Source organism: Hibiscus syriacus, unplaced genomic scaffold (assembly GCF_006381635.1).
Source record: "Hibiscus syriacus cultivar Baekdansim isolate YM2019G1 unplaced genomic scaffold, ASM638163v2 tig00112368_pilon, whole genome shotgun sequence".
Taxonomy (NCBI): domain Eukaryota; kingdom Viridiplantae; phylum Streptophyta; class Magnoliopsida; order Malvales; family Malvaceae; genus Hibiscus; species Hibiscus syriacus.
The window spans coordinates 1-144,179 of NW_024063315.1; the positions used below are offsets into that span (position 1 = coordinate 1).

At 35.9% G+C, this 144,179-nt stretch overlaps 9 protein-coding genes, 1 long non-coding RNA gene and 11 pseudogenes across 12 annotated transcripts in view; 5 read left to right on the forward strand and 16 right to left on the reverse strand.

The window, feature by feature from the left end:
- Positions 1-103: 103 nt before the first annotated feature.
- On the reverse strand, positions 104-2,416 carry LOC120178676 (annotated as a pseudogene).
- Positions 2,417-2,538: 122 nt separating this feature from the next.
- Positions 2,539-4,709, reverse strand: LOC120178691 (annotated as a pseudogene).
- Positions 4,710-27,459: 22,750 nt separating this feature from the next.
- Positions 27,460-31,286, reverse strand: LOC120178690 (shaggy-related protein kinase alpha-like). Its single transcript, XM_039184482.1, has 13 exons — positions 31,179-31,286; positions 30,114-30,274; positions 29,864-29,956; positions 29,686-29,745; positions 29,315-29,587; positions 29,152-29,226; positions 28,947-29,003; positions 28,713-28,853; positions 28,562-28,612; positions 28,082-28,177; positions 27,904-27,987; positions 27,668-27,770; positions 27,460-27,565 (listed from the first exon to the last, which is right to left on the reverse strand). Exons 2-13 carry the CDS (start codon positions 30,222-30,224, stop codon positions 27,483-27,485), a joined length of 1,227 nt encoding a protein of 408 aa, XP_039040413.1. The 5' UTR covers positions 30,225-30,274; positions 31,179-31,286; the 3' UTR covers positions 27,460-27,482.
- A 780-nt stretch (positions 31,287-32,066) lies between these two features.
- On the reverse strand, positions 32,067-34,084 carry LOC120178683. Its single transcript, XM_039184478.1, has 3 exons — positions 33,298-34,084; positions 32,506-32,579; positions 32,067-32,087 (listed from the first exon to the last, which is right to left on the reverse strand). The coding sequence occupies exons 1-3, from the start codon at positions 34,082-34,084 to the stop codon at positions 32,067-32,069; spliced, it is 882 nt and encodes a 293-aa protein (XP_039040409.1).
- An 873-nt stretch (positions 34,085-34,957) lies between these two features.
- LOC120178689 lies at positions 34,958-39,141 on the reverse strand (annotated as a pseudogene).
- Positions 39,142-42,960: 3,819 nt separating this feature from the next.
- On the reverse strand, positions 42,961-44,758 carry LOC120178684 (annotated as a pseudogene).
- Positions 44,759-48,104: 3,346 nt separating this feature from the next.
- On the reverse strand, positions 48,105-53,223 carry LOC120178674 (fimbrin-3-like). Its single transcript, XM_039184472.1, has 13 exons — positions 53,087-53,223; positions 51,209-51,586; positions 50,942-51,113; positions 50,815-50,853; positions 50,673-50,744; positions 50,442-50,558; positions 50,080-50,291; positions 49,819-49,974; positions 49,504-49,703; positions 49,167-49,324; positions 48,996-49,092; positions 48,752-48,843; positions 48,105-48,624 (listed from the first exon to the last, which is right to left on the reverse strand). The coding sequence occupies exons 2-13, from the start codon at positions 51,415-51,417 to the stop codon at positions 48,172-48,174; spliced, it is 1,977 nt and encodes a 658-aa protein (XP_039040403.1). The 5' UTR covers positions 51,418-51,586; positions 53,087-53,223; the 3' UTR covers positions 48,105-48,171.
- Positions 53,224-63,841: 10,618 nt separating this feature from the next.
- On the forward strand, positions 63,842-65,929 carry LOC120178685 (annotated as a pseudogene).
- Positions 65,930-74,913: 8,984 nt separating this feature from the next.
- On the reverse strand, positions 74,914-79,680 carry LOC120178682 (annotated as a pseudogene).
- A 790-nt stretch (positions 79,681-80,470) lies between these two features.
- Positions 80,471-85,874, reverse strand: LOC120178693 (annotated as a pseudogene).
- Positions 85,875-87,717: 1,843 nt separating this feature from the next.
- Positions 87,718-90,059, reverse strand: LOC120178692 (30S ribosomal protein S10, chloroplastic-like). Its single transcript, XM_039184484.1, has 3 exons — positions 89,793-90,059; positions 89,304-89,357; positions 87,718-88,216 (listed from the first exon to the last, which is right to left on the reverse strand). Exons 1-3 carry the CDS (start codon positions 89,991-89,993, stop codon positions 87,905-87,907), a joined length of 567 nt encoding a protein of 188 aa, XP_039040415.1. The 5' UTR covers positions 89,994-90,059; the 3' UTR covers positions 87,718-87,904.
- Positions 90,060-91,227: 1,168 nt separating this feature from the next.
- Positions 91,228-99,389, reverse strand: LOC120178672. The gene is made up of 3 exons (XR_005521533.1): positions 99,380-99,389; positions 97,458-97,463; positions 91,228-91,380 (listed from the first exon to the last, which is right to left on the reverse strand). It is a non-coding gene; the product is annotated as an uncharacterized LOC120178672 (long non-coding RNA).
- LOC120178671 (KH domain-containing protein At5g56140-like) lies at positions 91,403-95,745 on the reverse strand. Its single transcript, XM_039184470.1, has 7 exons — positions 95,556-95,745; positions 94,649-94,734; positions 93,272-93,417; positions 92,404-92,523; positions 92,212-92,328; positions 91,907-92,050; positions 91,403-91,817 (listed from the first exon to the last, which is right to left on the reverse strand). The coding sequence occupies exons 1-7, from the start codon at positions 95,681-95,683 to the stop codon at positions 91,668-91,670; spliced, it is 891 nt and encodes a 296-aa protein (XP_039040401.1). The 5' UTR covers positions 95,684-95,745; the 3' UTR covers positions 91,403-91,667.
- A 1,854-nt stretch (positions 99,390-101,243) lies between the features above and the next one.
- LOC120178673 lies at positions 101,244-103,442 on the forward strand (annotated as a pseudogene).
- Positions 103,443-106,018: 2,576 nt separating this feature from the next.
- LOC120178680 lies at positions 106,019-108,228 on the forward strand. 2 transcript variants are annotated; one of them, XM_039184476.1, is made up of 4 exons: positions 106,023-106,470; positions 106,945-107,116; positions 107,646-107,739; positions 107,825-108,228. In XM_039184476.1, the coding sequence occupies exons 1-4, from the start codon at positions 106,073-106,075 to the stop codon at positions 108,118-108,120; spliced, it is 960 nt and encodes a 319-aa protein (XP_039040407.1). In that variant the 5' UTR covers positions 106,023-106,072; the 3' UTR covers positions 108,121-108,228. The 2 variants fall into 2 exon arrangements, with proteins under 2 accessions (XP_039040408.1, XP_039040407.1); XM_039184477.1 differs by lacking the exons at positions 107,646-107,739; positions 107,825-108,228 and adding an exon at positions 107,507-107,571 and having other exon boundaries at positions 106,019-106,470; positions 106,945-107,339.
- Positions 108,229-108,950: 722 nt separating this feature from the next.
- LOC120178677 (WPP domain-interacting protein 2-like) lies at positions 108,951-112,226 on the reverse strand. 2 transcript variants are annotated; one of them, XM_039184474.1, is made up of 3 exons: positions 112,074-112,226; positions 110,607-111,695; positions 108,951-109,693 (listed from the first exon to the last, which is right to left on the reverse strand). In XM_039184474.1, the coding sequence occupies exons 2-3, from the start codon at positions 111,691-111,693 to the stop codon at positions 109,077-109,079; spliced, it is 1,704 nt and encodes a 567-aa protein (XP_039040405.1). In that variant the 5' UTR covers positions 111,694-111,695; positions 112,074-112,226; the 3' UTR covers positions 108,951-109,076. The 2 variants fall into 2 exon arrangements, with proteins under 2 accessions (XP_039040405.1, XP_039040404.1); XM_039184473.1 differs by having other exon boundaries at positions 110,607-111,763.
- A 9,600-nt stretch (positions 112,227-121,826) lies between these two features.
- Positions 121,827-125,695, reverse strand: LOC120178678 (annotated as a pseudogene).
- Positions 125,696-128,456: 2,761 nt separating this feature from the next.
- On the forward strand, positions 128,457-132,160 carry LOC120178679 (transmembrane protein 184A-like). Its single transcript, XM_039184475.1, has 6 exons — positions 128,457-128,857; positions 128,963-129,036; positions 129,321-129,470; positions 130,228-130,513; positions 131,107-131,340; positions 131,440-132,160. Exons 1-6 carry the CDS (start codon positions 128,702-128,704, stop codon positions 131,770-131,772), a joined length of 1,233 nt encoding a protein of 410 aa, XP_039040406.1. The 5' UTR covers positions 128,457-128,701; the 3' UTR covers positions 131,773-132,160.
- A 464-nt stretch (positions 132,161-132,624) lies between these two features.
- Positions 132,625-135,333, reverse strand: LOC120178675 (annotated as a pseudogene).
- Positions 135,334-138,098: 2,765 nt separating this feature from the next.
- On the forward strand, positions 138,099-141,500 carry LOC120178687 (annotated as a pseudogene).
- Positions 141,501-142,602: 1,102 nt separating this feature from the next.
- Positions 142,603-144,179, reverse strand: part of LOC120178686 (pentatricopeptide repeat-containing protein At1g64580-like) — a 1,844-nt gene continuing 267 nt past the window's right edge. Inside the window, exons 1-4 of the mRNA XM_039184480.1 lie at positions 143,633-144,179; positions 143,500-143,546; positions 143,091-143,231; positions 142,603-142,809 (exon numbers count right to left, since the gene is read on the reverse strand). The exon at positions 143,633-144,179 is cut by the window's right edge and continues 267 nt beyond it. Of these exons, the coding sequence (XP_039040411.1) occupies positions 142,603-142,809; positions 143,091-143,231; positions 143,500-143,546; positions 143,633-144,179 (942 nt within the window). The remainder of the gene's footprint in view (positions 142,810-143,090; positions 143,232-143,499; positions 143,547-143,632) is intronic.

The window sequence follows — 144,179 nt, forward strand, 5'->3', positions numbered from 1 at the left end:
GTTGAAAGGATCTCTGCTTTTCCGAAGAAACGGGGTTCGAATCAGACGAGTATCTGAGATTTAGCAGCGCCGTGTGAACATTTCTTCCGGCCACTTTTGTTACGTGCACAACCGCAGATCTTGAGAAGCTCGTAGTCCTCCTCCAGAACAACAAGGAAGCCAACTGTGGATTCTCCACCATCATTCTAGAGGTTGAAACCGGCGATAGTCCATGTTTGGTAAAGGCGAGATGTTTTCCGATGAACTTCCCACTAAGTGTCGTAGTATTCAGGCCATCAGTCGACGAGAGCTTCTTCTCGGCCAAGAACTGCCTTCTGGGCTAGTTGTAATTTGCCCCATCTGATGCATGCCAAAGTAAACTAAGGGGTAATACAAGATTGTGAGTTTAATTCCATGAAAGCATCATAGGACAATGTTGCTTGTACAAGAAGGCATTGCTCCAACATACAAGAAAATTCAAGTTTACCTGCCAAAGTAGCGTCGACCAAGATCCACCGTTATGATACGACCAAGGGCTGCACAATACGTTAAGTACACCGTGTCGGTAGATAATACATAGGAGGAAATATACACCTAGTAATAATAAAGGGCAGGGTACTCACGTATTCTTTGGGTCACAGCCGTAATTATGCGCCACTCCTCGTTCTCCACGGCAGGATAGCTTATGTCCCACGATATCATCCCATTTGGTTTCGATTAAGTCTATATAGCTTTGTTCTGTTTCGGAGTGCCCAACGATGAAACAATCTACCAGAGATTCCCGAGTGTGAAGAACCTAAAATCCATGTGAGCTGGCTGTAGATTGGCAATTAGAAACCGCCTTCTTCGGTATCCAGTCCATAAGCCGTGAGGGGATTTGCTTGGATAAAATTGAACTTGTTGGTAGCATCCATGGAGTACTCTTCCGTTTTATACCGATAAATCTCGATCACCTTGTTCATGTCGACCCAATAGTATTCTCTTATGGAAGGATAGTGCACTCGGTCTATTGTTGATGGCTAACCAAGTTCTTCAAGCATCATAAAGAATCTCGTTAGCGCAACGTAGGGCGGAGTAAAACAAAGCCTTCAGATCAAACATTTGAGATGACAACATGGATCATTGAGACCAGGTAACATAGAGCAACTCAACAAATGAACTCACTTGGATCTCCAGAGGATGACCGTGAGTACCTATCTTTCTGTCTATCATGCATGATCCGTCGGTGACTAACAGAGTTGGAAACATATCAAATCCATCGGCTAAACACAAGTTGAGGATCAGTTTTATTCCTGTTTGAACGTCCAGTCTCTCTTGCAATGCATAGTCACCGGTGATCTTCCCGTATGCCCTCAACAATATAATCCACCACAATCCTATCCACAAAGCGGTTTCAATAAACATAAGTCACATTAGTAACATGTCTACGAAATTGTGCAATGTACCAACTGGAGTCCACCGGTGCAACACGTCCGATGGCGGATTCACCGAAATCTGGACCTAGTACTTCCTTGAACTTATTTTCACGAGAGGTACAGTTCTAACCTTAAAGCTTGCCGGCGTCAAACCCTGTCCTGGACTATAGCAATCTAAAGTTTTCTCCGGACTCTAAATTAAAAACAAGATAAATAAGTGAACATGTATAATATATATTTCTATGTGTATGTATAAATACCTGCAACTGCAAGGTATGCAGGAGAAAGTTCGCGACAATCTCTACTTCACCTCGAAGCAAGAAAGCCAAAGCCGAAGGCATGAAATCACGAATGGAAACCTGGTCATAATTCAAAGGCTGCTTATCACCAGGATCATTTGCAGCCACCGTACCAACAGGGGATCCACAATACGTCACAACCGCATCTCTCAGCAAACCCCATGCTTCCTTTTCGATGTCCCTCTCGGCTGATATCCCACTCTTCTTCTCCTGCAAACCCTCCCCTACATTCTTCACATTGTTTTCACCTTCAGCTAGAGGAACATCTCCTCCTAGTCTTCCTAGGGAGTTTTCATCCTTGCCGACTCTTTCAACAACACGTGGCTTCTCGTTATTCTCGTTTTGAATGTGGATTCTCTCGAAACACTTATATTTTACACCGGTTTCAAACAAAGTTGAGAATCACCGAACCCTTGAAGCTACCCTGCCTTGAAGAGAAACACCATATGGCCTCGAAGAAGCAAAACCTGAACTTGGTAAGCAATTCAAAATCTGGGTATTGTCGATATTGCAATGTGAGCCTAAGAATCAAAAAGCGTAGGCACGGAATCGAGAGTTTTGATTGAAATTCAAGGGAAAATCTTCCGCTTTGCAAGAAATCTTTTGATCACAAGAAGGGGGATTAAACGAATGTTTGAACCACGAACACAATGCATTTCTAAGGCTTCGGACCCTTGAAGGAAGCTTCATAGTGGAATAGCAGAGGAAGTTAATGGCGTTCATAGACAACAATGGAAGCAAGAAATAAATGGAAATGGAGAAGTGTAAAGCAAGAAATTGATGGCCTATACTCATTGCTAATTTTTAACCAACGAAAAAGAATAGAAATTGTCTTGAAATAACTGTTGTAGGCCATCTTGGTACCTTGCAAGTGAAGGAACATTGTCATCACAAACTTTCAATGCGATTCATTATACAAAGCATTAGATGTACCATTTGAAAAAAAAGAACCAATCAAAATGGCAAATTCATACTCAGTTTTCTACATGCCACACTTTTGCTCACTTCACCACAGTTTGTTCCATTTCGTTCTCGTATATTACTATCGACTGTTTCAGACGACACTAAATGCCGATTGTATGGTGGAAGAAAATCTCGAAGCAATGGTCTGGGTGGCAAACTGTTGAATCTGCTTCTTGGCATCTGCAATGAAGGACCAAAAACATGATTTATGGTCAATATTTTACCAACAATGAGTACATGCATTCTCAAATCTTAGCACCAATACGTATTAACCGAGCATCATCACTTATCATCTCTCAAAATATAGACGTAGGAAAAAAAAAATCAAAACTTTAACCTGCAACAAACTGAGAATACATGCAGAAAAACAAAAGCAAATGTATGAATGGGTATTGCCCGGTTTACACCGAGAGGAATCACTACCCTAATTGTTGGTCTCATGCAAACCAATAACACCAATCATGTAGCCAAATGACGATAAATGCAGTATATGGTATCCATTGGAAAAGTCATCACAATATCTAAAGTACAAGACAAGATGAGCTAATCTAAAAATCCCAGAGATATTCAGGCTAAGTCATAAATTTCTAGGAAAATCTATTTTGCACCTATCATGAATTATTCAAGACCAAGTCATAATTAATTTAATAATCACATGTCATTTCCTTGTATCAATCATGCCACAATAATTTAGTATAGAAGTTGCATAAAAGAAACCTTGAATGAATAGCTAGACTAAGGCTACAAATCACACGATGGCGTACTCAACCAAGCATTGTAATTATATTAAATAAACCAACCTTTGCGGCATTTGGTGAAGCCCACGATATTGGCAATGTTGAGAGTCAAACAAAACTCAACAACGAGGAGATAATCGCTTGAAACCTTATGAGAGAGAATATTCCAAGCACAAGCCAGGCAACAGCCTGAAAAATTAAGGAATGAATTAATGATTCGATCATTTAGGACACACAACTTCACCTATCTACATAGTATGCCATAGGATAAACTTACTGAAAGGTAAGGGTCCACCAAAATAGCCATGAATCTTTCTTGTTCATCCGAGCCAACGACTAAAATAGACAGCAACAGTGAAAAATTGAGAGACTTGATAATGTTAAATCTACAAGTGCATGTATGGTTCAATTAGTGAAATGATCACCTCTTGGTCAAGACATTCAAACCTCCATACACTCTCACCGAGATCATTAATTTCATTCCACCACCTCAAACCGACCAATATACGTCCACTAACATTCTTAACAACCCAAAAATCAAAGCAGAAAGAAGAACAGTCACCACAAAAATGATCACAAGCTGTTGAAAAAGAGAGCAGAAAGGATGTAAAAGGCCAATGCTGCAGCCTGCAGGAAACAAGAACCAAGCATCAACACCGAAAAAAGGGCATATAATCCGATTCACCAGATCAAGATAATTAGATGCAAAAAACAATTGACCTTGAAGAGAACATGAAAGAAACAAGTCCTCGGGTTGGCATAATTTTCAACTGGAGGCTGCACAAAAGGAAAGTAAAATCATTATAAAGCATCAAATCAGTACTCTTAAGCACCAAATAAAAATCTGGTCTCAAAGTTGTAAAATGTCCATCTAGTTTTCATGTTCCAATAAGCAATGAGGTTATTCAATTCACCTTCTTTCTTCAACCAAATCATTGAGGCAACATAAAGACGAAATTTTCTCTCTCCAAAGTTGGATCTTGGGATCTACTTGAAAACAACCTAGTGTTGCTTACCAATCTTTGCTTACAAATTGTCAGAATTCATTCGTTTTATCATCAAACAACTTCAAAGTCGAAATTTCTAAGGGAAAAAAACTCAGATCTACCAGTTAACCAATCCAAGCACAGCATCATGCATAGAACAAGTAGGTAAAAAATCAAAGAAATTTGATGAACTAGCAAAAAGTAAAAGGGAGAGATTAAAAGAGAGTTAGATCTAACTCACCTGAGCGAAGTCCATTATACGGATAAGCAATAATTTGATTGCGTTATGAATCTTTTAGAAAAATTACAGGGGTTTTCGCATACTTTTATCGAGACTGTTTGGTTTTTCTGTTTATAGATCCAGAGGAAATAAGGGATATTACGTGAGTAGGTCCCTAATATTTCAGGAATTACTCGGATTTAACCTTTTTAATTATCTGTTCTTTTATTTACCACCAAATGTTACTGCGTGCGACTATTAAGAAACTAGAGTCATGGGGGCTTATTATACAAATTGGTACAATTTGACCTCAATATGACGGGTCCTAGTTTTAGAGTCAATTTTTCTTTTTCAAAATTTAAGTCCTGATATTACAAATAAAATACCCTTAAAACAAAAAATATCATTCCCTTTTACTCAAAAGTTATAATATCTTTAGGCTTAAATGCCCCATTGCCCTGAATTATATCACTTGTATTGAATTATCATTTAAAGTATTTTTTGAAACGTTTTATTCTCTCAATTATAAATCGTTACTTCGTTTATCTCGAAACATTAATTTCGTTAAAAAAAATTCTCACTGATCAATCAGAACATGCCACATCACCGTTATTTTATGACGAAAATACCCCTCCCTTCTCCTCCACCGTCTACCCCTTCCTTTCCCAACACCAACACCCCTTTTTCCCTTTCTCCACTCGGTATCCTAGTATCTCCCCACCTTTCGTTACCCTCTCCATCACTCCTTCCAGCTTTCGTGAAGCCATCATCACCTACCAACGTCACCACTACCGGTTGTCGTTCCTCGATCAATTAACTCCCTCACTCTTTAACCATTTGGTCTATTTCTATCCCAAAATATGTGATATCGATCGTCGATGAAACCACAATTCTCGATATGCTTAAGCAGTCCATTTCCGACGCTCTCGTCTGTTTCTACCCATTGGTTGGTCGGATAAAGTAGTTCTTTGGGATACCCTTTATGGAAGCTCGAATGAAATGCAAACTTTCCGATGTCTTAAACAATCCAGTTCTCAAATAACTCAACAAATTGCTTCCTTTCGAAATCCACGGCGTCAAAGAACTTCTCCTTGAAATCCAATTCTATGTTTTGACTGTGGGGGATAGGGACTGGTGTGTGTGTTTTCTCACAAAATCAGAGACGCCCTCTCGTTTGTGAAAATGTGGACAGCCATTTGTTTTTGATTCTTTGCCTCTCTTGATTCTTCTTTTTGGGTTTCAACAAAATCTGTCGAAACGATTTTTTTCTTAATGGTGAAAAAAAGGTGAGATTTTAAAAATCATATTAATTTTTAATTTATCTCTTTTAATTGATTTTTAATTTAAAAACAAATGTGATTGACAAATCTTTCGTTTCGAAAAAAATTCGGATTTTCTTTATGATCGAAAAAATATAGTTCAAAGAGTCGCCACCAATCTTTGATTAGGATGTGATTGGGCACAAAAAAATGTTTGTTATTTTAAATAAAAATTAATTTTAATTAAAACAACAAATTAGGGTCTGCGTTACCAAAATCCAAGTTCGGGAGTCGGTTACGTGCGGGGAAGGATTAGCACCCCCACAACGCCCTAAATCGGTACCTAGCCGATTAATTAACGTCTTTGCAATGAACTTTACAAATTCAAATTTAATTTAATTTTTGATCTCATAAAACAAAGATGTAAATTTAAAAACATTCAAAAGCACTCAAATAAATTAAATTAAAATTACCGAGTCGTTTTAGAAAGATAAAGAATGTTCGATTATTTACAAATATCGAGACCAGATCTTAAAGATATAACAACCTTTTCTCGATATATTTAAATAAACGAACATTTCTTTTTCTCTCGTTCCCAAATTTTAGGTGGCGAATCAATTTTTTTGTTTCACTTTCGGGATACACTTTTATTTTAAAATCATTAAAAGCGGACCTCAAATTAGTTATGACTGCCCACTTCAACAATTTTAAATTAAATGAGTATTACCCTTAGTCCGATTATGTAATAGGTCGAGTTATGCGCGTGAGGCTATCATGCAAATTATGCAAAATAATGTCATGTAAAATTACAAATATCATACAATGTGACATGCAAAAATTATATACATATGTTTTAATTAAAAATCATAAATTATGCATATTGACATACTATGTACAAATGTGACTTAAATATAAAAATAAAAACATGACATGCTAAACTACAATTTTTAAAAAAATGTATATATATATATATATATTATACATTAAAGTAATGACTAAATCTGAACACATGTAAAATTAAACATACTAATTTAAAACTAAAACAAAGACTTAAAGAAAAGCAAACATAAATATCATGGACTTAAACCTAATTTAACCAAAAACTTTACTATAACTTAACTAAAAAAAACTTAGTGATTTGTTGAAACCAAAGTGCACAGACGCCTCACTCTCTCTCCATTCTCCCCTCTTCTCTCTCGCTAAACCCACACAACTTGAACTTTAATGGTTGCCTCCCAATGCTACTGCCTCACTCATTTTTTAATGGCCATGGATCAAACCAAATAAAAAAACAAACCCCTCTTATAATTTATATTCTTCCTCAACTCCCATCTCTCGAAACTCTCTCCCTCACTATCTACCCTTCGAAGCTCACACATAATACCCACTATCTACTCCGACAAAACCAACAATAATGTTTCCGACGAATAAGGTAAATGGACTAAAACCCTTTCCTATTTGCATTCACCCTTAAACGAATTGATTTCAAAATATTACTGATTTTATTCTGTTTTTTTAGGAACCTATTTATTCTTTTTCCTTCGAATGTAGCACCGGAAATGACCCCAAACCTCTAAGGTAAATGTACTGTTATTTCTATATATTTTAACTTGATTTTGACTCAAAGCATATGCATGTACAAGCAAATTACAAAAACAATTGAAAATGGAAACATAGAAATAAGTAAGCAAATTACAAAAACAATTGAGAATGGAAATATAGAAATAAGTACCCATTTTTGATTTTGTGTATTACTCTGATTCAATGACAAGAGAGATCCTTTGCTTCCTTTAATCCTCGAATATGGGAAATAACCTTTTACAAGTACTGTTCTTTTCCTTTTTTCTGTGTTTTTCGTCCCCTTTTTTTTGTCTATGCCCTCCCCCCCCGTAGTTGCTATCCCTCTCTTTTTTAAATCCCATTAAAACTGATGATGGGTGGTTATTTCTTAAAAACTAAAACTGCTAAAAACTGACCCTCAAACTGCTATCTTCTTGTGCATATATCTGTTGTCCATTGGGCTTGAATGGGGCCTGTCCCGACCTAGACTCGGATAAAACCGAGCATCTACAGCTGCCCCTCTTTGCTCATTGTCGTGTAACGATAATAGAGCAAAGATCAAAAGATGATCGAGTTTGTCCGGTCATGAGAACTTCAAAAGATTAAACCATTCCACTGTTACTTCAAGAGAAGTGATACTTGAAAAATCTTCAAATAACGGGTCTGCTCCCTTTTCTTTCAAGGCGTATAAGACTCGAACAATCCTTGGAAAACGTGTCTGCTCCCTATTCATTCAGGGAGTATAAGACTCAAACAATCTTCAAAAAACGTGTCTGCTCCCTATTCGTTCAGGGAGTATAAGACTTGAATAATCTTCAACAAACGGGTCCGCTCCCTATTCCTTCAGAGAGTATAAGACTCAAACAATCTTCATCAAACGTGTCTGCTCCCTATTCGTTCAGGGAGTATAAGACTTGAATAATCTTCAACAAACGGGTCCGCTCCCTATTCATTCAGAGAGTATAAGACTCGGTCTTCAATAAACGTGTCTGCTCCCTATTCCTTTAGAGAGTATAGGACTCGAACAATCCTCAACAAACGTGTCCGCTCCCTATTCGTTCAGGGAGTATAGAACCCGAACAATCTTCATAAAACGTGTCCTCTCTCTATTCCTTCAGAGAGTATAGAACTCGATCTTCAACAAACGTGTCCGCTCTCTATTCCTTCAGAGAGTATAGAACTCGAACATTCTTCATGAAACGGGTCCGCTCTCTATTCTTTCAGAGAGTATAGAACTCGAACAATCTTCAACAAACGGGTCCGCTCTCTATTCCTTCAGAGAGTATAGAACTCGAACAATCTTCATAAAACGGGTCCGCTCTCTATTCCTTCAGAGAGTATAGAACTCGAACAATCTTCATAAAATAAGTTTGCTTCACTACTCTTCCATGAAGGTTTAAGATTGACTTGCTTCACTACTCTTCCGTGAAGGCTTAAGATTGACTTACTTCGAATGGTCAAACCTGAAAATCAAACATTACCAATCATTAATATATGTTTGAAAAATATTATACTCAAAAATTTAGAATTTGAGAAAATTTCTGAAAATCCATCTCCATCGTGAAAACTTGTCTGGAAGACATTGGATATGCGGATCTATTTTGGCTCAATCGTCATCTAAACATCATTCTTTCAAGATTTCAAAACTAGTTATCCTCATCTTGATGTTTTCATATCTTCAATATTCAATTATCCCTGAGAAACCTGTAGATATTTAAGTCATCATGCAATTATGAATGTTATGATCCTAATCATGTCTAAAATGTATGCAATTCAGTGTGTTTTCTTCTTCGAAGGAACTCTATCTCCTTTTGATCTCGATGGAACTCGGTTTCATCTTGGGTACAAAACATTTGACCAATTCACCCCAGTTAACAATCTCAATTCCGTATCACTCGGCTTAACAGAACCTTGACTCTTTCTTTTCTTGAAACCCGCCAGTGCCCATGACCAACTTCTTGATCAACGACAATCTCTTTGGGTCTTCTTATCATAGCTGAGATTTTCTATGAATTCCTAGGTTTTAGTTTCCCATAGCCACACAAGCTTACATGTTTAAACCATTGTCAACTTCAGAATACCTGCATTTTCCAAAACCTTTTGCACAATAATACAAAATGATCTCATGTACTTCAAGTTAAGCTATATGTTTTAACTTTTCAAAATAAGATGCTTACAAAAGGGAAACGAACAATAAAAGACATCTCTTTATTTATATAAATACAGAGAACTTTTGGCAACTAAATGGCAAACTTTTAACTGGAAAAAGCAAAAGAACAAAAGAGTAGGCGTCTTCAAATATCAATAATGCAAATGCTTTTGAACTGGCACGTCGTTAAAATGTCTCGAATGTAGCTTCTGTCAAAAAGATCTCCAAAACTGTGATGCTTAAGAGTATGAAGCTGCTTCTAAACTCCCAGATCTCTATCATTGAATGCCCTAAACCAGTATTGAATCTCATGTGCATTCAATTTCTCTTGGTTATTTCAATCGAGACTCATTAATCTTTAGTCTCATCCCTGATCACCAACTGTCATTATTACTATCCGTATCAGGAGCTCTTTCCACTTCCAAAATTGATTTAGAACCTCCACCATGCACGAATTCTGAATTTCAAATTCAACTCAAGTCCCCCTTTGCGGGTTTTCAACTTGAGACCTCCTTTGGTTCCAAGACGCCCTTTTCGGGTTTTCATCTTGAACCCTCCTTTTATTTCTCTTTTTTTTTTCATTTTTCTCTTTTTTCATTTTTCATTTTTCTTCCCTTTTCCATTTTTTCTTCTTTTTTTTCCCTTTTCGTTTTTTCCATCATTTTTCATTTTTCTCATTTTTCTCATTTTTTCTCTTTTATTTCTTCTTCAAGCAAAATATCTCTTAACAGCGTCGGAATGCACTGGATATGGTAATTCTGATCCGTCCATTTCAGTTAGGACTAGAGCTCCCCCAGAAAAGGCCTTCTTGACAACATAAGGTCCTTCCCAATTGGGCATCCATTTTCCTCTGAAATCCTTCTGAATAGGCAAAATCCTTTTAAGCACCAAATCTCCCTCATGGAATTCTCGAAGGCGAACTTTCTTACCATGTGCCCGTATCATACGTTTTTGATACATCTGACCATGACAAATAGCTTTCAATCTCTTTTCTTCAATCAAATTCAACTGGTCATACCTAGCTTGGACCCATTCTGCCTCATCAAGCTTTACCTCTGACAAAATCCGAAGTGAGGGAATTTCCACCTCAATAGGTAAGACAGCTTCCATCCCATAAACCAAAGAAAACGGAGTTGCCCCAGTTGACGTTCGTACTGAAGTTCGATAAGCAAACAGAGCAAAGGGCAACTTTTCATGCCAATCCTTATAGGTCTCAGTCATTTTCTCTATGAGCCTTTTGATGTTTTTATTGGCCACCTCAACTGCCCCATTCATCTTTGGGCGATAAGTGGTGGAATTATGATGCTTTATTTTGAACTGTTTACAGACCGAGTCCATCATCTTATTATTTAAATTCAACGCATTATCGGAGATAATCCTCTCGGGCAAACCATATCTACAAATGATCTCCTTCTTCAAAAATTTATATATTGTAGACTGAGTAACATTTGCATAAGAAGCTGCTTCTACCCACTTGGTGAAGTAATCTATGGCTACCAGAATGAAGCGATGACCATTTGAAGCTTTGGGCGAAATTTGTCCAATAACATCCATGCCCCACATTGAGAATGGCCACGGAGCTGTCATTACGTGCAACGGATGAGAAGGAGTATGTATCCTATCTCTATAAATCTGACATTTGTGACATTTTCGGGCATAATTGATATAGTCTGTTTCCATAGTTGACCAATAATACCCAAATCTCATAATCTGCCTAGCCATAACATGCCCATTAGCATGGGTACCACATATTCCCTCATGCACTTCTTCAAGAATCAATTTGGCTTCTTTCGCGTTCACACATCTTAACAAAACCTGATCCAGACTTTTCTTGTATAGGGTCTCACCATCAAGCACATACCCTGATGCCATTCTTCTAATGGTTCTCTTATCATTCTCAGTAGCATGTTCTGGATAACTCTGATACCTTATATATTGCAAAATATCATAATACCAGGGGTTTCCATCTTCTTCTTCTTCAATATTAAAACAATGGGCTGGATACTCATAAGCTTTCATTTCAATGGGCATCATATTTGAATGCTCGTTCATCTTAAACGCTGCTGCCAGTGTGGCTAAGGCATCTGCCATTTGATTCTCTTCTCTGGGGAGGTAATTGAAAGTTACTTCTTTAAATTCTTCAACAAGCTCCATAACCAACTTACGGTATTCTACAAGCTTGGGATCTTTTGTCTCCCATTCTCCTCTGAGCTGGTATATTACCAAAGCTGAATCTCCATACACCTTGAGCATTTTTACTTTGCGTTCAACAGCAGCTCTAAGACCCAGAACACAAGCTTCATACTCAGCCATATTGTTAGTACAATCAAAATTAAGCCGACTGGTGAAAGGATAATGCTCTCCCTCTGGTGAGACCAAAATTGCCCCGATTCCATGTCCCATGGCATTTGAAGAACCATCGAAGTTCAATTTCCAATATTTGCTAGTGGATGCAACTGCTTCTTCTACCGAAATAGCCATTAAATCTTCATCTGGGAAATCAAAACTCAACGACTCATATTCTTCCGAAGCCCTGCTTGCAATGAATTCCGCTATAGCACTTCCTTTAATTGTCGTCTGGTTTACATATTGGATGTCAAATTCAGACAATAAGATCTGCCAACGAGCTAATCTTCCAGATAATGCAGGCACACCCATTAGATATTTCAAGGGATCAAGCTTGGATATAAGCCAAGTAGTATGATACAACATATATTGTCTAAGCCTTCGGGTAGCCCATACTAAAGCGCAGCACAACTTTTCAACGGGTGAGTATCTTGTCTCACATTCAGTGAACTTCTTGTTGAGATAATAGATAGCCCTTTCTTTCTTCTCAGTTTGGTCACGTTGCCCCAGCACACACCCCATTGAACTTTCATAAACTGACAAATAAAGAATCAAGGGTTTGCCTGAGATAGGTGGCGTTAAGATTGGAGTACTCGACAAATATCTTTTCACTGCTTTAAAAGCTCTTTGACAATCCTCACTCCATTCCCCTGAGTTATTCTTGCGAAGAAGGCGGAATATGGGATCACACTTTTCCGTCAGCTGTGAAATAAACCGAGCTATATAATTCAATCTCCCCAAAAATCCTCTGACTTCTTTTTGTGTTCGTGGGGCTGGCAAGTCTTGAATAGCCTTTACTTTATCTGGGTATATTTCAATTCCTTTTTGGCTTACTACAAATCCTAACAGCTTCCCAGATGTCACCCCAAAAGTACATTTATTTGGGTTGAGTTTTAACTGGCATCTTCTTAGTCTTTTAAAAAGCTTTCTCAAATTCCGATATGTTCTTCCTCTGTCTTAGCTTTGACAATCATATCATCGACATAAACTTCTATCTCTTTATGCATCATGTCGTGAAATAACGTCACCATGGCCCTTTGATATGTTGCCCCGGCGTTCTTCAATCCAAATGGCATTACTTTATAACAAAACGTTCCCCACATGGTAACGAACGTCGTTTTTTCCATATCTTCAGGGTTCATCTTAATTTGATTGTAGCCAGAGAAACCATCCATAAAAGAGAACAAAGAATTTCCAGCAGTATTATCCACTAGCGTGTCTATATGTGGCAAAGGAAAATTATCTTTTGGACTAGCTCGGTTGAGATCTCTGTAGTCGACACACATTCGAACTTTCCCATCCTTCTTCGGTACTGGGACAATATTCGCCACCCATTCAGGATATTTGGCCACTTTAAGAAACCCGACATCAAATTGTTTCTTCACTTCCTCTTTAATCTTGAGCAGCATCTCAGGTCTCATTCTTCTCAGTTTTTGTTATACCGGTTTACATTCAGGTTTTATTGGCAGTTTGTGAACAACCAACTCTGTATATAAACCCGTCATATCTTCGTATGACCAAGCAAACACATCCTTGTATTCTTGAAGCAATTCTATCAAATCATGTCGACCTCCAACTGATATAGAGTGGTACCAATCTTTACTTCTCTCTTATCCTCATCTGTCCCTAAATTCAAAATCTCAGTAGACTCTTTATGAGGCAGAATCTGCTTATCTTCATTCTTCACCATTTTCAGCAATTCAGAAGGTAGTTCACATCCCTCATCATCATCACAATCCTCGATCTCCCCCTTGACATATAGGCTTCTCGAAATCAATCTCCGGGTCAGAGTCATTAGCATTCATATTATTGATATCTGAGCTCCTGAAAAAATAATGAAAGAGAAGATATATATACATATATACATATGGGAGGATCTTTTTCCATATAAATAAATAGAATGAAATACATACATACATATATACAACAAAGAATGAATGAATGAAATGCATGGGAGAATGTTTTCCATTTGGAGGTAACAGAATGCATCTTTTATTGAAAGCAAGAAAAAACAATCAGCTTAACCCTTTACATAAAATCACCTATTGCCCCAGGGTATGAACAACAGGGAGAAAGTTCCAGTGCATTACTCTGTAAAAGATTTGTAAACTACAGGTAGTTCTTCCGCGGTCCAATTGTTCAACACGAAGCCCGGCGGTGCAGGATAAATGCCCATAGCTCTCATTTCCTCAAACTCACCATCAATTATAACATTAATGCCTAAATATCCCAAGGCATTCTCAACCATCACCTCGGTGTTCCTTGAATCCCCTTGAAACATATGTCCCCCAGACATGAAAATGCTGCTCAACGGCGGGAAGATCATGGGTTCCCAGCTAAGGTCTTCACCAGCCAATCTGGCTTTTCTGATTTCTTGGCCCTTCTTAATTCCCCTCAACTTATCCCTCGGAGTTGGCTGATACCCCAAACCAAATCGATCTCTTTTAGTAACAGGGCATATTGGATTCATCGGTCCTTGCAACTGTCGACCTAACCCCTTTCCAACTTTCGCTCCTCTTCCAAGAGTCAATTTGAGCCCCATCTTGGTACAGTTTGACAATCGAGGCTTTGGTATCTTCTTGCCTTCGGCCACAAACGTAGCATTGACAAACTCCAACGATCTGAAAGAACACTCGACGGCTTGCTCATCAACTTCAATATACGGAGCAGTAGTAGAAACAGAAGCAATAATGTCCTCTTCAGCATGAATACATACCAACCTTCCATCAATCACAAATTTTAGTCTCTGGTGCAATGTGGACGAAACTGCACCGGCCTGATGAATCCAAGGCCTTCCCAACAAACAATTGTACGTAGGCATAATGTCCATTACGAGAAATTCCACTTCATAAGTTGCTGGACCAATATTCAGAGGAACATCAATCTTGCCCAACACTTCTCTTTTAGTCCCATCGAAAGCTCGAACCACACTTTGACAGGTTCTCATAAGTGTATTATCTAATGAAAGCTTCTTTAGAGTCACTAAGGGCATCACATTAAAAGCTGAACCATTATCAACCGAGACCCGGGACAACACATGCCCTTTACATTTAACTGTAATGTGCAAAGCCTTCTGACTACCCATCATCCCAGAAGGGATTTCATCATCAGAAAAAGATAAAAATTATCAGCTTGTACATTGGAAACTAACCGGTCCAACTTTTCAATGGGCAACTCTTTCGGAACAAAAGTCTGATTCAAAACCTTTAACAGAGCATTCCTATGGGCCTCTGAACTCAAAAGTAATGATAAAACAGAAATACGGGCAGGCAACTTGTGTAACTATTTCACAACACTGTATTCACTATGCTTCAGAAACTTCAAAAATTCTACAGCTTCACTCTCGGTTACTGGTTCATTGACAACATGCTTATCTTCTTCTATCTGCACATCAACCTTTTTCCCCTTATCAACTGCAACCTTCTTCTCAGACTCTTTAGGTGGATTAAGAGAATAACACCTACCGCTTCTAGTAAAGCGTCCCACCTCATCTACTTCCTCATTCTCTTTTGTTACATCTCCCATCTGGCAATCATATCTCTAAGGCACTTGTTTATTATCCCGATATGGGAATGGAGATGGAGGTGTAATAACCACTTTCGGGGCTACCTTCTCAGCAACTCGATTTTTGGGAGTAATAATTAGGGGACAACTAGCATTGTATACCCCTTTAGACGATCATTCTGAAGTGCAAATTTTCGCTTCCTCTTCTTCAGCAATCTCTCTAAAGAACTCAATTTCTTTACTGTCCATCATGTCTTGTACCAAAGATAGGAAGTCAGGACATTGCTAAATATTGTGTCCTTCACTGTTATGATACTGACACACCCCTCCACTGTTAAACTGTTCACCCATCAAACTGGGCTTCAACAATCCTACCTTGACCATTTGGCACCATACCCAACTCATGGGTGATACCACCTCACTAACATTCCTTACAATTCTCTTTCCTTTCTCTTCAGTAATCGCATTAACTCCTGCCCCTGTATAGCTTGGCAACGGATTATGAGCTATATTTGGCTTCTCACTGTCACCAAAGTTGATGACATTCCTCGTTCTCAAAGCTTGGACAACCTTCTTAAAAGCAGTACAATTCTCAATGGAATGCCCAGGGTTCCCTGTATGGTACTCACACTGAGCACTAGCATCATACCATTTGGGAAAAGGAGGTTGCATTGGTGTCACGTGATACGGCGAAACCACATGTCGATCATACAAAATCTGAAACAATTCCTTATAAGTCATCGGAATTGGATCAAATTGAGGCCTCTCTCTCCTCTGGTCCCTTGCCCCTTGCCTATTATCATTTTGTGTTGACGACCTGCTCCTTGAGGACGGGAAACAGTGATGTTATTAGAATCGTACTGCCTCACATTACTGACTTCGCTTTCCTTTCTCCTCGTTGGTGACCTCTTACTAGACTCTCCTCCTTCGAGCTTTCCACTCTTAATCGCCATTTCAATCATTTCTCCTGCTGTAACCACATCAGCAAAACTTCGATAAGGATTACCGATAAGATGCGAGAAAAAAGGAGCCTTTAAGGTGTTGACAAAAAGCATATTTGTTTCCTCCTCTTCCAATGGCGGGTGGACTTGCTCTGCTACATCTCTCCATCTTTGAGCATATTGTCTAAAACTCTCGTTAGACTTCTTTTCCATTCCTTGCAACATCATCCTGTTGGGCCTAACATCTTTCACATGTTTGTATTGCTCAAGAAAGGACTTAGCCAAGTCTTTCCACGATTTAATATTAGCTCTACTCAGCTGGTTATACCACCGGATTGCCGAGCCAGTTAAGCTTTCCTGAAAGCAGTGTATCAACAATTGATCGTCCCCTATGTATCCGGTCATCTTCCTACAAAACATTGTGATATGTGCAGAGGGGCACCTGGTACCATCAAACTTTTCAAAGTCAGGAACTTTAAACTTTGGAGGCAAGACCAGATCAGGAACTAGACTTAACTCCTTTGCGTCGAATCCATAGACACTGGTATCTTCCTTCATGGCTCTGACCTCTCTTTCTAACTGCTTCCATTTCTCTTCCAACAGATTGTTTTGGTCTTTCTTGGCTTCTTCATCAAGGTCCGGAACTTGATGATATTGATGTTCTTCCTGATACGAACTAGATCCAGGCTGTACGTTAACAGAAGCACCGACTGGATTAATGTGCACCTTCCCGACATGAACAGGGGTCACTTGAACATTCTGAGATTGTTCTGGGGTTAACCCTGGATGATGAAGTGGGTCTTCAGTTACACCTTCTGGCATAGGGCTTTTCCCATGTTCTGGATTTCTTCCTTCCAACATACTCGTAAACTTAGCAAACATCTCCTTTTGTGCATTCATCATATCTTCTTGCATTTTTTTGATATTATCTTGTAACTCTAACTGAGCCTTCTCAATTTGGGCAAGTTTGTCTTCCATAACTTTCTTCCTGGTTCTGTAGGTATGCTTGGGATTTTCCAGTATTACTCTGTCACAGAGTCATTTTGTTATCGCTGATATTTTATTAATGAATATGAAATATATGATTATGAATGAATAAAATGCGATGCAAAAATTTAAATGTATTAAAAATGCATATGCAAAATGCAGGGTGTTGATCCTGGAACGACTCCTTAGAACAACTCTTTATATTAGAACGACGTTCAATTACAAAGTTGAAACATATCACAAATAAATATGCACCATCTCTCCTATTTCTTGTACGTGTGCTAGTAACTCTACAATCTTCTGGTTTTCTTCAGCCTCAGGATCCAGTTCTTCAGTCACATCAGCAACTTCCTCGGATAAAATGACCAAATATTGAGCTATTCCCCGCGCGTGTTCTAGGTAACAAGCAATAAAGTCCTCTCTTTGCTTGACTCTCGCCTGAGCTCGCTCCCATCGAAAACGCCACTGTATATCCCCCTCATAGGGAACTATCGATAGCTCACTTGCTTGCCTCTGAAACTCTTGAACCATGGCTTCAAGCTCGCTCACTTGTCTCTTCAAACTTTCAACCTCCCCAATGCTCGAGCTACCTTCCCCGCTTCGGTATCGTTGTAATACGGTCTTTAAACTTGAAATTTCCTCCTTCAACTTTTCATTCTGGGCTTGACTCTTTTGTAACCGCTGCTCTAAAGAATCCTTTTCTTTCGATAAAATCTTCACTTGGTGCCTGCTTTGCTTAAGCTCTTCTTGACTCTCTCCGGTTACTCTTTTGAGGCTCGTCACCTCTTGCCTCAATTCGACAGACTTACTCGAGCTATAACCTGCCTGAGCATTTACCATTCGCTGATAAGTTGACCGAAGATCGTCAAAGTCTAGCCGAAGTTATTTCTCTACTTTTTCAATTCGATCTGCTCTACTCTTCTGAATGTCAATCTCTAATCTCTTTTGATACACTTCATCTTCTAGCTTCTGTAAAGTCATTCTCCATTGTCTCCGTTCTGCTTCGAAATCACGCTTGGCTAACTCTAATGAAGATGGCACCACTCTTAACTGTTCCTCCACCGGCTGAATATTTTCAGGATTCACTATTGGGATGTTGTCATTTACTCGACCACTTCTCCACTGCTCGTACTCTTGAGATAACTCGATATCATAGGTGAACAAATTCACGTGACGAGTTTGCTTCCAAGCCTCAGCAACCCCTTTAACTTTACCCTTATACTGATCTCCTTTGAATGCAAAATCCGACCCTACCAAGTCCCACGTGGCTGGAATGAACTGCCTCGATCCATACTGTCTGGAAACTAGTAGCGGTGCATACCCAACAGAACCCCATATACCTGGCAAAGGAACCCAATCTCGCTCTCCACAACGGTAAAGTATATCCGAAGAGGTATTCCACGAAGCTCGCCACAAAATATCTCCATCTCTGATATCCTTGAAGATGACCATCCATTTATCTTCGGTAAAACCCCCAGGCCACTCTTTAGAAAGAAAATCCTTCAAAGGTGAGAAACCGTCTAGAAATACTCGTCCTGGTGCCCTTTCAACATGTTTGAAATGACTCAGAATCCACACTAGCAGCAAAGGCGCACATCCTATAAAGCGTCATTCTCCCTCGCGCCTACAAGAACTCAAAGACCTGAACGTTTCAGCTAGAATAGCTGGAACAGGATCCACGCGCTTGTCTAATCTTTCAAACAAGTCAACGACTGATACGTCTACATATCCTAGCACCTTTGGAAAAATAACGAGCCCATAAATCCCTAAAGCAAACAAGTCAATCTTCTTTCTCTTATCAGGATGATGAGCAATTACTTCTTTCAAAGCAGACCAAGAAATGCACTCACTGTCTCCTTTCTTCTTGATGTTTCTAACTACCCAATCTTCACTCATCCCGGTCATCAATAATAATTTCTTCTTAAACGAAGGAGTGACTGGAAGCTTGGTATATACTCTATCCATCTGGGACCTCGGACAACAGACCAAAGCTTGATACTCCTCTATTGTTGGTGTCAGATCTACTCTACCAAATGTGAAACAGCTATAAGCCGGGTTCCAGAACTGTGCCAATGCTCTAAACATATTTCGGTCAATAGTAACATCCAGAAGATAAGGAATATCGCCGTACAACTGATAAAACATCTCCTTATCGGCTACTGTCCATCTTCCCCATATCTCCTTTAGCTCACTTAGATCATTCTGACGCACGTTGATGTGAGTATAACCAAATAACTCCGACACGTATCCAGGCATCACGCTGTCCCCATTGGTCAGTTGGGACTGTTCCGACCACCTCAAAACATCTACATTGTCTTCAACCTCTTTCTGAGCCGTTCGTTCCATATTACTGGCCTTCTATATGGACATCGATCCCAAATCAACACCATGTAATGGACAATGCAATGCAAAACAGAAAAGAAACAAGGCAAAAACAACAAAAGATCGGTTAGTAAACATGAAACAATTAATTCAGGATAATAATTTGTTCAAAAATCCTACCCACATATGTTGACTACCCCATCATGCTTTATCAGATCCTACCCAATATGATATCTACCCCCATGCTTTGTTATCCACAAAAAGAAATCCTAACCTCATGATATCTAATTCGCATGCTTATTCAGAAAATAAACCTAACCGCATGATATCTAGTTCGCATGCTTGTTCGAAAAATAAACCTAATCGCATGATATCTAGTTCGCAAGCATTTATTCAAAAAATGAAAATAAATGACTCAAAAAAGCTTTTCCTTGTGTACCCTCCTCACGGGATTCTTAAGATTCGGGTTTGGTTCAACCTAAGTTCAGGCTCTACGTTCACTATATGCTGGGTTAGGTTCTAAAGTAATAGGTTCTCGAATTGTCCTTGTCGGTGCCCCATTGGGCTGCCGAACCCTCAATCCTGGCCCATCACAGGCTTTAGGGGATCGAGTTCAATTTCGAGGGAACACACCTCCTTATGTCCATGCGGAGGTGATTGCCATCACGAGGACCATAAGGCGTGAGCTCCAGGAGCGATCCACTATCCCATGCGGAAGTGAAAATCACACGAGGGCATAGTTTCTCACTCCTACTTAAATAGGACGGAGCGGGGTTTTAGCTCATGTTATGATAATGCATCTGTGCAGTGTGTGAGGAAAAGCGAAAAAAACACACAATAAAAAATACTCAAAAATCAATTCTCAATTCACAAATAATCTGAAACCATTAGCAAACAAATCAGTACAACTATTTAATTGTTAATCGAAAAAAAAATCAAAATACAAACAAAACTTATTAAAAACCAAACAACTGATCAAAAATCAAATTAAAACGAATTTGTAATTTTCAATTGCAAAGACAATTAATTAATCGACTATCGGCTTGACTCTCTTAAAAAAAGTCCCCAGCAGAGTCACCAAGCTGTCGAAACGATTTTTTTCTTAAAGGTGAAAAAAGGTGAGATTTTGAAAACCACATTAATTTTTAATTTATCTCTTTCAATTGATTTTTAATTTAAAAACAAATGTGATTGAAAAACCTTTCGTTTCGAAAAAAATTCGGATTTCCTTTATGATCGAAAAAATACAGTTCAAAGAGTCGTCACCAATCTTTGATTAGGGTGTGATTGGGCACCAAAAAATGTTTGTTATTTTAAATAAAAATTAATTTTAATTAAAACAACAAATTAGGGTCTGCGTTACCAAAATCCAAGTTCGGGAGTCGGTTACGTGCGGGGAAGGATTAGCACCCCCACAATGCCCTAAATCGGTACCTAGCCGATTAATTAACGTCTTTGCAATGAACTTTACAAATTCAAATTTAATTTAATTTTTGATCTCATAAACAAAGATGTAAATTTAAAAACATTCAAAAGCACTCAAATAAATTAAATTAAAATTACCGAGTCGTTTTAGAAAGATAAAGAATGTTCGATTATTTACAAATATCGAGACCAGATCTTAAAGATATAACAACCTTTTCTCGATATATTTAAATAAACGAACATTTCTTTTTCTCTCGTTCCCAAATTTTAGGTGACGAATCAATTTTTTTGTTTCACTTTCGGGATACACTTTTATTTTAAAATCATTAAAAGCGAACCTCAAATCAGTTATGACTGCCCACTTCAACAATTTTAAATTAAATGGGTATTACCCTTAGTCCGATTATGTAATAGGTCGAGTTATACGCGTGAGGCTATCATGCAAATTATGCAAAATAATGTCATGTAAAAATTACAAATATCATACAATGTGACATGCAAAAATTATATACATATGTTTTAATTAAAAATCATAAATTATGCATATTGACATACTATGTACAAATGTGACTTAAATATAAAAATAAAAACATGACATGCTAAACTACAATTTTAAAAAAAATGTATATATATATATATTATACATTAAAGTAATGACTAAATCTGAACACATGTAAAATTAAACATACTAATTTAAAACTAAAACAAAGACTTAAAGAAAAGCAAGCATAAATATCATGGACTTAAACCTAATTTAACCAAAAACTTTACTATAACTTAACTAAAAAAAACTTAGTGATTTGTTGAAACCAAAGTGCACAGACGCCTCACTCTCTCTCCATTATCCCCTCTTCTCTCTCGCTAAACCCACACAACTTGAACTTTAATGGTTGCCTCCCAACGCTACTGCCTCACTCATTTTTTAATGGCCATGGATCAAACCAAATAAAAAAACAAACCCCTCTTATAATTTATATTCTTCCTCAACTCCCATCTCTCGAAACTCTCTCCCTCACTATCTACCCTTCGAAGCTCACACAATAATACCCACTATCTACTCCGACAAAACCAACAATAATGTTTCCGACGAATAAGGTAAATGGACTAAAACCCTTTTCCTATTTGCATTCAACCCTTAAACGAATTGATTTCAAAATATTTACTGATTTTATTCTGTTTTTAGGAACCTATTTATTCTTTTTCCTTCGAATGTAGCACCGAAAATGACCCCAAACCTCTAAGGTAAATGACTGTTATTTCTATATATTTTAACTTGATTTTGACTCAAAGCATATGCATGTACAAGCAAATTACAAAAACAATTGAAAATGGAAACATAGAAATAAGTAAGCAAATTACAAAAACAATTGAGAATGGAAACATAGAAATAAGTACCCCTTTTTGATTTTGTGTATTACTCTGATTCAATGACAAGAGAGATCCTTTGCTTCCTTTGATCCTCGAATATGGGAAATAACCTTTTACAAGTACTGTTCTTTTCCTTTTTTCTGTGTTTTTCGTCCCCTTTTTTTTGTCTATGGCCCCCCGTAGTTGATATCCCTCTCTTTTTTAAATCCCATTAAAACTGATGATGGGTGATTATTTCTTAAAAACTAAAACTGCTAAAAATCGACCCTCAAACTGCTATCTTCTTGTGCATATATCTGTTGTCCATTGGGCTTGAATGGGGCCTGTACCGACCTAGACTCGGATAAAACCGAGCATCTACAAAACCCATTAAAATTTTACTTGAAAAACTGAGTTTGATGCTGCGGGGTTGTTCAAGATCTTGGAAAACTCGGGTACAACGAAAGCTGCCGGTGACAAAAGACCTCCATGGCGGAAGTGATTGGTGTGAGTGTCGAGCTTGATGGATACCGAACAAATCCATGAAAGCTAGCTTGCCCTCTTGAATTGAACAAAAGAAAGAAAGAAAATGGAACATATTTAAATATCATGGCTGAGCAGAAATTTGATTACAGAGTGAATAAGGAAAAAGAGAGGTGTTACAGAAAGGAAGGGTTTGACGGTGTGTTTGATACGGGGGAAGGGGAAAGAAGGGTATTTTTGTCATATTATATAATTTTATGTTCTAATTGATTTTTATTTATTTATATAAAATAAATTAAAATTAACTGGTGACATGGCATTTTTTGATTGGTCAACGAGATTTTTTTTAATGAAATTAACGTTTTGGAGTAAAAGAAGTAACGATTTATAGTTGAGGAGATAAAAATATCACAAAAAAATACTTTAAATGATAACTCGGTACGAGTAGCTTAGTTCAGGGACAATAGGACATTTAAGCCATATCTTTATTTTCCCTGTTAAAATTTATTTTCTCAAACTTTTTCTTTGTTACATTCTATTTATTTATTATAATCACTTTTTAAATAAAAAAAATAACTTAAAACGAAAACAAAAAATACCAGGAAAAACATAAATATATTATTTATTGTCACTATTAATACTATTATTGTTGTTATCATAAACAATGATGAAAGAAAGTTTTCAAATTCAATATACACAAAAAGATCATGAAAATAAATTGTTTTCATTACCTCAAAAATTAATATTAATTTAGATTTTAAATATCGACTCATAATAATAAAAAATTACTGAGAGAAACATTACAAATTATTTAAAGTAAAAATTAATAGAGATTATATTTTGTGTATATTTATGTATTTGATCTAATAGTTATAAAATATTGATAAATACTAAGTAAAATAATTTATTGATTGGGAACTATAAAAATATTGATCAATACTAAGTAAAGCCCAATCTAATGATTATTCTATCAAATTATAACACATGGAGTGTATCTAATATATATCAAATATAAAATATATTAATTTATTGAAGAAAAATAAAATCCAAAGGGCTGATTGCATCAGAGGTGTTAATGGTATCGGTCGGTTAATCGTATCGTTTAACTTAAAGGGTCAGTTAATCGTTACAACGATTATTAATCTTTTTTAATTGTAATCTAACCATTAAAAAATTATTAACTAAAGGTTAACCTATTACATTTTTTTTCAATAATGTGAAAATTTTAAAGTTTTATAAAATTTATGATGATAAAAAAATATACATTTATAAAAATCTTATTTATTTATATATTCATTTTATTTTTATAGAAATATATATATTAAGATGTATTTTTTTTTTGCAGTTTAAAAACTCAAGTACATATTTCATATTCACTTTTTCATTTAAGTATTAATGTATATACATTGTAAATTCATTAAAAAAGTTGAGAGACCCAGAAAAAGATAACTTTAGGTAAATATTTATTTGTGAATTCAACATTAATTTGTAGAGTGTATATATATTATAAAAGGCTTAATATCAAAATAAGTGTCTAAATTATATCGTATTTTATGAATAGGTGTCTAAAGTATTTTTTTTAACTTATCACGGTGCCTAACATTATAAACATTACTATTTTAGGTGCTCGGGCAGTCAACAGTGTTAGTTTTCCACGTTAAGTGATATGTGTCACAATTTTGATAATTTTAAAAGTTTTATTTAAAATTTAAAAAAAAAAATTGAATTATATATTATTTTAAAAAGAAAACATAAAAAATTGAAATAACCCCAAAACTTTGAAAACCTTCAATTCAACCTCTAACCCCACGTCACACGTCGCCCTTTGCTGTTGACGAAGCTTCACCTGACCCCACCTCACCTCGGCGACCAAAACTTCTATGAAATCGTGGCCGATCGAAGCAAATCGATGTTTTGTACCCCGTCAACCCTACGATGAATATTGCAATCTCAAGAGATTCCAACGACCAATTGGCGGCAACTACGGCGGGTTATAACTAGGAGGATGACATAGACTATATTGGCGACAGTGGTCATGGCCGGAAAGGGCGGCGAAAATGGATTAAGGTTAGGATTTGGGAATTTTAGGGATTTTGGGTTTTTTTTATAATTTAAGAGAATTTTTTTTATAAATATAATAACATTAAATATTTTTTAAAAAATATTTTTCAAAATACCAGATTGTGATACGTGTCACTTAAAGGAAGAAATTAATGCCGTTGACGGCTCGGGCATCTAAATGGTAACGATGAGTACCAAGATGAGTCAAACAATACTTTAGGTAGCTATTCGTGAAAAGTGGTTTAATTTCAACACTTATTTAATATTAAACTTATTATAAATGGATTAAAAAGGTTCTAGAGACTTAAAAAATGTAACAACCTATAAAAGATGAACATATTTATTTGTGATAGAATCATAGATACAGTCCAACAGGAGAGGCAGTGGATGTAATAACCAAAGGTCTTATCCTCATGATCTGTTGAAAGGCTCGTACTTGTTCAAGTTTCAGTCACTAATTCACAACCTCCCATGGCAATGGTGGTGGTGGCGCAGTCGACAAAGCAGCCTCCCATGGCCATATCCCTCCTCTCTTCCTCCCTCTCCCACTTCAATGGCACTAAACTCTGCCATCCAGGTCTCTCTTATCACATTTTTCTCTACTCAGAAAATGGTTCCTTGGGCGGCTTAAACTTGAATGAATAAGGATGTGTTCGTTTGTTATTTTTTAAGATGATTATGTTCATGTTCGGTATGTGTTTGTTTAAATTTTTAATGTTGTGTTCGTGTGTATTTGTTTATTTATTAATGTGTTCGGTTCGTGTATTGTTGGCAAACATATTTTGTTTAGATAAATTGCGTGTTTAGCATTTAAATTATCAATTTTGGTCCATTTTAGTATCTAAACTTTTATTTTTTTCAAAATCATACATGAAGTTTAGTTTTTATTTCATTTTAGTACCCGCCGTTTAAATTTTAAAACATTAGTTTTTATTTCATTTTAGTACATCATTCAAAATTTAACATTAATGTTTGAAAATTTGAAAATTTAGCGGCCCAAAATTGATAGCCTAGGTATTAAACGCATTAAGTTTTTAACGGCTAAATACTAAAATAAAACAAAAATAAAACTTAGGTATGACTTTGAAAAAATTGAAAATTTAGGTACTAAAATGGACTAAAGCTGATAGTTTAGGTACTAACTGTGTAGTTTATCCTATTTGTTTATATATTCATCTCTCATGAATATATTGGTGAAATTACCTACTAGTTCTTAAATTCCTTAAGTTTCACGGTATGAACTCAGAAGTTCACTAATATTTAAAATGTAAAAAAATAAAATGAAAATAAGAACCAAGTAAACAAGTTTGTTAGTGAATATAAACGAACCGAGCACACATGTGTTCGTGTCTATTCATTTATTAAATGAACGTAAAATTTTTTCTCATACTCTTTTATTTAACTTAATAAATAAACATAAATGAACTTGATACAAATGGTTCACGAACAATTCATATTCGTTTAGACCCCTAAACTTGAGCACTTTCACCTTGTTGCAGTACAAAAAGAAAGGTGTATCAGCCAAAGGGCGCATTGCATGTTGCAGCATCCGGCACCAAGAAGATCCTTATAATGGGGGCACCCGCTTCATTGGTGTGTTTTTGTCTAGACTCCTAGTGAAAGAGGGTCATCAGGTCCTCATTTGCATCTAAATCAATGTAAAATTTATGCATTGAAACAGTGTCGGTTCCACGCTGGAATTGAAACCCGGATTTTCTTCGAGTAATAACTTATTTTATTGATTGTGTCCACTCTAAAATTGGAAGCTGATTACGGTTCGTGATCCTTTGGCACGTCACTTCGTTCACTAGAGGTAAAGCACCGGTTACACAACAATTGTCTGGTGAATCAGACAGTGACTACTCTGATTTTAAGTCCAAGGTATGATGATGCCTTGAAAAAGTTTGATAATTTTGCTTGGTGATAATCTTGAAAAAGTTTGATTATGACCGTGAGAATCTTCTCACCATTTGAAATTCTAGAATCGAATCTAGAATCGAATTGTATCATATCACAGTCAACAAGTTAATGTTCAATTTTAAATACCGCCCATCTTTTTTTACGAAAAGAGACGAGTTTAAAACACAATAAATAGTCGATGACTATTTTATAACTTTAATAGTCGAGAGATTTAATAAAACAATATCTTATAGTTGGACCATTTGTATATTTTACCCAAACATATATATGATCGTAACAAATGAACATGCAAATAAACACTGATCTTTCCTTCTCTAGGTTGAAATCACATACAAGAAAAACATATGAGAGTAGACATAAGTTTGGTCTCCATCTACCATGGATGTTACAATATGCAGAAACATATAAAAGTGGGGGAAGATTATGTCTAATTGTCTTCTGTTTTTACATAAAACAAAGCTGGTAAAACTCAACAACATAACATGCATGCATGCATGCAACAACAAATACACATACATCATCATGGCTTACATAAAGGTAATACACTTTTGCTAGTTGGGTTATATTTCTGCATCAAAATCACAATCCAAGTGATGGACACTGCTTTCTTGCATGCTCCGGAACCAATTTCACCAATATCTCCGTCGGAACGCCCTTCAGTTCTGGTGGTAGGCACGAGACCAGTAATAATCGATCATACATCTTAACGATACAGAAAAGCCCTCATTTTAAAGAAAATGTTTTTTCCCGACTATGTCACTTACCGTGAGGTTTGAAGTTAAACAATGGCGGAAGGAGCCGACCGTTTGGTAAGCGGGCATTTGGATCGCGCAACTCGTCGAAGAAAGGATGGATCAAGGCATCAAGCTGCAACGTGAGCATCGCAGTAAACCAAAAGATTATAAGTAGTGATCTTAGAACTTCTATCATCGATAAAAGTCGCAGGCCAATTGAAGGGAATACGTTGAAGCATAATAAAATGAAGAATTTATATACTTACAGCGGAACACCGGAGATTAGGAGAGTATTGGAGTAATCTTGACACCAAATCAACAGCTTCAGGAGGCATGCGCTTATGGAATATCTAGTACACGAAGTTAATAAAAATAATTATAATAATTGCTTGACAAGGTTGAATAAAAGACCGTTTTTCACACCCTTTCTTCGATCCTTAATACCTTATGCCATGGATGAGCCTTAATCTGAGGGAATTTGAACTCTGTATAATTAGGGTTCATGCACTTAATTTCCTCTCGTGTTGGGGTGCCCAAGACCTAGAAAATAATCGCATAATTATCATATTTAAAGAGATATGGTCAATTTGACATTGGAAATGACTAAAGCAGCAATAACTACATCAAACAGAACACATACAATGGAGAAGTAATAGAACCAAGGTTATTAGCCAAGTACACATCCACAAGGCACACAGGTATTTCATGACATTTTTGTTAACAAAGGCTCTTTTAGAAACAATGATAAATATGTCCATTTTGCATGGTAATGAATCGATTATCTCGTGAAGAATATAAGCTCCCTCTCATTGAAACATTCCACAATGACATTATTGTAATAATACTGACATATGCATACGCATACACACACATACACATTGCGCTAACTACTCACACAGAGATTTAAGTACGAGATCTAAATACCTTAATAATCTCAACGAGTTGGTCAACCCCACTCTCACCCGGAAATAAAGGCTGATATAAATAGAAAATAATATATATTAACATGGAACACCAAGCTTAATTTAAGGTAAAAATAACAATCATATAAACCTCATATGCACAAGTTTCCTACCTGTCCAAGTAACATTTCAGCAAGGACACATCCAGTGGACCAGATATCAATAGCTGTAGTGTACTCGGTTGCTCCAAATATTAGCTCAGGTGCTCTGTAATACCTTGAGCAGATGTAGGATATGTTTGGTTCACCTTTCACCTACCAAGATAAGAAAATATAAAACAGTAAGAACTAAGCAAAACTCAAAGATCCATAAACAAATTAGTAAATATAATAGACGTTATAACCTACCAAGACTTTCGCACTTCCAAAATCACATAGTTTAACTTGATGAGTATGTGGATTTACCTGTAAGGAGGAAAGTGCAAGACATCAAGATCAAGATGGAAAAATAGGACGACTGACTTGACAAGTTCATTCACCTTGCAGGTAAGGGGTACTACTAAAATCAACAAACAAGGACGCAAAATGTGAAGGTAGAGTTATTTGAACATACCAAAAGGTTTTGAGGTTTGATGTCCCGATGACACACACCAATGCTGCAATGGATGTAAGACAAAGCCCTAAATATCTACCAAACATCGACCTTTATTAGCATCTAAGATGATTCAAGTTAAAAGGACACAAGAGAAACCAAAATTTTAAACACTGACATGTACCTGGTATGTATATAGTTTCACATATATCAATGGCATTCTTTGGTTCAACTTGTTATAGTGCTTGATCACACGATGAACAGTCTCGGGTACATACTCAAGTACCAAATTAAGATAAAGTTCATCCTTCTCCGTTGTTGAAAAAAAGCAATGTTTCAAAGCCAAAACATTTGGGTGGTCAAGAAGCCGCATTGTTTGCAGCTCACGGTTCTTATATCTCTTATCTTGAAGAACCTTCTTTATAGCAACAGTTTCACCTGTCTCCAAGCACTTTGCCTTTTTTTACAAAAATAAAAAAATATGTCCATTACTAACCTAAAAATATAGATTAGCAAGCTATACCATCTATCATGAAACAAACAAGTGTTGCTTACCTGGAAAACAACTCCAAAGGATCCATGTCCAACAACACGTTCAGCCATGTAACTTATCGTCTGGAATTTGTAATGTTATATTAGCAGATGACATGTAACGAAAAAAGCGGGGGAAAAAGGATAACTAGCTTGCAAAGTTAACTAGCTGCAATTAAATATCAAAGCCGAAGAAATATACCTGTTTTGGCTGACCATTTCTACCACCAATAGTTGTCACAATTATATGCCCTGTCTCTGTCCCATTACCATCCACAACTGTTGCTTCCATGTCCTAAAAAATTAGAGATGATCCATGAGTAGTAGCTGCATTCCTTTTTTCGGTTTACTAATGAAAGATGGTAGTACTTGGTACTTATTAAATTAAATGATTAGAAAAATGCAAAAGCAGGGAACCGCAATGATAAAGGTTAAAGCAAGAAAATTCTTACTTTGTCATCTCTAATTTTCATGTCATTCATCTCCTCGGGTAACTTCTCGACACCAGCAGCACTAGATTCTCTTACACCAGAAGAAGTAGGCACCATGCCCACGGAAGCCATCTTTAAGACAAAAAGTGTCCTAATTTTGCACCTCACAGCCAACCATTCATCTACATTGCAAAAGGGAAAAAAAATGTTAATAAACTCAACTTGAGAAACAACTAATATGTTAAAAACAATCTCTACCATTAACTACACCATAAGGACTAAAGTTCAACATAATCACAATACCGCCAAAAAAAATCAATTGAACAAAGCCCTTTTATCTATGTAGCAATTCAAGCTTAACAAAACAACCACTCAGCCACTTTCAATCCCAGGAATAATTTTATCAAATACCCATTATTTTAATTTAAAAAAAATAAACTAAAACACTTATGGTCCCATCAAAGCACAAAACTTTTAGCTTATACATACATATACTTATACAATTATACATATATACTATATACAGTGAAAGAAACCTCCATATCTAGCTAAAAAGGGCATTTTAAGATATCATTCAGACAAAAAGGAGCTAATAACACTAAGCACAAAAATAAAATAAAAAAATAAAAAGAATAGAACGTTATGAGAATTTCATCAATTGCAAGCACTTAATTTTCAACTTTTTTTTTGGGAAGGGATTTCATGATATAAATACACAGCTAATGATTACGGATTCATCAAGCAAATTAATGAAGGAAAAAAAAAACCCAGAGGATATCCATAGAAGGAAACCAAATAACAAAACACCCATCTTCAATTAAAGTTCAATGATAATAAAAACACAGATCCTAGAGCTAGAATTGAACCACCACACAAACAAAAAAAATCAGATTTTTTTCGTTGGTTTATAAAAAAACGTGAGGATCCGAATCTGACAGCCACAAACAAGATCGTCCAAGAAATAAGCCGATCCAAAACACAAAAAAAATATTTAAAAAACCCAGAAAGCCATTAATTCTGTAGATAAAAAAGGGGAAACCCAAAAGAAAAAAAAGGTACATTAAGAAGTGAGAGAGGGAGATATACATATGGACTGAGAGAGGAAATACAGGAGAAGAAGAAGCAGACGTGGTTGAGGCGACGCAGCGGTGAAGAAAGAAGAAATTGGTAAAAGGAGGAAGAAGACGGAGAAGGAAATAAATTTTTAATTTTATATTTGTTTTCGGTATTCTGCAAATTGAGATTTGTACAAGAGAGTTCAAGAAATTCGGTGGTTCACATGCTATTTCAGTACTTTTCGTTTTTCCTATTATTATTAATATTTATTTTAGTGTTTTATTTGATCAAATATTTTATTATTTTTTAGTAAAATTATGTAAATAAATTATTGTATTGAGGTTGTCATAGGGTTGACAGAGACACACTGTTGAACAGGAAAGAGGTTTTCAATTTGTTTTTCTTTCCTCTTTTTAATCATTTTTTTATGATTATTGTTATTAATTACTGATATTATAGTTGTAAAACAAATATTAAACGGTTAAGTAAAGTTATTCAATCGTATTAGCTTTTATTTGTATACATCTATATATCTTAAAATTTATATCTCAATCATTTGATAAAAATATTTATATATATATATATATAAATAATTTGATCAACTAATCAAATATGATTACTCTATTCATTAATATATATATTAAATAATAAATCAGTGTTAAATATTGATTCTGTCAATCAAGTTACTTTTAACCATGAAACTTCAAGCTTTAATGGTGAAATAGAATTCATAGTGATGTAACGATGGTAAAAAATATTGTTCTTAAACAATTCAAATTCAAATAGATATATGTGCAAGGATCTATATAGTTTAGCAATAAACCGAGGAAAAACTTCCTCCACGAAACTTCAAGGACAACAAGGGCCCCTGTAAAAGACGAGAGCAGCAAAGATATGGTCCGAGGCTGTTTGAGGATATCAACCATCATCTTCTCGAAACTACCAGACATCATGAAAATTCATGACACTGATTAAAGAACCATATTCAAGTAGCAATCATATATATTCTTCACATTCACATGCATGCATCCATTCGTCCATCCATATATATCACACTAATTTAATGTCACTAATTAACTGAACAACTCAATTATGCATACCTTCCTCGTAATATCCTGGCACATTCATCTTTTTTTTTTATAGAAGTTGGAGGTCTCATTAAAAACTCCCTTCTTATTCGTTCACATACTTAAAGTATGTTAACGAACATTGGAAGGAAGAAAAGAGTACCTCAAATTTTATTGATAATAATACCCGATACAAAAGACACCACGGAATATCCTCTCATGGTGATGAACACCATTACAACAAACACCTTAACCTCATATAACCTCATACAAAGCCACAGTCTAATCACCTTACTTCTAATTACACCACCAACAGTAGGAATAAAATAGCGCAACAGAACATAATGCAAATTAAAAGCAACACCTACAACCATATGAACTAAAACAAAACCACAATTGAAGAAACAAGATCTAATGAGACTCGTCTTCTTCAGGAGCCCAAGAGTTTGGTTTGAATGAAGGCTCTATCTCATGCACCATGACCTTGAAGAAGTTGTCACCAACCTTCAATTCCACCATCGCATCAATTCTCGCATCAGCCTTTGTGAGGACTTGAATTTTTGCCCGATCAAAGGATGATGGAGAATGACAACTTTCGTCGATAGCTAGTAATAAACCCCACTTATCAGCAATGTTCTTGAAAGTATTCCAATTCCATGTGTGAAAAGGAACACCCTCGCAAACTAACCATACTCGACGACACTCCATTACCAAACTCTCTGACCAAGCTTCGACTAAGGAGAACCACTCTGCGAGAATCTTTGATTTATCGTTCTTTACACTTCTCAGTGAAGCATTGTCTTCGAAAATCATTAAAATCGCATTACCAACAGCTCTCATTAAGGTGAAGCCAGTGAGGCCCTTCGCTTGCATTTGTCTAGCGAGATGACCAATTTTGACAAAGTCCTTGCACCACCCGACTAGACAATTGCTCAACACCTGAAGTTTTTCTTCATCTATAACACCTTCAACTTTATAATGATTCATCCTCGAATCATCTTCCATCCCGGACTTGCGAAGAACACCTGTCGAGGACTTTCTCCAATAGGAATGTCGAGGTTTGAATTTAGCGAAAGAAACACCAATTTTGTTGTCGTCGATACGAGAGCCATTCATTTTTGAGATTGCTCTCCTTGCTTCTTCGATTGATGCGAAGCGAATAAAACCAAAGCGAACTCCTTTTGAATTCCTTTTATTTGGAATAAAAACATCAAGTACCCGACCATGAGAGCAAAAAAGAGATCCAAACCTCTCCCAATGAATCTTCTCTGGTAAATTTTCAACAAATAACGTGAAGCATCCAGACTTGTCAACTCTGCACCCCTTTGTGATCGACTCCCTGGATCCCTCGTGTACACCATTTACTGCAGATTTTTCATCGCAACAGACTTCTTTAACTGACACATGAAAACTAGGAGATGCTACAGAAGCTGGAATTGGCAATGAAAGTACTGGAGGAACAGGAAAACCTCCATACTTGTCAAAATCAGAATCTGTAACTACTCTTTTAACAACAAGATTCTTCCTTGCCATCTCGATGTGCAAGAAGGACTTTAACTTAGCGTCAAAAACTATTTTCTGAAGGGCATCCTTGGCAGCAACTGCAAATTTAACAGTTGAGAAGAGTGCGAAACCCTTGGGCTTATCTCCCTTGAAGCTCAAATGTGAATCTTCAAAACCTGGAAGCCATCTCAGAAAATTCTGCAACTCTCTCTCTTTGACATCTTCAGGCAGACCCATAATGAAGATAGTACGAACCTCATCACGATGAGAAAGGTGAGATGACAGAGAATGCGCAGCTGCAGAGGGTGAAGGAACTTGAACCGGAGGTCTCATCTTGAGAGAAGGTAAGATTCCAGCACTTGGCATGATGACTGACTGTTGAAATAAAACACCTAGAGACTTGACAAACTGTCTGAATGCAGATTTAAACGAAAAAATCAGAGAAGTAAAATGCTAGGTAAGATATGCCTCCAAACGTGAAAACCCAGAGCCAATAACTACGATCTGGAAAAATAAGTTTTTCTCAAGAAGATCCGTTGACCAGCAGTGATTATTCACAGTAGAGAACTTGGGTTTTTGTCACGAGCATCCGACGAGTACAGTGGAACGATTAAAACGAAACTCGGGAAACTGGTGGTGGAAAAGAACGGCGAAGAAAGGCAAGTAGATTTGCTCCGATTGAAAAGGAATCTAACAAAAATAACCAGGAAAAAGGAAACGTTGTGGGTAGACGAATATCCTTGAGAAAAACGGCGTCAAAAGGATGTCGGAGTGCGGCGGTGGACGGTGGTCGGAAGACGGCGAACGGTGGTTGGAGGACGGCGGACGATGGTCGGAGGACGGCGGACGACAAGCGACTGAAGGTGGAAGACTAATGATGGATGACGGTAGTGAGGGCTGTATAAACGACACCCATATTTTCTCTCTCCCTTGGAAATTTGAAATTTGAAAACGCCTGGTTAGAGAGAAGTTGGAGCTTCTCTCACTTCAGATGGATATAGTAATGTATCCACAGAGAACATTCATCTTATAAATTTAAGCAATAGAAACAGCAGTTACACCTAGCTACCACATTTAGTAACATAATTCAGAATATGGTTCGTCTTCAAGATTCAGATAAACTGTTAAAACCAATAACCAGGGACATCATTAAACCAAAAACAAAGCCATTCCAAATGGTGCGTCTCTTAGAATAAGTGGTAAATGCAGTCCCATAAAGAGTGGAATATGAACACGAAATAACAAATAACGGTTACTCCCATTAACTGATGCCACCAATTTACAGTCCAACATTTATCCTCTAGACAATCCAACTGGAACATGATCCTAGTAGTATAAAAACTAACACGGTACGACACTTGTATGTTAGACAACTACATTCTTCTAAAATACCAGCTGCTGCTGCTACTAAATCATGTCTAAACATTAAGAACTAACCAGAAAATTGATAGGAATAACAACACATCTATCGTAGCTTGGAACGTTTGGGAATTGAACTACTAGGAGGGGCTCGGGATTTCCCAAAAGCCTTCATTTTCCTTCTCCTCCTATCTTCCTCGCTGTCAGATCCGTTCCCCTTCTCCCTGTCTGCATTGCTTGCTTCCCTCTCCAACTCCTCCCATGTCTTTCCCTTCTCTTCTTCAGAGACTTCCTCGGATTCTTCTTCCTCTTCATCCTCGGACTCGACCAATGATGCACTATCAGAGTCGTCATTCTCTGACTCAGATTCAGGCTCCGCATCAGATGGCTCATAACCCTGATCTGATTCCTCTTCATCATCGGAATCAGAATCACTAGCTTCCAAGTTCAAAAATTCCCAACCCCCATTTTCAATGAAGCTCTGTGGATCATCAGTGATTGTCTTCAGAATCTGCCGCCAGTTCAGATTCAGCCTGCTCTCGTAGTACTTGATGTCTGTTGTATCAAGCCATTCCTTGATGCCATCAAGTGCAGTTGAAGGGATGGAATCAATCCTGAGTACATCTTTCTTGAAGTCCTTAAAGACAATAGCCATGTCAAAATTTTTCTGCCCAAGGCCAACTCTTTCCAGGTTAACAATCTCAATCTCACTTAAGGTGACCACAAGGAAAGGATTCTCTACCAGCTCAACCAAACAGCTTGAGGTTGGCACAATGAAAGCTGAGGCCTTGTATGGGACCCCATGGAAGCCAAGTTCTCTAAGAGGCTGATCAAACTCGAGATCAAGACCATTAAACTGAGACTGCCCCCAGAGATCATTAACTCGATTCACAAAACTCTGGAAATCCATGTTGATCTTATTCTTCCTATCCCTCTCCCTTTGCTCTTCTTGAATTTCGTCTGGGTCATAAGCGGACCTCTTAGCCCCTCCCAATGTCTGGACTACATCCATAACCTCAACGTAAAATTGTACATCCTTGGTTTTTTTGTTTCCTACCATTATGTGGTTGTGCAGATGAAAGTGAAGGAGAGTGATCATCTCTTTCTCAGCAGGCTGGAAGAATGCATGCTTTATGTTTCCAAACATGATGTCCACACGCTCGTCAGCTCTAGTGGTAGAATACCGGAAACCGTTAGCATGGGCTTCAAGTGTTCCTGGAATCTTTCTCCCACGACCACCAAAAACAGGACGTATCCAAAGGTCAGGCAACCGTATAGGCTTGAACCTGTTCCCTGCAAGTTGAAGTTTTTCTTGAGTAACCAAGGTAGCTCTCTCAGCTTTCTCAGATTCCCTGGCCACAACATGCCGACGAAGTGTTTTAATCTGTTGTACCACTTCACTTATGTGCCTTGGATCCTTGGAGCGAAATGAGACTTCTTTTAGATATATCGCCCCTTGATTCTTTAGAGAGTTTGAATCATGAGGGCTAAAAGGAGTCCCTGGAACATTAAATATAATCCGGACAAAGCAATTCCGATTGGTATCCTGCTGGCTGGAAACCGTCCTTATAGTAGCCACATGGAAAGGTACCATACTACCATAAATTGGCAAGAGCACAGCCTCTTTCTTTTGGTCAACTTGAATCATAAAATCTCTATAAGGGGCAGGTCGTTCACATTCTTATAGGCTATCAAATCAGTTGAAGCCTTTGCAGCTGAACGGTTGTCGCCATTCCCAGGTCCACCTGCAAGCCGCCTAGCTATTTCTTCATTCTTTTGACGAGCAAGTTCTGCTTGGTGCTGCCTCCGCAACTCCTCCTTAGTGGTCTCATGATTATCTGACCTAAGCACTGTCTTAGACATAAAGGGCTTAACGCCATTTGTTTCAGCCTTCACAGACATTTCTTCCTCCTCATCTTCATTGAAAGAGTAAGCCACATCCTTAGCCGCCTTGGAACATTTGCCCGTCACCACTTCAGTATTTTGTTCACCAACAATAACTGTATCCGCAAGTAAGAGAGAGAAATTACTGCTCTTTGGTTTCTTACTCTCACACTGCAAGTTCTGAAAACCAAGTGACACATTGAAGACCATTCCTGCTTTGACCAAGCGGTCATTCTTCCCATTGAGATTAAGCCCCGACTCACGAAACTCAAGACCAATTCCTGTTCCAGCAGATTTTGTTAGATTGGGAATCCAGTCAGGAGCCTCTTTCTCAACAATTGAGAATGCAGCTTGATACGCAGCACTAAACTTTCTCCCAGGCTTCAAAGCACCAATTGCAGCTTCATGGGCTTTAAGAAGAACCCCATATGCCTTGTTCTGAACTGGAGAGGCATCTATCAAGATAGTTCTGGCAAGATTTGAGCAATAACTGTTATAGCGAGCTCCAACTGCACATAAGATAACACTGGCAGAATCATAGTACAGGTTCTCGTTATTGCTTGCAGCAATAGGTCTGAGATCAAACTCGCCCCCACTTTGAAATATGGGAGGATAACAAATATCAACATTCTCCGGCTTAAGCTTTACTTTGGCTAGCTGTGGATTCACTATAGCTTTCTCGGCTTCATCCATCAAGGCAGCATGAGTAATTTTCTTCTCCTCATCAATTACACTTTCAAGCTTTGGAATCACAATATTATTCATCACGTTGTAACTTAAATAAGCAGCTTTCTTTACATTCATCACCTCCTCTTTGTCTTTCACAGCAAATAGCTCAGATAAACCATTAGTTACATCCTTAAGCTGAAAGCCAGAACTTTTTAGTTGTTGAACCCAAGTCTCTAAAAGCTTTCCTTCAGGAGCTTCTCGAGCTATGTAACCAAAAATAGGAGAATCATTTTCAGATCCCTTGCATTGTACCCTGACGGACTTAAATATATCATTCATCAATGAAACTCCATCATCACTCTTTGCCTTCACATGCATCACAACATCAGCCCCCACAGCCTCCTTCGCAGAATTCTTCACAACTTCAAGAAGAGAAGCTTTCTTCTGGCTACACAAGAAATGAATCTGCTTCTTTGTGAAAACAATTATAGTCTCAGGGAACTCATAACCTAGCAACCAAATGTCTAGTGCTGATGATTTCAGATATCGTAAATCTTCTGAAGGTGGTGGTGTAGCTACTGCAAAAACATAAGAAGAGCCCCAGAGTTCGGCATTGTGTTCATTCCAGTGTGAATACATAGCCTTCAAACGTTTGCTGAAATTGTCCAGATTAATAGAGTAAGTAATTCCTGATCCAGGAGCCGTCCCATTTGGACGCTGGCCATTTGCACCCCGATGATCAGTCATTTAGGAGCTATTCTGCATAAGAAAGTAGGATCAATTAAAATAACCAATATATAAAATGTGGCGGAAAAAATAAGGGAATTTCTCAACTAATATTTGAAAAGCAATTTCAACTGAGGATTAGGTTAGCTTTCTAGGAAGCTTAAACCACTTGAGAAACTACAAAAAAGCCACACACACAAAAATGCAATATCCCAACATGCCACAGTCCTCATGAAAAAGGATTCATCAAACTCAAATCAAAACCCAGGAATTTAAAGTTCGAACAAGTTCAAGTTTCGCAAATCAATACTAGAAAACACATAAAAACCCAGCATTATATCTCGAAAACGCCGATGGAATCCGTCTAACACTTCAACTTCCAATCAAACGAAACTCAAATTCAAACGTAAATTAGGGTTCGCTTAGACCAAATACTAAAAAAAGCACCGAAACAAAAGGAATACGGCGAGAAAAACTCATGTTTCCTCACCCTGCAAACAATTTCCTCAAATTCCCAGTCTAGAATCCCGTCATCGTGGGCGAATTAGGCTTATTGCCTCCCGCGGCGGCCGCACACTAACTTGGAGCACGAGGAATTAGGATTAGGGTTTCGAATAGAGCAGCAAACAGAAACAGAATCCAAAATTCGAGGCTTATAACAAATCAATTAGCCCAAAAAGGGGAGAAACGAAGTTTGGGGGGGGCGAAGAAATTCAAGGAAATTAGGGGATTTTCTTTTCCCTTCAATTTTGGGAATCGAAGATTTTAAGAGAAACAAAGAAAAATCTGAGCAATGGGAATTGCAAGAGGAAAAATACATATATAAATGGCGGGTAAGGCAATTGTTTTCTATTAGATTATCTTTTATAGGATCAATTACGAGTTTAGTATTTAAATTATTAATTTTGATCCGCTTTAGTATTTTAGTTTTCAATTTTTCAAAACCGTGCCAAAAATTTAGTCTGTGTTTCGTTTTAATACCCACCGTTAAAAATTTTAGTTTTTGTTTCATTTTAGTACTAGTTCAAAATTTAACTTTAAGTTTTGAAAAAAATGAAAGTTTAGGTACTAAAATGAATCAAAACTAAACGCGTTAAGTTTTTAATGATGGGTAAATGAAATGAAAATTAAGTGTTAGGTTTTTTCTGAAAAAGTCGAAAGTTTAGGTATTTAAACGGAAAACATTTATAGATTAGACACTAGATACATAGTTTTCCCTTTATTATGTACGTCCACCGATTTACAGTATTCGGTCTGAAGTTTGACGGCCCAAATTAGCTGGGGTAAACTACATATTTTACCACTCAACTTTATTTTCAATCTTACTTTGGTCACTAAAGTTTAATTTTTTTATTTTCTCATTAATTTTTTTATTTACTCCTATTTTGATTACTCATGTGTTAAACCATAAATCGAATTGTGACATGGTAACCACGTGGAGTCCATGTAATATTTATTTTGTTCTTTCTTTTTATTATTTATTTTATTTTCTTCCTCAAACGATAAAAGTTTTACAAAGTCATTTATGTGTCACGTCGGTACTGCAATTAACATTCGTTTATGTCTTTTTCGATCACTGAAGATATCGATAAGATCATCTCATTATCTCTTATCACTTTTTCAGTTTAGATATGACGTGAATCTCTTTTCGACTTATAAAACTTAACCCTAAAATCAAAACTTGTAAAACTCCATACCACAACTAATCTATAATACCTATATTTGATTAGCGTAAAATCAAGATGTACACCTCACATCCTCCTCATCATTAGGATTTGGACGAAGATATTTCATTACTGAGAAATCAAATGAAATTCGAAACAATGATTTTTTTTCCACAAAAGATAAGATAATTTTGAAGTTATTTTATGTAATTGTTTAAAAAATTAAGTCATAACGTGGTTACGTATTTAATTATATAATAATAAAAAAATTAAAAAACTTTTAAATTTTAATTACAAAAATGAGAATGAAAATAAAGTTCAATAATGAAATTTATAATTAATGATCAGTGGAAAATATTAATAACCTATTTATTTTAATTTTGAGTTTCTCAACCGGATTAATTTTAACTCATATGTGATTCAATTCAATTTGATCAAATTAATAATTTAAATTTATAATAATTTTAATTTAATATAATTAATACATATAATTTGCCGGAATGATCTTAATCTTTTTGACCTAGCTTAGGTAGGGAATTGAACCAACTTAATTTTGAAAACTAGAGTTTTAAGAAAATAAATTCGGAGTCGCTATCGACCTTTGGGTTAAGTAGGACGAATACCTAAAATTGTCTTTTAAAATAATTTTTAGAAAAATTAGATTAAAAGTTAAAAAAAAGATCTATGTTTAACCATAGACATTTTGAAAGGGGCTCGAGAGTCGATTACGCGTAGAGAAAGATGAACACTCCCACAATACTCAAAATTGGTACCTAGAGATTACACATCATCTTTTATACGAATAATCATCAGAAACACATTCCTTACCTGTTAAAGCGTGTTTCCATAGATTTCCCATATAAAAATCATTGCCTTAATTTTTTAATAAATTATATAAATATTTATTTAATATGTTAAAAAATATTCGAATAAAAAGGAACGATTGACAAGTAGGACTAAAATGGAATTAAGTAAACTAAGGGAACAAAAATTGAAAGAAAGAAAAACAAAGGCAAACATGTAAATAGGACTAAAGTGAAAATCAACAAAATAATATGCATAAAAGAAAAAACAAGAACCAGCATGAAATAAGGACCAGAATGAAGCAGATCTAAACTTTGGAGCTGAAATCAAGAACTTCATTAACAAACCCAAGGATTACAAGTAGGGATGATAAAAAACCCTGAATCCGATGGGAAAAATCGAAAACAGAATTAAACGGGGACGGGAAAAAATTGTTTATGTTAAACGGGGACGGGGACGGGGAAAAACCGTTTATGCTAAACGGGGACGGTGATGGGTTTGGTAATCCCCGCCCCGATTACCCGGGCCGATACCTGGCCCGATACCCGACCCGATAAATATTAAAAATAATTATTATATATATATATAATATTAATAAATTAAATTTAAATTAAAAAAAATATATAATATTTATATATTTAATTTAAATATATATATACCAGACCCGATACTCGTTTAAATAACCGTTTATGCTAAACGGAGATACTCGTTTCCCTGCGATTTCCCCAATTACCTGATGGGGATCCCCGTTTAAATCCCCGCGATATTTTAAACGGAGACGGATATGGGTTTTTTAAACAGAGACGAGGACGGAGGGACCAATACTCGACCTGAACCCGGTCAGTTGCCATCCCTAATTACAAGAGAATGAGACAAAACATGGAGCCTAAACATGCGAATAACCCCTAACACAAAAAGAATGCTACTCTAACCCTAGAAAAACTCAAAACGGCATTACTGTCATTTGGCTTGGGGTTGACTGTGATTGTACATGTCCTTGCATTCGATTTTCTAGAAGAAACCCAGGCATGAGTTCCGCGAGTTTAAAATTATAAAGATTAACTCGTATTCGAAATAAAAAATTGAAGTTCAATTTGAATTCAAAATTATTTTAACTCGAAATATTTTTAGATTTAACTTGAACTCTATTCGAACTTGATTTAAGTTCTAATTCAAACTCGAGTTCAATTTTAATTCAAATTCGAGTTCAGTTCTAATTCAAATTCGAGCTCAAACCTGAAACTTAAGTACATAAAAACCTTATACTACATTTAAAAATACAAAGTATAAATGTAAATATTATTAATAATTCAATTTTAAAAAAAATAATTTTTTAACATATTTTTTTGGAGCTATTCACGAAATTTTCGAGTTAAGTATCAAATAGTTCGCTTCAGCTTATTAAGAATTCAAGTCGAATTCAAACTCGACTCGTTTACAATTCTGATTATGGATAATCAAATTATACTCAAATGATTATTTAATTAATAAATTTCTAAAAAAAATATAAAATCATCGTTAGATTATTAAATCATTATAAAACAACTGTTAAATTTATCGAACTGTTATAAACATATAACATATTTTATCAAACTATTACAAAATAATCATTAAACTTATCAAAATATCAAGTTATTATAATGTCACAATAATCATTTTGTAAGCAAAAAGGCATCAGATATCTCTATACTTAAAAAAAATTAATGTGACCCTTTTATTATTTTTTTTCTCTCAATGTAGTCATCCAACTCAGAAAACAAACTCAATGTGGTATTTTAACCAATGTTTTTCAGTCGTTGATCGTTCTGGTGCTGGCGTGACAGTTCACAGTGCAAATATGGTGGTCTACGGTGTTGATGTGGCAATCCATCTGTCATGTTTTAGTTACCAATTTAGCATATTTGTCATGTCATTCGCCATATTGTCAACCACCGTGGACTGAAACATCAGCACGATGGACTATCACGTCAATACCTTAACGGTTAACGATGAAAAACGTTGGCCAAAGGGACATATTGGGCTTATTTTATGAGTTTTAGGGTCACATTGAGATAGAAAATAATACGAGAGCCGCATTGATCTTTTTTAAAAGTATAGGGGCCTCTGATGCATGTTTGCCTAAACGTAATAACTATTTTATAACTTTTGGAAGTTCAATGATCTCCATGGAAATAAACCCAAAAAGAAGTCAAGAAAAAGGTAGAATCCGTGGATTATCCTTTCGTCTACACGATTCCTCAAGAGCGGAGCAAGAACTAAGAAGACAGAAGTGACTGCCAGATTCGCTATAGCCAGTGGTCCTGTAATGGCCCTGTGAAGCCTAAGTTTGAGCTTCTCCTTCAATATAATCTCCATGTCCACGAAAATCCCATGCAAAACGAAGAACAAAGTTATCTCCCACGTAGGTTTTTTACGTAATATGCTGTAATAAAGCAGCTCGTGTATCAGACCGGAGACGACGAACGTTACGAAAACGGGCGGCAAGGAACTCCATCGGGCTCCGATTGTGCGTATCGAAACGCTTCGTATCTGGTCGTAGACGACGAGACGGAGCGTTTCCTATACCCTGAGGTTCCACCTTCGGCCCCAGAAGTCTTGCAACGATGAGGCCAAGAGAGGTGAGTTGAAGTGTGGCTTGAGTTCAACCCTAAGTTTGACCTGGGAGAGGTACGCAAAATTTTATATTAAAGGTAATTTTATAAAATTTTGTAAAGTTTTATAAAGGAGAATTTATAAAATTTTAAAAAGAAAAAATATAATATCAATTAAAAATATATATAAGAATTTAAAACTTAGAATGAGTAAGTATCCCATCAATTCCTTCGGTTCATCCATTATCATATGAGCTAAGGGTTGAGCATAAGTTGAGTTGGATCGGATTTTTGATCAATTCGACATGATAAAAATATACCACCAAATCGAAACTTGATTCAACCTAATATAAATATATATAATTTTTGGTAAATTATATGTTTAGTACTTAAACTATCAGTTTTGGTATGTTTTAATACCTAAACTTTCAATTTTTTAAAAACCATACTTAAAGTCTAATTTTTATTTCATATTAATAACCCGCTGTTTAAAACTTTAGTTTTTGTTACATTTTTGTATCTTGTTCAAAATTTAACGTTAAGTTTTGAAACAATTGAAAGTTTAGGCACTAAATCAGACCAAAATTTATAGTTTAGGTACTAAAAGTGTTAGGTTTTCAACGACAAGGTACTAAAATGAAATGAAAACTAAACGTTAGGTATGATTTTAAAAAAATTGAAAGTCTAGGTACTAAACGGACCAAAACTAAATCATTTAAAAATCCTACCCGACTCAAACTTAAAATATTTTTAAAAAAATCATAACTTAATAGAATCAAATCAGGTCAAAACTCGTCGGGTTCTAGTCTCGTGTTGATCCCTACCTGAGCTGGGATTACAACCGTGGTTAAAAGAACAACTACCGCAAGCCAAACTAGGAATCCAAAGAGGAGTGACCAAACAAGTTTGTGGAAACACTCTTTGTAGCTATAAGAAACCAAGGTCAAAACTATCCACAATGAACCTTTACTAGCGGCCTCTAAGATCAAATCCAAGGGCACTTTGGAGTGATGGGGTTGTTTGATTTTGAATGGAGAACAAGCTGAGAGGATGAAAACATCGAGAGCCGCCGCCTTGGGCAGCGACAAGGGGCCTTGATTGAAGGCAAGCGCGAATAGGTTGAAGTTGGTGTGGCATGAGAGACAAAGCACTAGAGGGTAACCGAGATAGATCGAGTGGAGGTTGAAGGGGATGATCAATAGTAGGATCATGACCGGGAGGAGGGCAAGGAGCCTAGGCAAGCCCTTTGGGACCTTTGCTGCAATGTGGTAACAATAGGATAAGGATACATATGTGAAGAGCCCTACTGTAGTCAAGATCTTTAGCTCACTCTCTACTTCCATCTTGATATAAGCTTCTCTTTGGCCTTTAGGTTGCACCTCATATACAGGGGCGGACCCAGGACAAAAATTCAGGGGTTGCACAAAAAAATTCTTATAATCTTTTTTAGGGGTTGCACAATATTAAAGGTGACACTTGTATTAATTAAAAAAAATTAGAAAAAATTAACACTGAGTAGACAATTTTGTTGTATAATTTTTTTTTCTATAAGAATTTATCTGAAATATAGGGATTCTACCTAAAAATCACAAAAATATATATAAAAATACTAAAATAATATCATTTGATCAATGTTCCTCACAATTTGAGGGGTTGCCCGGGCTACCACTGGCAACCCCCTGGGTCCGCCCCTGCTCATATATATAATTAGGGATGAGTACATAACTTGAATTCGATGGATTTTGATATTTTGATATGATTTGATGATATATATATATATATTTAAAATATTAGGATTCAGATTAGATTGAGCTACGTTGAGTTCTTTTGGAAGATAAGGTCGGGTCCAATGTGGATTTAGGGTGAAATTTTTTTATTCCGATGTGACCCGAGATTACTGTATAAAAATGAGAATTATATATATATATATAGAGAGAGAGAGGGTTGATGAGATTGAGAGCGAGTTTTTATATAAAATTGAGTTGAGATATAAGTCAAATGAAATCTTTTTAAAATTAGATTAGGTCGAAACACAAATAAAAATATAATATTATGATAAAATTCGAGTATGAAAAACTTAATGTAACCCTTTTCATGCCCATATCTATATATAACACTAATTAAATGTTGTCCCCAAAATTATGAGACGTTGATTTAGAGTGGGTTAATATTTAATGGAGTACTACTAGAATTTTCTTAATTCCAAAAATAATATTTAAATTATTTGTTTTTTTATGATATGAAGTAAACTAAAATCCCTTACAGGACTAAACTCTAGCATATGTTAAAAGTAGAGAAAATAACCTCAGTGACAAAAAATCTTAGATAATATACGATTTTGACCAACTTTTTTTGGATTTGCGAAAATGACCAACAAAATCGCAATGCGATCTCCACTATCGCAAATTCACGTTGCATTTCGCATTGCGATAGTTGAAAATCGCGTTGCGTTTTTCCATTTCGCGTTGCGATAGTTGGAGATCGCGTTGCGATTTTCCAAATTCGTTGAAAAAAAGATTTTGTTTCTTAAGAATTTTCTCTAAAAAGATAGTATACGCGCGGACGTGTCGAAGACACGTATTACCACGACCACGACCACGACCACGACCACGACCACGACCACGACCACGACCACGACCAAATGGAAAATCGCAACGCGAATTTCAACTATCGCAACGCGAACTGGAAAATCGCAACGCGACTGTAGACTATCGCAACGCGAAATGGAAAATCGCAACGCGACTGTAGACTATCGCAACGCGAAATGGAAAATCGCAACGCGATTTTCAACTATCGCAACGCGAAATGGAAACGTGATTTTCCAACTATCGCAACGCGAAATGGAAAATCGCAACGCGATTTTCAACTATCGCAACGCGAAATGCAACGCGAATTTGCGATAGTGAAGATCGCAATGCGAATTAGAGATAACATTGCGATTTTGTTGGTCATTTTCGCAAATCCAAAAAAAGTTGATCAAAATCGTATATTATCTGGGATTTTTGGTCACTGAGGTTATTTTCTCTTAAAAGTATCCCAATGGTTAATATTTTAGGCTAAATGCATCATCTGTCCCTTAATTTTGTTTGTTTTCCCACTTTGGTATTTAAGTTTCTTTTAATCAATATTACTCTTAAAGTTTATAAAAGTTACTATTTTTACCTAAAAATTTAACGAACGTTTTAAAAAATTAGGCCAATCAGAACGTGACACATCATTTTTGTTCTCTTCCTCCTTGTCTCTCATTGATTCATTCGACTTCGAATTATCATAATTGACAATTTAATTATGTTTATATAGTTTATTAAAGAAATATTAAATTAATTATTTAGAATAATGGAATATGCTTTCGTGTTGGCCACCTCTTCACGTAGTTCCGTTTTAATCACTCAACTATTTTTTTTAAAATCATACTTAACATTTTATTTTGTTCCGTTTCGATCACCCACCCTTAAAAATAAACAATGATGTTGATGTAGGCTTAAGGTTCAGTTTTGTCACTATAGTAGACTTAATTTATCATTTTCACTCATACGATATTTTCACATCAATTTAGATCTCAAAGTTATTTAGTTGCATCATCCTATACTCTGCACCTAACTTAAAACCCTAAACCCTAAACTACTAAATTCTAAACCATAAACCCTAACTTAAAACTCTAAACGATAAAAAATATTTTAAACATTGATGCAATTAAACTGGACAAAAATGATCATTAAGACTGTTGATATATCACTATAACATAATACCACGTCATTATTTAAAAAATAAAAAATTTATCACATTTGTAATTCTGTTTATTTTTTAACGTCGAATGATCAAAATGAAACAAATATAATATTAAGTATGATTTTAAAAAATATTAATTAGGTGATCAAAATGAAACAGTCTGATCATTTATTGTGCAATGGGAACGAGTCAAAGCCATTTAATGGCTCCGCCAAGGAGCAACCAAATTGGGCGGCGGTTGAGCCATCACATTTTTTTTTGGTCATAATTATCGCGATGGTGGACATAACAAATGCTCTTGCGAGTATCGCAGTCGTACGATAAGGATTTCGAACGATAACGATACTATTATATAACAATTACTATTCTAATAGCGATCGACTATTTAAATTTATGTATAAAACAAATTTGTTTTTATCCATTTCTAGAAAGTGAGATGCGACCTGCTGAGTCTGACCACTTTTAGGGGATCTAACTATTTTCCAACGACAGTGATCAAGTTGATAGTACCTTAAAAGTTGAGTGATCATTAGGTAATTTACCCTTCTTTTAAATGATACCAAAATAAGAGACAAAAATGAAAAACTTAATTTTATATTAATTAAATTCGATAATAATTCAAGTTTTTACTGTAAAAAATAAATAAATTAACTGAAATACAATTGACCGGTGAAAAACCAAAACTTATTGGTTCCAAGCGTGTGAGAAAGTTGGTAATATTTTTCTCTTCAACTGTTTGTTCACACCCGGAAAGGGAAAAACTAAAGCAATATCTTAAGGACTAGTAGGAAGCATGCCATTTCCTCGACCTGTCCTCTGTGGTACTCGAACTCTTTCGTATCGTTAGGCACCTATATTTCGACACGAGTACGAAATTATATCATCCCCGGAAAATACAAATCAAACAAACTCGTTTTCCGAAACTTACCGCCAAGTCCGAGCAACATACCATACCTCTCTTTTACTTCCTACATGGTCTGACCATTCTCAACGAGGTCATCTTCGTTCTCGGCGAGGGAATCTCCATCTAGACGAGAGCATCTCCATTCTCAACGGGAGAGTATCCTTTCTCAAACTGCGGTGATGAGGCCGTGATGTCCGAGGTGGCATCGTCGATGTTAGAGCTTGGGATTTCAGCACCTGACGAGGAACTTTCAATGTTTAAGCTTGGGATTTCTTCAGCAGACGGCAAGGAACGTTCAATGTTTAAGCTTGAGATTTCAGCACCCGGCGAGGAACTTTCAATGTTTACACTTGGAAATTCATCACACGGCAGGGGACTTTCAATGTTTAAGCTTGGGATTTCAGCACACAGCAAGGAACTTTCGTCTTCACCGACTGTGGATGCTGGCGGAGATGTATCCGATGTATAAGCACTATTGTAGCCATTACCAGCCTCAGACTCAGTCTCATCTGGTGCGTTTTGAAGGCACCAGCACATAATGCTGGCAGTTAAAGTGAGCATCATCTTCTGGTTTACCTGCCACATCCCATAAGAACATCCATTTGCGTCGCATTTTCAATTTACTCCAGAAAATTTGATTATTTATTTCCTATTTATGATCATTTGCAGATATTCAAATACGAGATTCACAATGCAGCGTTACCTCCATGATGTCATCAGGCAACAAGAAGATGGAGCATCCGATTTTACGAGCCACACTTATGATATATGTTGCATTCAACCTCTTCTCTTCGTCTACAATTCCAAAAAGGGCAAAAACTGTTAAAGATTGGCTCGATCTCAACATTTTCGCCAAGATAAGAGACCATGCTTGGTTCATTCTAAGTATAAATAGAGTCACCAATAATCCAATCGAAAAATTAATTCGAGTTAGCAAGTAGTCATACCACTTTCACCCTTGGTTACAAGGTTCCAGTTGACAACTCTTGGCTCCACGGAACTTAAAAGTTCAAGGAAGAACAGTCCAGACGAGAGGCTCCTGTCCTGCAGTTTAGAACAAGGTATAATTTAAATCATTCAATCGATAATATTATTATTTGATGGGATAGTTCTGAAACCTTGAAGCTTTCTATTTGACGGGATCGTCCGGTGCTTTTAACTTTCCTGTTTGCCCAAGTCATGATATATGAATCAGTTATCTCTTTCCCTCGGGAGCGAGCTCTCAAGCTCTTTAAAACTTGAAGCATGTTGTACCTCATCAGTTGCCACAGGAAAGCTGTAAGACAATGTAACAAAAGCTCAAATGGCAGAATACATAGGATCAACAAGCATATACATTGAAAGATGAAAAGCAATTCAATTTACACCCGACACGGATTCTTTTTATCAAAAGTACTCGCTGAACTTGCCAAGCCGTGAAGAGAACCATATTAAATAAAGACAAGAGAAAATTACCGACAATAAGTTTCTTATTTCCTTCCACGAAATCATGTCCTCCAAGATTCACAATGGAAAATCTCAACATCTCCCCGATCATCACGACTTGGTTGCAATTCTCCACCTTTCTAAATGGAAACCTAATTGGAGGTTTCGTTGCATGCTTCCAGTTGACTGATCCAGGTGCAACCTTATCAAGCACCTCTAAAAGTACCCATCTGTATCAAAATCAAGCTCTTTATGTTGGTGGTTGAAATACTGGAGAAACTGGACTACTAAACTACGATGCCTTACATAAGGCGAAGTCGCGAAGTGGAAGCTTCGAAAACTTACCCGTTTCTAACATCCTCAAATAGATTATTAATATAAGTGTCGATTCCAAGACTGTTCATCCATAGTCGGAAACATCTCTCGTCTCTCGAAAGTTGCACATCATCTGTCATTCTTTCTGCAAAAGAAAGCTTTTTGCCGTCTACGCTCAGGCCATTCCTGCAAAAGCACACTTGTATTTGTTACCAAAATATAAAACTAGAGACAAACATACGGTGAGGAAGGAGTGTACCAGTGTAACCCTTTCAGTTTGTGATTTTTCACCTTTGATGAAAGATTTGAGCTACAAATGCAAGATTCAAGTTTGATGAACCCTCAACAATGTCTTGCGGGTTTAAATAACGTTTACATCCCATTTTCTCTGCATGATCAAGTACCAGTGTAGCCCTTTCGGTAGGATCCGATGTATCAAGGGTCAATGGATTGCAGAACTCAGGAGCTAGTACATTAAGCAGGTAGGCATAAGCTTTTCCATCCTGCAGGTACGAAAATGAGTAAAACATTGAAGTACCAATTCAAGCAAAACAAACCGATGCAATCTAATTTCTGCATGAGCTTCCACCTCGATCCACAAAATTGTTTTATCATACCCTTGCCGCTAAATGTAGATTAGTGTAGTCAAATACCTTGAGATCTGAATAAAAATTTGTAATAGTTTTCTCATAGCCCCCTTTCTTTAAATGGTAATTCATCCATCTTAGTAGAACCTTCTCAGGAGATAATCCCATAAGTTCCTCAATATCCTGCAAGAATTGATAATTCAAACGGAAACACGTCAATCTATTTGTTTGAAAGAATTCTGTTTCGTTAACTGATCCTTAGTTAAACATCAATCATAGGATAAAGAAATAGATTACTCCATTGCCATCCTCCAGCACTTCTATGAGCTGAGGTGTCTTCTTAAGGTTGAGATCTGCCAACAGTTGAATCTGCAGTTGTACCAGCAAACAACTTAACATCATACGTTTCTCGGTCTATCACAACATTTTAAATGCCTACCTTTATAATTTGAGCAATCAAGCCGAGCAAGAGGGTAGGCTGCAATACAAGTAACCAAGGTTAGAACTATCGGATAATCAGAAAAAATCATTCTAACCGGCATAGGAATTTGTCTATCAGTACTAACCCTTCCTTCAACTAAGTCCTGGGTGCCAATGTTTACCACAGTGCAGCCAATAGCCTTTGCCGAGTTGAGACCAAGGGTATGGTTCTCGTTCCTCTCCCATAGGTTAAGTACCTTTTTCGTGTTAATAGCTCGTTCATCTATTGTTCCAGGCACAGCAATATTGATAAGCTTACTGCAAGAGTAAAAGAGAATAAAACCATTGTCCAGATTTTATAAAAAAAAAAAAAAAAAAAGAGCAATTGCATAACGGATCATCGATAAAAATACCATAAAAGTACTCCATCTTTCGCAAGTTCGAAAAGGTCATTGGTAGCTGGATCAATTGGAAGAAACTGCTTTAAAAATGGATCATCGGCAAGATAAATGTTTATGTGTCTAACATAAGTGTTTTTTTCTGATTCGATGATTGTATTGGCTGCGGCGGCCTTCAGGACCTTCGATGTACTCTTTGAACCACCTGATTTTATCGTAGACATATCTAAAGATTATCTGAGCAGAGACAAGGAAAATCTAGCCGAAAGTTTGTCTGCAAGTTACACACACTGAATCCAGAATCCAATTACCAATGGCCCATGATGGATTCAAAATACACTCTGATTCAACCTAGCAGCCAAACTTTCCAACCAGATTCCTCAAGCCCAGAATCTAAAAACCAGAAAACAACATCAATGCCACATCTTTATATTCTATTAGCATCAAGATAACAAGAATCTCTCATGAATTGCATTTTAACATATAAAAAAAACCATCCTATAAATCAAGAACTCATATTTTGATCCCATGGTCATTAACATTAACCATAAATGCATACACATTGATTTTTAACTTATAAACAATCAACAAAACTGGGAATTTAACCTAGCAACCAAACTTTCCAACCAGATTCTGAAAACCAGAAAACGGCATCAATGCCTCATCTTTAGATCCTATTAGGATTATCAAAACAAAATTATCTCATTAAACCATACCCATAAATTGCATTAAAAGTTAAAACATATAAAAAACCATCCCTATAAATCAATAACTCATATATAGATCCCATGATCATGAACATTAACCATAAACCAGCCTACACATTGATTTGTAACTTACAAACAATCAACAAAAACTGGAAATTTAACCTAGAAGCCGAACTTTCCAACAAAAATCTGAAGACCAGAAAACGACATCAATGCCTCATCTCTAGATCCTATTAGCATCAATGTAACAAAAATATCTCATGAAACCATCCCTGTAAATCAAGAACTCATATTTAGATCCCATGATCATGAACATTAACTATAAACCAGCCTACACATTGATTTGTAACTTACAAACAATCAACAAAAACTGGGAATTTAACCTAGAAGCCGGACTATCCAACAAAAAACTGAAGACCAGAAAATGAAATCAATGCCTCATCTTTAGATCCTATTAGCATCAAGATAACAAAAATCTCTCATGAAGCCATCCCTGCAAATCAAGAACTCATATTTAGATCCCATGATCATGAAAATTAACATTAACCATAAACCAGCCTACACATTGATTTGTAACTTGCAAACAATCAACAAAAACTGGGAATTCAACCTAGAAGCCAAACTTTCCAACCAGAATCTGAGGACCAGAAAACAACATCAATGCCTCATTTTTAGATCCTATTAGCATCAAGACAACAAAAATCTCTCATGAAGCCATCCCTATAAATCAAGAACTCATATTTAGATCCCATGATCATGATCATGAACATGAACATTAACCATAAACCATCCTACACATTGATTTTTAACTTATATACGGTCAACAAAAATTGGGAATTTAACCTAGCTGCCAACTTTCCAACCAGAATCTGAAAACCAGAAAACAACATCAATGCCTCATCTTTAGATCCTACTAGCATCAAGATGACAAATCTCTCTCATGAAACCATCCCTATAAATCAAGAACTCGTATTGAGATCACATAATCATGAACATTAACATGAACAAACAATCCATTATAACTTATAAACAATCAGCAAAAACTGGGAATTCCTTGAAATCCCATGATCCAATTCCAATGAAACAGAAAACAAACACACCCCATTGACCCAGAAATGCAAACAAACACATCAATCAAACGAAACTCAATAAACCCTAAAAAGAAAACAAACCCAGAAAAACTGACCCCGTTAAAAAGCAAGGTATCGCGGTTTGTCAATGAAAGAACTTCATTATCCTTTCAAAGCTAATGACTTCAAACCGCGCCACCCCCAGATTTTACACGAGGAAGTTAACCCTTCAACGAGTTAAGAAATGCACCTGTTGAGTTGATTTATATATAGATAGTGAGAGAGGTTGAAGGAATAGAAAGAGGATCCATTTTCGCCAGTGAAAGTAAAAGGGGAAAACCAAGAGAATGAACGGTCTTGAGTTTTTCTACCTTATAAAGAACTTCCAAACAGTTTTCCCCCCATTTCTGTTAATTATTCGCTGTTTCTCGGCGCACCGTAAACAGAATGCACTCGTGGTTTGACCAATAAACAAATAAAATATCCAATAAATATTTTGTGGGATTGAATCCTATTAAGATAAAATATTAAATAATAAATAAATTATTTAAAATTTAAATATTTCAAATTAAATATATCACATTCTTAGGAGATTCTGATCAAAATTTTAAATTTAAATATGAAAATATTTAATATATTTCAAAATATATACTGAGAAAAATAATATATACTGAGAAAAATAATATATAATATAGTATTGCCAATACAAAATATTTTTTTATATATTTATATAAATATAATGTACGTGATTTAACACTTAAATTTTCTGGAATTTCTTTTAATAAATTTTATATAAATATATTAAAATAATAATAAAAGGGTAATTATTTTTTACATTGAGGGGTAATGATGGTCATTTTTTTTATCCAAACTTAATAGATATCGACACAATACGACTTTATAAGATCACTTATCACTTAAAAAAATGAGTCTTTAGAGCATTGACTTATACGAATCAAGTTACCTTATTGGTTAGAAGGATAATTGTTATTTATAGAGCTTTCAGGTTCAAACACTAGAGACTGTCAATGTATTTAAGGGTTTATTATCAAATGATCGATAGATTTTAGAACAAATACTACCACTTGTAAACACCTTAAATTAATAAAAAAAATGAATTAGATCATGTAAATTTTTTTTGAAGGATGGATCGGATAAAATCAGGTTTAGCATAGCAAATATATAATATGACCTGATTCAAGATAATAATATAATTATCTCTATTTAAATATTATTTTAATTATTTATTTATTTTACTTATTATAAATGGAAACTTTATATAGATTCGATCTATTAATCGATTTACCATATATTATAATGATAACGAAAACATGATGAAAAATAATAATAAATATGTATGTTATGATTTTGTTAATGGAAATGGCGTCTTGGTAGAATCCTAATTTGCATATATGAATTTAATTATTTATATAGACTTCAGTTTTTATTATATTTTAGTATCCCGTTCAAAAATCTAATGTTAAGTTTTGAAAAAATTGAAAGTTTAGGTATTAAAACGAACAAAAACTGATAATTTAAGTATCAAATGCATTAAGTTTTTAACGACAGGATACGAAAATGAAATGAAAACTAAACGTTAAGTATGATTTTGAAAACATTGAAAGTTTAGGTACTAAAACATATCAAAACTGATGTTTATGTACTATGTAACGCCCTGAAACCCGGGTTAGTAGTTCGAGTCAAACCGAGACTCATTTGAGAGCCCAAAAGATTTATGAAAATAGTTTAGACCAAGTTTAGTGGGAATTGGGCTGAGTTGGGCCCAAAAGAATTTGGAAATATGATGTTTTTCTTGTGGACTTGAAAGTGTAGGGACATAAAGAGTAGTTTACCCATTTTTAAGTGAAACGTAAAACTTTCCCTCATTTTATATCACGTGAACCAAACCCAAAATTATATTACCAAATACTCTTCTCCTTCTTCCTACTAGCATTTTCCATTTTCCATCCTTTCAAGAGCTAATATTCAAGCAATCCAATCTTAGTTAGCTTGAGCCAAGGTAAGATTATAAATCACCATTCTTCAAGCTTTAATTTAAGCCCCATTTTACAAGTTTTCCGCTATGATTTCCAAAATGGGTTTTTGGGAGGTTTAATAAATCCAAAGATTCTAGGTCGTTTTTGTTGGATTTAGGTTATTGAAAGTATTCTAACCCATAATTTTATTACAAAGATTATTTAGAAATTTCTTTTTCTTATCTTGATTATTGAAAGAAGTGGGTGAAGCCTCCAAGACAAAGAGGAAGGAAAAAGCTTCCATTAAGTGAGTTTGAGCTTTGCTTTAACCTAGAAATCAAGGTATCCACAATTACAACTTCTCTATACTCTTTGTGGGTCATGTTAAATGTAATGAATAGCATGAAGGTAAGAAATAAGCTTATTGAGCATATCAATGGTAGATTTTATGTTTTGGAATTTTAAGCATGATAGAAGCTTTATTTATGTCCTTTTTATGACACATAAGACTTTAAGTATGTTTGGGGACCTCACAAGGGTCTTTGGGAGTGAGATATAACATTTTGGTGCTTGTTTTTAAGTCTTCTACAGGTCAAGTATCGATACTTGTTCTTCGTTTCTGGGCAAAAACGTGTTTTCTGGGTAGAAGTATCAATATTCTTTCAAGAGTATCGAAACTTTGAGTCATAGTTTCGAAACTCCCAGAAAGTATTGAAACTAGGCAGAACATGATGTTTAAAAGTATTTGTACTTACATAAAATATTAAAACTTTTGCAGAAGTATCGATACGCTTGAGCTAGTATCGATAGTTTCAGTATGTTTTGGGCAAAAATGATTGTTTTTAAGGGAATTAGACCCCGAGGAACCCCAATACTTCAGTATATTATCAAATAAGGCTACAAGTGAGAATATTTATGATGTTTAATTCAAACATAGAAACCAAATAATTAGGGTGACATAAAACTAGCCTTGGTTGGTGCTCGGGAAACAATTCGAACACCCGAGTTCCTCTAGTTTAGGGTGTCGAAAGTATAGATGTAATCCAATCCATAGGTAGGGCACAAGGCAAATTTGACTAGCTATGGCGTGATGTCCGACACTCGCAAGGGGTGGGCTAGTTAGGGGTATGGTGTCCAATGCAATGATTTCCGGGGGTCACATCATCGGTAGACTAGAGGGGTGTGTGAGCTCAGAGATGCAGAAATCTCTCAGTAGCGCCATGATGTCTACCATAGAGTAGAGAGTGAGTATCGCAAGGATATTCACTAATGTTGTATTGTTTTTAGTTATTAAAACATGTTGTGAATGTACCCCTCTTAGTATATTTTAGTTGTTAGTGTGGCACTGGGCTAGTTAGCTCAGCGTTTGGAATTTGTTTCCTTACACATTTTAGGTGAATATCAATAGAGGAGCCTTTTGACAAGAGAAATCCAGACCAAACAACAAAGCAGAGTAAGTCTCAAATTTCTAAAGGGTGTGTATATTCAAAATTCTATTTTGTAAATTTGAGTCGTAAATTGTTTTAAATACATGGTCTGTATATTTTATTTATTTATTTTGTAATTGTGGAAGCTCCCGACTGTAAATTATTGTACATGGATTTTATTGCAAGTGAGTATGATAAAAGGAAATTTGTTGATTAGCCATGGTGTTACATACTAAATGCATAGTTTACCCCTATAACTAAAACAATGATTCACTGTGATTCCTGTTATCCAACATTTAATTCAATAATTAATGCATATCTTCTTGTTTAAAAATTATGATTCAAATTCAGATTTTTCTGCAAATTAAATCCAAGATAACTTGACACACAAGTATTACCATAAAATGATGATAGTTACCTTAATTCGCAAGAAACTACCCATTGGGAGCTTAACTTATGCTTTAGATAGATGCTTAAACTTGTTTAATGACATTCGTATCGGGATCTACACACGTGAAACGACGTCGTATTCTGTTTTGCGTTTCCGTAACTTCAAGATAATGTCAGATACGAGTTTATGTCCGATACATATATTTCTTCTTTTCCAAGGATGAGAAAATGAAGAGTCCGAAAAACACAAAAGAATAACAAAATATTATTCACATAATCGAGCACTGAGCCGGTTCACCGGAAAAGGCCTGTTGCGGCGGTGCCATAGGAGGCTGCACGAGATACGGAGGCGGCCGTGGAAATGGATCATAAGGATGGTGGTAATATTGATGGCTACCTCCTTGCCAATATCTTCCATGGGGATCATCCAAAAAACGAGGCCCGTCGTCTCTTCTTTCTGACGTTCGGTTTCGTAATCCAGAGTCGATACAGTATACCTGAGCATGTTTCCCTGCTTTGGCTAGTAGTTTCAGAGTGGTTCCAGGGTCTATGTTGCCCGAAACACGAGCGATTCCGTTTGGATCAATGGAGAAAGTAGCACCTGAAAGAAGAACAACAAAGAAATTGCATCATGCAACTACACATACATACATACATACATATATATCAGTTGCCAATAGAGATCATAGTGAGATACCTGGAATTCCCTGGAGCACTTTGATCATGGAATTCTCCCAACCTGGAGTTTGAATATCGACCCTAAGGATGAAAGTCTGCGAACGAACGAAAGAACGAAATTAAACCGAAGTAATTAACAACCGAAAAGATAAAAGAACAACTAAGTTATATGGTGTTACTGTGAATTGAGATGATCCAGAGTCCATTGAAATTTGTTGGATAAAAGTGAAAGGAACAAAGGGATGATGATTTTACAAGGAGATGCAGAAAAATTGATTATATATATATATGCATACATATATATATATATAGAGAGAGATTTTTAGCAAATCAATTATGATTTGGCATTCAAATCAGGAATATTTTGGAATATCTTCTAAAATAACTACCAAGAAACTTACCATATAATGCTTGCCTATCAGACCAGACAGATCATATAATCGAATCAAGAACCGACGCGAAATGCAAATGAAAGAAACAATTTCATATTTCTGCTTGCAAATGCTTGCATATCAGACCAGAGGGCGTGTTCTGCTCTCATTTCTCGTAGGAAATGAATGTGCTAGCGCTGGCTGCTGCTTGTTAAGCCCTTCCATGATGAACGAGAATGCCCTAAAGGTGAGACAGCTCCGAAGAAGTGCCTGGAGTGCACCTGCAAAACCATTTCAATGAAAAAAAGAAAAGAAAAAGGCTCGAGATTCTCGTACCAGGGGAACTTAGAGCAAGACCAGTGCAACATCCAGCTACACCAGCATTAATAACTGCAGAGAAAGGCAGCATTACTGAACATCAACATGCCAAGTGCAAAACAAAAAACGGGGTGTTACTGAGTTTTTTTACAAGGCGTACCATCATCTTTTCCTCGCAGCCTCTTCAAGAAGCAAACTACCAAACTGTGTACGCCCGACAAAACTGCAAATGACTATAAAAGGGAAAATAAAAAAGTATGTAAGAGAAGCAAGAGATTTGTTCACTCAAGTGTGGAGAACTATGAGTTGGTCACAGATTCTCATATCTTGGCATGAGATCCTGCTTCCACAAACGAGCCTTTAAAGCCCTTCTTTTTAATCAATCCCGAACCTGCAACAAAAGCGGACAAGCAAAACAAGAGAGTAGACATGATCTAAGCAGAGAAATGAGCTCCATCTAAATGTTGATTTAAAGTCCCGAACCAGACCGAATAGATTGCTCAGGGTCTAGAGGTTAAGCTTAATCTTGAATTGGCACCAAAATAAATAAATTCAGGGCATTCAACATGCGCTATGAAGCAACCTTGAACATGAAAGAAAGCCTACAATCCGACTTATCAATCATCGAAATCGCACATACATGATATAAGCTCCGGGCATTCAACATGCACTATGCAGCAACATAGAACATTAAATAAAGCTAACAATCCGACTTATCAAATCGTTATCCAAATTCTGATGCTTTGTTTTAATGGAATTACTCAATTTAAGACCTGAAAAAAATCCCATTTTCAAACAGTTTCCCATAACCACAATAATCTACCACTTCCAGGTTTCATCTCATACATAGCATGCCCAAAAACATCCTAAAACAAAACCAAATTTAAAAGATAAACACTTTGATATGTAACAAAAAGATCAAATAAAGAAAAGAATCCGAAATTCGATGAAATATTCCTAAAAATTGTTGAAAACTAAACAAATCTACCGAAAGGTGGATTAAACAATGCACCGAAAGTGGTCACAATTAATGGCACATGGTATTTGTTGAATTTTTTGGAAATGGTAAAACCATTTTTAGTCATTGTAATTTAGGGTATTTACAAATTAGTCCTTAAGTTTCAACTATAAATACCCTAACTCATTTAGCTTCAAAATCATCCCAAAGCATTCTAGCTTTCTTCCAATACTAGAGAGAATTTAGAGAGTTTCTTGAGAGTTGTTTTCTCCTTTTTATCAAGAGAGAATTATTATTGTTTTCTCCTTGGCAGATCGAGAGAGGTTGTAATTCTTATTTTCTCATAGTGAAATTCTTCTACCGTTGCCCGTAGTTTTTACCCTATATTATTTAGGGGGTTTCCACGTAAATTTTGTGTCTTCTTTATCTTTATTTTATTTTTTCAAATTATCAGTTGCGATTTTGCTCTATTCGATAGTCGTCTTCCGCAACAATTGGTATCAAAGCCATATTTGAGTGTGTAATATCTGCTTATTGTCTTTGTGGTTGCCACCAAAAGGTGGATCCTCCAACATAAGAAAGTAAGAAGGTATTACTCATTCTTTGAAGGTTCCAAAGAACTATTCACGATAGTGAAATAGTGGGAGCTATCCGTAATAGAAGCTATAACAACGAAATTTGATATTGAAAAATTTAATGGAAGAAATTTCTCATTGTGGAAATTGAAGATGAAGGCCATCCTGAGGAAAGACGGTTGTCTAGCAGCTATCAGTGAAAGGCCGGTAGATTTCACAGACGACAACAAATGGATCGAAATGGACGGGAATGCTATGGCAAACTTTCATCTAGCATTAGCAGATGAAGTATTGTCAAGCATAACTTTCATCTAGCATTAGCAGATGAAGTATTGTCAAGCATCGAGGAGAAGAAGATAGCTAAGGAGATATGAGATCATCTCACCAAATTGTACGAGGCCACATCGCTGCACAATAAAATTTTCCTTAAGAGAAAATTGTACACTCTCCGTATGCCAGAATCTACTTCAGTGACGGAGCACTTAAATACACTGAATACCTTATTTTCTCATCTTACATCCTTAGGCTGTAAAATAGGAGAACAAGAACATGCTGAACTTCTACTTCAAAGTCTACCGGATTCATATGATCAACTCATCATAAACTTGATAAACAATAATGTCACCAGTCTAGTCTTCGATGACGTTGCAGCTGCTGTTCTACAAGAAGAAAATCGATGCAAGAATAAGGAAGACATACAAGTAAATCTGCAACAAGCAGAAGCATTGGCAACGATGAGAGGGAGATCAACAGAATGTGGCCAAAGCAGCAGTCACAAACATGGTGGATCGAAGTCAAGAAGCAAGAAGAATTTAAAGTGCTACAACTGTGGAAAGAAGGGTCACTTGAAGAAGGATTGTTGGAGTCTAAATAAAAACTCCAATCCACAAGGCAATACTGCAAACACTTCAGATGATGGAGATGCTCTATGCTGTGAAGCGTTAACCACCGTGAAAGGTAGAAAGAGATATGCAGACATATGGCTCATTGATTCGGGAGCAACATATCACATGACCTCAAGAAGAGAATGGTTCCATCATTATGAACCTGTCTCAGGAGGATCTGTGTATAGTTGCAATGATTATGCCTTAGAGATCATTGGCGTGGGAACCATCAAATTGAAGATGTATGATGGAATAATTAAAGTTGTTCGAGATGTGCGGCACGTGAAAGGCCTGAAGAAAAATTTATTATCCTATAGATTTTTGGATAATAATGCAAGTAAGATTGAAACACGGAAATGAATCATGAAAGTGTTCCGTTGAGCGCTTGTGGTGCTGAAAGGTGAAAAGATAGCAACAAACTTGTACATGCTGAAGGGAGAGACTTTGCTAGAAGCAGAAGCCTCTATTGCCTCATGTAGTTCAGATTCTTCAATGCTATGGCATCAGAAACTTGGACACCTGTCAGAACAAGGAATGAAAGTCCTTGTGGAGCAAAAGCTACTTCCAGGCTTAACAAATGTATCACTTCCTTTGTGTGAGCATTGCATAACAAGTAAGCAGCACCGGTTGAAATTCAACACATCAAATTCTAGAGGCAAAAGTGTTCTAGAATTGGTTCACTCTAACGTATGGCAAGCACCAGTTACATCCCTAGGCGGAGCAAAATACTTTGTCTCATTTATTGATGACTACTCTAGGAGATGTTGGGTGTACCCTATTAAGAAGAAGTCAGATGTGTTTTCCACTTTCAAAAACTTCAAAGCGCGAGTGGAACTTGATTCTGGAAATAATATCAAGTGTTTCAGAACAGATAATGGAGAAGAATACACAAGCGAAGAATTTGATGACTTTTGCAGGAAAAAAGGCATCAAAAGACAGTTCACAGTGGCGAACACTCCTCAACAAAATGGAGTGGCAGAGCGGATGAACATAACCTTGTTAGAAAGAACAAGAGCAATGTTGAGGGATGTAGGCCTAGAAAAATCATTCTGGGCAGAAGCAGTCAATACCGCCTGTTATTTGGTGAATCGAGCTCCATCAACTGCAATAGAGCTGGAGACACCAATGGAGACGTGGACTGGTAAACCAACTGATTATTCAAACCTCCATGTATTTGGAAGTATTGTGTACGTGATGTACAACTCCCAAGAAATCTCAAAGTTGGATCCAAAATCCAGGAAATTCAAATTCTTGGGGTATGCTGATGGAGTCAAGGGGTATCGCTTTTGGGATCCCACTGCCCGCAAAGTGATCATCAGCAGGGATGTTATCTTTGTAGAAGATAAACTACAAAGAAAAGAATACGATGATAGCATTGAAAAGTCAGAGACTACTTAGATACATGTGGAAAAGGAGGTTGAAGAAGGAGATTCTTCAGAAGCAGAACCAATACATGATGAACAAGAACCAGAGAGTTCTGAAGCTCCAACAACTCGCCAATCAGATCGTGTGAGAAGACATCCCAATTGACACTCAGATTATGTTATAGAAGGAAATATTGCATACTGCCTTTTAACAGAGGATGGTGAGCCATCAACATACGAGGAGGCAATAAACAGCTCAGATGCTTCACTGTGGATGATGGCGATGCAAGAAGAAATTGAAGCCATTCATAAAAATAATACATGGGACCTAGTGCCACTACCACAAGGAATGAAGCCAATTGGTAACAAATGGGTCTTCAAAATCAAGCGAAATGGTGACGATCAAGTTGAGAGGCATCGTGAAAAACTAGTGGTCAAAGGATATGCTCAAAAAGAAGATATTGATTTCAATGAAATCTTTTCTCCCGTGGTTCAACTAACAACAGTTCGAGTAGTTTTGGCAATGTGTGCTACATTGAACTTACATCTAGAGCAGCTAGATGTTAAAACATCTTTTCTTCATGGAAATCTTGAAGAAGAGATTTACATGCTCCAGCCTGAAGGTTTTGAAAAGAAAAGAAAAGAAGAACTTGGTTTGCAGGTTGAACAAATCTCTGTACGGTCTAAAGCAGGCGCCGAGGTGTTGGTATAAGAGATTTGATTCCTTTATTATGTGCCTTGGATACAACAGACTTAATGCAGACCCTTGTGCTTATTTCAAGAGGTCTGGTGATAACGATTTTGTTATATTGTTGTTGTATGTGGATGACATGTTGGTTGCAGGACCCAACAAATATCATATTGAAGAATTGAAGGCACAACTGGCTAGGGAATTTGAAATGAAGGACTTGGGATCAGCAAACAAGATTCTAGGGATGCAAATTCACCGAGACAGAAGTAATAGGAAGATTTGGCTTTCACAAAAGAATTACTTGAAGAAGATCTTGTCACGATTCAACATGCAAGATTGTAAGCCAATTTCTACCCCTCTTCCTATTAACTTCAAATTATCCTCCAGTATGAGTCCTAGTAGTGAAGAAGAGAGGATGGAGATGTCTCGAGTACCGTATGCATCAGCAGTGGGAAATTTAATGTTCGCCATGATATGCACAAGACCAGACATTGCACAAACAATGGGAGTGGTTAGTCGGTACATGGCGAATCCAGGCAAAGAGCATTAGAATACAGTAAAGAGGATCCTGAGATACATCAAAGAGACCTCAAATATTGCATTATGTTACGGAGGATAAAACTTACTAATCAATGGGTATGTAGATTCTGACTATGCAGGGGATTTGGATAAAAGAAAATCTACTACAGGATATGTGTTCAAAGTTGATGGTGGAGCTGTGAGCTGCGTTTCAAAATTGCAGTCAGTTGTGGCTACATCCATAACAGAAGCAGAATATGTAGCAGCTACATAAGCCAGTAAAGAAGCAATTTGGTTGAAGATGCTATTGGAGGAGCTTGGGCACAATCAAGAGTATGTCTCTCTGTTTTGTGACAGTCAAAGCGCCTTGCATTTAGCAAGGAATCCAACATTTCATTCAAGGACAAAGCGCATACGAGTTCAATACCATTTCATTCGTGAAAAGGTGGAAGAAAGAACGGTAGATATGCAGAAGATCCATACCAAAGACAACATAGCAGATTTCATGACGAAGGCGATCAATGCTGATAAATTTACTTGGTGTCGATCCTCTTATGGCCTGTCAGAGACGTAAGCAACATGATGGTACAAGGTAGAAAGAATGGTGTGAAGATATGATTGTTCCAATCAAATCTTCAAGTGGGAGATTGTTGAAAACTAAACAAATCCACCGAAAGGTGGATTAAACAATGCACCGAAAGTGGGCACAATTAATGGCACATGGCATTTGTTGAATTTTTTGGAAATGGTAAAATCATTTTTAGTCATTGTAATTTATGGTATTTACAAATTAGTCATTAAGTTTCAACTATAAATACCCTAGCTCATTTAGCTTCAAAATCATCCCAAAACATTCTAGCTTTCTTCCAATACTAGAGAGAATTTAGAGAGTTTCTTGAGAGTTGTTTTCTCCTTTTTATCAACAGAGAATTATCATTGTTTTCTCCTTGGTAGATCGAGAGAGGTTATAATTCCTATTTTCTCATAGTGAAATTCTTTTACCGTTGCCCGTGGTTTTTATCATATATTATTTAGGGGTTTTCCACGTAAATTTTGTGTCTTCTTTATCTTTATTTTATTTTTTCAAATTATCAATTGCGATTTTGCTCTATTCGATAGCCGTCTTCCGCAACAAAATTTGTTCTTTCACCAAACACATCAACAATGCCAAGGAACCCCAGAAAGAAAACACTAAATTTTTTCAAAATAAAAGAGATTCGAGGCATCAAATCAAGAAGAAAAGAAAGAAGATTTACTTCTTATCATGGGAACTTTATGCTGAAGTCCAGATTTATTAGCTCTTCCGACTTTAGATTGTGATAGAGCATATGCAGCGCAGTTATCTTTCGAGGAGACAGTGCTGACAACTCAGACAGTATATTTCCAAGTTGCTTTACTGTATCCTTTTAGCGGGTCGATTTACAGTATTGATGTTTGTTTATTGGGTTATACCCTCGCTTGCTGAAACTGGTGGGTTACTTTTAAAAGTTGGGAAAGGATATGGGGTACTAATAATTCTTTGACGATTTAAAGATATACTTCATCCGAGAGTACCACAATCTCTACGCTGTGCAGCATCGCTTGGGAGAGAGGATGATTTATCCAGAATCTGTTCTAAATCAGTACCTCTAAACGGAGGATATGCTGATGCTCAACTCGATGAACGTTGCGCAGCCATGATGGCACAACCTGTTAAAAGGTTGTTGAAGCTTTTGGATCCTAGCTTGATTCGAATCGATGAGTATCTTTTGAAGGTGAAGGATTTCGACCCTTTGAATAAATTTCAATAAAGGTACAGATTATGCAAACTGAAAACCCCTTCTGTCTCGTATTTGCAGCCATCGGCTCAATCTGGTGATTTCGAAAACAACATGAAGGGACTGCCTTCCGTTGCAGAAAGCCTAGATTCAGGGGGCCTATATTTATATGATGATGGCTTCCGATTTGTTATATGGTTTGGTAGAATGCTTTCGCCTGATATAGCTAGGAATTTACTGGGGGCAGATTTTGCAGCAGAATTATCGAAGGTACATTCTCTGGCTAACGAATGCCAACTGCAACCAATGACTGCAACATGCTCTTGAACCTTATATGGGCGTGCTGTGCCATGTCGACGAGGTTATACTTAAACTGCTGGTTTATTTGCATGTTTATTTACCTTTGCTCAACGTGCTGTACCATGTCGACGAGGTTGTACTTAAACTGCCGGTTTGTTTATATTTTCTAATCAGGTTACCTTTAGTGAGCATGATAATGAAATGTCAATAAGGCTGATGAGGATATTGAAGAAACTAGGAGAGGATGACCCTTCATATTATCGACTTCCTTATCTCGTAAGACAAGGCGATCAACCCAGGGAAGGTTCGCTGCTGCTTGTAAATCTTCTCGAGGACCAGATGGGTGGTACCAGTGGTTACGTTGATTGGATAACGCAAATACACCGGCAAGTCCAACAAAAAGCATGATAAATACAGGTAAGTTTTAGAGGTTGCTAAATTTAATCCAGTCATCCTCAGCTTAGTGCGACAATTACTCGTCGAACTCGGGATATTAATAATCCAGCTTTAGCAGGACACATGAAGCAGCTTTCTCGAGTAAGCAGAAACCGGTACTATACTTTGTTCACTCTAATTCCGGCCGCATATACGGCACCGTTCAACCTCCGAGTGTTAGCAGTCTCCAAGCTCGGGCCTTCGTTCAATGGAGAACATTAGTTGAAATGCAGTCATAACTTGCTTACGCTTCCGACAACTTCAATTCCGCAGGGGTTCATCGAATTGTGGTTCCGTTTGTGTGTACCGCACGTCGAAGATTCGTTCATCGGTAGTTAATCCGGGGAATCCCCTCAGAATACATGGAACATATTAACCTGAAGATTTGGTTGATTACAAGAACCAATAAGTAGGAGATGTAGATATCACACTGCCTTCATGTTTAAAGTGTAAAACAGGGTTTTTGTTTAGAAAGAGAGGTGACCAAATTAAGCGTTTAATATACTTTGAAAATTTAAATTCTTTGTTTTAAACATTATACATTCATATAATTTTTTTATCATATGTTTTTGCTTATTTGTATAATTTTAAGATCTAACGGTCGTCGACTATAGAGGCCGATAGTGATGACGTCGATCAAATTCGTAGATTAAATTAATATTTTATTTAAAATGTAAAAATTAAATTAATATTTTATCTAAAATTGATTAACTAAATTTAAAAATAATTTACTTTTGAAACATGTTCTGTTATCAGAATAATAATATTTAACGTATTAATAATGAAAATATTATAAATTAATAATATAATTATCAAAATATTATTTTTCTTATATTGATGATCAAAAATTGAAAAATAAAACAAAAGTGAATATTATTTGAGTTAATTGTGTCATATGTCCCTAAACTATGATCTTCATTTTCAATTGGTCCTTAAACTTTTGAATATTCTAATTTCATCCTCAAATTATGACTCTCATTCTAGTTAGTCCTTAAACTTTTGAACATTCTAATTTCATCCCTAAATTATGACCCTCTTCCTAAATTGATCCCCAAACTTTTGAATATTATAACTTCATCCCCAAATTCATCCAAATATGAAATTAGTTTCAACCATAATTCATCCTAAAGTTTTTTCAAACATATAATAATATAAATTGGCCTAACAATTTCATTAGCAATGAACAAGGTTAGTATATACGTATAGTTTGGGATAAAATTGGAATGTTAAAAAAATTTTGGGGACTAATTTAGAATAAATGTCGTAGTTTGGGGATAAAATTGTAACATTAAAAAGTTTAAGGATTAAATTAAAATGATAATCATAATTTAGAGATAAAATTAAAAAATTAAAATATTAAAATATTTAGGTGAGGGTCATACTTTTAGGTTATGTGATGCAGTTAATGCATATTATTTTACAAAGAAATAAAAATGAACAATCCACGAACTTTGAAGACACTTGCCGATTGCCTCGTACCGCCATAGCTGATATCTCAAATAAACAAATCTTGGGGGAAATTCAATCTCTATTTGATTTCTTCCTTTAATTTCATCATCTGTTCCAAAAAAGGGTACTTTCTGCTTTCTCCTTTCCTTTTTTAACGTGTTTTTATGTTCCGTATGTATCTGTTGAATTGATTTTCTTGCATGCAAAAATCCCATCTTGGATTTTCAGTATCTGATTCTTTTTCTTCATTTCCCCCGTGATTTTGATGCAAAAAATCCGGAGAAAAAATGAACCCTAACTGGGAAGAATCGTTGGGTCACTTTGAAAGGGTGATTGATTGATTCCGGTTCTGAGTCCACTCATATAAAAGCAGTAATCAAATTGGCTAAACTATCGAATCGAGCCCCAGAATGCGTACTTCGCCAAACCATACCGATTCTTAGTAATCTTATTGCTGACGATATTTCTAATAATTCGAGTCCTCGTCTTCAAGGACCGGTTATTCATTGCTTAAAATGCATTGCTTGTCAAGGAGATGGTCGATTGGCCACCGAGATAGGCGAATCCGGTGCTTTAGGTTTGATCTTAAGGTTGTTGCCGCAATATGATGCTAGTTGTCAGAGACTGTCTGAAATGCATTTGGTGCCTTGTAAATTTGTGTAACGAGAATCGTGTCGTCATTGCTACGAACGGTGGTTCGGAGATTGTTGTTAATATGTTGAATTCATCAGTAGATGGTGTCGTTAGACGGTACTTGTTGGAGATTTTGAGTGCATTGTCGTTGTTGAGAGTTGTATGGAGGGAGCTTATTAGCTTAGGTGGGGTTAGATTTCTTGCTGAGGAAGCTAGTTGTGGACATGGTCACATGTTATCTAGGGAAAGAGCTTGCCAAGCAATTGGGTTACTCGGTGTTACGAGGCGTGCACACCGTATGCTTGTGGATTTGGGTGCTATAGATGTTCTCATGGAAATGCTTTGAGTTGGAGACGGTGCTGCAAAGCTTGTGGCTGACAATTCCCTTGGTGTGGTTTCAGCTAATGTTAATATCATTGACCTGATTCCTCAAGCCGGGGCTATTCCGTTGTATGCCGAGCTCATTCAAGGACCTGAACCACTCGGTCACGGAGGATGCTTTCTGTGTATTAGCTGTTGCAGAAGCAAATGCAGTTTCAATGGCCGAAAACTTGGTGAGGATCCTTAGGGAAGGCAATGCTGAATCAAAAGCTGCAGCTGCTAATGTTTTCTGGAATCTCTCCGGTTACAAGCACTCGGTATACGTCATCTGAAACTCGGTGCAATTCCCCTTCTGGTCGAGCTTTTGGGCTCTCAGAACAATGAAGTAAGAGAAGCTGTATCCGGAGCTATTGCTCAATTGAGCTATAATCGGGAAGATAGGGAGGCACTAAATGAATCAGGGGCTGTCCATCGTCTACTTGAATTGTTCCATGACGACTCGGAGGAGCCAAGGGATAATGCTGCAAAGGCTCTTTGTAACACCCCTGACTCGTATCTGACCCGAATACGAATATGAGGTGTCACATTTGACTTTTCAAAACATATATAATTCATAATTACGAACAAAATTAAAGTTTTGTATCAAAATAAACAGCATAAACCTCTTTAATAAAATAACTATTTAACATACATTTTTATAAAATACCAAAATATAGGAGTTTACAAAATTGATCAGAGTATTTGAAAATTAAATGTTTAATACATGCCAATAGTTATAATATTACAAAACACCTACATTTAATTTGTTATGACCTGATCTTCAAAAGTGTATGTTATCCTCAACCTAAATCAGTCGTTAGCTTTCTTCAAACCTACTTGTGAGAAAAACACTCGCTAAGTCGATGACTTAATGAGACAATACTAAGTGCCACATAATTGTCTCGAAAGACCACATAGGTTTGCATCGAAGTGCCACATAGATTTACACCGAAGTGCCACATATTTGTCACGAATGACCACATATTTGTCCCGAAAGACCACATAAACCCTCTACTCTTGGCATGCCAACTATACCTCTAATCCTAATACATATTGTTAGGATTTTCGGAAGCTCGAATTGACAACCGAAACGGTTTGCAAAGAGGGGTCGGAATGGTTTTGTGTTTAGGGAGTAAGGAGATTGAAAGATAGAAAATTGCACAGCGATTTAGAGTGGTTCGACTTTATCAACCAAAGTCTACATCCACTACCTTAGCTCCTCACCAAGGATTTTTCAACAAATTCACTAATTTGTTCTTTCTTTTGAGGACAAAGAGATAACCTTACAACTCCCTAGTTTTTTTGGGCTAAACTAGAACCTTTCCCTAGCTTTTACACGGGCTAAGCTAGAACCTTTCCCCTTTACAAAAGGATAATAAGTGTAAACAAGAAAACCTCTCTAAGGTAGGTGTTTACAAGATTGAGCTCACAAGAACAAAATATTTACAAGAGAAAGATGAAATATGATTGAAAAACTATTCTCTTGTGTTTGATTGCTTGGATAGTTGTTCTCTTGCTTCTTCAAGTGTTCTCAGCTTGTATTTATAGCTTGGAATGAGTTTGAAGTCGTATATAGTCGTTGGGGATGTTTTGGAGCCGTTTGGGGATGATTTTTATACTCAAAAAGGTTGCCCAGAATAGAGGGAATCGGTACCCCTTCATAGGGAATCGATACCCCTTCATAATATTCAAATATTATGACTGTTGGGCTGTTGAACAGGGGGGAATCGGTACCCCTGGGGGGAATCGGTACCCCCTGGACATTCTATTTTTCTCGGAGGCAAAAACCTGCAGGGGGTATCTGTACCCCCTGGGGGGGTATCTGTACCCGGGGATCTGTACCCCCTGGGGGGGGATCTGTACCCCCTGGGGGGGAATCTATACCCCCTGGGCAATCTTGAAACCCCTTAAAATATTTTTGGCTCAAATCCGAATTTTAATTGATTTTGAATTATTTTTGAAACCTTTTAAAAACTTTGAATAAATTCAATTAAGTCCAAAAACATTTTGTAAATTCAATTCAAGTCCAAAAACCATTTTGCCTTAAATTGTTATATCAAAACATAGTTCAACAATCTCCCCCTTTTTGATATAACAAAACATTTGAAAAATTGTTTTTGACAAAACTCCCCCTTAGTAAAATGTTTAATGAAAAAGATCCTAGTTGTTGGAAAACATATGAAAATGTTAAGCTCCCCCTTTTTCATTAAGAAATTGAATTTTTCAAACCATAAACTTCTCCCCCTTTTTGTTATATTAAAAATAATTCAATCTTTGATGTTCAAAATAACTTTGGAGAGTAAGTAGTAAATTTTACATTTAAAATCATTTGAAAAATCAAAAGCTCCCCCTGAATAAATGCATTCCAAATAAAATTAAGCTTTTAAGTTCATGACACTTAAACAAAATATTGAATTTCTACAAATAATAACAAATATGTTAGAGGCACATGAAATTCAATATATCCAAGTCTAAAATACTTTATGCAATACCAATTGTTGAAATTTGATATTAATACCAATTGTTAAAATTAAGTGCATATGCATAAAGTTTTCCAAAAATGTTATGCATTTGAAAATTTTGATATCAATTGTTAGAGATATATCATTTTCATTTAAACCACATGCATAAACATTCAAATTTAGGTCAAAATTTTTTAAAATTTGTAAAATCAAAGTATTTGAAAAATTGATATCAATTGTTAGAGAGATATCAATTGCATTACAACCAATTTTGACCAAAATTTTATTATGATGAACTAAAAATTTTGAAAAATTATTAAGACATTAAAATGTTCATCATAATTTCTTTTTAACATACATGAGATTAAAAATAATACATAATTACTTAAAATCAAAACTCATGCATGCTTAAAATTAAATTAGCAACCAAATAACCAAAATTAAAAGTATTAAGCTTAGAGGTTACCCATTCATTTTTCATGTGTGGCTAGAGCATCTTGAATATCATCACTCTCATCATCATTGCTCCCACACACCTACAAGAGACATTTAAGTAGATTTTGGTATCCAAATTGCTTTGGATCCTTGGACGTTAGTTTCAATGCCCCTTGATCCTTTCGGAACCCATACTTGCCTAATTTTAAAACGTTTTCCTTTCTTCAAAGGACAAGTATGTTCCAAATGACCATGATAATGACAATGTGAGCATATTGTCATTATTGAACTAAATGAATTATTTAAAATGATTTCTTTTTCTTTTGTTAAGCATTCAAGCTTAACTTTTAAATCAATTTTTTTTTTCAAAACTATCAATTTTTATTTTTGAAAGCTCTAAATCCTTTTTCAAAATTTCATTTTGGCTTTCAAAATCTATTTTTGTTTTTAAAAGAAAATCGCTTTCAATTTTAAATTTTGAAATCATTTTCTTATATTTGGAGTTCATGGTCTCAAACTCCAAATATAACCTATTAAAAGCATCTTGTAACTCATCAAATGTATATGAATTAAGTTCATTTGAGTTAGAAGATACCTCGAGCTCTTCATAAGCCATTAGAGATACCACCTTTGTTGGTTCTTCTTTCTTGTTTCCATGGATTTGCTCGAGCTTATTCCAAAGCTCCTTGGCACTTGAACATGAAGAAACCCCTTCATAGATTTCATGATCAAATGCACAAAACATGTGCATGGCCTTGGCATTAAGTTGAGCTTTCTTCAGTTCTTTGTCACTCCGCTTCTTCTCCTTCTTCTTTGGAGAAGAGTAGCCATTCTCGATTATCTCCCATACATCAAGATCATTGGATTGGATGAATACCTTCATTAATTTCTTCCAATGATGATAGTTGTCTCCATTGAAGTATGGAGGCTTGTCTGTTGGTAGGGAGTCTTCCATGTGGAACGAGCCGGAGGTGGAAGCCATCTTCTCGGTTGTGTCGGGAATTGGTGGAGCTTCTTCTAGGATCGTCTCAAGGTGGTTAAACCTTCTTAACGAGTTAGGCTCTGATGCCAATTGTTGGAATTTCCGAAAGCTCGAATCGACAACCGAAACGGTTTGCAAAGAGGGGTCGGAATGGTTTTGTGTTTAGGGAGTAAGGATATTGAAAGATAGAAAATTGCACAGCGATTTAGAGTGGTTCGACTTTATCAACCAAAGTCTACATCCACTACCTTAGCTCATCACCAAGGATTTTCCAACAAATTCACTAATTTGTTCTTTCTTTTGAGGACAAAGAGATAACCTTACAACTCCCTAGTTTTTCCGGGCTAAACTAGAACCTTTCCCTAGCTTTTACACGGGCTAAGCTAGAACATTTCCCCTTTACAAAAGGAAATAAGTGTAAACAAGAAAACCTCTCTAAGGTAGGTGTTTACAAGATTGAGCTCACAAGAACAAAATATTTACAAGAGAAAGATGAAATAAGATTGAAAAATTATTCTCTTGTGTTTGATTGCTTGGATAGTTGTTCTCTTGCTTCTTCAAGTGTCCTCAGCTTGTATTTATAGCTTGGAATGAGTTTGAAGTCGTATATAGCCGTTGGGGATGTTTTGGAGCCGTTTGGGGATGATTTTTATACTCTAAAAGGTTGCCCAGAATAGAGGGAATCGGTACCCCTTCATAGGGAATCGATACCCCTTCATAATATTCAAATATTATGACCGTTGGGCTGTTGAACAGGGGGGAATCGGTACCCCCTGGGGGGGAATCGGTACCCCCTGGACATTCTATTTTTCTCGGAGGCAAAAACCTGCATGGGGGTATCTGTACCCCCTGGGGGGGGTATCTGTACCCGGGGTATCTGTACCCCCTGGGGGGGAATCTATACTCCCTGGGCAATTTTGAAACCCCTTAAAATATTTTTGGCTCAAATCCGAATTTTAATTGATTTTGAATTATTTTTGAAACCTTTTAAAAACTTTGAATAAATTCAATTAAGTCCAAAAACATTTTGTAAATTCAATTCAAGTCCAAAAACCATTTTGCCTTAAATTGTTATATCGAAACATAGTTCAACACATATACTTTGGGCTATAAATCATATAATTATGTTTAATCATTATTCACAATGTTTCTTATTCACATAGTTTCTTTCTCATAGAGTTTGTTCACATTCATTGATTCAAAGTTCACATTTCCATAATCGTATGATAATAAAACATAACTTGTATAATATAACTTGAATAAAATATTGAAATATAACATAAAGAAATTGTAACGTTTTCGATCAAAAACACTGAGGTTGGCTTAACGCAAGCCTTCCTCAAATCTGTTGAAAAACCGAGAAGTTGCACTCACCTTTGCCTCACTGAAGTCTAATCCAAATCGTTAACACGTTTTGATTTGATACTTAATATATCGAGCTGACCGAAATTTGATTACGTTCAATCACGACACAAAACAATCGAAAATCAATATCGTTCTTCAACTCAATTGTATTGAATCAGAATAACTTGGGATGCAAGAAACTCTTCATTTCCATCTCATATTTAGAAGTATCGGTACTACCTAAACAGTACTGATACTCCCCTTCAAGGGTATTGATACCTCCTCATGGTACCGATATTGATATATCATTCGATGTTTCAAGGGTATTGATACCTCCTCAAGGTACCGATACCAAACTGGCATTCGATGATTTAAGGGTATCGATACCATCCTTCAGGTATCGATACTACCCTTACAATATCAATACCACTCTTAACAGGTATCGATACAACCCTTAAAAAATACTCATATTTAACCCAGGAAGATCGGTACTGTTCATAAGGGTACCGATACTTGAAGCCCAGAATGTCCATTTTCACTTCGAAAATCAACCCAGAAACTTCCCAAATCTCCTATATTCATCACCCTCAAGCTTTAAAACTCACCTTTATACTTATACACCAATTAGTATTCATTTACCACTCTTAATTATCTAAATTCTCGTTTGAACACTTGAATCTTAAAATCATACCAAGATTTCAAACATGTTATTAACCAATTCTAACACTTCTAACTCTTAATTTAGAACATTGACAATTCAAAAAATCTCATTAAAACTCTAAAAACCAAACCATATAAAAAATTCATCTTAAGACCCATTTTACAAATCCTTTCTTAATTTACTCATCTTGTTGTTTAAATCCTATATAAGCTCTCCTTTAGATACTACCCAAATTTTCATTAACAACCCAAAAATTAAAGGAAACTCATAAATTTCAGAATATTACCTTTAGAAATGGAGCTCATGTAGAAGAAGAAAGAGCAAGGAAGGAGTTTTCAGATACTCCCAAAACCCACGTGCCAAACACTTAATAAAGGAGATACTTATCCTTTAATATGCAAAGACCATATTGCCCTCTCCAATATAACAAATTTTTCATCAAGCCCTATAAAGAAATTTCACCATAAATCTTTGAATTATCAAATTATTCTAATTCAAACCACTGAGTTAGAAAGTTCTTACAGTTTGGTCACTAACACGAAGATTGGGAGGTTACACTCTTATCAATTTCTTTGAAGATCCACTGCAGCATGAGATTATATCTCAAGTAGCTGACCATCCTTCATTTCGGAGCTTGCTGAACAGACTCGGTAGAATTCGTTCTGCTTCCGATGATCGGACAGTTGGTTCAATGAGACACGACTACCGGTTGAGCCCGAATCTAGTCTCGTCTCCATGGAAACATTGTTCCATCTTGGGAATCAAGTAATTAGTAAACAGACATATACCATAGAAAACTCGAACAGAAATCGAGTTAAATACAATAACTTTCGAATGTTACGTTTAACCTGAATTTCATCAAGTAAATAGGTCTTTATCCCCAGGCACCATTGACCCTTCATTCTGTGAAAATTTGTACAATGTTGATCTATTTGTTCTTTTGTTTCAATTCTCCCATTTTTACAGTCTTTACCTCTTCTTAAGAAGCTGTAAAAAAATAAGAAAGGGGAAATGACAAATGAGAGGAAAAAACAACTCGTGTAATACAATTATTGTCCATTAGGGCTCTCATTATCCTCTTTATGGTCAGCAATTACATACTGATCCGAGGGGTCGTCGTCTTGCTTTTCTTCAAATGAACCTTCATCGTGAATACCATTATTCGTGTCTTCATTACTGCCCCATTTCTTCATGATTTTCGGAACCATCGGAGTTACTGCCGTGGCATCTAATAGCGCTTCCTCGTTGTTTATCTGCTCAAATCGAACGGCACTAACTTTCCGGGCATTTCCTGCCAATATCTGCAGCCCAAGACAAGATGCTCACAATTAAGTTGCAAAATGGGCAGTCTAATTCTTTCATAATCCGAGTGTCATCAGTGTAAACTGCTTTCATTCTATATGTATTCAACTACACTCCAAATGCTACATTATTCAGTATAAATGCATATCTCGAAAAGGGTCGAACTGTACCTCGAGTTTATATATCTGATGCCTTTCCTTCAGGTCTTGGCGATCAGATGAAACTTCGGAACTCTCATCATCGTCTTCTTCGTTATCCCTTTCAAGCATTACTTTGACACTCTCACCTGTCCTCGGTATATAACCGAATGCCTCACATACAAAACCAGACACAGTCTCATATTGATGTTCCTAAACAACGAAAAAATACGTTGAAAATACAGGTATAAATCGACAAAACAGACACTTCACATATCTGGATCCAGACCCTTGTTTTATATCAATAATTATGAGTAATACAAGTGATATACCTCTGGCATTTTGATGTTTAGATCTTCGGAAAGTTGATCTATAGAAGTATTAGCATCAACATCAAAGATACCCTCCGCTCGCATTGCGATATAGCCGGTTTTCTTCTGGATCTCCTCCTGTTATAGCAGGAAACAAACATATAAGAACCAAGCAAAATATTAATCATTGTGCAGAAAATTTGAAGCGTAACAATAGTCTTGATTTCGGATACCTTGAGCAAGTTTCACTAACATCCCCTAGTAGTGGAATAACGAAAAGTAGCAATTGGAATAAATTGAAAAAATTAGGAGTATAAAGTTTATAGAAGAGGAGCTAATTTATTAATAAAGTTCTCGAAGATGTAGCAAGCCTTACTTTTGAATCATTTTCGTCGAAAATTTCACCGACAATCTCCTCGACAACATCTTCCAAGGTGACTATCTGTTCATCATAAAAATCAAAATTAATAATTAAAAAAAGAGAGACAAAAGAGAAATGCACTACTAATCGATCTCGTATTAATTTCGTATAGCAAACCAGTTAAGTTATGCCATACAAATAAAATAATGCCACACAACATGAAAACTACATTTTTAGCAGAAACTACTGACAGATAAGAAACATTCGAGAGTAGAAATGTAAATACAAAATCATTCAAAATTAAGAAAACGCCTTACCCCACTGTTCCACCATATTCATTAAGAACAACGGCCATGTGAACCTTCCTGATTCGAAACTCTCTAAGGAGATTCCAGACTGACATTGAATCTGCAAAACAAATTGAGAATACTATGAGTAATAACTTCTCGGAATATAATCTATAGGCACGCGTTGACACCCAAAATATGATGACAATAAACCAAAGTGCTATCTAACATTAGCCAAATGAGTACTGAGATAGAAAGGTAATTCAACAGCATAAACTCAAAGCTTGAAACCAACAGAATTACCAGGCACAAAGTATGCAGGTTTGTGAGCCATATCTCCCACAGTAGTACTTTCTAGCAGTTCACCCTTCAAAATCAAACAGATTATAATTCTGCACCATGGCATTGTTGCATGCATCAACAAGCAAGGTCTTATCAATTAAAAGAACAAAAAAAAAATAACTTTGACCAGAAATTGTCTCACCTTTGGAACATAATCTAGTAAATCCATAGCATATGCAATACCTACTATATTGTCAATCCGCTGCTCGAAAGCAGGCACCCTGCAAAAATGAGTTCAACAGATCTCTTAGCGTGTTCTTAAGGAAAAAAGCCAAAAGCTTAATTACTAACTACTACGTTTACCTACCTTGAATATTGATGAGTCAACCACAAATTGTGGAACTCAACAAGAGTCGAGCTAGCATCGATTGCAACTACATCAACAACAGGTATCATCACCTCTCTAACATGGGTATCTTTTATCTCTAATACATTTTCAATCATATCCTGCAAGGGGATTCCAAAAGTAAGAGCACCAAAACCATAAACGAAGAGAGAGGAACCAATGAATGATTCGTTTAGATTTATGCAAATAGTCAAGTATAAACAGGGATCATAGAGAACAATAACTGCAGCATGCCTGTAGATAGGCATTCTACTGGATAGCTAAGCTGGAGCTATTCATTTTGCATTCATTGAAGACCCACTGGTCAAATGCTACAGAAGATAAGATAACAGGAAAACACCCATTGCAAATAAAATGTTGTGCTAATCAAATGCTCAATCAAAATTATTCATATGTAGTTATGTACTTATAATAAACATGATATATAATTGTTACCTGCTGCTCCTCCTCTATTGCTCCACTCAACTCTGCTCATCGTAACATTAACTTCAATTCATCTTCAGTAACGTATGGTTCACTAAAATAAAGCCACAAGGCATAAGGCGTTTAGAAGAGCGTTTAGAAGGCATAAAACACAATGATGACATATGCTGAAAATTTGACAGACCATTGCAAACAAAACTGATAATGCATGGCTACTTGGAAGATTCAGATAGGTTAAAACCAGGAAACCATTTTCTTCACCTCTTTCCTTTTAGACCAAGAATTTTGAGCATTCCCATTGATAGATATGTCACAACTCTTCCGACTGGATATAGTATTACCGAGAGCCATGCCACTGGCCTGACCTAGAAATATTTTAACCACAGTTCAGTCGGCCAATTTTGAATATCCAAATGAATGTTTTCTTGAGGGGATGGGAACTTACCACAAATCTGGCAACTTCTGTGGGATTGTGAACAGCTATACTCTTTGGAGTGATCTCAGTGAGAAGCAATATGGCAACCTAGCACCATACGATAAAAGGTAACCGATATTTATAGCATGAGTAGATATATTATATATCCATGCACTGACCGGCAACAACTCCTCTTGATGACTTCTAATAAAATCAAAATATATGAAAGACAAGAAGATGCAAGCATACCACACATGCAACCTCAAATTGATACATACGGTCATTACTCCAGTTGCCGCACTAACACCAGCTTCCCCAAATATTGCTGTTGCAGCATCTGTAACTAAAGCAGTTGCTCCAATATTGACCACCCTGAGTTGAGAAATTACATCCAAAAGAAGAAATACATTCAAGCTAGAGCTGGAAAAAGAAAATAGAACTGGAACCGGTCAAGGTCATGGCAAGAAAAGAAGAGTACGTGGTGCCGATAAGAATGGTTGTGAGGAAGTGCGTTACATCACTCGAAAGCATTTTAAAAACACCATCTTCAGACTCTTTCTCAGCCAGCTCGCGTACCTGACACAAATCAACATCAAATTATCAATGAAAGGCAAAATTCCTAAGGGTTTGATCATGTATTCAATGAAGGAAACCTGCAGCAGAGATTTTAATCATCTGTAACTATAAATCAAAGTGCAATTTATACTTCAAAAGGTTTGTCTCATCAACAAAATTCTTAAGGGTTGGATCACTAACTGATGTTGACTTATGTTTTAATAGTTGAAATGATAAAACTTTATGTTGTCGTTGACTGGCTTATTCTTAAGTTGATTCTCTATCATTTTCTCCATTTGTTTTCCTTCTTTTACACATCTTTTTTTCTCCCTTTTCACTCTAATGTGCTTATATGTCTTCCTCTTGTGCTCAACATAAATAATCGGGCTCCTCTTATAAGTAACTATTATCGAGCTAATATCTAGAAGAGATTGATATCATTCAAATTCAATCATGACCAATATAACATAGGACAAACACCATTTATGTTGGACTGAGTATGTGTTCAATTCCGCTATGCTCATTTTCTCAAAGGTATTATTTCTAAATTTTTCATTTATTTGGAAGATGATACCAGCCAGTATAACATAGGGCAAACACCATTTACAAACTAACCAAATCATCTACATTCTTTCCAACATGCAACAATCCGAATCAAATGAATTCTGATTTCCATAATTGAACAACCACAAATATGCATTTATGAATATAAACACTATGAAACCCTAGTTCAAAGACACCAAGTACCTTCCAAGGCCACAATGTAGTTATAGCAGTCTCAGCCATTGAGAAGAAGGCAGACAAACTCAAGAGAGTAGTCAATACCAGACCTTGTTCCTTAAACACTTTAAGAATCATAGATGCTTTAGGCCAAGCATTCCTCAACAACAATATGCACTGCCCAATCACTCCATAGCCAGCATTAACCACTCCCTCCACAGCAAAAACTCTTTTGCACTCAGACACCAATACACCACAAACCAATGCCACCAAAATACCCCTTTTCACCAAATTCAAATTCTGTTCAGTTCCTTTTCTTCCCTAAGCAATCCCTTGTGTCCAAAAGCACCATTTTTGGGCACTCCAAAAGCTTTGAAAACTCAGGGATTTGAGCAGGTGGAGATAACAGGAGTTGGGTAGTGATTGGTTTTGGAAAAAAAATTTGATGAGTTCTTCAAGTTTCGATTTAGAAGCATGAAAGACGAGGACTTTGTTGAATAAATGAAAGTGGGTCGGCTAAAAATTGAGGATTCAAGGGCCATTTATATCAATAAGAAGAATTCAATTTGAAAAAGTCGAAATTTAATTTCGATTTAATTTAATTTAAAAAGTCTGGCACGAACCAAGTGACATTTGTGGTAAATTAATTGTTATTATTCTTTAATGATTCGAGTTCTAACATCATAGATACTTAAAGATATGAGCGTTAAATGTAAAATGAAAAATTATTAAATTTTAATAATTTCAATATGTTCGGTTTAGATTGATATAAATTCTGATTACTCAATTTAAAATCTCCCTTTAATAATTAAATTTTAAATTGATTATTCATAAAAAAATATTGATCCTTTACATTTTAAAGTTATAATAATAAAATGAGCTCCAATATTTATTTAAATAGATTTTTATTTTTTTAAATATTTTAATTGTTTTAATTTTTATTAAAATAATCTAATTTACTAACGAGTGATATATTACCGTTGCAATATTTTTACATATATTTAACTAATGATACAACATATGTTACATCATCAACCTATATGACATGTATAAATTATGTAATTATTATGATAACGTAATATATAATAGATCGTCACTTCAAATAATATATGTGTTATATTATCATTTTAAATGATGTGATGTATATTATGTCATCATTTTAAATGACATGACATATAATATTTTATCACTTCTTATAACGTAAGATATAATATGTTATTATTTTGATCACGTGGTATACGACACTTGGTACCCAATGATGTGTTGGCTGTAGGGTTGAAAAGTGGTATTTATTTGTGGAATGCTTACAGCAGTAAGTTCAACTGATAACGATCATCAGAGCCAAGAAACTGGCACAAAACAATGAGCAGCATCCGCTGTCACAAATTAACATTCTGATTTGCAACACTTAGTTTTCATCATCATCATCTAATTCAGTCCGACTTCTCGAACCCTGAATTCGATCTCACGGTGTACTCCGCTACGAGCTGCGCAAACGATGAAGACTTGTTTTCGAGCAAACTCCACGTGGTACCATATTCTTCGATAAGTCCTGCAAACAGTTTAAAAGGTTTTGAATGAAATGAGCTCTGGATAATCTATCTTACAAGCAGCAACTATCACTACTAACCATGACTTAGAAGAAGAACCATATCACTGTCGAGAACCGAAGTTATTCAGCAAGCAATTGTTATGACCGTACAGTCGGAAAAGTGCTCCCTTAACGTTGTCTGAATTAGATTATCGGTGGCTGTATCGACCGATGCTGTTGCTTCTTCGAGCAATAGGATCTTGCTTTTCTTCAAAAGTACACGTCCGAGACAAACTAGCTGCCGTTGGCCCATGCTCCAATTCTCTCCATTCTCACTAACTACAAAAGTATCATCATATTAAGCAATTTATATGATGCAAAAGGAATGAGTATTAACTTGTATTACAAGTTATACGATAGAATATCGAACCTGAAGAATCGAGCAGACCTTCCTTCAATCGAACTCCACCCCCAAGTTGGCACTTATCCAATGCCTTTGAAAATTAAACACACATTGGTAGATGCTAGACTTCAAATACCAATCATAAAGAAAATGATACAGATTTACTAATGAACCCTCCCAAATCTGTTCATCTGTGTACTCTTCAAGAGGGTCCAAATTGCTTCGTATAGTCTCTTCGAACATGGTAGGCTCCTGAGGGATGATGCTGAGTCGTGACCGCAAATCATGCAGTCCGATCGATGAGATGTTGACACTGTCAATTACAATCTGCCCTGCAGTAGGTTCAACGATTCGGAAAAGTGTTTGTATGAGAGTTGATTTACCACTGCCTGTTCTCCCCACAATGCCGGTTTTCAACCCTCCAGGAAATGTGCTCGTGAGACCTCACAAGACGAGTGGCATGTGTGGGGCATATCGTACCAACATCGAGATCAATATTGTTTATTTCAAAGGCAATATTGTCAATAAATTGGAATCAGTCATAAACACGGCAAGCTGCCTTACCTGCAGATCACGAATTTGAACTTCTCCATGATATGGCCAATGACGGTCCGGGCGATTAGTTTCGATCACAAGGGCAGGCTCACTAGGGATACTACTCTACTGACAGATATAATTTTGTTCTCCATATTGCAGATATTCCAAACCACCCAAGCTTGCAATATGTTCAGATTGAGTCCATACGTCACGGGCCTACGGCTAACCCAGCAATCGCTAAACAAAAGAAAATGCATCAAGTCAGTCTCCTGGAACATTAGTTGTTAAAGATGCCAATCTGAATCTGCATTTAATTACCGGGATCGATAACTCCCTCTGGTAAAGAGATTAAAAAGAATAACGAGAAGGAAAAAGTAATACAATACAATAAGTCCAGATGGAAGCACAGCCATTTCATTGCACCAGCAACGTGAAATTTTGGACGAGAATACGAGTCGGTCAGTTCCATGTTTGTGACTTGAAATCTTTTTTCTTGATCAAAGCTCCTTATAGTTGTTGCTCCTAAAATTGTTCAGCAAAATGCTGTAATAATGGAGCTTTGGATACTCCAACCAGCCGCGAAAGTTCTCGAGCAGAAGATATGTAATATTGCTGCGAGATTACGAGAATTCATGTGTTTGCTAATAAGGCAATATTGGAGTTCATGATTTCATGCATTCCATAACCACAATTCAGCAACTTGGCTGATACCAAATGCATGTAGCAATCACTGGAATAAAAATGATGAATATCTGCCAAGCGACTTGAGACATGACTGCAATGATTCCAAGTAGCTGAATAACCGAAAAAGCAAATGCCCCGACTTGATAAGGGATGTTCATATCGACTGCACTTTGATCCTTGGAAGCCTATACGAAGCAGGAAAACCGGTTATAGATCTTCAAAAACAAGGAGAAAATGCCATTGAACATAAATGGAATCTTTGGTATGCATACAGGAAACCATCAGATATTTACTCTGTTGAGGATTCTTCCACTTGGTGTGGAATCGAAGAACGACATAGGAGCACGGAAAATGCAAGAATGCATATTCTTAAAAAGAAGAGTGGCTGTTTTATATCCGGCTGTTTTATATCCGGCTGTATTAAGAAGCATGGCTCTGGCAAAGATGGAAAAGGCACTTGCAATAGCCAAGGCGAAATAGACCATTATAAGTGTAAAGCTCCCAACAGGAGGCTTTACGTCTGCCGACACAGGTGATCCCCAAGCCATCCAATAGTTGCTACCAATTTGAAAAATCTGAAACAGAATCTGTACCAGCAATATTAAAGGCACAAGAGCTCCTCCATATGCTGTTGTGATGTATTTCCAGTAAACCGAAAACCCGACTTTTCCTTTCTCTCACTCTTCTTCTTGAACAAGCTGTCCTTTAGTCCCAGCATTGTCTACTTTGCCGCTCTCGTTGCCTTGGTTTTCCGCTTTCTGCAGCTACCCATTAGTACTTTCTGCAGCACCTTCACTCGTAGTTCGTTCGGAAATAGATCTTGCTTCAAAATTATCAAGGGCTGACAAAGCTTTATTATGTGCACCTACAAGTTCCATAAAATCAGTCCCCGAACTGAGAATATCATTGTACTTTCCAGCCTGTACAATCCTCCCATCTTTCATCACCTAACAAATATACAAGATAGGTTAAGTCCAGTTTTTAAGCCGTTTCTCGAATCCGATGCAAATGATGGAAGTCATTGAAAATAAATGTACATAGCTCACCAAAATCAGATCAGCAGCAGGTAAAAACTCGACTTGATGAGTGACATAAATCACTGTTTTCGAACACAACATGTTCAGTAAAACCTCCTGTCATTCAAAAGATCAAACAAGACTCTCAGGCAAAGCACTAACCAAAGTAGAAGAACTCTTAACATACATGCCATGTAATCAGAGGAAGAAGTTACCTTAAACAAATGAGAACCAGTGTGAGCATCCACAACACTGAAAGGATCATCAAACAGATAGATATCAGCGTCCTGGTATAGAGCACGCACAATCTGTACTCTTAGCTTTTGTCCACCACTCAAGTTGATTCCCCTCTCGCCTATAACCGTCTGATCACCGAAAGAGAGGATTTCAAGATCCTTCTTGAGGTTCCAAGCTTCGAGCACCTTGTCATACATGTCTCTGTCCATTTCCTTACCAAAAATTATTTTGTCTACAATCTTGCCACTTTGTATCCAAGGCGATTGAGCAACATAGGCTGTTGTACCACAAAACTTAAGAGTTCCTGATATCTTGGTTAATTCCCCCAAAACCCAGGAAAGCAAACTCGACTTGCCGGAGCCAACCGTACCACAAACAGCAACACTCATACCATGGAAAACTTTCAAATTTATATCTTTTAGTGTTGCAGTGGGGGATGATAAGTCCCAAGAGAAGTTCCCTTCGGCAATCTCAACTGCTATATCAGAACTTACTCTTGGACACTTCTCAATGGCATCAGGCTGCAAGTCATCAAGGCGTAGGAAGGAAGCAATTCGATCAAGGGACACCTTTGTCTGAGCTTTCATTGAAATTGTGTCAGGGCATTTGTATAAACGAAACGTTTTAACCAGCCTTCCTTGACATTCCTGAGACCAAAAATCTTGGAGAGAAACTTCATTTCCCACCCCTGAAGTTTGAGGATTCTCATATTCCTCAAAATTTCAGAAGTCGCCTTCATCCTTGTATCTTTTGATTCCATTAACTTATCCTGAAAGTTCTCCAGCTTTCTCCCCAAAAGAATATTTGCCAACATGACAAGCACGGTAGGGATGAAAGCAGCTATGGATGCTAGTCCGAGGGTCTTATACAAGATCACCAAGGCCAAAGCAACTTGCAAAGTTACCATCCATGGATCATGCATGTACCAGCTAAAGTCGCCCACCCTTTCGGCATCAACAGTCATGAAATCGATAATCTCCCCGCTCGTGTGGCTCTGCTTCGACTGGCACGAAAGCGTTTATCCCTTGTTATATATCATTGCCACCAATACTGCATTCATCCTTATTCCAACCTGCTGCAACTTAAAGAACCAGCGCCTCTGAGACACACACTACTATCTTAGCAACAAAGAAAGCAGCAACTAGAAGATACCCCTCGGTTTTAAACTCCCTTTTCCCGTTCAGATACTGAACGAAGGTGTCGATGAGATACGGACCGACATATGAAGCCACCGTGCCGTCCAAAGAATATATTTCCAAGCTGAAAAGAAGAGTGCCTTCACCAGCTTAAGCGTGGTAACACCATTTCCCTCACTATCAGCTGATTCAAGCCTTTTCCTAAAATTCGGAAAAGCCCCAACAACACTATCATCGACGTCTAGACGAGGAACATTCTCAAGGTCTAATGGCTTCTTTTGCCAGCAGCAATGTGAGGCCCCATCCATGAAAATGAAAGAATGCTGAAAAGACCAGCATTTGAATATGGGGTCACAGTGTCACCCCCTTTTCTATTGCTAAACTCTACACGATTACTAAAACCAGAATCTCCATTAAGAAGGGGCTCCTCTAGGAGGGTACCTTCACCCTCATTTCTTCCTAAAAACCCACCAGTACATAGAAACAAACCAGTCAGCAGAAAAAACATCAGATACTAAATCCTGGTTTGGGAAAGAAACATGTTTTTGGAAGAGAACAATGTCTATAACCAGAAAATAACATGAAATTGAAAGGTAAAAACCCCACCAAATTCTCAACAACAATGGGAGCCTCTTTCGTTCACCAGAATTGGAGAACTGACAGTGTAAATAAACATATGTTGCACCCCAAGCAAGTGTTTTTGCCGCATAATAAAAAAGAATAACCATTTTTTTCTCAGACCAACCATTTCTATACTAATAGAAATAACGTAACAAACAAGAGACGACATTAAAATCTGAAACAACTAAACAAGCAGCTAATGTTTGCTTATACCATGAGGCATGCCTTTGCCTTAATGTCTCCTTCGAGCCTTCCCCTCCACCATTCTTAACTCTGCTCACACCATGAAACTACCAATAAAAGCAACAAAACTGAGTGTGACGAAGCAAACTGGGTTTAGTCAGAAAATCAAAACTTGCAGCTGGACTCATTAGTAAGAATGAAGCAAAAAGTTTCATTTTTTTTAAACTGAAGAAAATTGGGTTTGAAACTTGAAAGCTTCTGGTTTTGTGTTTATATATAAATGAGGTTAAAAGAGAAAGACAAAAGGAAAACTACTTGAGGAAAGAGATATGCGTGTGGTGAGCAAGCTTGGAGGCGGAGAGAACTAGAGAGGAAAGCACTGAAACGCAATGGAAAGGTTAGTGGAAAGGTTTGATCTTTCACTTTGAACATAACACAAACACATGATATGCCAATTATCGAAGCCTTTTTACTTTATTTCCTGGTTTCCACTGGAGATTGAAGTAGCAATCCATTAGTCGAAATTATTATTATACAATAATTATAACAGCACTTATTATTATCATAATCATGATAAATGTTACTTAATCACAATTAAAATCTTTAATTACCAAATACCAAAAATGGTAAATTAGTAATCAGCAGGACCAGAAAAGGGAAAGGAAAATATGGGGAAATCTTTCCAGCATTATAGTCACTTGGTTTTGGCTGACCTAAAAGAAAAGGCCAAGAAGCATCGTCGTCAGCGCACACCATGCAGAAACATGGGATTCAGTGGTCAGAAACTGACCAGGGCGTAGCTGGGTGTGCAAAATGCGCGACAGCACATGGTCTCAAAAAATAAGGGTTTTGAAATCGAATATATTTATCAATTGTTGTCATTAAAAATAGAAAAATAGGTATAGAGCAGTGGTTAGATCATTAAGCCCATGACTTTGTTAATCCTAAGTTTGAATCTCGTTAATAAGCAAAATTATTTTTGAAAAAATAATGCAAGTGAGTTTGCTCATTGTAATACAACTGTAATTTTTTTATTATTTCAGAAAAATAAATTCGAGATCTAAGGAGCTCTTTACAATAATTTTCATAGAACCTCCAACAACCTAACCAGTGAACTTGTCTTCCAAGGAGTAATCATATGAATAATGAAAAGGGTTTTCTTGAACGTTGTATTCATTGCTAATAATCTACGTAAAATGACATAATTTGTTCTTTTTTAACGTGTGGGGCTTGAAAAAAAATTACTAGTCTTTCATGGCATTATATCATGTAAAAGGTGAAGGTACATGCACATTCCTTTGCTTGGTCTAAGCTTAAAAGAACACCAACAATAGTTCTCACTGTAGAAGGAAAAAAAACATTTTGAGCTGAATCAATTAACTTACTTTAATATTACATCGGATCAAAAATCATCGAAATCAAACAATTTTTTTATTGTTCTCCTAATTTTTAAGATTTTATCTTGAATAATCTGGATTCCGTTGTTAAACACAAACATAAAAAAAAAATCAATCAATCAACTACTAAGAACTCTTCTAAAAGAAAACACCCACTACTATAATTCACTTTTTCTCTCACGTTCCTTAAAAAATTAACATTAAAGCCTTCTTTTTTAATACAAATGAGTCAAATTTAAGAATAACATGTGTGTATATATATAAGATTGTAAATCAACTTTCTTTGAAGTTGTCACTTTCCAGGCTACCAAACAAGACTGGGTGGTAATTCCTAACTTTGAGATCTGAAAGCTCCTGTTAGAAAGTGGGTGTTTAATCTTTTCCACAAGTGTCCACTCAAAAAAATAATTACAGAACCAGTATTGCAGCTCACCAAATCGAAAAGCATCTTTGCTTTGGGAACAAGGAAGGAAGATAATATTAGTAGTTTAAGTTATGCATTTCCAGTTTCTGGCATCCATTATTTCACCAAGAAATTTCTTGGAAATGCTACAAATGCAATATATATATACATATATATCAGTATATAGTTTCTCAATAAGATTTACGGGAAACCCTTCATTCATAGCTATGGACTAAATCAAATTTGCCACCTCTTCTTCCATGACCGATCAAAATGATTGGTCGGACGGACTCGATCCGGTGTCAAAAGCTCCATGCTGCAAAATTTCCGTATCTGTTTCCACTAGTTCCCATATGGTGTAAAGTCGTTATCTATTAGGGTTCGGCAGTGTATCGAGTAATAATCCTCGATTTATTTTCAGTAACAAAGCAAAGTAGAAGGCTTCAGCTTTTGCAATCAGCAAATTCAATACTTTGGAACATTTGCATTTCTTGAAGTTCTTCAAGTTGCAGAAGAAATAACAAGGAAACAGATGAAGCAAATCTTGACATAAGTTTTTTAAGTGACATCTTTAGCAACTTGTACAAAAATTTACCTGAACCTACAATGTTGCCTTCTTCAGAGCTTGACTTCCACATCGACCCCGGCAGGAAGGTCAAGTTGCATCAATGAATCAATCGTTTGCGCTGTTGGGTATAGAATATCGATAAGGCGCTGATGTGTCCGAATCTCGAAGTGGAACCTTGCATCTTTGTGAACGTGTGGGGATTTAAGGACACAATAGATCCTCTTCTTGGTTGGTAATGACACAGGTCCCATCATCTTGGCATTGGTCGTTCGAGCGGCATCCAGAATCTGCTTGCATGAGTCCTCGATCAAGGGGACCCAGTATGACCGGAGTTTAATCCTAATCTTCTGCTTAGGTGCCGCCTGCAAAAAGAATTTCGAGTAAGATTCTCCAATTTATCCGCCAGAAAGCAAGATCAAAATATAGTCAATCAAGACAGAAATCTAGAACACATCATTGAACCCAGCATGAGACAAGGACAATAGAGGACACCGGGAGAGATTTTAATGTCTTGGAACGAAACATTCTAGGACGACCGGCATGACGGCACCAACTAACAGGGATTTGGTCTTCTTTGCAATGTTTGGTAAAGCTCAGGTGCAATGTCCCGCTCAAGCAGGGAGAATCGGTATTTTAACCTTGGCATCCACCTCATTCCCTATCCGATCATACTAAATCGATCAAGTCTACCATCAATCCTCCAAGGTGAAGGTATGCTTTTCTAGTGTGGTTTAACTTCATCATTGGAGTTCTAGTGATTTCCAATCACTCGGAATCCCCCTCGACTTAAAAAATAAACATGGCTAATAGCAAGACCCGTGTCAACTACAGTAAATTGTTCTTCGAGAACATGCAGTTCAGGTGCTTGACGGTCCACATGACATAATTCTCTACTAGCAGCTAGAACAGGCAAGCACTGACCCCATGATTCATCCTTCCTGGTATTTTCACCATTTATGCAAAGAGAGGTCAGCAATAAAATCAACACCATTACTTATTCTTCCTCGTACCATTCGACAATGAAAACATCTAGGCCAAGATTATCTCACATACAATCAATAGCATACTTGATTATCACCATATGTGCAAAGATAAGACAGCAGCATTCCATGAGCACTGACAAAAACTGGGAAAATCGCCAATAATGATTCGACATATATAAACTTTTTACAGAACTTACCTATCATCCAATTCTTAAAGAGACAAAGTAAGCTAAAAAACTGGAACAAGGTGGAAAAGAACCTTAAAAACTTTTTCGTAAAACCTTCTAGTAGCATCAATAGAATAATATTAGAAGATAGCTGATGTACTAACTACTAATATTATCATCAAAGCAGAAATCTCATACTACATCTAAATATATTTTTCAGTGAGGTTAACTCCGGAATTCGTTCAAGCTGCATCACAGTCTCACAGTTTTAAACAAGTCTCACCATCCCGAATACATACCTTGTCCGCTTCTAAGGTGACGGAGGAAGAAGCGGGCAGCTCGGAGCCTCCAACCTGCAAGCAAGACAAAGCAGTAAGTTCAAATCGTAATAACGGGAATTGAATGTACAATTAAGCTTTCTGGGGTTCGGGGTTTCAAATTGAGTACAACAGTAATGAGGTAAGCCCGTATGAACAAAACAGAAATGGTAAAAGTTTCACTTTTTCTCTAACGTTTCTTGGCAAACAAATAAACTTGTAGAAATCCAGCCCCATCAAACCCAAATTCAACTAAGCTCGCCTTTTGGTGTTCAGGGCTTCAAATCAAACTGTACAAATAGGCTCCCAAGGTTCATCTTTGTTTTCCCCCACAATCTCAGCAAACAAACAAAGAATTACTCCCAAATACAGTTCTAAAAACCCAACCCCATCAATTCCAAAGAACTAAATCCATAACATTAAATTCCCAAGTTCTCAAAATTATATAAAAAAAGAAACTTTTTTTCGAACCTCGGGTGTCTCTACCAAATCATCAGGGGCGGCAAAAACCTTAGTGGACTGTGAAAGCTTGAGGGAACAATTGGGGAGCTTCAAGGGGTTGAAAGAGAGTGGTGAAGGCCGAGATAGAAAGCTAAGCCTTGGTTTGGGTGAAGAAGAATTTGGGATTGTTAAAGAAGGGAACAGAGATGAAGAGATAGATGATACCGCCATTGCAATTTTCAGTATTGGATTGGAGAAAATGAAAAGGAGAAAGAAAGATGAAGGTAAGAGAAGCCGAGTGTAGGTCAGTCACTGGCTCACCATTGTTATCCGAAATGTTCATTTTCACCATAATGCCAAGATTAGCCCCAAAGTTTACTAAAATATTCATTTTGCCTTTGTCTCTATTTTTTATAAGATATTTTAGTCTCAATGTTTCATTTTAGGTTAAAAAAGCTCTTATTTTGGAGTGTTAATATGTGTTTACTATTAGTTCTCAACTATAGAATGAGTTTTTTGTCCCAAAGTAAAATGTTAGAAGTCAAAATACTTAAAAAATTAATAGGAGCCAAAACGACCATTTCGGTAAACATTAAGGACTATTTTTGGTATTATACCTTTTCAAAAATGGGGCTAAAGGTATTGGACAGCCAAAATGAGGCCTAAACCCTAAACCTTATAAATAAGATGAACTATATTCTTGGTACTTAAACTATTATTTTGTTCCATTTTGATACTCAAATTTTATTTGTTTTTAAAATTATACTTAACGTTTAGTTTAAGTTTCAATTTCGTAATCCATCATTAAAATATTCATTTTTTTCAATGTCCGGCTTATTTTCGACCACTGTATCATTCGCCCAGTTTGAAAGAAAATCTGCACTTCAAATGAAAAGAATTCATTTTTTTCAATACCCTATCCAAGCAAATCTGCCTATAAGGTTGGATTGCCTAGAACACATCAGTGACCAATGTATTGGACTTTGATCCGTAAGAAACTTAGCCTTTTCTCGGTTGATTCAGAAGATTTTATTGGTCATATATCTTATTTGAAAAATAGTAATCATGGAGATTTTGATATATTGGAACCTGATTGGTTAATTGAAACTGCACTACTGTTTAGGACCACCATTTTACCTGTTTGCTGTATTAATCAGGACCACCGCTGATCTCTGCATAGCTGAAAATCGGAATCACGTCAGTCGGCCTTCAATACTACAAAACATGCAAATTATCAGTCATGCATGGAAGAAAGGAAAAGGAGGGAGAGACAGTGGGTCAAGGCCAGGCAGCTCCGATCGCTTGAAAACAGATCCAGGGAAGGCTTCTAAAGGATCGATGGTTCGCCCGGCCAGAGTATCGAACAAGGTGCAGTCCACAGTTTGATAATACCCAAAAAAAGGACTCCAAGATAGACCAGATCTTTTATGGGGTAAATAAAACCACTTGGCACGTTCTTGCTGTATACAATACATTATATGATACAAACCATAACCTTAACGTCCTTCCTCACATTTACTTTACATAGGTTCCCCTCATTTCAAAACTGTCAATTATTACAAAGCTTAATACCAATAATAATATGATCTAATAATGCAACCTACAGTTTAGCATAGCACTGCAAATGCATATAACCCGAGACTCGAAAATGAACTCACACCCATTGCTTACTGTGTAATACTAGCATTTAACCTCTCCCAACACACAACACAAACACACTTCATACATAAAACAAGTTAGAACGGCCTAACTTAACTGGCACACAACATTGACAGTGCCCGAGCCAGTGCCCCGACTGCACATGGAGGCATTTGCCTATACAGCTAATACCTGCAATGTTCGGGAAACTGCTGCTTATGGCAGACAGTAAGACAAAAGCTGCAACAGTGCTCAATGAGGCTTTGTTTAACCCCTAGTCTTTGCTCGCTTCATGCCAAGGCTGTTTTGGAAGGGGGATAAAGGACCAGACATCGGAGAGCCTTGCTCACGAAGTGTACCATTCAGCATTGCAAGCTCTCGCAGCTGTTGTTTCTTATAGAAATCTTGGGATTCATCCTATTTTAGAAATACGAAAATAAAATAATTAAGCGAATGCATATACATAATATTAATATCATCACAATACCAGGAAAAAATTTACTCACCATAGGGTTTAGCAAATCTTCAAGTATCTCCCGTGCTTGCATTAGGCGAGCATCAACTATTTCAACAGGCAATTCTGCCTCAACTAGGATATGAAGAGGTTCATTCAGGTGTTCATAGCCAGGTTTTCCTCTCAACAATTCCTCCTTCACAAATTTTAAGACAGGTCATTTAAGTTTATCCATATTTTAAGACGTGCAATTCTTTCACTTTAATACAATTTTTTTAAAAAATATGATCACATATTTATCAAACTTATTTAAGGAGCAATTATTACTCATAACGGTGCAAGGAAAAGAATCATTACCCTAGATGGATCCTTGATACTTCCCCGTCCTCTTATAAGGACACGGCAATCTGTATTGGCCTCAACACGCTTAAGAGAGTTTCCTCTGGGACCAAGGAGGCGCCCAACAAAATTGTACTGCAACATTAAAGTTCATTTAGGCACAAAAAATGAAATGCTCTAAAAACACTGTGAAGACGAGTTCATTCATACATTGGGATATTTGTCGACAGGAATATCCACTCTGATTGTTCTCTTAACAATAAGACCGGAAGAGCTACCCTGAGAATTCAGCCAGTTCTCTGTAAGAGAGGGCTGCATTGACCCTGGTATCTGCACCATAATATTCAAGGTTTTGTTAAAACAAATAAATAAGACATATTAAAAGAAAAATGCAAATGTCTTCCATTGTACAAAGATATCGATCTGACAAAGAATAACAGATGAGTAAAACCTGAGGTAGTCTAAAAGCTGCAATATAAGAGCTTTCGGATGAACATGGTTCCGACTAACACTGTCATCCATCAAAACATATTGGAATACTACTAAAGCAGAGTCTAAGAAATATGAGTAAGATAGTCTTACCACAAATATACAAAAGGAAACTGAAACAATGTAAACCACTTTTTTTTTAGTTTTTTTTTGGGGGGGGGGGGGTAAAAATGGCTGTTTATATTAATGTCAACAATAAAGCACACAGTTCGGAAAATAGCACTCTTATCCAAGCTCCTAACGTGCACCGTCTCACACTCGAGAAACATTTCAGGCTTCCATCCTAAGAGAACTGAAGCTTAACACCATATAATGCTACAGCTAGCTATCATCCCCAGCATATCTTATTTTGTCTTGACAATGATAGAAACCTGAGAATGAGCCTGAAACATTTTTTAAGATAAAAATAGTTTTCAAGACTTCTTCATGTTAGCCTCAGATTTCCTGTCAAAAGAGAAACGACAATACAAGCTATATTTCAAATAAATGTTAGGTTAGCATGAAATGTAGTAAAGTATTAAGTCAGCAATACCTCTAAAAGCAGTAAAATTAGATGGTAAATAGTTAGGTTAATGGTTAGTAGTCATACTTCTGATTGAAACCGTGATATCCATCTGTTCACATCAGCTCCTCCATTTGAAAACATTCCTCCAGAAGTCAGGGGGCTAGCTTGTTTAAGCCCACTTTGACCTAAAACTGATGCCTTCCCCAACAGTGTAGTTATACGCGAAATTTCTGCTCCAAAAATGTCAATTTTCAAGAATAAGATGTACCAGTTAGCGTTAAGAAATCAGTTAGCAGTCACCACAAAATGGACTATACGCAATGTTAAAGTAGTCAGTTAAATATCAGCTCTGGCTTCATGAATTAAGCTGCTCTCCCAGCAGAAAGCAATCTAGTAAGATAAGAAATGAAAGATACAACAGAACTTTATATTGGTTTACTTATAAATCGATATTAAATATTTTTACATTAATTAAAAAGAATTATTTCACCTGCTATCCCACAGAACCATGGAGTAACCAAAGAAATTGTTAGAATCAGATATCATATCATAGAAGTTGAAAAGGAAAAAGAACACAACAAACACCAAACATTAGCACATTGTTGCAAGGCGGCTTTTGTACAATAAAAGAGAGAAAACATATAACCATCTATTGTGGCTAGAAGTTGTCAACTAAAGTCTCTCACAACTAACCTAAAAGAACTAAATCTTACAGGCAAGTTCCCCAAGATTTAAGTTCCTCACGATACCTTGGGATCATATGATGAATTCCAACCATAGACTCGTCCTAAGATAAATACCAGCAGAACCACAAGCTTTCCCCTCTGTAACTCTTCCTTTACATCCATTCTCTTCCCTCACCACTGTTAGTGTGTTTCAGAAACTTCATTTTTCTTCCCTCTTTGTTCCTATACTATTCTTCTCTCTTATTTATGACAGCAGTAGCATCCTCTTCTTTCTTATTTACCGTTCACTTCCATTCCTTCCTATGAAATGTCTAACCATCCATTGTTACATAGAAGGGCATCAAAGTTCTTGTAACATCACTGCATTGTTTTTTTAAGTAATTTAGAACCATAATTTATGTTGTATCATCATTACTTCACCCAAAATAAATTGAAAAGAGTATGCAAGTATCCAATCAAATGCAATCTTAGTTGGACCTCAATCACAGATCCACCACATCGGTCATAGTTAGTTCTACCAACAGCTTGTCATGACACAAGGGCCATGTTTTCATTCACAAGATTTACCAATAGAATTAACTTCAACGGGAGATTTAGTAATAAAGTTTGAGTTAGTGGATCTTAATTACCATTTCCAGCGAGTTACTTGTCGAGTTAGTATTTGGCAGTTAACCATTAGCTTAAATTGATGTTTTAGTGATGACAAGGAGGGAAGAAGATATTTCTGCATGATCCTTTGACAAGAAAAAGAAGATTATTACTTAGACGAACTCACCCTGGTTCAACAGTCTACACGTATGAGGGATCACTGACATAAATGGAGTAAGTTTGTAACGCTCCTCCAGTAACTCCGAGAGATATCTGCGAAAGGGAAAACAGATACCATAGTCAATAATAGATTAACACATCCATCTAAACAAGGTAATGTTAAAGTTGGACAAAAGTCAGTAATGGGAACTTCAAACAATCCCCAGTTTATTTAGCTTCTTCTGCAGGGATGGCAATAGTTATTTGTGGTTACCAGTTAGAATACCTTTTTGCAAATCAGATATTGTGGATAACTAGATTAGTATAAAACTATAATATTATAGGTTACTATCTGCAGGGATTCAAAGTAGATGCGGATATCACCTCTCGGATATCCATTATCCGAATCTGCTTTAGTTCAACACATAATGGATTTGGATACAGCGATAAGCAATTATAAGCTTTAATTTTTAAAATATTTTGCACTTAGATTTCAGCAGATTCGGATCTAACACGATAATAAACGGATTAAGATTTTAAAGCAGAATTGCCGATTCGGATATTACAAAAATTGCAGATATTCAACCATCCCTTTTGATCCAGTACACCTATTTCCAGATCAAAACTTAAACCGCAACCCCCATCCCTACACACATACAACACTAGAAATTTATTGACTCCAAAATTTGAACTGATCCGTTAATAAAATCAACCAGAAAAGCATAATCTGTTCAAAAACGAACGATCAAGCTCTAGATCTACGAAACTGCAGCACAATTGAGCTACAAAAAACATTTAAACAGTAAGCCAACCAATCGTAAGGAGAACAGAAAGATCAGAGCCAAGATCACTACGTTAACCGCAGAGCGAAGATCGCAAACGATCAGATTAAAATTAATGGAAGGACAAATAGAGGAGAAAAACGAACAGCTTACTTCTCTTGATCGAGGAGAGCAGCGGCGGTGGCAGCGGAACGAAGGCCGGAGAGGTGGGGGGAGTGAGGTGCGGAAGGAGACGGAGAGAAGGCCATGTATCTGCCTCCGCCACCGACCGATGACGTCATGAGTAGTAGAAGAGAAGGACGTGTTATGGAATGAAGCGCTCTGGTGGTTGTTTTTATAGATATTCTCTCTTATAAACTAAATAGTAATCATAATACAGTTAATAATTTTATTCATATCAATTTGTGTTTTTGTTAGTCAATATATGGCACCAAAATTAATTAATATATAATAATTTTATTATATAATATAGCATTAATTAATAAAAATTATTTAACAATTTGTTTATTTAAATCTTCAACTTTTAAATTCTAATATTTTTATAAAATTAGAAAAAGAATGTTGAGAGAAATTATAGATTTGGAGATGGTATCTTAATAATTGAGAAAATAATAATGATATTGAAAATAATGATACTTTTATCATGTAAGTAGTACTCCAAACAAATTCAACATTCAGTGAATCATTCGACGAGAAATTCGTTTATTTATTAAAGGAACGAACATTAATAAGATTTTATATTCATTTAATTAAATAAACAAACACATACAAAGGATTTGTTCGTTCATTTACGTTCGTGAATATTCAATAATCCGTTCTTTTATGTTTGTTCATTTATGTTCCGTAATACCTCAACCCGTACCCGACTCGAATACGAGTCCGAGATGTCACATTGACTTTTTAAAACAATATTCTTACCAAATAACAGAATATTTGAACTTATATTAAGAAAATACGATAATATATTATTGAATTATGTTCGTTATAAAATTTTGAGGCAAAAACATATTTATGAACAGTATTATATGGTATGAACAATACCGTGAACAGTGTCAACTGTTAAAAATTTTCCAGATTGTTACCAGGGTACCGATACCCTACTACAGTACTTCCGTAAAACATACATAAACTCTTAAAATTTAACTTTTCATCGCTATACAAAATTACCATTTACATATATACGTTTAAAACATTAGAAAAATCGATCAGAGCGTTCGTACTAAAACATTTCTTACATGCCAACATATTATACACAATCAAAATACATACTTTATCAGTTACTTCTGATCAGATCTTCTAGCAGTGTTGTTGTTCTTGCCACTCCTATTTCTGTTATTCTTGGTTCTTGGTACCTACGTGTAAATCATTTACTCGCTAAGTCATAGACTTGGTGAGGCATAATTAAATATATAAACAATGAATTCATGAAATATGCACTCTTATCGTTCAATCGTAACATTATAACATGCATGTATCCATTACACTACCACATGTATGATCATGTCATGCATATATGAAATTTATCTTCTTATGCAAGTTTCATTTCACTTTATCTTTGTATTGCCCATGTACATTATTGAGAACATGAGGTATATGAGTACACTGAGGTTGTGCACAAATGCTGTCACCACAGCTCGAATAAATTCCCACTAGGGGCACTGAATATTTGTCCCGAATGACCACTGTATATGTCCCGAAGGACCACTATGTCCTGAAGGACCACTGTATATCCCTCGACTCTTGGTATACCAATTATACCTACAACTCTCATATTAAATAACATGGGCTTAAATATGAATACATTTCTCATTTTCATATATTTTTCATCACTTTTCATATAAACACATATTTCACTTCACATGTACACATATGATCATTTCCATTATTTCACATACTTGTATTGATTATCTTATAACGATATTCATTCATATTATATCATATTAAAGCATGTATGAATTATGCATGTACATGGTTATGAAATCATAATTCAACTATAAGAGATAGACTTATCACAAGTCTTATCTCCATACAATTCTATCTAGTATATGCACTCACATTAGCCTTGCTTACTTTGACTCGATTCTAATCCTTCGATTGTTCCGGAACATGATTACGTTCTATATCTACATAATAATACATTGATACAGATCAGTATACTAATAACATATCCTAAACTTTCATTTCTTAAACTAAAGGAAAGGTAATTTCATTGCTTATTTAAAGTAGGTATCGGTACCTGTTGAATGGGTACCCATACCCTTGGCCCAAAGTTCACATTTTCAGCACGTGAATTACTTCATTTCAGCTCAATACTTCATATTTCCTCCCCTTTAATAATCCTAACTTACATACACATGCTTAGCCTCACTAATATTAATTTATCACATCTTTAACCTCAATATCCTCTCATCTTCATGAAATTCAAGAATCATACTCAAATTTCAACATGTTCTAAATTCAATTCTAACACTTCTTATGTCTTAACTAGATTTATGACAAGTCAAATTCAACCTCTAAATTCATTTAAACCCTCTTATTCAAAATTTCACTTTGAAACTCATTCTCTTTAATTTTCTATAACTTCTTCATCTTTTGATTATAACACAACTTAAGCTTTCTTTAAGCTTAAGTATCACCTAAGGATCATAACCCAACCTTTAATTCAGCAAATAATCAACTAATTAAGAAACTCACCTTTGCTTGAGATTTCACGCTGAAAGAAGAAGAAGATGAAGAAGATAACTATGGAAGCTTATTTTCATTCTTCATCTCCACGTGGTTTCCTTATCTTATAAGGAAATAAAAATATTTCTTGTCAAATGACTATTTTACCCTTTAATTCCTTTGATAATTACTAATAACTTTAAGGAATTATTTCTAAATAAATCATTAAACTATTAAACCATTATACTTTTATCATCAAATTCTGAAATTTTACAATTTAGTCACTAACCAGGTATTGAGGATGTTACATGTTTGTTTATGTTCTCTAGACTCGTTTGAAATATAAAAACTTAATAAATTTTAGCCTTACACCTTATTAATATTTTTTATAAACAAAGAAAGAGAGTCAGTAGTGTTAACTACTAGCACCTAGACAATCTTAAAGAAGGATCGTGGGTAGGGATAGGCATGGGTCGGGTTGGGTTTTTGGTCCACCCGACCCGACCCGAGAACAAGGGTCTTACACCCGAGACCCGACTCGACCGGATCAAAACAAGATTTTACCTTACCCGAACCCGACCCAATATATAACTAAAAACCAGACTTGACCCGACCCAAAATAATAAAAAATATAATTTTTATTCAATAAAAACAATGACTTAATTGAAAAAAAATTATATATAGATGGAGTATTATTATAACTATTCCTAAATATATAAAATAAAATTATATATTTTTCGAGTCATATCAGGTCTACCTAAACCCAAACCCAATCCGACCTGAATATCGCACTTAAAAAATCCGACCCGACCCTAATCGTCGTAACAACATTTGGAGCAGACCAGAATATTCTCCCCTCAAAGTCATCCTGTTGGACCATCTACGCGACATAATCAGCAACTCTGTTTGCTGCGTGACGTGTCTGTGAGAAGGAAGCTCACAAATGTCAAATAATTGTTGGTGAATCTTCTCTCAAATTGGACCGATTCAGGATTCGGTAAACCTCCCCATTATCGACGTCGATAATAGTACGTCTTGCCCCAAGACTCCAGACATTCCTCGAACCTTCAAAAACACCCCGAAGTTCTGCTTCCGATACTGAACAAATTCTAACTGCTGTCGCAAAACCGAATATCCATTGACTTATGCTGTTGCGGATTATTCCCCCACATGTCGCATAGCCTTCGCATCTCTTGTCCCATCCGTATTCAGCTTCAACCATTCCTCAGGAGGACGTTCCCATGTAGTTGCACCTGAACAATTCAAAGGCACACGTTGATTAAAGCTTGCGTCAGCTATCGTGAATCTAATACTTTCTGCCTGCAGTCTTCTACTTTGCTCAAAGACCAAACTAATTCCCAATCTTGAAGTATCAAACACACACAGATTTCTATGTTTCCAAAGATTCCAAAGAACAACTCCAAAAGAAAAGATCTCATTCCTTATCACCTATTCCAAATAAAAGATTTACCTTCAGCGTTTCGCAAGCATCGGCCGGCGGTGATCCGCCGTTGGTTGACTCGCCGTAGGCATCAAACTCGTCATCGGAGCTGTCGTTGCTATTTTCGTTTAAGCAATTACAGCGGTTAAGCCGTGTTTAGCAGGAGGCTGTTGCGATGGCGGTTGCTTGTCGTAGTGGCTATCTTTAATGAAATACTGTATCATTTTATCCAAAATTAATTTAGGATCCACGATATTTTCTACGATAATTTGGAACTCGTCACGTGATGAGTTTCAATAAAATATTTTTTTTATTAAAACTTGTCATCATGATATAATAAATTTTAATAAAAAATATATTTTTTAAAATTTATTATATCAATGTGATGAATTTAAATAAAAATATTATTTTAAAAAACTTGTCACGTTAACATTACAAGTTTTACTTTTATAATAAAATTTTATGTAAATACTAAATTAATTTTAGAGATTACCAGATTATTTTTTTTACTCATTATGCCAATTTTACCTAAGTTTGGACTGTTAGCCCAATGAAAAAAATTACTGACTCGAACTCAAATTGCTAAGCCCAAACATGAAAAAATATCGAACACCCTTATTATGGCGTTTTCCTTCAATTTCACCTAGACCTGTAAATGAACTGAACGTTTAGCGAATCATTCATGAATTGTATGGCGAAAAGTTCGTTTAAGTATGTTTATTTATTAAATGAACGAACATGAACAAGATTTTGTGTTCGTTTAATTAAATGAACGAACATGAACATAAGTCTCGTTCGTTCATTTACGTTCGTGAACGTTCGGTTATGTTCGTTCGGTTATGTTCGTTTGGTTATGTTCGTTTATGTTCATTCATTTATGTTTAACCCAATCTTCTTAAATCAATTTTGGTGACCAATTTGTAAATATTTTAAAAATATTAATTAATTTGATATTATGATGTCCAACTCCATAATTAACCCAATTTTATTTGGAAAATCCAATAATATTAACATGGTTTAGTTCTTTTTGAACAATCCATAAGCTGCATACCCAACACTGTCAACATCCACTGCGCCGAAACCCTATGTAACTGCGCCACCAGCTAGTTATCCGATGAGCAAAGAGGAATCCTAATTTTCAACTTCTACATAACACGAAGTTAAGGACATGTTTGTTTGATCCCCAAGGATTAAGGTCGGCAATCACATGAAACACAATATGTGTTCATCTCGACTGTTGTTGAAGGAGAGAGGAAGAAAGAAAGTGGAGGAACGTTATGCAATCACACGTCAGTAACAAATAAGCAGCTCGGGGTTGGTAACTTATATAAAAGAAGATGTGGAGAATAGGTTTAAGCATCTTTGCGCTTGGGGCAATGTCGAGCTTGAATCGAGCTCTTAATTTTTTTTTTGAGTTTGAGTTTTTTCGAGTTCGAGTCGAGTTTCAATATTATATTTCGAGTTTGAGTTGAACTTAATAATTTTAAACTCGCTAGTTTTCGAGTCGAGCTGACTTTAAAAGTTTTCGAATTCGAGTCGAGCTCATCAATACTCGAGCACGACTTAGCTCGTTTACACCCCTAGGTAGGGTCTCCAACGTTTATGTTTATTTATTTATTAAATGAACGAACATGAACAAGTTATATTCCTTAATAAACGAGGTTCGTTTACCGGCCTAATTTCATCCACTGGGAAAAAGCATCACAATCTAATTTTTTTCTTCTCCGACACTTCCAATGGTGACGTTGTTAAACCCTTCTGCTCTTCTTCTTCCTTCAAAACCCTTTCTTTCAACTCGTCCATAGCTCACTCCACCACCTCCCACTATCCGAGTAAACTCACCGATTCACCACCTTCCTTCATCATCGAGTACTCGCCCTCCTCGCGTTATCAAAGCTGCAGCACTCGACAGTGGCTATTCACCCAAGAGGACCAGCAGCAGCAATGAGCCCAGGGAAACGATAATGTTACCCGGCTGTGATTATAACCATCGGTTTATTGTTATGGAGTTCCCTAAAGACTTGCTCCTACAAGAGAACAGATGATTGAGACTTATCTTAACACTCTTGCTACTGTCCTTGGCAGGTGAGACTTTCTTCTTTATGGGTATTTTTTTTCTTCAGTAGAAAATTCTGAAAAAATATGAAAATTTTATGCAAGTTTTACTTTTTTTTTTCTTCTTCTGTGAAGTACTTAAGGATTCCTCTTTGTTTTCTGGGTTTGTTTTGTTTTGCTGGGGAAATGTCAAATTTGGTGAGATTTTGTGGGTTTTGTCTCTTTTTGGTGTATGTTTGTTTCCTGGGAATGGGAAATGCTTAATTAATGGGGCAGCTTAGTTTTTTTTCCTCTTAGTTCTTTATCTAAACATTGAAAAGGGATTCCTTTGTTAATTATATTGAGTTTGAGGGGAAGGGTTTATTATCATGTTGACATATTTAATTGTTTTAGCTTGAAGATTATGAACAAAGATGGAGCCTTGGATTGATTTAAAGAAACAAGTTTGAACATTGCATTTGCTCATAAATGTTCTGAGTTTTCATAACTACTAGTTTCCAATGGAAGTTAAAAAGCAGAATGAAGACGAAAAGGATTTACAATTCGTCTCGCTTGTTATAACGATTTTCGGACAACATCATAACAGTTTATCCTTAGAGATCGACATTACTAGGGACAGAATCTTTGTCTTAGGCTTGAAATGTACCTGTTTACCTGAATTTGTCACCTCAGATTGTTGGAACCTCAAAAGGTTTTTGATAGAGTGAGTTGGTGTCATGAACTTAATATCTTAACTAGCTAGCTTCGCCGTCATTTATGCTTATTAGTGAAGCTCAAAACTCGAATATCGTACCTTCTTTCTGGTTTTCCGTGGTCTTTAATCATTAAGAACTTGTGCTACGTTACTAGGGTGTAATAAATCAATAAGCAATAATCACCATTTCAGTGAGTGTATGTAAACTCAGTTATCGTAATGAACAAATCTAAGATTCGATTCCTTCCCCCTTTTGTTATTACAGCATGGAAGAAGCAAAGAAGAACATGTATGCTTTTAGCACCACTACGTATACTGGTTTCCAATGCACCGTATCTGAAGAAACCTCGGAGAAGTTCAAGGGTAAGAAGATTTTCATTATGATTCTTTTATCCAAACCTATGTTACTCTGATTCTTCGTTTTACTTGAAATGCCCGTGTTTGAAACCTATGTTTGATGCATATTCGGACGTGGTCCAAGAACCCTCCATAGTCCATATATGTGGAAAGGTTTAGAAATATTGTGTTTATCGATGTTGAGAACATATACATACATGAAACTCGCATTCGAATCTGAATCACATAGATTTAAATGATGTTGTTATCTGTGACTTGAGGATGAAGTTTATTGTTTTGTATGTAGGATTGCCCGGAGTTCTTTGGGTGCTTCCTGATTCCTACATAGATGTCAAAAATAAAGATTATGGAGGTAAGTTGTGGGTTAATCTAATCAACTTCAGTTATGCAGAGAAAGTTTTCATTGCACCATACGACTAGATTACGGTCATATGTATAATATACGGTTTTGTATTTCGTGTACTTTTAGGTGATAAATATATCAATGGTGAAATAATACCCTGCAAATATCCTACTTATCAACCAAAGGCAAGAAAAGATTCAAAATACGTAAGCAAAAAATACGAGAGACGAAAAGATGGTCCTCCTTCCAGACAGTTCAGGCCAAAGCAGGCAGCAAGTCCATCGGAGCCATCATCTTGACAAGGTATGAGAATACCATGCTATGCTGTTCCGACTCTTTATTTTTCTCGAAGTACTCATGACGGACTCGTAACCATACCTAGGTACAAAATATAGACATCTAATAACTCTCCAACTACGCTAAAAAAGTACCCGTGTTAGTCGTATGCTCTTATTCGATACTCGCATCGGTAGAAACGTCTTTTTATGTTAATTTTCGTCATACAAGTTTTTTTCCCCTTGTTGTTGACTGTTCATGCGTGGTTCCTGGGCAGATGGTACTCGGCAAGCGGATGTCTCTATTATCTATTTTATAAGTTTAGGTCGTTTGTATTAGTTTTACTCTCACATGAACCTATGAGGTAGTTTTTGCATTATCAATTTAGAAGAATTTAAAATTCGAGGTTGAATTTGATATCGCAAATTATACTGGAGTGAACCTATCAAAAAAATCAAGCGACCTCAGTTATTAAAGGAAGTGAACCTATCAAGCGACCTCAGTTATTAAAGGATTAGTTATTCTTCTTAAAGGTATTGAGTTCGAGCCGTTGTTAATATCAATATTTAATTTTTTATTCATCCATTGATTACATTATGTAATTGGATCTTTATCTTATATATAAAACTATTATCTTAAAGTACAATAAGAAAAATCAGTACTCATTTAATGTCATCACTATTCAGATAGAGATATTAGTGTTAAAATGACATATTAAAATATTATGAACCATTTAATATTGATATTATTCAACAAAATGTCGATATTGTATGAACGATATTGATATTCACTTTAAAAAAAGTTTTTCAAAAATAAAAATCATTTAAAACTATTATTGTATGAATAATATCGATGTTACGACCTAAAAAACTCAAAACAAGACTTAACAAACTACTTCAAAACGTTTCTAAACATTTGTTTTCGAAACATACTTAAATCCTAAAGCTTATAAGATTATTAAGGCATCATTAAACATTATTTTTACAACTTTTTAGTGTCAAACCTCCATAAAAATACAAGAAAGTATGTTGGAGTATGAATTATTTTTTAATTATTTTTGTTTTTTATTAATTTAAAATAAGTAAAAGATAACACCAGTTCAAAGATAATTCTCAACCATTTAATATTGAATATTCAAACTCTTAATATTCATAATGCTCGACCCGAAACCTTGATAAAAAACATTTAAATGATAATAAATTTATAAGTTGAAAATGCATTTATCTTACGTGAGATTGAGGTATTCCAAGGCAAATTCACCTTAAGGGTGCATTTGATTTATGGAATGTAACATTACTTCCGGAAATAAGATTGTCGGAATGTAACATTACCTAACACATTACTGAGAATGTTACATTGTTGTGTTTGGTTCGTTTAACAGGAATGTAAGATTACAGTGTTTGGTTAAATGAATAAAAGATTATTGAAATGCATATTTTATCAAATTGTCCTTATTATATATTTGTTTTTTTAACAAGTTGAATTCTAAATATTCAAATGAAAATATTTGTATAAAAGATCATAGAAAATATATAATTTTACTATTTTTTAATTTATATATTTTTAAAAAAATTAAATTCATAAAATTTATATATATATATATATATTTACAAAATTTAAAAGATAAATAGGTTTAATGAAAGAGTTTAATTTTATTTTAACCCCTGAATTTCATATAAAATTCTAATTATGGACTTTTTTTTATAAATCTAAAATAGTTTAAGGATAAATTTATAATTTAACATTCGTAGAATTTTTTTATTCAACGTCAGAAGAAGAATATTTTTGAAAAAAAAATATTTTAAGGACATTTTAATCCAAAACGTCAGGAAATGACAAATACTTAAGGGATTAAGGGAAATCACATTCTCTATAATAAACCCCTAAAATATCACTGTTAAGATGATTTATTACAGGGAATTAGAAATCTTTGCAATCAAAACGAGGGAATCATATTGGGAAAAAAAAATTTCCCGCAATAATCTCACAATCCTCCATATAAACACCCCCAAAGGAATCAAAACGACAGACCGTTTTGGTCCCTTCCAAATTACAAGTTTTCACGTCAACCGCCGTTTGAATTTAGAAAATATCCTTTCATTTTCAAATAAAATAGGATGATTTGAAAGAAAAAATAAAAATTAAAACAAATATACATTTATTCGGCAAAGTTCCTTATTGGTCATCCAACTATTAGGATATTTCTATTTTGTTCACCAAACAAAAAATTTCAATTCAAACCCTAACATTAGGAAATTTTATCAATCAAGTCATGGTATATTAAATCGATGACGAAAATAATGTTGTGTCACATTTTTAATCGATATAATAATAATTTTAACCATTCATTAACACTTTTATCAATTTTAAAAAGAAATTGTTGTTGCAATAGAGATTGGTTGTGTTCTTATGCAAATTTAAAAACTTTCATGTCATAAATTCTATTAATCAATTAACGTTCATGATTTGATTGATCAATTTTCTTAATGTTAGTGACTTAATTGAAAACAAAATTAGTTTAGTGACCAAAATAAACATACTAATAGTTAGATGACCAACATGTTTGTTTACCCTTTTATTTTATTTTATAAAATTCATGTCATAAATTCTATTAATCAATTAACGTTCATGATTTGATTGATCAATTTTCTTAATGTTAGTGACTTAATTGAAAAAAAATTAGTTTAGTGACCAAAATAAACATACTAATAGTTAGATGACCAACATGTTTGTTTACCCTTTTATTTTATTTTATAAAATGTGTTATCCTGAACTCTTCTGATTCTCAGTTCATCTACAGTGGATTTTTTTTAAAGAAATAATTTATTCTAATCGCCGAAATGGGCGGAGGAGTCATGAGGGCGGTGGGGAAGGTCTCCGGCGTAGGAATTCTGAAGCCCACCCTTCGTGGTGGTGTTGACGTTTCTCCGCCGGCCGTCGAGCAGTCCGTCATGCGTGTCGCCGCTGCGACTCGGTCGGCTTCTTCGTCTCAGATTGCTTTTTCTAGTGAAGGGGCTTCGTCTGTTGCCGACACAGCAGCTTCGTCCAATCAAAAGTCATCTTGGGAGTTGGTGGATGACTGGGAATTTGCCTGCGGTGTTGAACAGGAGGTGGCTTCCGAAGGACTGATCTCCGCCTCAGGCGGAGGCGAGCGGATTGCTCGGTTGTTGTTTGGTGGCGTTCCAAGCCTGGAGGAGACTCAAGAAGCCACTGCTGATTTGAAAGATGCACTGGACAAGTAAAGTTGATCCCTTTATTAAATCATTTCAGAATTCTTCCAAGCCCTTTTGATGGATGAATTTTCAGTTCTTATGGTGTACTATATGAAAAGTTGATTGCGTTCTTCACTGGATACTTAGTTTTAGAAACTGTTGATATTGATCAAGGTGAAACTGTTAATTATTGCTTCATAGGATAAATATGTTGAATTTAAAGCGTTTGCTAACTATTGCTGCAGTATATATTTTCATCCTCTGTGTCCGTTTTTACTGTTTAGAGTTACAGTTCAAATCCGAGTTCGAAATGTTACTCTTTCTATCTAAATTATGATGTATGAAACACCACCAAAATGCTGCTTTTAGTGGCAAAGAAGTAGAAAGTATTTTACTAATTTTGGGTACCATTGACTTGTAAAGACTGTTATCAATAACCCCAAACTGTTATTCTTGATCTTTTGGGTTTGTTTTGTTTATGGTTCCATTTTGTATTTCAGGGTTTATCTTTCATCTTCGATCGACGGTGGTGCTGGTCAGGTGTCTGGTATTTCATCTCTTTCAAGCTCCGAGGAGACCAAAGATTGTGTCCCTTACAATGTCGGAGCCATTTCAGTACCACAACCAGCGATTCAGGCTTTCAAGTTGCTCAATGAGAATCCTGCAGTTCAGGTTTTGGTCATGTCTAGCCCTCCCCTCGGTTTTCTACTTTTCGAATTATTGTCTTCCTTACAGATTGTTCATAGTGTTGTAACTGTTGTTAGGAAAACTTCCTCCGATGCTCTCTCGTTAGCATCTTCTGTTTGCTCGGATTTGGTTGCTAGTGTTGGATACCCTTGGAGGGTATCGGATGCCCGATGCTGTAAACGAAAAGGAAGATTAGTGCAACATAGTCTTTTATGCTTATAAGTTCGTACTAGTGTTGTTAGGACCACTTCCTCTGATAATCTCTCGTTAGCATCTTCTGTTTGCTCGGATTTGGGTGCTAGTGTTGGATATCCTTGAAGGGTATTGGATGCCAGAATACTGTAAACAAAAACGAAGATTCGTGCAACTTAGTCTTTTTATACTTATAAGTTCATACTAGGATGCTTTATTTAGTTGTTGATTTTGTGATCTTCCTTTTATGGATTTACTTCCGTTACCTGCAATTTATAAACTATAATATGGTTCATGGTTTTGGCCTTCTAATTTTCCTCAGTCTGTCGTTTCTTCCATTGCTGCTGATCCGAATGTATGGAATGCTGTCCTGACCAATTCAGCTTATATGGATTTCATCAAATCCCAGCAGCGCTGTGAGAGCTTTTGCTCTATTGTTACTTTCATTATTTTACGCATCTTTTACCATTCACTTGATTTTAACAAAAACTGTGTTTGCAGATGATAAGTTCGAATATCAGGTATCTCCCGGGAGTTCTGAATCTTCAGTAAAGCTTGAGGAATATAAAGATAGTGACGGTGGAGATCCATTTTCAGATTTTCTAAAGAAAATCAAGACTAGCGTGGTTGAGATGGTTAGTAAAGCGCCTAATTTCCTCCATAGCCTCTTTACTTTACCCTCAGCAGAAAAGGCGAAAGAAAACGCTGGACCGAACGGTATGGATAAGACAATCAGAGCTAGCTTGTTCGGATTGGCAGTTATGGTTATTATGGTTGTTCTTCTGAAACGAGCCTAGAATATAGTTTTTCATACTCTTACTTTGAGGTAAATTTGCTGATATTACAAACTCAAAACTTCTTCTGGTTTTTGTACTCTTATGGATGAATGACAATGATGATGAACATTAACATTAGGGGTGTAAATGAATTGGGTTTGAACTTTGGACGAATAAGTTTGTGCTTGTTTATGTTTGAAGTTGTTTATGTTCGGTTTGTGTTTGTTCGTTTGAAATTTTAAAATCGTGTTCGTTTGTTTATTTTTGAAGCTGTGTATGTTTGGTTGTTGACTTTTGAAGGTATTTGTGTTTGGTTCTCGTTTATATCTTCACCATCATGTTCGTTTATATGTTAGTCATTATCCGTTTAACTTTCGTGAATATGTTTGTTTATACGTTGATAACTCACCTAAGACCTTGGTGAAGTGACAAGGGTGTGGCTGAACCAATGCCAAGGGGCACAGGTTTGAGTCCTTCTAGCAATCAACACTTTTGCTGAAGTAAAATGATGAAATTATGCCACTCATCCTTAATATCTTTAGGTTTTAGATAGTGTTAAATTTTGAATAAGGTACTAAAATGAAATAAAAATTAAACGTTAGGCATGATTTTAAAAAAAATTAAAAGTTTAGGTATTAAAACGAATTAAAAATAATAGTTTAAGTATCAAATAAATAAATTAGGGAAATTTCAATTTAATTTGTAAAATTTAAATTTCGAATTATAAAATCTAAATTTATTGAAACTTAAAGAATCAAATTAACTTGAATAACTAAATTATATATAGTAATTAACTCAAAATTTAAAAAATTAAGTCAACTCAAATTTTCTTCATCTCTATATCGGACATTATTATAAAAGAGCATGGATACATCTATAGAGAGAGAAGCTAAAGTCAATAAGCAAGGAGAAGAAGGTAAAACATGGCTCTAAATAAAATAATCAAATATTACATTTGGATCATACACTGAAAAAACTCAGGTTGGAACCTCCACCCCTGAATAGGGTGTCAACCGCAAGACAACGAGCAAGAACACGAAAACCAGTAATACCAGCTGCGTAAAAAAACACGTCACCTTACATACTCTCCTCTGCATCTTCGAGGTTTTGCCGATACCTGAGGCGACTCCGTAATGCTTCTCGTACTCCTCTCCCAGCTTATTCAACAAATGTGCTTGCTCCCCGGATAAGGATGTGGTTTGACTATTGCCTACAGAGACTCTTAACTTCTGTAAGGCCCTTGTTAGAGCAATGAACTCGATTTCAGCCTCCATTCTCTGTTGAAAGAGGTACTCAAGGTTGGATTCCGTTTCTCTGTATTTATCTTGATGCAACTCTGACCTGCTACCATTTACACTGGTTTCCAGTTTGGAAATTGTCGACTCTCTTGCCCGCAGTGCGGCCCTTGCTTCATCCAGTTTGCTCTCCAAATATTTTACTTTGTGCGTTAAGGTGAATGATTGAGTTTCTAAGGTACCCGATGAGCTAGTTTCCTGATCAGCAAAAGTAGAATCCGCGTGAACGCTTTCCATGTTGACTGAACCATCATCTGGAGATGTAGGTTCCTTCCCAATCTCCTCGAATTTATGTATTTCTGCTAGGAAAAAACTCGTCCATTGAACTTAAAACAATACAGGACACAGCAATTAAGATATCATGAAAGAAGTGGTATTTAGTTAAAAAGTTTATCAAAATCCACTCCACCAAAAATGAAGACATGTATGTTCTAGTACTAGACACCATATGATTATGGTATTTAGTAAAATATGCAATCAACAATGATTCCACCAGGAATGATAACATGTATGTTGTAGTCCTATACAGAGTTCGTATGATTACGGTATTTAGTAAAATATACAATCAAGAATGACTCTAACAAGAAGAAAATCCTAGACGTTTCAATAATCAAAATGATTAAATTTCGACCATCAAATATCAATCATTCATTCCCTTCTTACAACCCCATCCCTGAGTTAACATTGACCAAAAACCAGCAAAATTATTTGCTGTCATTCTCCCATGAATTAACTCGCTGCTTTCCGAAGATTATTCATCAACAAAAAATCCCTTTTCGGGTGATTTTTTTTTCTTGGTGATATCAGGACATTGCCAAATGATTACTATTGAAGTCAATTATCAATGCATGATTCATTAACTTAACGGTATATAGCCTAAGTTCCCTTCTGCTATTTGGAGTAGCTTTAACAGTCGATGAGACTAAATAGTCTGAATGGTATAGCAATTTTCAAAATTGGCCTCATGTGACTTTTTGAAGAACAACTATTTTCAATCTTAGTCCAATGCTGAAACAAAGGGAAAAGTAATCACCTGCTTTAAGTAAATACTTAGGGAAATATTTCTGAGGATTTTCAAATTAATAAGCTAACTGAAATATGAGCAAATTAAGTGGTATGACCACCAAGCAGGAATTGCAGAGCAATGAACAGAAGACATTAGTAAACCACGAAAAAGGCTTATCAAAGTTAGTATAAGGATAACACACCCACCACTTTCAAGAGCTTCCTGGACAGATTGGAGAGAAAGAATAGAGTTGACTAATGGGTCAAGATTTGGTGAAAGTCGGTGATTCTCACTTTTTTCTTCCTTAGCCTCCCGAGACAAATCAGCGGCTAAATCATATGGTGAAAGTTCTTCAATTTCACCTGAATTTTCTTTCCTATAAGCAGTTTGTACTTCCTCGTTGATCTGGTCTTCACCTTCATGAGCTTCATCAACATTTTTCCCATCAAGATTCAAGGAGTTTCCACTTTGCTTTCTTTTACTTGTCACTGCAAATGTACTTGGCATAGAGTCAAAGTTGGAGCTTCTTGAGTCAGATCCAACGCTGGATGGAGAGCCTTCCTTCTTGATTTTGACACTTTCAGCTCTTGGCTTCTTACTGATTTCAACAAAATTCTTTCCCTGTTGAACTCTTGGACTTGAATTACACACATTCATCCCGCTAAAATTCTTCATATGGTTTCTCCTGTGCACATACCCCAGAACTGTAGGCAGGACTTGTGGCATACTGGCTGTGGTAGTGGACTTGCTACTTTGATCTTCACTATTTTCGGTGGAATCTGAACCAGTGTTGTGCATCACAACCCCACTAGCAACATTCACGTTCTTTGATGTATTCACAGGTCTAATATGGGCCCCACTATTCTGCTTGATCTCAGTTGATGCCACATGTGGAGGTTTAGTTGGATTCTCATAACCAGACAAACCTCTCTTCAAAACTTTAGAATCGTCAATGGCAGCAGTTGGATCCTTAACAATATCTCTCTTGATACGTCTCCATTTCTTCAACCCGTAGCCTTTGGTGGTGGATTTAGCCGGTGAAGGAGACGAATGCACAATCCCAGCAGGACCATTTACATGATTATCAGCCGCGAAATCACCGGAACCAACACTTTGATCAGCGTACATCCTCTGTGTCTGATTATCATTTGCGCATAGCCCAATATCCTTACTCTTGCACTCATCAACGTGAATATCCTTGATTTCATTAGCATCAACATGAGAGACAGTGTGTTGAGAGTATTCATCAGCCTCCAAAAATTCAACCACAGAGCATTCACTCTCCGAATCCATAGCTATTAATATGGGGTTTCGTCCAATATTCGATCAAGAACAAAATTGAGATAGAGATCAAGACCAATAACTATCATTCCAGCAAAAAAATTCAAATTATGCAAAAAAGAGTCAAGTCAAAAAACAACCAAAACTTGAAAAAGAAAATCAATCCAACTATGCTATTCAATAATCTCGAAGAAAAATTCAGTACAGCGATCATTGGGATTCTCTATTACAATCAATTATGAACACAAACGAATGAATTCAAATTGGAGAATTGAGCTAGACTTCCTCAGTAAACATGAATACTTGTATACCACGAAGGCTCATGAACAATTAATTAAAAATAAATAAAAATGAATAAAAATAGGAGAAATGTGCAAGTTAGGATGAAATACCTTTTAGGGTGATATCTTCTCAGAGATTGGAAAGGAGGGTTTGGAATTGAAGAAGGAATTGAGGATAAATTGAAGGGAATTGAAAACCCTAACCTGTGGCTAGATATGAAGTTATACACGCCATGAAATTCATTATCGGGACAGAAAATATGGAATTTGTGTATAGTATAAATAAATAATACTATTTGATAAGTAATAAAAATAAGGTAAAAAGTCATCAAGGTCATTTTACTTTAAAAAAATAATGTAATTCTCATATTAATTTTTTCATAATGTGACCGTTCAATTCGTTATGGATCGTTATAATATTGATATGACAGTTCACGGTACTGATGTGACAATCTATAGTACTGCTGTGGCAGTCCAGAGTGATAGATTAACGCAATAGATAATATGAAAGATTGACAAAATTGATAACTCAAACGTGACAGTTCATCTGTCACGTCAGCATTATGAATCACCGCATTAGCATTGCAAATTGATATATCAGTATTATAAAGATCAACGATAAAAAACGTTGGTCTAAATACCATATTATATTTGTTTTCTAAAATTAATTGTCATATTAAAAGAAAAAATAATATGATAATTTTTTTGATAATTTTTTTTTGAAAAATACAAAAAAAAAAAACTCTTTTGTCTTTTCACCTAAAAATAATTATAGACTATTTTTCTAGATTTAAGGTTTTTAATTTTTTAAAGAAAATTAATCAAAATTTGATTTTATAAATTTACTCATTTAATTAATTAATGTTGATTATTAAATAAAATATTGATTTAGTAATAGAAATGGATGGGCATGATACTGGAATCGATAGATTATGATCAAAGCTAATTATATAAGATCATATTTAAAAAAAATAAAAATTAGGTTTGGTTCAGGTTGATTTTTTCGAGGATAAGGTTGGATCAAGTCGGATTCTGATTTAGGATAAAAAATCATTGATATGCTATGAGATAATAGCGTAATTATCCCTCATATAATTTACGAATAAATATAATAATATCTCTCTAAATTTTTTCAACTATATTCATATTTTATCAAACAAAAATGATAATTTATATATGTGGGGTACATAAAATCAAATTAGGTAGAATCTTCTTAAATCTGAATTAGATCAAGTGACGAGTAAAAAAATATAATATTCAGGTCGAACTTAAATAGACCACAACCTTCATCTAACTCAACTCACATGCATGCATCCTTAAGAGGGTAATTATGAAAACTTTAAATAGTAGATTCAAATCTAATTGTACTTATGAAATTTAGTTGATTAAGCTGCTAAATCAATTATTAGTTTTAAAATATTAATTTAAATCTTATTGTATTTATTGTTTTGAGTTAAATCAATTATTTAGTTGAGGTAAATCAATTCAAACAATAATTTGAGTTGACTCAAATACTAAATTAATTATTATTTATTAAATTATAAAAAGCATGAAAAGGTTAAATAGTAATTTAAATAAGAGTAGAAATATTATTATAATTATTTTTTTATTAAACTAATGTGATTATAAACTAATATCTATTTTAAATACTGAAGTAATTTAATTCATACCCGAACATGTGATCTCTAAGAATAAAAATCATTCCTTTAACATTGAAATAATTTGGTACATGCTTATAATTAGGTTTTTTGACCAAAATATCACCCTAAAACAATTACATGTCAGTCACCAATTGAAAAATAAGGCCCAATCTAACACGAGAGAGAATAAGTGCACCCGATGAAATGCGCTTTAGGGCTAAGGCATGACCAATTAAACACGCTAATCAAATATTGACACCCTTGGAAGGCGTATTCCCTGGGACACGCCTTATCGAGGTTTTCTGACACCCCTGGAAGACGCATCCCCTAGGGGCACCTTCCCCCTTGTCGCCTTGAATTCCCTTCTATATTTCCCGCCTATATCAACCCTTCCTCACCTCACATAAATCACACCAAAATTTCCATTCTTCCTATCTTTTTCTTATATAAACTAAGGAGATTATAAATTAATATCTATTTTAAATACTGAAGTAATTTAATCCATACTCTAACCTGTGATCTCTAAGAATAAGAATCATTCCTTTAACACCGAAATAATTTGGTCAATGCTTATAATTAAGTTTTTTTTTTACCAAAAAGTCACCCTAAAAATAAATTACCTATCAGTCACCAATTGAAAAATAATGTCCGATCTAACACGAGAGAGAATAAGGTGCACCCGATGAAACATGCCTTAGGTTTAAGATGCGACGGTTAAACGCGCTAATCGAATACCGATACCTCTAGAAGGTGCATTACTGGGGTTTTCTGACACCCTTGGAAGACACATCCCCTAAGGTGCGTTTCCCCTCTTCCTGCGCCAAATTCCCGCTTGTATTTTCCACCTATATCCCCAAGCGACTGCCTATATCAACCCTTTCTTCACTTCACATAAATCACACCAAAATTTTCATTCTTCCTATCTATTTCTTATATAAACTAAGTTATAAGTATTTTTATAATTATTTTCATTTATCAAAATTTTTATTATTTTAGTGATTAATTATTTTATTCAATAATTTTATATAATTTTATTATTATTTTTATTTAACATTTGATTATTTAATTGTAAACTTTGCAGTTAAAAAAATGGAATGTGCGATGTTGCAATTAGATGTTGATCATATTTCAACTCATTTTGCTAATACGATAAGAATACGAAAATATATTCTTTTTACATTTATGAATAATATGAAATCGAGTATATATTAATTAAATTATTAGAATTTATTTAAATAGTTTTAAAGTATTAGTTAAAATATTAATGGTTATAATTTATTTATTAGGAAACGGATCAAATATTAGAGTTTTTTATTCGCAACAAGAAGATGAAAACACCGAGATATGTCTGGCGTTATTTATATATGGTTGGATTTGGTTACCTAGCAAAAATTGAAAGAGGTTGTAAACTTGAATCCGCCCTTATTTCTGCACTAATTGAGAGATGGCTGCCAGAGACGCACATGCTCCATCTACCATGTGGGGAGTGTATCATTTTGTTGGAGGATGTTTCAATGTAGTTGAGGCTCCTGGTCGATAGAACTTCCATTTGTGGTGTGGCAGGTGATGATTGTGAGGTTTATGCAAGGAGTGTCTTGGAAGTTGTCCACCCAGTTTCAATGCCGGCCAAATAACATTAGGGTAGCTGAAAAGTGAATTTAAAGAGTTACGCAAAATTTGTTCAGAGGACGAGACAAAAACATTTTCTTGGACATATACACTACAACTCATTGGAGATATATTGATTCCCTACAAATCTAGGAATCATGTCCATTGAATGTGGTAAAGGCACATGATCGATTTTGAAGTAGTTGACACATTGAATTGGAGGTCTGTAGTGTTGGCATTTTTGTTTAAAGAAATGTATCGAGGCTACGAATTATAAAAAGATTGCTATTGGCATGTGTCTCATGCTACTCCAATCATGGGCATAGTATCACATGCCTTTTTGTGCCCACTCGTGAATGAGCAAATTTCATTTCCGTTACTATCAAGGTATCAATGCCAAATTTATTTTTAAATAATGTTTTCGAATATTATAGAATTATATATATATATATATTATTAAATAGGTGGTTAAGTAATAGAAAAAATCATCGTGATATCCCAGAAGAATTGCAAGATATCTGATTAGTCATTTACCAGAAAACTGGTGTAGAGGTATTTTTTTTAATTTTTTCAATCCCATCCAAAATGAAAGACACGTTCTAGGGGAAGCATTTTCCATTAGTATTCAGAGAATATCTGCCATGTCATAGTGTTCCATCTTATCCAAAATGAAAGGTGTGTTCTAGGGAAAGCATTTTCCATTATTATTCAGAGAATCTCTACCATGTTATAGTGTTCCATCCCATCCAAAATGAAAGGCACGTTCCAGATGAAGCGTTTTCCATTATTAGACAGAGAATCTCTATCATGTTTTAGTGTTTCATCCCATCCGAAATGAAAGACGCGTTCCAGGGGAAGCGTTTTCCATTATTATTCAGAGAATCTCTACCATTTCACATAATTGACATGAATTGTTCCTTAATCCTCAATATCTTAAACTCTTCAATTCTAAAACTTTGTATCTTTGAAATCTCAAATTGTCAAACTTTCAAACTTTGAAACTCTCAAACTAAGAAAATGACTCTTATTTCCGTTGTTGTTTACTATGATGAAGAAAATGAGGAAGATGAATACGTATTTATTTTTTGATCAGATCATTATATCCTTCTATCATTCAGGAGAAACATCCATCTTCATGATTTAATTGCAAAAATCTCAAGGAAATCCCGTGTTGGAAACAATAGAAGACTAGCTACACTTCAGTATAGATTTTCGACTGAAATTTTTCCATTAACATATACATCGTTCAATTGCTCAAATGACGATGATGTTAATATGATGGTTAATGCTTTCAGTCAAAATTCGAACTCTATTACATAAATGTATGCCACTTTTGTTGATATGCATGCAGTTTAGGGTATGTCTTTATCCTCACATGATGGCTTGCCTGAACCAGTTGATCAAGTTGACAGCCCAACTCAAATAATCTGTAATGATTTCACGTCATTAATGGCTAACCCACCTCCTGTTAGCATATCATCAAGTTCCAGGGGAAGACATTCATCTGCCACTTTTTTCAACCTCGATATGGATATGCCTTCCAGTTCCATGGGGAGATATTCATCCGCCAGCACCTTCGACCTCGATATGAAAATTCTTTCCACACAACACTTAATTCATAACCTTATATGGTGACATCCTTCAAGTTCCAGAGAAAGACATTCATCTGCGAACTTGTTCAAACTAAACATCGGAGTCATAGAAGAACCATCATCTCCTCCAGAAGAATCTCTTCGTGAGCCAAGAGTAGATGCTACTGAAACTAGATTATTCCCTAAACCCGAGTCATCATAATTCAATATGGACTCTGATGATGATGTGTAAGAATTTCCTACAAGTATAATATAATATGAACCTCCAGCACACATGTATGAAACTGACTATGATGCGATGTACGGGCCAAAATTTTCTGATATGCCTCATCTTGGAGACTATGAGAGACATTCATCAGTTAATGATGGTGATTTATATTGTGGAATGGAGTTCACATCTAAAGAATAAACAATGATGACAATTAAGAACTACAATATTCGCAATTCAGTTTAGTCTAGAGTCGACCGATCTACCACCAAAAAGTATGTTGTTATTGTGTCTAACGTGAGAACGATTGTAACTGGATGATTCATGTTTCAAAGAGGAAGAAGACCGACAAATGGGAACTAACAAAATACAACAATCCTCATACATGTTATGCACAAGGGATCAACTAGGACCATCCAAACTTGGACTCCAATGTGATTTTCCAAGCCATCATGCCATTGGTCAGAGTAAGCTCCCATATACCTATTGCAATGCTAATTTCTGCAATACAATCTCAATATGAGTACAATGTCTCCTACAAAAAAACATGAAAGGCAAAACATAATGACATTATAAAACTACACGACGAATGAGATTCATCTTACAATGAACTACCTAGTTGGTTTAACCTGGTTCAACGACAAAATCCTGGGATAGTATTTGAGTTTGAAACTCACCATGCCTATCAGAATGATTGAGTTCTTCGAGATTGATGTCATTTACACCGTGTTTTTTGGACTTAACCATAATGCATTAATATAGTGAAATTATGTAAACCCGTTGTCCAAATTGATGGTACACTCTTGTATGGAAAATATAAGCAAGTTTTATTATTGGCAATTTTCCAAGATGATAATCGAAACATTCTTCCCATTGCCTTTTGTTGAAAACATTTTGATGTTTTGATATAACAAATTAAATTAAAAGAATTTTAATTTTAAAAATGATTTTTCTAAGCATATTCGATATAGTAAATCGAATATCAAAATATTTCTCAAAGTATTTCAAAGTTCATTTTAAATCCTTACTAAAGTGTAAAATTAAGTTTTAATCTTAAAATAATTTCAAAACAATTTTACAAAGTATTTCGAACCGTTTCAAAGCCAAAAATTACAGTTTGTCCAGAGGGAACCGATTCCCCCCAAGGGGTACCGATTCCCCCCTAAGTGGTTTGGCTCCGAGAAATTCCATTATGCTCGGAGGAAACCGATTCCCCCAAGGGTATCGATTCCCCCACTGTTCAATGGTCGAATATTTGAATTTTACGCTTAGGGAACCGATTCCCCACAAGGGGTACCGATTCCCCCCACCCTCCAAGCAGAAATATTAATTGTTTTCACACTTAAACGACTCCAATAACTTTATTAATGATCCCCAACATTCAGAAATGATTCAATGTATATTTAAACAAGCTTAGAAGCCATTGATCAACAACAAGAAACATAAAGCAACTAGAATCAAGAGAGAATCAAAGAGAAAGCATCAAACCTCAAGTTTGAGCATTTCAAGCCTATTTTTCATTCAATATTCATTTTTCTTTCAAGAACACTTATTGTGCTCAATTGTATTCATTTTTGAGTGTTCTTTTCTTTGTTCTAGAATTGTGCAAACAATCTACCTTGTGAGGATTTCCTTGTAAGTTTGCAAATTTGTATTGTTCTCTTTGGGAGAGAGTGTTCTCAAGAATTTGGGGTATAATTCTTGATGGTTTGTAAGGTTACTCTTTGTCCTCAAAAGAAAGACAAATTAGTGAATTTTTGGAAAATCTTAGTGTGGATAGCTAAGGTAGTGGACGTAGACTTTGGTTGAGAAAGTCGAACCACTCTAAATCGTTGTGCAATTACTTTCAATTTTCTGCAAAAGCTTCCACCAAAATTTTTATTGCCAATTCACCCCCTCATGGTCAATTCCATCGATAAATTAACTCAACACCTTTACTCTTGTTGAAGGAGAAGATACAAAGTCTTGGGCTTTTTTTCCTTATTAATCTACGGTCACATGTTATCACGAGGGAACGTGTTTGTATAATTTTAGACCGAGGAGCTGGGATCAAAGTAGCAATGGACTCTTTGGGTCTAATGTGGAAACTCCCACACGTCTAACATCATCTCTATATCCGACATATTACTGGAAACTATTATGGTAGATATAAGAAGAATGATGAACGACAATCACTTATACGTATGAGTATGTTACATTTTTCTCAATTTTATTTTTCACTCATTTTCATTTTTTATACTAATTACTTCATTTCGCTTATGTTACGAACTCTCACCTCAAATTTTGAGGTTATGTTTCAAGAATTGTGAGAAAAAAATGAACATGGATACAATTACATAAGTGAAATCAACAAAGAAAAGTAGACAAACACATACAATAATGGATATCGATATAGACATATGACAACCAACTTGACTGAGACAATTAATTCAATCTTAAAGGGAGCTCGTCATTTACTAGTAACTTCTTTGGCTAAAACAACGTATTTTCATTTGGTCAACTTTTTTGTCAAGCTCAAGGGACAAGCTCTTACTTGGATGCAAAACGGTTATGTTTATCACCTACGATTAGTAGTAGATCTGTAGCAAAATGTTGCAGCATCAAACAACATGTTCGTTATAAACTTTTCTGGCACCCAAGAATTATTTCGGGTCACAGAAATGCCACGACCTCTATAAGGGATTGAATTTAACTCTTTCAGAGTTAATCTACGAGATAGATGTTGTGAATGTGATTTTTTTCAAGCTTTAAAGTATCCATGCTCCCATGTCATAACAACTTTCTCATTTTCTCGTCAAAACTATAAGCGCTATGTGGATCTCGTATACTAACTTTCAATAGTATTCAAGGTATATGAATATGTGTTTCTCCTATATGTAATGATAAAGACCCAAATGAGGTTCATACCTAGCTTCCAATTATACTAGATCTGGACTTATTAAAGGAGTCAGATCGTCCAAAATTCACTTGAATTCATTGTGTTATGGATATTCAAGAGAAGTCAAGACAAAACTTAAGATACGACCACTGCAGAAACCCCGACCACAATAAGAAAAATTGACCATCTCTTTTATCATCACGTAACCGTTAATTATCACTCGTGTAATCATATTTTCTAATGTTTCAACTTATGTTATTTCATTTTCTTTTAGTTTCAATTAATGTTATTTCAACTTGTTTATTTTACAAGATGACCCTTTCATATATCTATATATTTTTTCTAATTAAATGTTTAACGTTTATTTCTTACAATCTAACATACAATAAACTTTAACTATACCCTACTTTAAAAACACAAACATTCTGACATACAATCAATTTTAACCCTAAACTTCTTGAAAACCCTAAATCATACAAATATAACCCTAAACCCTAAAAAAACTTAAAATCACTTTAAAAAAACCCTTAAATGAGCATGGAAGGCGTGTTCCCTACGACGCGTCATTCAAGGGAGGCGCGTTCCCTAGGACGAGCCATTCATAAAAACCCATAGAATGCGCATTTCATGCAACATGCCTCCCCTCCCCTCAAGGCGCATCTCCTGCCTTGCGTCTCTTTCTCTCTCTTGAAAAAATGTGTTATATCGAAAAATAGTTAGGAAATGATGTTTGATAGATAATATTTTTTTAATAGGGTGATTTTTTTGTCACAAAACCTTATAATTAACTATTGTTGAATGTGAAAATTATATAAGAATTCCTGATGTTTATAAGCAATTAAAAATGGGAAAATGTTGGAAGTGGGGGCGATGTGGGATTTGATTTTCATTATTATGTAGCACGTTCTCCTTCTTAGGAAGGTTGACACTTAGATTCCACGGCCTTAAAATAACCTGTTTGCGCCATTGATTTGTCATACCATAAGCCAAAGAAAATGAAGCAAGAATGTCTCTATCTTACGATTTTAGTGCTGATTATCGGCAATTCAATGGATCCCTCCATAGCTTTTTTCGACGGGTCAACTGAACCGTCTCGGTCATCGCCGACCACGACAACGAGCTGCAGTTCTTGATGAAATCTCATTCTAGGAGGATCCTTCAGAGCGGTGGAAGTTGGACCGGCAATGGCGGTCAGCCGATCGTGAATTGCGGTAGATATCACCCTTATAGCTGCCTCCCGATCCCGAACCAACCCGTCATGACGCAGAATTGCGGCTCTTACACCCGCGTTTGCAGCAGGTGATTAAAATGTAACTTGCTTATTAGTTTTGGTTAATTTGAAGTCGTCTTTGCTTTCCTATAATTTCATAATCTATTATGTATTAGAAATGACCATCTAGCTCAGTTGGTAGAGCACAAGGTTCTTAACCTTGGGGTCGTGGGATCGAGTTCCACGGAAGGCATTTCATAATTCGGAGGTCTCCTGCGGAAGCTGCTCTCAACCTAGCGTTGGGGGCAGCCTACTATCCTACCTCCCCTTACCCCATTAGTTTGTAACGTGTTTCAATAATCTGGGTAGTTTAACTAATTTTAGTTAGTGAGACTCATAACGAAAACCTTTTTACATACACTCATAGACTCGAACTTAAAATCTACTTAAGCGATATCAAATTACTTATTACTTGAACCAACCCGGTTAGTTATATAACTACATGTCAAATTATTAAATTTTTAGATTGAGAAATAAATATTAACATTTAAGGATATATATTATCTTTCATTTTTTTCTTTCCAACTAAATATAACTACATGTCACCAAAATGAGTATATCAAATGACTGGATTTACCAACAAAAGCTAACTACCAACATTAGTAGAGTTCCCTCGCAGATCGCCAATGGCTTCGTCAATATCTGTCAAAAAACCAAGTGCCCCAGATAGCAACATAAGCATACTAAAAGTCCGGATTCTCGAGGCAGTCGGCCAACCTGTGCCCCGGTCGCCCACAGTTGAAGCATGAACCTCCGAAGTTCCTGCACAAATCAAGAAACATGTCAACCTCGAATTGTATGACATGCCCAAGTATATCCATACTAGGCGGCGGTCTTGATAAATCTCGGTGCTGCATGTATAGATAGTTCTATCGTACGGGAATAGAAGGAAAAGACATACCTGTCACCGGAGGGTGGTCTCCTTGATCTGCTGCTACTACTGATTAGCCAGTCATCCCTACTGCTTTTCGAAGCCCGAGACCAGCTACTTCTTCCACCTTGGAACTCATTGTCAGAATCTCGGCCATTGCCCCAACCCCTGGAAGTCCTCGAACCACCTCTCCGTTCCCTAGAACCGCCTCGTGAAAAACGATCCCTGCTAGAGAATTTGCCGTAAAAATCACCTGAAGGGCCATCATCTTGCAAAGGAGGCAACTGCCAGAAGAAATGCATACACAAGATCAGCTTAGTTTCGTGCAAGGTGACTCTGCCCGAGGAACTTAGGTAAGTTAGATGACAATAATATAACCGACATCCAGTATCAACCTTCGTGATCTTCGTGATGGTGTTTCCGGGCGGCATTTCCTTACTCAGCAACTCTTTTGCAATCTCTTCGGGGAGATCGAACACGGCTCCTTAAACCTGATAACAAATACATTCTTAAGTCTCGAGCAAAGTAAAACACTGAATAAGTTTCGTCTCATCTGTCAGAGAAGAAAATGATTTGCTGATACAGACCCTCTCATCTGCAATTAGATGTATTTTCCCAACTTCATCAGCAGCCGCAGGGTACACATCGGAAACAAACCCGGTGACAGACCTAGCAGTCAGGAACCTTCTAGAATAAGTTTCGTCTCTAATCAATTGCAGCGTTACAAATCCCTGCAACACACGTGCCGATTAGGCAACAGGCCAAATTAACTCACTGAAACGGTACTTAAAATTGCAAAACTTCAATACATGTTATGTTGGTTTTCATCAACTCCTGCAAAGATTTGAACTTCGAAACTTGAATGAAAAGTGCTTACATCAAGTGCTAGGTTGTCCCATAGGCAACAAAAGCAAACTTGAATGTAATTTTTCGTTCTGAGTGATCCAAATGAAAATTAAAAGCAAGATAAACTGTACTATAGTTTACCTGTTCATGGGTAATAAGAGATCGGGATGAAGGAGGACGGGAAAATCCGCTTAGGTGAGCAATCGCAGCAGCAAGAGCACTTGTCCCTTGTTCTTCAATTATTCTTTCGGCAGTTGGGGTAAAGAACTTTATAGACTCGGGATGAACTCCATTTAGAGCAGCAATGATCTGCTCGGCCGAAGACTCTAAAACTTCTTCGATAGATGGAGGACTAATGAACTCAAACCTACATCCAACATCACGTTCAAGAGTTTTGTCGGTTCTCCTTTGGCTGTTAGTATACATCAAAATTGCAGAACCTTCCTTCCCTGCACGTCCAGTTCGTCCCGAGCGATGCACAAAAGTCTCCGCATCATTGGGAAGCTCATAGTGGATAACCTGAAGAAAATAGTAAGTGCCAATCTTCCTGATGTGCCATTTGGAAAGCACAGTCCACAAAACTAATTGAACATAAACAATTGTGATATCTCAAAATTTGGAGCATGGAAATTGGAGAAAGAAAGACCGAAAAATCAGCAAACGAACTCGTAACAATCAACATTACTTGCATGTCCATTTTTTATACTTAAAATGACACATATTTCCCTGTAGTTTCATAATACCAAATAATAATTAATTTTCTTTTAATCTTAAGAAACAAATTTTGCAAGTAGTATCAGAGGCAAAAAACAAAAAGTGGGAAAAGCAACAATCAAACGGAACACAAAGTGCCGATGAAAGGCCCGAAAGGAATACTAGTGTAGCCAACATACCAGATCAACATTTGGGATATCAAGTCCACGAGCCGCCACGTCAGTGGCCTCAAGCACAGTAAATTTTCCTTGGCGAAAACCATTCAACGTTCTCTCCCTCTGATGTTGAGAAATATCGCCATGCAATGCCTCAGAAGCTATGCTACTTGTTAAAGCCATTGATACATCGTCGGCATCTCGTTTTGTTTGGGTAAAAACAATGGTTTTCCCACCCTTTGCATAAACCTGAAGATAAGGTAAAGATTCAGTTTTCCAGTATACCAGTCATAAAGAAATTTGAACTGTGTCAAAATATAGTAGCGCAACAACATCGTAAACATGTTAGAGAGAAAAATGGTAAAACAAGTTCATCTAAGCAAAGCTTACAACTAAAATAACAAGATATGGAAGGCAACTCCAACATTTGATAAAAGCATGAACCGATAAAATATGTGCTACTGGATATTTGGGTGTGTCGATGCATAAAGATCTTAAATAGAACTCCAAGGCCAGGAAAACACTTCTAATTTTAAGCAGCTAGTTTCTCGAAAAGCTTACAGTAAATAATCCAGTAGGCAAAACAAGATACTTGTGGCATAAAGCAAACATAAAAGAAGTTAATTAAAAAGATTTTGAGGACCAAAGGCCCGAAGTAAGAATAACAATTCAACATTCAAACTATATTCCATGCCATCCTGAATAATCTCTGAAGGAAAAAGAATGAATAGACGGCTGATGCCACACAAGCGAGCCAACAGAGTAGATGCTACTTACATGGAATAATATCAAAACATTTACATCGGAATAACCATCTCTATAATGTCTCCTAATATAGAATACATACTGGAGAAAAAAATTCAACACAATCAAAAGTTATTTCATAAAGAATGATGCAATAATAGGTTTACGTCTTATACGCTAAAATTCTATTTGAAAAAGAATTTTTCATGTTACATGTATGAAGAAGAAAACTCATTAAACATAAAAGACAATTTTCATTGGTGGCTCCAATTTATAGCAAAAACATAAAGGAATACTGAAACCAATGAGAAAAAGTAAGAGAAGATAAATCATTTACTGTTATGAGATCACTAAGAATGGTCCTCTTTGAAGTTGCAGTGGCTGATATTGCATAAAGTTTGATCCCTTCAGCAAGCTTTTCATCTTGATCTCCAACCTGCGAAAGGATGTCGAGTACCAGAAACTTAATTTTCTCAACAATGCATTAGTTATCCCATCCCAACAGAGTGGTCGGGAATGGGGACAGATACTAATTTTCATCATTGACAATAAGTAATATAAACTTCTTCATCATCATCAATAAGGAAACATGAGTAACATGTTAAAAAACAGCTTGAATACGCATTTCCAATATTACATAGAGATGAAAAATACCAAGTCGATATTCAGAGGATTGTCCAAGTACTTTCTTGCCAACTTTTTAACCCAAGAAGGCATGGTTGCAGAGAAAAGCATGCTCTGCCTCTTTGAGGGGAGGTTTCCTAGAATTTCTTCAAAGTTCTCCTCGAACCCAACAGCAAGCATCTAATCAGCTTCATCAAGGACCAGATATTCAACTTCCCCTAATTTAAGGTCATTACTTTCTATAAAATCGATGATTCAACCAGGAGTCCCAACAACTACATCAACCCCGCGGGAAAGAGCGCTTCGCTGAATAGTATAAGAAACCCCTCCATAAACACAAACCGTGTTCAAATAAGACGCGGACTCTTTAATTTCTTTCTCCACTTGTTTGGCTAACTCCCGAGTAGGAGCCAGGACCAACACTCTCGGACGGCGGCCAGACATCGTAAAACGAGGGAAAGATACATAAGAAAACATTAAGAGTAACAACATTGGAAATGATGGGCTGCAATATATGGTATGCTACCTCCTTGAACGTCCGGCATCATCTTCGGTAAGACGTTTAATTATCGGAATCCCAAAGGCTAATATATAAACTTTCAGTTTTAGTATATTTTAATATCTAAACTTTTAATTTTTTTAAAAATCATACGTAAAATTTATTTTTTGTTTCATTTTAATATTCTGTTAAAAATTTAATTTTTTTTTTAAGTTTAGGTTCTAAAACGAATCAAAATTGATAGTTTAGGTACTGTACGCGTAAAGTTTTAACGACAGAATACTAAAATGAAATAAAAAAATAAACGTTAGGTATGATTTTAAAAAAAATTAAAAGTTTAAATACTAAAACGGATCAAAACTAATAATTTAAGTACTTGTATAATTTACCCCAAAAATAAGCAACTTGATTATTTCTTTACTTTTATCAATAATAACATGATCTTATGATGATACCTCAACATTACCATTAATTTTTTAACAATGATGATTAAAATAAAATCAAAATATAATTTTATATATGATTTAAAAAATAATTAAATAACAAAAATAAAATTAAAATAATAATTAAATGGTTAAATATATAATTTAACTTTTATTCTATAATAATCTCGAGTTTGATCTATGTTTTTCTTTTATTCTTTTTTTTCAAATACACTATTAGATAAAAGTTTATATAAAATATTCCTCTACCATTTTAAAATTTATATTTTAATTCCTATACTATGATTTGTGATAATGAACCTCTTTATTATTTTTTAGGGTAAAGTATGTCATTCATCATCAAACTTTCTTTTCTCTCATATTTTACTCATTGAACTTTAAAAGGTTTTAATTTAATCACTAAATTTTATATATTAGATTTTTTATCACTCCGCCGTTAAATAATTAATGGTGTTATGACGTGAAAATTTATACTAAAAGAGCGTAGTTATGGATCTCTAAAAAATTATATTTTGATCAAAACAACATCGTATTAGTGTAAATAAAAATTTATATTTCTTTCTTTTTCTATATTTTTTCCTTCTTCTTCTTCATCATCCCATTTCTCTACTGTAAAAACTGAGAAGAAACATGCAATGGTCTTGACTCGCGTTGCATCCATTGAAGAAGAAGATGAAGACAACATGCAAGAAAAATCAAACAGAGAGGAGGAATCGACATAAAAATTAAAGTATTGTTAACATTGAGCTCAAAGAGACTAAATCTATCTTTCTTTACTACCCATTGCTCTTTCAACCTCAACAAGACCTTCAAGCTCCATACAGTGTCCTTCATCTTCACCATTTGCATCTTCATCAAGCATCTTTTGTCGCTACTGTTGTTTCACACCTTTCATAATCAAATATCTCCCTTTTTTTTGGTCCAAAAAATACAATAAAAATGGCTACTTTATTAGATATAAAGAGTAATGAAATGATATTTTTTTTTCATATATGTATAGATGAATGGTTATTTTATTGTGATTTTTTTGGTTCTTGGAATAAGTTTACAAAATCTCCATTAGAGCTTAGAGCTATTTGTGGACTTTTATGGCCGTTCAGTTGATTTGCAAATTTCTTTAGCGATATAATTTTTTAGCGGTAGAATTTGGGGTTAGGATTTCAATTAGTAAATCTTTAAAATTATTTTTTTTAAATTGATTTTTATTTTTATTAAATATAAATCTTATGTTACATCTTATGTGGTTGAGCTTTAATATTAAAATAAGTCACATTATACCACAATTATAAATCTAACGTTTGAGTGACAAAAAAATCTAATGTACAAAGTTTAGTGACTAAATTAAAAACTTTTAAATTGCTGTGAGTGAAATATAAAATAAAGTTGTAAATTTGTAGTTTATCCTATTTTTATGTAAAATCTTTTTTTTCTATTTTTTAATTTTCTATTTATTTTTTATAATGGTAAAATTTAAAATTTAGTCGTAATATTTTAAATTATATAGAACTAAGTAATTGTTAAAATGTATAATATTAAAGTTTAATTTTACTAATGGGGTTTGATTTAAGCGGTAAGGTAAGCAGTTTGATATTACTTAAATAATGTTTCAAGTTCAAGTCTTTGTGTATACTGAAAATCCTTACAAAGATACTAACAAAATTAAAAACATCAAAAGGATTTAATATCACAAAATTAAAGTGTATGAGCTAAAATTTAAATTTTTAAATGATATATGGACCTTACAGAGAATTAAACCCAAAATTAGACTATACTGTTTAATAAAATATTTATGAAATATATATATTTAATAGAAAATATTTTTTAATAGAATATGATTGACAGGAGGCATGTTTATTTATGTGGTACACCTTATAAAAATATCATTTTAATAATTATTTAAAAAATATATTATTTTAAAAATTATTTTTATTGTGATATTCTAGTAAAAAAACCTTTAAAAATACCATTTTTACTTATACTTTAAAATAACAATTAAGTTTGGATAATTCTTTTTCCAATTTTAAAATATAAGATTAAATTTAAATAAACAAATTTATCTGTCTAATTATTTTTATAACTTAAAATCAAATATATATTTAGCAAATTTTAAAATTTTGGATAAAAAATTTAAGATATATAATTAAATATAAAACTAAAAATTCTATTTAAAAAATAAAAGAAAAAATGTTTCTAATTTGTAAAATACTGCTATTGATTAAGAACCCTAGCTTGCTGGTAAAGCAAATTACGGTTACGGTAATTTGTTGGGTTGTTTGTATTGGAAGGAAGAAGAAAAGCAATTATAACCTAATCCCAAATTCCCCCCCATTATAAAGCAATTGTATATTATATGCTTCTAGCGTGCTGCTTGGGTTGATAGAAACTTTAGTGGGAGAAATCATTCAACCAGCCGTGTTGAAGGAAGGTTCCAAAGAGCCGCCGGTGAAAAAGCAGAAAAGCATTAACGGCTGTTGAAGACCCACATTTCATTTTCCTCTGCTTTCTTGTTCAGAGAATCCCCAGAGCCCAGATCTACCTGGGTTTCATCATTCTCGATACTCCCATCGTAATTTGGGCAATCGGTTTAGAATTAGGGTTTCGCTTCCCGTTTATTGCTCTTTTCATGTACAGCTGCTAGGGTTTAGAAATGGGTGATTCATTTCCTATTTACCTCGATATCCTCGCCTTATTGTGTGCTGCCGGAGCCGTTTGGTTGGCCGTTTTTCACATCTACAGGCATCTTTTGAATTACACCGAACCTATTTTTCAGAGATATATCGTCCGCATCATTTTCATGGTTCCGGTCGGTTATTTTCTTTTTCTTATTACTTTTATTAAGTTATGATTGTGTATGGAGCTTTTTGTTTTCTCTTACTGGATTGATTTTCTTTGTGTCTAAATTTCACAGGTTTATGCGTTAATGTCTTTCTTGTCCCTTGTTTTACCACGGAGTTCAATCTATTTCAATTCCATCCGGGAAGGGTACGTTTGTCTGACTGTGGGTGTTTGAATTGATCATCGGTTTCTCGTTTGCACTTTGTTTTCGAGTTCATTTTTTTAATCCATTATCCTATTCAAAAGTTTATGCCATGTATATGTGGATTGATATTTGATAGATAGATTGATTGGGGATGGTGTATGGATATCACAATTTGTTAATTGTTAACCCGTATTATTCAATTTTAGTAGTTCGCTGACCGTTCGGTACCTTTCATTGGGCGAAAGACTATTATTTTCTAACACCATTTCCGTTTTAACTGTCACAGGTATGAAGCATGGGTCATTTATAATTTTCTTTCTCTTTGCTTGGCATGGGTTGGAGGTCCAGGAGCAGTTGTTCTCAGTTTGACTGGTCGAGTTTTAAAGCCGTCTTGGTTTCTGATGACGTGCTGCTTTCCTCCCATACCACTAGATGGGTGAGTATCCGATATAGGCATTTCTCGTATCAGTAGCATCTTTGTTTTCATTATCATTTAGATTTGGAGTTTACATTGGATAATTGTCAATGGTTTAGAGCTATGAACTTCACTTCTCGGGTGTTTTAGCATGCTTTTCTATTTCACTTTTGCATTATTCTGTGAATGATTTACTTTCTTTCCATAATGTGATTTCTAAGAACTTAATCTTGTGTGGAGGTTAGCCAACTAACATTGAGTGTGGCTTAATGCGAACTCAGTTTTGTTTTACCATATTAGGTCCTGGATTTAGACATAAACGCATTTGATATATTTTAGAAACATTCCAAATTCTTGTTCTGCTTTGATCAAAGATTTTTTTAGTTAATTTTATCAAGACTAATGAGATATTGATTTGGCATAAACTCATTTATGAACTCGTTCTTTCTGTTAATATGGCATCTTTATGCAACAAATATTATACCCTAAATTAATATGGCATCTTTTGTTTAACCAAATAAATAAACATAATCAAGAACTTTATCGTTAGGCAGGTAATATGAATATAATCAAGAGACTTATGGATTCTCTGAGGAGCATTATTAGATGTCATTACAATATGGAAAGTGTATTTTAGACAAATTATTTGCCTTACACGACAAATTCCTGTATTTAATGTCATGATTAATTGGAAACTTAATAAAGATTTTATTGGGACTTTCTTATTCTTATTTGCTCAGCTTAAATTTGATTATTTGCACCTGAAACCGCAATGTAGGCGCTTTATCCGGAGATGCAAGCAAGGCTGCCTGCAATTTGTCATCTTGAAGCCCATTTTAGTTGCTGTTACTCTCATATTATATGCCAAAGGAAAATATGAAGATGGGAATTTCAGTCCAAACCAGTCATATCTATATCTTACTATCATCTACACAATCTCTTACACTTCGGCTCTGTATGCTTTGGTGTTGTTTTACATGGCATGCAAAGATCTTCTTAAGCCATTCAATCCAGTTCCGAAGTTCATCATCATAAAATCGGTGGTCTTCTTAACCTATTGGCAGGTAATATCTTTTGCGCCTGTTACTTGCTTACATGCTTGTGCATGCAAAACAAGAAAAAAGAAGACAAATCGTTTTTGGCTTTTAGATACTTTTATCTTTCCTTCTATTTTTGTTGCACTTGCATCATCCCTTTGTTGCTTTTTGGTGATAATCATTATTCGGTTATCTTTGTAGCATCTTTAAAGCAACCTTGTGGATGGAAACTTCTAGATACTGGAATGCAACCTGTCCTAGCCTGTTTGCTGTCCACATCGATGTTATCTTTATGCTTTTCATTTTTTAGGGGAGGCTGATTTTCTATATTTTTCTCTCCCTTTTTGCACTGCTGTATAATCATAAGAGCAGTTTGAAGTTCTGGAAGTGCTGCATTCTTGTCTCTCTACAGGCAGATACTAGCATTTTAGAAAATTATGTCTGTGCTGTGACAGCATTGTACTATCTATTAAACCCGGTAAAATGCATGCATGTACAGATGGTTATACACAACTTCTTTTGCTGTGATGGCAACATACCATGTCTGAACCCCTCTAGTTTCAAAGGTGCTGAAAGAAACTCGAAAGTTAAAATTTCCATCCATTTATTTCTTTTTGCAGGGTGTTCTGGTTTTTCTTGCTGCAAAATCGGGATTTATAAAGGGTGCTGAAGAAGCAGCTCAGTTTCAAAATTTCCTTATATGTGTTGAGATGCTTATAGCCGCCGTAGGTCATCTTTATGCATTTCCATATAAAGAGTATGCTGGTGCAAATATTGGTGGGTCTCGTGATTTTACAAGAAGCCTTGCACATGCCTTAATGTTGAATGACTTCTATCACGATACTGTTCATCAGGTGAGCCTTCTTTGTGCCATTTCCCAAAGGTTCCTCTTTTAGATCATTCTTCTTTTGTTCAGGGTTGTTTATGGTGTTATTTGTTTATTGGATTCACAGTTTGCACCAACGTATCATGATTATGTACTGTACAACCATAATGATGGTGATGAAGGAACAAGAAAATATCGGTCAAGGACTTTTGTGCCAACTGGGCCCGAGATGGATGCTGCTAGAAGAAACAAACACGTGACCCCAAACAAACTAGAGGATATTCAGCTATCCACTCTCCCATCGAATGGTACAGGTGCTCCCCAAAACCCTAGCTCTGTACCTGAATCTGCAAGTGCTGATGTTACAAAATCATCACTGCTTATGGACCACTCAAATTCTTATTCAATGCCATATGATATGTCACTTATGGACATGGATATATCCAGGCAGTTCCGGTAGCGAAATATACCAATCCTAGGTGACAGTTGTGTAGTCGCATCCTTATGCTAAAAGTAGATGAAGTCTGCATCCTTGGGGGGTGTGGGGAGCGTCTGACATAACATTATTTCCGACTTTGGACAGCCTCCTTTATCAAGTTGTGTGTTTCGATTTGCTGTTGTCCTCGACTCCCAATATTCTCTCTTCCCACTCATTTGCCTGTATTGATTTCAATCCATGTAAAATCTAGTCACCCGAATAGAAGCCATACTGGAATTTGGTGGCCTAGTGTAAGGTCGGCCAGCATATCGATGTTTTATTTTGTTGCTGTCTGCTCTGTAGATGCAGTAGCACTTTTGGGTCACATATTTGAAGGATATGAGTTGAAAGTCATGAAATTTGGTTTCAACTTTTGTTCACTTGACTCTGTCAATCTTGTTTCTTTTTCTGCATGTTATTCAAAATTTATTAGCTTGATGGGGGAGTCATTCCTTCAAACATTGGATGGATATGTTTATTTTGTCATGTGTACAAAGTCACTCTTTTATTTGGTTGTTTTTACTTTTGTTAGTGAGTCCATTTTTTTCATTATTTTTCTCTTGTTTTGTTATGAAGTGCTATATACACACATTTAATTTGCATGGATGATGTGTATATATCTATACTGATCGAGTTGATGTCATCGGTTAATAGGATGTCAGATTAGTTAAGAAATTATAAGAGTACCTTTTCATCTGTAATGTGATGTGCATATGAAGCAAAATAGATTCCTATCCTCAGGTCAAAAAGCTGTTACCTACAGTTATATATCTAGTGCTTCATATTTCATACCACAATGAGATAAAACATGATGCATATATACAAGCGAAAGTACTATGACCTATCAGGTAACTTATCATCTCCATCAGTTGATTTAAAAGGAACACTACTGGTGATTTCCGAGGCTCGGCTATTCTTTTGCACTTCAGCTGGAACGAATTTGATCAAATTCAGGCAGACTGCAACAAGAGCCAAATCCATAAAAAAACATACCAAAATGTCTAGATGAGTGACAAGTTAATAGAATCCGACACCCTTTCTCTTCCATCCTTATGTGTTACGTAGAATATAGCAAAAGGTAATAAATGTGTCTTCCTGCATGTTTGTGTGTATATATTCGAACTCCTGCTTTACAAGAACAAAGAATCATATAGCTTTATCGAATTTTTTGACTCGACTCGATCGAATACTCACCACTGTTAACTAATCACGGAGGATATGCTTCTATACCATGTGAAATAATTTTGTCCTTTGCCTCTGAGGAGATAAAAAGACTCGACGTAAGCTTCTCTCAGTGGCAACTAAAACCCACCTCAGCGAATACTTGAAACTTGCTTTTTCTTTTTTAGTTACTTGAAAAAGGAACAAGAAAAATTGCCTAATCTGATTAGATGTCTGATTCACTGAGCTATTGATGTTGGTGTTCCCTTTCACTTGTGAATTGATGTTCTGAATTGGATCCTTTGAACTAGAAGCAGTAGCTGAATCCTTATTATCCACTGGAACTACCAGTCCACTGCCACTCAATCCAAGGGCTGATTTCATGAGATGCTCACCAGGAATAGGAATCAAAGGTGCACCTGGCATCGACATCGGAAGTCCTTGACCATGAAGCCCGTATAACCGGAGGTTCGATCCTGCCATCTCATGGAGTGTAGTGGCGCCAGAAAGATGTGGGCCAAGGCCAGAAAAAGGTGGACCAGAGATTGGAGGCACTTGAACCATAGGGCAAGCAGAAGCTGCGGTATTCGTTTGAGGAAATGGCATCCCGAAACCCATACCTTCACCCATTCCAACACTCATGGGTGAAAAATGTGCAATATGAGCTGCATGCATGTGTTGCATTCCAGTTGGAAACATCATCGGGGGCATATATAAGCCGGCTCGCATGGACATAATCTGCATAAGGTTGGTATTTGATAAATTGAACTTAGTCCGATTACCCTTCAAAGAATCAAGATTCAAAACATTCGCCAAAAAGAAGAGTAAGAGTTGGGAATTAGGAGAAAGAAGACAAAGATCTTACCTGCACCTGTAGTTGGAGTATCTTAAGATATTCAATTGCTTCATCAAGCATCGAAGCTTTGTCCACCTGGTAATGTCAAATGTAAAATGTCAACAGATTTAACATACAAAGGCTATCGAGTCTTTGTTGGTCTGTTTTTAGTTCAATCACAAATCCACGTAAGAATATAATCATGTCTCATGGATTTAAGTAACTTCGCTAGGGCATTCAAACTCCTCATCATCACAAATTTTCCTCTTCAAATTATGTACTACTGAATCATCAGAAGCTCTTTCTACCTTAGTTCCACAGCAAACAGAGGAATCAGCAAGCACAGACTCTACTGCCTTATCACTATGTGGCAGGCGTTTAGAGGCATTTTCACCCATAACTTGACCAGAGATTTCATCTTTTTGCAGCACATTTTCTTCACCGATAGCACCATTTTGTTCAGTGGCAGCTGATGTATCTTGAGACTTAACTTTAGATTCTTTTATATCTGTCTTCACTGGCACTATTGTAGAATGGTAATGAGAAATTTCTTCCTTCTGTAGCTCACTATTTGAATCAATGAGCGTGTAATCAACACTGGCACCTATCCCCTTTTCGTTACTTCCATTCTTCTCATACCTAGCCATAGCACCTATGTTCTGAAGACTAGATTTAACAAGTGCAGCCGGACGTGAAAAATGGGAAAAATTCATCAAGACAGTATTATTACAAGGTGCAACTGGATCTCGTTTCTGCATCTTAATGTCGGACAAATCATCATCTGATGGTTTAACTCCCATTGAATCTCTGCAAATGGCATGGTCGGTGAAGATATGGCTCAGATTATTACCAATACTCTGACACGGCTGTGACGGCTAGCTGGTACCACATCTAGGCCTAGCTTCATCATCTGCGGGTATAGGAACCTTCGACAGCATTCCTTGTTCGAAACCATCAGCATCATTCAGAGAAATAATAAACGAATCTTTAATGGATTGCCGATTCCTATCAAATGATGCTAAATTACTACGAGTTGGGATCCCATCTTCAGTAAGCCTGGATAGTTCAGGCAATAAACCAGAACATTCGTTCTCTAAAGATTGATCCTCAGGGTACTTCAGCCAAGGCACCATTTCATCATCATCATGAGACAGCACCAAAATCGGAATTTCACTCAATACAGAGTCCATCACTCCAAACTTTCCCATTTTTGCATTATTCCCACCGTTTCCTATATCTTTATATCTGGTCTCAAAAGTGTGGGATTGTAAGCTGCTACAAGAAGGAAATTTTCTAGCTCTACTGGACTGACCTTGCATCAAAACTTGACCATTTTCCCATACCAGTTCAACAATGTCATTCTCAGGTCTGCAAATCAAACAACACATGTATGATCGAATAACGCCTAATAAACGAACTTTAATGCTAAAAACAGATAGAGAAAACTGAAACTTACACAGAAGACAAATCAGTGGGAGTTGAAGTGTTCTTGTCTTCAGATGAATCAAGCTTCCCCTAGCCATCCGATATAGCTCATACAAAGGCATGATGTTTCTTTGAATAGTCTGTTCAGAATTTTTTGTCTATTTTTAACGCACACACAAGCTACAGCTGCTCGAACCCGGGTACTCAAGGGAGAACCAACATTCTCCTCAATGGATTCTACAAAGGCATAATGAAGAGATGAAAAAGCACTACTTGTGTGCAACAGTTGTAGTAGTGGTCTTTCCTCGTTCGTCGTCGTCGGAAAAAGAGTTGACCAGTCTTCCATGGTCATCGGCATGGTCTTGGTATCGTGCACAATCTATGAATGATGTTCCTTATAGGATGGCAATTTCACCGGCATCCGACCGGTTCTGATCCTTATTCGTCCCAATCTGGTCTGATTTCTTTTTAAAAAAATTCGGGTTCGGGTCATTTTTTTTTTAAGGTGTGAAGTTGGGTCGGGTCAGATTCGGATGGAGGGTGAAAAAACTTCAACCCAACCCTAACCGAGGATAATAATGTTTTTTTTAAAAAAATTATTATTATTTTAATTCAATCCTTAATTTGTACCAGATCGAATCGAATCGGGTCAGATTTATACTATAAAAAACCAGACCGGGTCGAAGTTGGGTGGAGAATATATATTTTTCGGGTCGAGTTGACCAAAAACCCGACTAGTTGCAATCCCTATTTACTTAACTTCTAGTAGTATACATCTTACCATTAAGGATGATATCTGGTATTGGAACTCATAATGCAACGACATCGAAAGTGATATTGTCGCAAGTGACCCGTCTCCGAACACAATAACCTGAAGATGGTCCTCCCGGGACCCGTCCGGTCAAATATAACATTGTCCACATCCCTAAATGACTTCTTTTATCTCCAGCAGTGTTGCTCCTTCGTTGCATTGCATAATAAACATGAACAAAAACACTGGTGTGTATATATATGTAACATATCAATCAACTGTAGTCAAGGATGAAACTAGAGGATTAAATTGTTCAATTTTAAAAATACAAGGGTATATTATGTATTTAGACTTTAAATATGAGGAAAACTGTTTAATTTGTATGTGAGTAATTAAATATACATATACAATATAGTATATATATCGAATAAGTTACATTAAGCCACAAAATAAAAAATAAAAAATTATGTTTTTGTCAAATTAAATTTTATATTTAAATAAGATCACCATTTTAAGTATCTAAAATTTTCGAATATCTGAATTTGCACACTCTTGTTGTCATGGTAAGTACCTTTTTGTTTTTTCTTTAATTTTTATATTATATTTTTGTTTACTTTTTAATAATTCTGTTTTCATGACATTTTTTTTACGTTTTTATTGTATGTGTTTTTTGGCTTTATGATACATTATCGATCGTTTGACCATTATGTTAGTTTATCTTTTTTAAGGTTGGACTTGATATCGTTACGACTAATAAAAGATGACACATTTATTATCATGATGATCTTATTGTTTTGGACTCACATATTGGATTTGGGTACACGATTTACATTTGTGAATAAATTTTTTACGTTACTCGACCTTATTTTATAGTTTATTGATGATCTTTCAGTAATTTTATATCTTTTTATGATTTGTTTACGGATGCTGTTAGATCTATTCGCATCTATCTCTTGTTTGAACTCTTTGATTAGATTTTTAACATTTTCTTTATATAATCTTTATGTGACGTTATGTGATTTGATTTTGTGTTAATGGTTATTTGAAAATATTCTAATTATGTTTTAAGCAAGCATTTATTGTAATTTTTGAATATTTTATCTTTTCAATAAAACGATCTGCTTTTATAAAAAATAAAATACTTTATTTTAACCTTTAATTAATTAAACCAAATAAAAAATTAATGATGTTTTAATTCTTTTACTTTTTTTTTATAATTTTTCATATATGTGGGGTTTTTTTTACAATTTTAATAACTTAAATATATTTTGATATATACTTTTTTATAATTTTTAAAACACTTTTTTTCTTTATTTTTTATTTTTTACAATAAAATAATTAATATCAGTATTTGAAAAAAATAGTAAATAAATTGTAACCCCAACATACATGGTTGACCTGGCACGCCATTCACCGACTACGCATGCATAGTTATCAAGACATTGATATTTTAAGTAAACTTTTAAGTTTTTCAAAATCATATTTAATATTTAATTTTTGTTTCATTTTAGTATTTCACCGTTAGAAACTTTGATGTGTTTAGTACTTAAACTATCAATTTTGATCATTTTTAGTATCTAATTTTTTATTCAAAATTTAACATTAAATTTTGAACAATAGTACTAAAATAAAATAAAACTAAACATTTTGTTATAATTTGAAAAAATTAAAAGTTTAGGTACAAAATAACCAAAACTGATAGTTTAGATACAAAATATGTAATTTACCCTAATTTTTTGTTGTTGTGGGCTTATTCACGCTATCAGACCTTATAAATATCGAAGGCTAGATTTTTTAAAAAAAGAAATAATGATTAAATTAATAGAAATAATAAACATAAAGGTTAAATTTGTAATTAACCTAAATATTGTATACTTATTTAGTTTACCTATTTACCCTCTCTTTTGTCTCCTTTCTGCCTAACTCTGATTTGTTGTCGAAAAAAAGAGACGGAAGAGAAAAAAGGAGCCCCAAATCTATTACGTTTTACCCGAAAAGAACCCTAATCTTCTCAAGTCTCGATTCAAAGGTACGCAATTTCTCCCCAATTTGCTCAATAATTTCATGTATTCTCTTTTCTTTAAATTTTGAAACTTTTTGTTAGGGTTTCTTCGTTTCTTTACATATATATGTTTGAAGTCATTTTTTTAAAACAAAATTGAAAAGTTTTTTGGCTTCCAGTGCTTCTCGATTTCTCACCTCTATGTCTCTTTTGCAGTATCGACACTCTGCTTGGTGGAAATCGTTGTTCAGAAATCCCCGTGTCCAATTAGGTCAAATTTTCCGCTTTCATTAATCTTTTCACGTTTTTGAACTTGTGCCTCTTGTTCTAATTATAATACAGATTCGTTTCTGCATTGACCAAAATCGACCCTTAATTCGCCGTTCCTTAATCAACACTTGATTACTGAACTAGGTTTTTGTTGTTTTCTCTACCATGAAAGTTTCTGACTTTATCATTCAAACCATATGTTCTGCTTTAGTTGTTTTGTTTCTATGGATTGTCCTGAAGTATTTTTCGTTTTCTCTATGATTGACAGGTCATGGCTGCAAAAAGGGTGATAGCCGTTTGTCAGTCGGGTGGTGAATTTGAGACTGACAATAGTGGGGCATTGTTGTATAAAGGGGGGATGCTCATGCGATAGATGTCGATGATCAAACGAAGTTCGAAGACTTCAAGACAGAAATAGGAGAAATGTTTAATCTTAGCATGGATACTATGTGTATTAAGTACTTCCTCCCAGGTAATAAAAAGACTCTCATCACTGTCTCCAATGAGAAGGATTTAAAGCGGATGATAAAATTTCATGGGAATTCTGCTACTGTTGATGTGTTTATCATAATGGAGGAAAATGATGCTCATGATGTTTCTAACATGCCAGCCAGTAGGTAGTTTTCTTTACTTGTAAGATAAAGGCTTGGTTGTAATTTCTTGATATATTAACCCAAAGCTGAGTGTTTTGTTTTTTACAGGTCGAGTAGGACATCTTTGTCTGAAGCAGCTCCAGTCGATCCACCTCTTGCGGCCCCACTTGATATTGTTGATGCCCACAACAATCATATTGATGCACCTATTGAGACGGCAACTGAGATTTCATCCATACTTACTCTTTCTAAAAGCACTCAGCAGTGGCAGAATACAATTACAGGGGTAGGGCAAAGGTTCACTGGTGTTCAGGAATTCCGTGAGACAATACGTAAATATGCCATTGCACATCAGTTTGCATTTAGGTACTATAAGAACGATAGCAATCGTGTGACTGTTAAGTGCAAAGTAGAAGGCTGCCCTTGGAGAATTCACGCGTCAAGGTTGTCAACCACTCAGCTGGTATGTATCAAGAAGATGAATCCAACACATACTTGTGAAGGGTCTGCTTTGAGCACTGGGCATCAAGCAAATAGAAGTTGGGTAGCTAGTATAATAAAGGAGAGTTGAAAGCTTTTCCACAGTACAAACCCAAGGATATTGTGACCGATATAAAGGAGGAATTTGGGATACAACTGAACTACACTCAGGCTTGGCGTGGAAAAGAAATTGCCAGAGAACAGCTTCAGGGTTCATATAAGGTTGCTTACAGCCAGTTACCACTTTTCTGCGAAAGGATAATGGAGACCAATCCTGGCAGTCTTGCTACGTACTCCACTAAGGAAGACTCTAGTTTTCATCGCCTCTTTATCGCATTCCATGCTTGTTTGTGCGGCTTTGTAGAAGGTTGCAGGCCTCTCCTTTTTCTTGATAGCATACCCTTGAATTCCAAATATCAAGGTACCTTGTTGGCTGCAACTGCTGCTGATGGGGATGATGGCGTATTTCCTGTTGCCTTCTCTGTCGTAGATGCTGAAACCGATGAAAACTGGCATTGGTTTTTGCTACAACTGAAATCTGCCTTATCAACAACTTTCCCTATAACATTTGTCGCAGACATACAGAAGGGTTTACGGGAGTCGATCTCTGAAATTTTCAAGGGTTCATTTCATGGTTATTGTCTCCGCTACTTAACTGAGCAACTCATTAGAGACTTGAAAGGGCAGTTTTCTCATGAGATGAAACGGCTTATGATTGATGACCTTCATAATGCTGCTTTGGCACCTAGACCTGAACTCTTTCAGACATATCTCGAGAGCATAAAAAAAATTTCACTGGAAGCTTACAATTGGGTCATACAAAGTGAGCCCCAAAACTGGGCAAATGCATATTTCCCGGGTGCTAGATATAACCATATGACATCAAACTTTGGGGAACTCTTTTACAGTTGGGTGTTGGATGCACACGAATTACCTATAACTCAAATGGTTGACGTCATACGTCAAAAGATTATGGAGTTAATTTATACCCGCAGGGCTACTTCTGATCAGTGGTTAACAAGGCTGACTCCGTGCATGGAGGAAAAATTGGAAAAAGAGGGCATGAAAGTCCGTACGCTTCAAGTGCTACTGACTACTGGTAGCATATTTGAGGTTCGTGGTGAGTCCACTGAAATCATTGACATGGATCGTTGGGATTGCAGTTGTAAAGGTTGGCAACTTTCTGCTTTACCGTGCTCTCATGCTATTGCTGTTATCACTTGCATTGGGCGAAACCCATATGACTTTTGCTCCAGATACTTCACAACCGAAAGCTACAGGTTAACCTATGCGGAGTCTATACAACCTATTCCAGATGTAGAGAGGCCTCTGCGTAAGGATTCTTCATCAGCTCTAGTGACAGTAACTCCTCCTCCAACGCGCCGTCCACCAGGACGACCTACTACAAAGAAAGTTGGATCACATGAGGTAATGAAGCGACAACTCCAGTGCAGTAGATGCAAGGGGTTAGGGCACAACAAGTCCACTTGCAAAGAGCTCTTGTAGAGTGTTGAACGTGGTAAGTATTAGTTTTTTTGTCACTTAAAAATAGCACCGCTTATCCCTTGAACACCAAAATGGCATGACATTATTCCATTGCATGTTTCATGCAGAAAGCATATCTGTTTTTCCAAACTTGTATTGCATTTTATGAGCATTTGCACTTGCAGCTTCTGCAAATGTGTCACAATGGAGCCTGGTTTCCTGTACTACTTGGGTGATTAATCTTCAGCTTTCATATCAACAAGGATCTGTTTCCCCATACTGCTGCTGTCTATCGTCTGATATTAATATCTTTATTAACTGAATTCTGTGGATGCTATCAGCCGTTGTAACTGAAAGTTTAGCTTTTAGCTTTACCTCTTTTGTTAAGTTTTGTTGCTGTTGCCATTGGACTAACTAGTTCTCTTACTTTTGTGTTTGATGATTGTCAAATAGTTTTATTAGAGGTGCAATTCTATTTGGAGCTTCACGTGGTCTCTAGTTAAAGGTTATGAGTAATGAACATGTCAATGACTAGTAGGAAAACAATGGTTATTTTAACTTGAGCTATTTGCATCCTTGTTGATGGAAATCCATATATTACCATTGACTTGGATCAAATTTTGTTGATGTATAGTTAGTGAGAGATTGGTTAGGTGTTCTGCCCCATTTTAACATTTTAAGTTGTGAATGATTGTGTTGCTTTTCCAATTTGGCCAAGCTTTTGGATATTTGTTATGGAAAACATTGGTAATTTCATATGTAGAGAGTAAATGGCTATGGGTGCATTACGAAATTAAACTCTACAAGCAATACAAAGATGATGCATAAACATAACAGTGACACCAAACCTAAGACTCGGTGCTCGTATACATTATTCAATGATAACAGTATTAGTTCACCTAAACAATCCATTTGCATCCAAAGAATGTGCTAATTGTGCTTGCCTCTGCACCCTATATCCTCCACAAGTTCATCACATAGAAACCCTTCCCCGTCTCTGCACCTCCGCCCTTATATGCCTGTTGCCTGCACCTATTATTGTCCTCTGCCTCCGCCCTTGTATGCCTGTCGCCTGCTTCGATTGTTCTGCCCTCACCCCCTCACTATGTACACAAGAAGAATGGAACACAACTTTTAGATCAAGTGCATGGAAAAAGCAATTGCCATATAAGCACCATATTGATGGTTGACGTCTCTGAACCTAGTGGCTAAACAGGATCAATTAAATACCATAAACCCAACCAAAAAAGGTTTATTATGCACATACAGAGAGCAGTGTACACAGCTCCATTTGCAGTCTTCTACCACCGCAGCTTATATCCCCGTAACTTAAAGAAAGATGAGGAGATAGAAAGAACTTCCATCCAACATCAGTTAAGGAGCCGATCAATGTGATACATAACCATGATAGCATATTACTCACCAGAGACTAAACAAGGTTTCTGAAGCTGCTATCAGTTCAGCATTACAAGTGCCTATTCTCACTGGTTAATGTAGCATCTAGTACCAGATTCGAAATGTTACAATGTCAAAATAAAAGTCAGTCACTGCAAACAAAAACAGAACGAAATTAAACTGTGATTACCATAATTTGAATGCCATTGAAGGAAGATCGATGTCATGACTTTTTGTCCTCCTATGGGTGAGAAATGAAGGCATGACCAGAAAATATATAGTATGTACCACTATGGGGAAAGGGTTATCTATGAGGGAGATTTTTAATGAGGCCTCCTATTTCTATCAAAAAAAATGTACCACTATGGGGCGGATACATGGTCAAATAAAAAAACCATACCAAGTATCAAGCGCTCTACCATTTCCCCAATGCCTCGGCAAGAATGTTGCTGACATTGTCTTCATCGATTGATTGTTTGTATGTTGGCACTCCCCTACTTGTTACCCTATTAACATTTGATCCGATGATCAATGCATGAGTTGTAGAATCTGGAACATAACCCCTTTCCAACATCAAATCTAACAAATTTCGAGCCTCATCCCGCACCCTTCTATCCACAGGCTATTAATCAGCATATTGAACATTGTTGAATCCAGAATTTCCATTCTCGAAATAATTTTACCGATATCATTCGACACCAAATGTAACTGAGAATGAATCATTAAACAAGAGAAAAATTCATGAATTGTCTCTGAATCAGGCATGAGACCCTCAGTAATTATTAACTTGCAAAACAAAGCACAGTCCTTAAACCTATTCAGTGCACACATACTTCGTATCAGGATACAGTATGCTTCTGCATCAACTTCACAATTCCCTATCACAATTTGGGAAAACATCACCAAGACATCTTTAGCTCTTTCAGATTTATACAAGGCACACATTATAGAGGCATAAGCCGAAGTATAGCAGGAAATACCGGAATAATAAGCCAGTGACCTCAGCTTGACTGCTTCATCCACGTTTCCAACATCGCATACAGCCTTGATCAACATATTGAATGTGGTGAATTCAAGGGGGCATCTACTTTTAGACATGTAATAATATAATTAAGCGGCCTCTTCAATCTTTTCTAGGTGGCAAAGGCCTTCAACTAGCCTTGAATAGCATTTTGAATTCAAAACCTAGAATTTGCACCGAATATAATAAAATTGTTCCAAAGCATCCTTAACTTTTTCAGATTACAGTTACCGACAACAAGAGCTGCATATGTGCCGCAATCAGGAACTACTGACCGTATAATCATTCTACCGAGAAGCTCGTAAGCTTTATTGATCCCCGCATTCTCACAAATCCATCTGAGTAAAATGTTCCAAGAATCACAATCAGCTATGCCTCTCTCAAACAACTTCTCAAGAAGACTTTTTCCAAGAAAAAAAATTACCAGCCTTACAGCAACCTTCGAGCAATGCTTTATGTGGAGAAATTAAGTCATCACAGTTATTCTCCAAGAAACGAAATGCCTCATCATATCTCTCAGCTTCACAAAAACCATTCACTACATCCACAAAAGAATCAACGGGTGGAATCTCACCGATTTCCATCATCTCTTCAAGAACGTTAGTCGCCTCATCTAGACGAAGGTTCATACATAAACAACGAACCATTTTACTGCAAATTACCGAATTCAGCACTAAATCAGCTGCTCCCATCTGCCTTAATAGCATCATTCCTTCTTCGAGTCTGTTCTCTCCACAAAACAAAGGGATAGTGCAGGTATAGAAACTTAAATCCGGCCAATACCCGAGCTCCAACATTTTATACAAAATGAGCACTGCATCATCAACTCTACCATTCAAAACAAGACCTTTTAGAACAATCTCAAAGGTCCTAACATTCGGACTACACCCCTTCTTTCCCATCCTCCTAAACTGATTCAACCCCAATTCAATCATATTGGTCTCAAACAAAACCTCCAACAAATGGTTCAA

What these genes read in the sequence shown, in the direction of transcription:
- LOC120178671 (XM_039184470.1), bottom strand. Translation starts at nt 95,683, where the DNA reads ATGACGTCATCGGTCGGTGGCGGAGGCAGATACATGGCCTTCTCTCCG. An exon ending in GCTCTCCTCGATCAAGAGAA is followed by an intron (nt 94,735 to 95,555) that starts GTAAGCTGTTCG and finishes TCCCTTTCGCAG; the next exon opens with ATATCTCTCGGAGTTACTGG. An exon ending in GTATCAAGGATCCATCTAGG is followed by an intron (nt 92,051 to 92,211) that starts GTAATGATTCTT and finishes AAATTTGTGAAG; the next exon opens with GAGGAATTGTTGAGAGGAAA.
- LOC120178690 (XM_039184482.1), bottom strand. Translation starts at nt 30,224, where the DNA reads ATGGCTTCCGTGGGCATGGTGCCTACTTCTTCTGGTGTAAGAGAATCT. An exon ending in AACTCGTTGAGATTATTAAG is followed by an intron (nt 28,178 to 28,561) that starts GTATTTAGATCT and finishes ATTATTTTCTAG; the next exon opens with GTCTTGGGCACCCCAACACG. An exon ending in AGGCTCATCCATGGCATAAG is followed by an intron (nt 27,988 to 28,081) that starts GTATTAAGGATC and finishes TTCGTGTACTAG; the next exon opens with ATATTCCATAAGCGCATGCC.
- LOC120178677 (XM_039184474.1), bottom strand. Translation starts at nt 111,693, where the DNA reads ATGGATTCGGAGAGTGAATGCTCTGTGGTTGAATTTTTGGAGGCTGAT. An exon ending in CCAGGAAGCTCTTGAAAGTG is followed by an intron (nt 109,694 to 110,606) that starts GTGGGTGTGTTA and finishes TTTTCCTAGCAG; the next exon opens with AAATACATAAATTCGAGGAG.
- LOC120178674 (XM_039184472.1), bottom strand. Translation starts at nt 51,417, where the DNA reads ATGTCTACGATAAAATCAGGTGGTTCAAAGAGTACATCGAAGGTCCTG. An exon ending in AAAGATGGAGTACTTTTATG is followed by an intron (nt 51,114 to 51,208) that starts GTATTTTTATCG and finishes TTACTCTTGCAG; the next exon opens with TAAGCTTATCAATATTGCTG. An exon ending in GCTCAAATCTTTCATCAAAG is followed by an intron (nt 49,975 to 50,079) that starts GTGAAAAATCAC and finishes GTGCTTTTGCAG; the next exon opens with GAATGGCCTGAGCGTAGACG.
- LOC120178679 (XM_039184475.1), top strand. Translation starts at nt 128,702, where the DNA reads ATGGGTGATTCATTTCCTATTTACCTCGATATCCTCGCCTTATTGTGT. An exon ending in GCATCATTTTCATGGTTCCG is followed by an intron (nt 128,858 to 128,962) that starts GTCGGTTATTTT and finishes TAAATTTCACAG; the next exon opens with GTTTATGCGTTAATGTCTTT. An exon ending in TTCAATTCCATCCGGGAAGG is followed by an intron (nt 129,037 to 129,320) that starts GTACGTTTGTCT and finishes TAACTGTCACAG; the next exon opens with GTATGAAGCATGGGTCATTT.
- LOC120178680 (XM_039184476.1), top strand. Translation starts at nt 106,073, where the DNA reads ATGGGCGGAGGAGTCATGAGGGCGGTGGGGAAGGTCTCCGGCGTAGGA. An exon ending in ATGAGAATCCTGCAGTTCAG is followed by an intron (nt 107,117 to 107,645) that starts GTTTTGGTCATG and finishes AATTTTCCTCAG; the next exon opens with TCTGTCGTTTCTTCCATTGC. An exon ending in CATCAAATCCCAGCAGCGCT is followed by an intron (nt 107,740 to 107,824) that starts GTGAGAGCTTTT and finishes CTGTGTTTGCAG; the next exon opens with ATGATAAGTTCGAATATCAG.
- LOC120178692 (XM_039184484.1), bottom strand. Translation starts at nt 89,993, where the DNA reads ATGGCGGTATCATCTATCTCTTCATCTCTGTTCCCTTCTTTAACAATC. An exon ending in ATTTGGTAGAGACACCCGAG is followed by an intron (nt 89,358 to 89,792) that starts GTTCGAAAAAAA and finishes TCTTGCTTGCAG; the next exon opens with GTTGGAGGCTCCGAGCTGCC. An exon ending in TCACCTTAGAAGCGGACAAG is followed by an intron (nt 88,217 to 89,303) that starts GTATGTATTCGG and finishes TTCTTTTTGCAG; the next exon opens with GCGGCACCTAAGCAGAAGAT.
- LOC120178683 (XM_039184478.1), bottom strand. Translation starts at nt 34,084, where the DNA reads ATGCCAAGTGCTGGAATCTTACCTTCTCTCAAGATGAGACCTCCGGTT. An exon ending in TATCGACGACAACAAAATTG is followed by an intron (nt 32,580 to 33,297) that starts GTGTTTCTTTCG and finishes ATATGGTTGTAG; the next exon opens with GTGTTGCTTTTAATTTGCAT. An exon ending in GTGGTGTAATTAGAAGTAAG is followed by an intron (nt 32,088 to 32,505) that starts GTGATTAGACTG and finishes GATGTCTGGTAG; the next exon opens with TTTCGAGAAGATGATGGTTG.